At 26.5% G+C, this 117,644-nt stretch overlaps 2 protein-coding genes across 9 annotated transcripts; both read left to right on the forward strand.

The window, feature by feature from the left end:
- The first annotated feature begins 29,032 nt into the window (after positions 1–29,032).
- LOC135926305 (uncharacterized) lies at positions 29,033–58,016 on the forward strand. 3 transcript variants are annotated; one of them, XM_065462127.1, is made up of 10 exons: positions 29,033–29,143; positions 44,875–45,057; positions 51,926–52,009; positions 52,073–52,152; positions 52,189–52,269; positions 52,326–52,441; positions 53,184–53,442; positions 54,197–54,300; positions 54,450–54,743; positions 57,824–58,016. In XM_065462127.1, the coding sequence occupies exons 1-10, from the start codon at positions 29,063–29,065 to the stop codon at positions 57,952–57,954; spliced, it is 1,413 nt and encodes a 470-aa protein (XP_065318199.1). In that variant the 5' UTR covers positions 29,033–29,062; the 3' UTR covers positions 57,955–58,016. The 3 variants fall into 3 exon arrangements, with proteins under 3 accessions (XP_065318199.1, XP_065318200.1, XP_065318201.1); XM_065462128.1 differs by having other exon boundaries at positions 52,207–52,269; XM_065462129.1 differs by lacking the exon at positions 53,184–53,442 and having other exon boundaries at positions 52,326–52,427.
- Positions 58,017–66,308: 8,292 nt separating this feature from the next.
- On the forward strand, positions 66,309–105,933 carry LOC135925911 (ATPase family gene 2 protein homolog A-like). Of its 6 annotated transcripts, none has more exons than XR_010571758.1 (15): positions 66,309–66,493; positions 66,567–66,737; positions 67,007–67,073; positions 75,192–75,448; positions 76,873–77,020; positions 85,244–85,448; positions 89,090–89,212; positions 90,242–90,419; positions 91,758–91,849; positions 94,070–94,279; positions 94,762–94,901; positions 95,403–95,520; positions 98,100–98,292; positions 99,559–99,733; positions 100,732–100,842. XR_010571758.1 is itself a non-coding variant. In XM_065461484.1 (14 exons), the coding sequence occupies exons 1-14, from the start codon at positions 66,331–66,333 to the stop codon at positions 105,812–105,814; spliced, it is 2,220 nt and encodes a 739-aa protein (XP_065317556.1). In that variant the 5' UTR covers positions 66,309–66,330; the 3' UTR covers positions 105,815–105,933. The 6 variants fall into 6 exon arrangements, 3 of the variants coding, with proteins under 3 accessions (XP_065317556.1, XP_065317559.1, XP_065317558.1); XR_010571757.1 differs by having other exon boundaries at positions 99,575–99,733; XR_010571759.1 differs by lacking the exons at positions 98,100–98,292; positions 99,559–99,733; positions 100,732–100,842 and adding exons at positions 95,936–96,138; positions 103,231–103,288.
- Positions 105,934–117,644: the final 11,711 nt, after the last annotated feature.

The raw sequence follows: 117,644 nt of genomic DNA on the forward strand, positions 1-117,644 counted from the left end.
AGAAAAGTGACAAAAGTCAAAATTATTTTTAAACTCTATTAAATCAAATAATAAAAATCTTATATGTAAAACATGTTATATTAATATTTCAGTGTAGTAGAACCGTAGAAAAAGATTCATGGGGCAAATAATCTCATATAAATACTTCTTTATTTTTGGAAAACCAATTTTATTTAAAATAAGGATTTCAAAGCGTGTTTTTATAAGGGTTTCTGTAATTTTTTCAAAAAATTAGCGTCCTATTAACCACTTTTTACGATACTTTGAAAAAATTTTTTTAATATTTTTTAAGTATCTCTATTTCCACAAATAAATAATTTCAAGTAGGTATTATTCAAACATTAACTTTATTTTCAATATTTTTATTAACATTATGTTTGGTTTTAAATTGAAATATCTTTGCATATTAAACCTTATCTTGAAACTTATTATTTTATTAAAATCTTTGCTCTGAATGATATATTGTTAATCTGTAACTTCATAGGTAAAATAATAAAAATTAAAATTAAAATGTAATAAATAAGAGATCCGTGAAGGTTGAAATTATTTTATATCTCGATATTTTATTATTATTGTAAAATGTTTTTTAACCAACTTTGTAATTAATAAAATGGTGTAATAAACCATTTTATTAATCTCACATGAAATAATTTATAAATCATTCAGTGTTTGATAAGATCGAGGTCAAAAAAAAGAAATACATTTTTAGATATAACACTTTTTAAGGACGCTGAAATTCTTATAAAAGGCTAACTTATACACATTTAAAATCACTTAAAAAATTATATAGATTTTTTAAAAAAAAAGAAAACTTTTATACCTTACAAATATCTCTTAAATGAAAAGCAAAATATTACTAATACTGATAGTAAGTTAAATTTCTATATAATATTTTTCATTAAAAAAATATCAAATTATACTTATATGATTTATATATCAAAAACACATAATGAGGCCGAGTCATAAGTATACTTCATTTATAATTTCCATTTGTTTATACTAAATTCGGATTTAAAAAAATAAAAGGATATGATATTATTATTTTATAATCTTAATAAATTTTATTTTATTATTTTTTAAATTGAATTTCAATTTTTTGTAAATTTAAAACTTTATAATTGACACACAAATATAAAATATTTGACAAAGAGTTCAGAACTGAAGATTGGAAGGGGCAAATGCCCCTCAGAATGCCTAAATTTAAATGGCGTATGCGCCTAAATATTTTATATTTCAACTAGACGTTTTTTCAGCATGCCTGTAATAAATCTTATATAATATATTATTTGGTTTGTACACTTTATATGATTTATTACTTATTTTATTTTATTTTATTTTATTTTATTTTTACTTTATATTGTTTTATAAAACATATACTACATGGGTGATTCGACACTATCACCTATCCATTAACAGGATTGCCATGTCTCCCCTTATCAGCGGGAGACTCCCGCAATTTTTTAATTTACACGCAGACATCTCACTCCATCAAAACTACCGCAATTAAAAATCTCCCGCAAAAATCTACCGCAATTTTTTAATTTCTCCCGCACAATTTATTTTTAGCATTTTAACGTTTTTATTATATAAATAATAATTTTGAGAGACAGTAATTGATTATTTTTATATTTTTAAAATAAATTTTAAATATTTATTAGAAAAACATGTCTAGTTTGTAAATTTCTTTTTATCCTGTTTTATTTTTATCCAATAATAAATCAACATCATTCATTTCATTCATATTTTATCAATTTTCAGTGTGTTTGTATATAACATTATAGGGCTTGGGGCTAATTATCACGTTCAGGTTAAATTAAATATATAATTTCAATGATACTGATAATTATTTTATTTATTATAGTTCAATCACATTATTAATAATACAGATGCAACTACAGTTGCGGAAATCATATAAACCTATCATGTAGTTCAAAATACACATAGCTATCTATCATTACAATGTGGGTCGAATCTTTTCCCCATAATATTTAACGACTCCAGTATAGGTTTAAACTTTACTTATAATAGAACAAAAATGAGCAAGGCTTCACAAATGTTTTGGGCTGAATCCAAGATAATTCTAGACGATTTGAAAGATCGACATCCATATGCAATTTTAACAAATGCATCTAATAAGGGAAATATTGAAATATTTCCCTTGATCCTTCTCTATTTCAACAAGAATAAGGGCATTCAATAAAACTGTTCAAATTTTTTTCTTCGGATAGTGAAAAAGCCAAAGATATAGCTAATCACATAATGGTAAATATAGCTGACTCAGAGTTATCAATGAGTTAATTGTCAGCTTTCTACGCTGATAAAGCCTCTGTGAATTTTGGAAAAAACCAAAATGTATTTACCGAATTGAGGCAGCACAATAATGAATGCGATATAGATATACTACATAATTATTACAAGAAGGCAATGAATGTATTATCTGAGGATATCGAAATAATTGTAATGAAATGTTTTAATGAATTTAGTTCATCAACTAAAAGAGTTACTGAATTAAAAGAGTTCGTGGAGTGGTCTGACTTGGAATAGTGTGAGTTGTCGCGACATGTCCCTATCAGGTGGTTATTAATACCTGCCATTGATAGAATTTTAAAATTTTATGAACCTTTAAAAAAATACTTCTTAAAGCTGTCCTGAAATTTTTAAAAATTTTCTTGAGGAAGAAATGACAGAAGCATATTTAGGAATGCTTTCACATGTAGGAAATCTACTATATGCTATTAATATTCAATTGCAAATCTATATTAATGAAAATTCACAAAATTATGGTGCAGCTGTGTTTATCTTTACAGTTAAAAATTGATGATAAATTTTATGTCGCTATTGCTAAAAATTTTATATTAAAATGTTCAAATAATACTCTAATTAATGTATTTTTAAATGAGGCAAATATTTTTATTTGCAATCAAAATTTGATTTTAATAACTCTATTTGCAAATGTATAAATATTATCACCTTGGAACAGAAACCATTAATTGATGGTTTTTGTAATTTAATAAATAAATTAAAAATACCGATAGACATTGATGTCTTGTTTTAGGAGATTGTACTCCTCTCTATATTTTATGATTAGCCAGGATACTTAAAGTTCGATGGTCTAAAAACAGAGGAGAAATGGGTAGAATTTTTTTAATAACGATAAATCCTCATACTTGGGAAAAAAATGCGAGTATGTTTTCTCCTTACCTCGCTTTAATGCCTCGTTGGAGCGCATTTTTAGCCTTATGAGGACTGCCTGGAGAAAAGAGAGAAATCGGATTGCTCTAACAACATTACAGGCTGAGCTAATGTTAAACAAAATTTTAATGTTATTCATGCCAGCAATTTTATAAATATCTCAATAACGACGGTAAACGTTTAGTTCCATTATTTAAATCTCAAATAAAAGATAATTTATATTATAATATTTAATTTTCCATATTTTTATTATATTTTATAAAATATTATTTATATATTCGCATAAAATATATAAATTTTTTACATTGTAAAATTAAAATCGTTTGTTTTTTATAAAATTATATATTTTAATATAAAGATAGTATTTAAAAAAAATTTATCTCGTACTATAGTTATCTATGTTGAAAAATAGTTACCGACTTTGTATTTACATAATAATTATCAAAAATAATAGGCGGATCTAAGTCACTTCAAAATCCGATCGAAGGCCCGCAAAATTTTTTTTTAGCAATTTTTGTATTTCTACCGCAATTTTTATTCTCCCGCATAATACCAAATTTCTCCCGCAATTTAAAAATTTTGACCTGGCAACCCTGTCCATTAATAAAGTTATATTTAAAAAAACCTGTTCTTGAATAATAATAGATTAAAAAATTAATGTTAAATTCCCTGCATCTGTCAGTTTAATATAATTATTTTAATTTTGTTAGAAATTTTATAAATTAATTTTTAACGCCTTTTTTTATTGATCACCATTTTTTTAGAAAAGTGAATATTTATCTTTTACTTGTTAAGGTTTAACACTTTATTGCACGCAATATCAAAAAATAGAGTTTAGATATTAAACCATATATTACTAGCTTATACACAATTAATAATTAAAACAATTTTTTTTAAGAATAATTATTATTTTTTGCATCAATAATTGAAACTAAAAGATCCGCGAAAAACTCTAATATCATTTTTATTCAATCAAGAATATATATCCTTACAGCTATAAAAAGCAGTAGCGCTTCCCTTATAAAAAGATTTGAGAGAGCACATTTTAGCTAAACTGAGGATTTTAAAGAATAGTTTAACTTTAGATGCACAAATGTAATTATATATGTTTTACTGGCCGCCTGTTTGGCTTCCCTTAGCCTATTAAGTGCCTGTCAAAAAATGATAGTTGAATTTAAATAACAGATTTGATGATGGGTTAATCAGAAATTTCTTCTTAGTTTGATGAGAGGTGATTCAGAAATAATAATAATGAAACGAAACAGACCAACACTATTCAATTCAAATAATTAGAGTATCTATCTAACTAAAGTATCACTAATTAGAAAAAATATCATATAAAATTATGATAACTTTATGCTCTATAAAATATAATTATATAGTGTCCAAAATTTTATAAAATAATAATAATATTTTAAATATAATTAATGAGAATCAAAAAAATAATTTTTACTATAAATTTTCCATACCTTTATCTTATCTGATAGTTATAGTGATTTATTCTGAAAAATATAGTTACCTGCTATCAAAATAGCCATTTAGAAAAACATACTTCCAAAGTGCATAAATGTAAATGTTAATTATATTTAAATAATCTAATTTAAATATATATTACTAAGTACTATGTAGCGTGTTTTCTATTATATTCACTTCGAAATATCGCTTAAAGCATTTTGTGGTATGTGTATTTAAATAAGCATATGGAATAAAAGGGTGATTATTAAATTATTAAATTTTTTTCTCCTTCACAAAGGCCATAGTAACAATTTTCATTGTGTATTGCGAGCAAGAGAATAGTGAAGAGTTTAACGACGCTGAAATTAACGAAAATATAGACTTCTCCGACAAAGAAGGAATACCCGATTTATATGACGAGGATAAAGTTGGCGTTGAATTAATTCAAAGTGGCAAGGATAGAGCTAGAAGACATCAAAATCGTAAGGTAAGAAGGGGTTATTCTAATTACGGGCATAGGAGTAAATCAATTCCAACATATAATGGGGGTAAACGTCGGGGTGGATCGTCATCCTATCACCAAGGTTGTTGTTATATACATAAATTTTTATATAATGAAATATTTAATAATTTTCTTTAAATATAAAATTTTCTATAAACGTGGTTACAGTCAGTGAACGGTTAATCTCGGGGCTAATTTTTAATTTTATAACGATATTTACCAATATTTCCTTAAATTTGTTGTTTCTAACTTTTTATAATAAATTATTTGTTAAGTCTGCATCCAAAATTTGTTAAAATGTTTCTAATTTAAATGCAACCTAATGTTAAAGTTTGGAAATTTCACAAAATTCGAAAAAACTTATATTCTACTTAGTGGTACAAACTCTAAGTCATAGGTTTAAACCCTAAATTGACATTTTTTAAAATATGGTAGGGAAAAGAATTTTTTCTAAAAAAATTCGCATATAATCAATCATTAAAAATAATAGGCTGTTAGGGAATAACAATTATTTTATTTCATTATTCACTATAACCGAGGTTCACATTAAAGAGGTTGTACTGTATATAATATACTTTTTATCATTAGATAGGAACGATCAAAAATGACCACTTCTACATTTAATCTTTACAAAACCATTATTAATGAATATTTCAAAACAAAAGAAGGGTTTATTAAATTATAAATGAACTAAAAAACTTTTAACAAACTTTAGATTATAAAAATTAATATATATCAGTTTTAAATTTTATGCGAACTTTTAGGTTGTATGAAGTATATTATAGTTTGTAAAAATATTTTTAAAATTTTTTTTTAATTATATAATAAATGCAGGTAATTACGGCCATGTAAGATATAATAATGGACATAAAGGGCGAAATCAAGGTCCCATTTATCCTAAAGGATGAAGAAATTGGGATAAAAGGGCTATTAGAAAATTTTATTTCCAACATAATAATCGCGAAATCATTGATGTATTATATTTCAAATTTTTAATAATTAACGGATGTTTGTTAAGTTCACATTATATTTATAAACATTAGAAATGGGAAAAACTTAGATAATATAAAATAATAATGTGAATTTTTGCATAATTAGTTTGTGACGATGAAGTTTAAAACTTCTCTTATATACAACAAAAAATATTGAGTTCCAAATAAAATAAAAATTGTAGCCTTTTTTAATGATGTGCAAATGATGTTATAAATTAGTTGATTTAGTTTCGTTTTAATGACAAAATTCATTAAAGTAAATAGATTATCCCGATAGGATATTTATGCCAGGGGCGTCAATGGCCTTTACAATCTCAGGGGGCTCAACTAAATAAATTTTTATGGGGGCGAAGCGTCCCATGCCTTCTTTTTGTGCGGGCCCTCGGCCCGTTTTTGCCCGGATATCGGCCATGTTTTATATTAATATATTATACTTTTTTAAGAAATTTGCAAACTATCATCAATTATTCTGAATTTCATATTTTATCATTTATTATGCATGCAAATAATGGAAACAAAACAATATAAGACATTTCTAAAGATAATATTTTTTTAATACAAAATATTTATCCATTTTTTACAAAATTAAATATTTTCGATTATGGATATAAAAAACTTTACTTCTCAAGAATTGCAAGTAATAAAAAGGTTAATTAATTCATACCAGTGACGTAGATACGGGGGGGGGGGGTTCAGGTTTGGACCCCTCCCAGAGCAAATTTTTTTTTTAGATTATACGTTCAAAAGACTTAAAAAATACTTTATATCAAATAAATACATGAATATTTATATTTTTCTATTTTTGATGTTCGTGGAAGGATAATATATTACTATTGAAAATATTCTGGATAGTATTATTATAAAATCATTGAGATAATCTACTAAATTATAATAATATATTATTGATGCATTAACTATATTTATTAAATAATATCGAAGATATTATTATGATTTTTAAGATAAACCCGGCCGAAGGTCCGTTAAAGGGGGTCTGGGGGGTGAAGCTTCCCAGTCTTATATATGTATGGATCCCCTCTAAGGAAAATTCCTAGCTACGCCACTGATTCATACACTGCCTCAATTGATAATGGTTTTCATAAACCACACAAGGCAATATGATTCTTAGCATAAAACTAATATAACGTTGTGTTACCATTTTAGACAATGTTTTATAGAATAGACTAATAAGGAAAAATTTGTAGGCCTTGAAGAAGAGAATACAAACGATTAATCAAAATCATAAAACTATATGGTGGTCGGTCAAAGCTTTCTCTTAGATGTCATTATGCAGGATAGATAAGTAATCGAGAAAATTATTGTGGGATATTCAATTTCTAAATGATTATCATCCATTTTGATATATAAACGACTAGACAGTTGGCCATTATTGCTCATCTAAATTATGCAATCAAATGCTGTAAGAGTAATAATCTTAAATTATAATAGCCACACAAATAATAGATGCCATTTAATTTATAGTTATGGCCATGACACTCACGATGTAAACTCATATCAGAATATATTATGTTAAATAAATTGATAAAACAAAAATACTAAAAATATTTATACGTTAGATGCAATATTAGATATGAATCATATAGTAACTAGCAAATAAGAGTCAGAGTGATATGGTGAAAGCAATTAAGATATATATTATTATCGCACCACCTCTAATTGGTATATTAAGTCTTAAAATAATAGTTTGTAATAATATCAAAATATTACCGTATAAAAATTTAACTCAGAACTGTTTTCCAAAGAAGGAAAAAATAGCTTTCCTAAAAACACGTAATAAAAGAGAAGGAAAGATATCTAATAAGGATTAGATCCATTGTGGGATGAATAATAAGATGTTTAATTTTTAATAATTTATTTTTATTAAATTAAATAGATGGCGTTAAAGAATTGAATGCAAATTGTTACTTATAATTATTATTTAAAGTATTGATTAGTAAAGTTTATTAAAATATTAATTGTAATATATTCTATAACCTTCAAATATGTGTAAAAGTGACATTTTACCTAATATTTTGAATTCTAGATAATATAAGATTATCAACTATAGGTCTACTTACTTTTTATAAATAAATTTCTTATAGTGCAAACAAATTGAAAGTTTCAAACGTTGCGTTGCAAGCGCCAATAATGTCTTTCAAATTGCCTCATTGGTAAAATTACCGTTTGGCTTTAATAACCATTTTATAAAAAACGCAAACAGGTTTGCTTTTTCAATACATTTTTTATTCTTCGTTTTGTATTATATAAAATGTAATATAAATAACTTATTTATATCCTAAAAAGAAGAAATATTTAGAAATTAAAGAAATGAGAACGAAGACGATAATATAATTTTCAAAGAAAAATCCTTTTTTTTAGAACTTATTTAATTTTGAATCGACGGTTATTAATAAAAAGACAACCTCACAAGTGACACGTTATTTTTTTTATTTTTAAATTACGGCAAAACGTAAACGATCAATTTGTGGCCCACTATTATATTTGTATGGACCTTGGAAATATTTTTAGGAAGAGTCATGGTAATTAAATTAAAAAATGGATTAGTGATTTTGAACTCGGAATTACAATATTAAATTTGTTAATTTTCAATTAATAAATGATTTTATTTATTTAATTAGGGTAAAATAATTTAATTCTAGAAATTAATAACTGTTAATGCTAAATTGATATTTAGACACTATGAATGATATTCCATTTTAAACACAGAATTTGATTGTGCAAGTTGACATAGTGAAAAATAATATATATGTATTAAACTAATCTAATAATTCACTCATTTAATAAAAATTTAGATAGTCTTATTAATCTTCAAATAATAAAATCTAATCTATATATAATATTTAATATAATTATAAAAGAAATCCTTGAGAGGGCTATCAAAAAAATTTATTTTTAGTTCAAGGGGATATTAGGGACTCTAAAAAATTTTTTTTGCTTCAGGGGACTTTCAAATTTTTAAGGGGGCTCGAGCCCTTGCGCCCCCCCCTAGTGACGATTTATGAATGTATCATCGCGAATGCCAATGAATTCAATACTCTGAATAATTATTTATATTATAATCGAACCATCATTTCAGTATACACTAAACCCTTTGACCATTTCCATAGTGTATACTTACTCTTGCTTGCACTCATTAGTAAGGGAGACTGGGGATATGAGCCATAAAAGATAAACATCAATAAAATTACCCGGGTAAAGATAAACTTTCCCATGAGGCGCCTATGAGCTGCAAAATATTGATTGCTTTTAAATATAAAAATGATATATAATTGCATCTATTTTATTGATAAAAATTAGCTGTAATGGAATATCATTATAAAAATTAATAAAATTCATTGACATTTAAACAAACAAAATTGGAATTGCAACAGGATCCATGTGCCTAAAAAAATTATTTTACATAGGGCAAAGACCCATAAAATTTTAGTTGCATTTATTAGATTAATATTTGATGTAGACAATTTTTCCTTCATTAATCTTGATTATATCTTTTTACTGTTGCATAACTTAAGTTTGTTTTCTCCATAAGGGCTTTCATTAAAAATATTAATGATTTTATCATTTGTTAGTTGTTTCTTCCTTTTCTAAAATAATTTCTTACTATTCAAATTTGAATAAAAATAAATTTAAAAATAATTCTCAAAAAAGTTCATATGAACCTCTGAAAATTAGCTCCAGACCCTCAATATCTTTAAAATCAATTATATAGTAGTTTAATAATATTTTTTCCAAATAAAGAATAATTTTATATAGAATAGGGTTTAATCTTTTATGTAAGATAGTTATTGGAGAATTAAAACCTTACTTTTTATTTTTGATAAATTGCAGCAATTAAAAATGTTCCGATATTAAAAAAAATAATAGCTGCAAATGGATAATTTAGTTATACATAAGAAGAAACCCTTTAGGATTGCAAGAAACTCGGGCTCATAAGTTTTATATCTTTAAGAAACTTCGTAAAATATATGGTCAATTTATTTTTAATTTCAATTATTGTATATCTATACTATTCTATAATTATTCAATTTAACTTCTATAAACATTCAATTTAAATGACCTTTTATAAATACGTTATATTATTGTATGACAAATATAGGGCATGACTAAAATACGCGCCCCCTATCAAAGAGGCTTAATTTTAATTTATTTTAATACAGAATCGTATTTAGTTTCATAAGATGAGTTTGAAAATGTTTATTTTCATTTAAAAAAATGGCAAAATAGTAAAATTTAAAAAAAATTTAGTCAAAGTGTTTTTTCAAAATCTGAATAAGTTATAAATACGAATTTATAAACAAATTTTATCAAATGTACTTGTCTAACATAAAAAAAATAGCGATGAAATTAAACAAATCCGGCCAGAAAGTTCGTATCTAATTCTGAACTAGGATGGTATAGGTATAGCTCAGTGGCGTAGCTACGGCGGTGGTTTTCGGGTTTGGACCCCTCCCAGAGCAAAATTTTTTTGAGATTATACGTTCAAAAGACTTAAAAGTGATTTTATATGAATTATATTTTTCTGGTTTTGATGTTTGTGGAAGGATATTATATTACTATTGAAATTATTCTGGATTGTATTATTATAAAGTCATTGAGAATAATCTACTAAATTATAATAACATATTATTGATGCATTTAAAAAATATATTTAATATATTATCGAAGATATGGTTATGATTTGTAAGATAAACCCAGCCGAAGGCTGGGCAAAAGAGCCGAAGGCCCGTTAAAGGGGGTCTGGGGGCGGAGCCCCCATCTTTTATATGTATGGACCCCCTCTAAGGAAAATTCCTAGCTACGCCACTGGTATAGCTGGTATTAATCGCTCGGCCTATAAACATAATAATTCATTTTAATCCTATTTTTTTGGTATTTCTCAGCCCTAAGTGGTCCCGATTAAAATTTTTTAACTCTAAGCTAAGTTGCTTGCAGGATTTTACTATCTAACCATAGAAAATGCCATGTTTTTATTTTTTATTTGAACTATTTGGAATAACATTATTCCTCTGGACCCCTGGTCTGAACCCCAGGTCTGTGCTCGGGGTTCGTACTCATAGCTGGTTTGGTCAATATTTAGACCCAAACCCCGGGTCTGGGTTTTACACAACCAACCAATTAACAACACTAGTTTATGGTCCATTCGTATTATAAACTTACGTCCATACAAATAGCTATGAAATTTTTCTACACCGATTATTATTGCTTTAGCTTCTTTGTCTTTTGTAGATTAATTATTTTAAGCGTCTTGTAAAGTTCTTGAGGTGTACGCTATTGGAAATTCATCTCCGTTATTATATTTTTGCAGGAATACAGCTCCAAATCCTTGGTTAGATGCATCTGTTTTTAATATTAACTCGAGGTCTGGTTTATAAAACTGTATGGTATTTTGTTCTGTTACTATTCCTTTTGTTCTTTCAAATAATGTATCTTTTTTTTAATCCAATTCCATTTAACATTTTTACTAGTTTTATTATGTAATTCGGCTATTATATAAGTTTAGTATGAACCGTGTATAATAGTTTAATATACTTAAAAATAATTTTATGCCATGTCTATCTTTTAGAGTTGGATATTTTTGTATTGTTATTATTTTCTTTTTATATGGGTGTATTCCATTTTCATCTATTATGTATACTAAATAAAATATTTTTTTGCTTTTTGAGAGGACTTGATTTATATTCTCTACATGTTCTGTATCATTTTTTCCTGTGATTATACATCGTCTAAATAAACTGTTTATCTTTTCATTCAACCAGTAAATCGTCCATATATCGTTGAAATATTATTGGTGCTGCAGCGATACCATAAAGTAATCATAAAATGTGGTAGTATCCATTTGGTGCTACCATAGTTAATAATTCTTGTGATTCTTGTCAATACTCATTTGTAGATATGCGTTATTTAGATCTTATGTTGTATACTTATTTCCATTAGCGATCTTTGCGATTAATTTTTCAAACGTTGGTAGAATGTGATAGACTTTTAGTAAAAATTTATTCAATGTTACTTTGAAATCACCACATAATCTTAGTTCATCTAAAGTTTTACGTACCACTACCATTGGAGCATTCCAGGTTATTCTCGTTGATGGATCTATTTTCTTTATTAAGCTATTTTCTTCCAAACGTCTCTATTCATTTTCAATTTCTACTTTTAAAGGCTACGGTACTCTTCTTGCTAGTAGAGCTATTGGTTTTGTATTTCTTCTAATTGTAGTTTTACTGGTTCTACATTTTTATTAATCCTAATTTATTATCAAACACAGTAGAAAATTTTTTATGTAGTTTTTCAATATTCTCGTTTCCATTATCGTTATTATTATATTTATTGCTAATCATATTGACTTTTACCTTTGTTGGTAACGATAGATCAAATTCTATAATCCATAGAAATCCAAATAGCGCTGCATCATTTGTTTTTGTAACTAATAAAGGAAGCCATTTTATTTTATCATCTAATTGAACTTTTGCTTCTCCTATAATTTTTATTGCATTGTTAGTTGGAGCTCTAACCATTCTAAGTTTTGGCCTCCCAATTTTATTCCATATTGTTGCATTAATGATGGTTACTGCTGAACCAGTATCATATTCAATTTTAATTTTGTGGTTGTTTATTAATACCATAATTATTGGGTGCTGTCTATATTTGTACCTTTTTTATTGAAAAATCTGAATCTTCGTCGTTACTATTTTAATTTGTACCGTAAATATTTCCTATATTTTTACATCACACGGCAAAGTAGTTTAATCTCTTACATTTGCTGCAAGTTTTTCTGTTTACATATGTTTTATTATCATTTTGATACTGCCGATTATCATTATCAATATACTGCCGATTATTATTATTATAATAAGCTTATATCTGCTTATTAATGGACTAATGGAATTTTAGCACTTAGATTAATACTTTTATAGGATAAAATCTGCTTATTAATGTACTACTGGATTTTTTAGCACTTTTTTTTCTACTACGGTTTTTATTTTACACTCTTTATAATTTCTTTATTTTATTTTTAAGATTCTCCAAAACAAAAAAATTTAGTAATCTTTCAAAACAAAAAAAACGAAGAAAAAATGAATAATAATTTTTTCAATATTGTTTTTTCTATAAATTATTCATTATATAATAAAAATAAATAAATATTTATTATTATAATAAAACAATTGTCATTCTGATTTAATCGTTTATTATTATCATTATGTTTAGTCGTCTCTTTGTTTTTATGAACCATTTTAGCATTATTTATTTCTATGCCATTCTATAATCTTTTTAAGCTTAACGGTTGCTCTTTGTCTCAAGTATCTAGGTATCTTAAACTTAGTTCTTTTCTAGTTGCGACATCTTTAATCTAGCGATTAATTGATCACGAATTCGTAGTTCTATTTTATCTTCAAATTCACATCTAAAGGCTAGTTCCTTTATATTTTTTAAATACCACAACTTAATCATAAAATTAATCCTTGATGCCAAAACAGTTCTTTCGTCTTTGACTGTTTTGCAATTTTATATAAAACTTCCCATACCACATCATCAATTTTCCTTGAAAATAGTAATTTTTTTTATATCTGTTATTATATTTATTCCTCCATATGCTATGAATATTTTTTTCAAAGTTGCGTCTGTTTGAGGAATATTCTTTACATTCAAAGTATATTTAATATAATCCAAATAATCATGTAAAGAAGTTTCCTCTTTATGAAATTTGCTAAATGTAAATTTTTGAAATATCACCCATAATTTCTAAAAATATGTATTGTTTTTTTTAAAAAAAACAAAAGAAATTTACAATTTTATTTAATAACTTAACCGAAAACCGCGTTTTTTTTATTTCGTCACCAATTTTATATCAGGAAACTTCATTAAATATAGGGTCAATATATTTTTATTTTTAATTCTTGTATTACTATTCTATAATCATTCAATTTAACTTCTATAAATAAGTATTCAATTTAACTGACCTTTTATAAATATGTTATATTATTGTATGACAAATATATTATACAAATAACATTGAATATGATAACCTTTTAAATTTATAAAATACCCAGTCTTCCCTATGTTTATTGAAATTTTAAAAATCGTATATACATATATTAATCCCACCCAATATCTAGTGTTTACTAACACCTGACTGCACCCTGGACTTTGACGATATTTAATTTTATTTAAATTAAGCAAAGAATTTATATTTATTAATATAATATTAAACCAACTCCAACCTTCTCACAATATATATATATAATTAGCATTGCTGTAATGCCTTTTCCTATAAACATATAGCATACGTATGCTTGTGTTTTAACCAATGACACATAGGCGTAGACAGGGGGGGGGGAGAAGGGGAAATTCCCCCCTCACCTTCAGAAATTTATCACTTTGTGTAAATATCATTTTTAGCTAATAAAAAATATCCCCCTTACTCTTTAACGAAAGTAGAACCATTATTTATATTTATTTATTTCTATAACATTTAATAGGTATCAGTTTTCATTGACATTTTATTCAGTATAATTAAACATAAGGTGCAACTTAATTACAAATGGCGATATATAATTACACGTTAAGAGATTGATGTGTACATAATACATTAGGAAGTTAAACAACACCTATTATATTAATCGTAAATATATATATATAATCATATCTAATTGTCAAATATAATATGTAATATGATAAAATATTACAATAGATTACTTCTTTGCTACATTTCCCCCTATAGAGAGATATCTCTTCAATCATTCGTTTCGGGGGCTTATGTGTCCGCCCGCCTTGGGGTTTCACACTCTCTCTGATCGCTGTCAGCGATCACGCGCTACGTCGTATCTGATATCAAACGGTCCCTTAGCTGGTCAGCATGTTTCCGTATTACACGATCTGGGTCTTGATTACATAGGAATATAATCCCTTTCTATCCTGAATCACCTCTTCTCTCCAACCCTTAGCGGTTTCATTCCTTACCCACACATGCTGACCAACGTCAAATTCCCTAAAATTGGAATGTGTATCATGTTCTTGATTTTGTTTATCATTGGTTTTATCAATCTCCTTTCCCACCTCTGGTCTAGCCCAGTCTAAATTAGTTTTTATTTGACGACCGAACATAATCTTCGCTGGTGACCTACCCGACGAACTATGTTCTCTCAGCCTATACGCTGCTACCGTTTGAGTTATCGCCTCTTGCGGGTCATTAATTGATTCTCGACTGGCATAATACCTCCCTTTTAAGGTTCGAATGGTTTGTTCCGCCTGCCCATTTGTCTTCGGGTGGTACGGCGTTGAGCGAATGTGGCAAATGTTGTTTTCTTCACAAAATCGCTTAAATTCTATTGAAATGAATTGAGGTCCATTATCCGTTACAATGCTTTTAGGTACCCCAAAGGTAGCAAACCACTTCTTTAATCTCGTTATCATCTCCTTCGCCGATGTGTTTCTCATCAGGTCTACCTCAGCCCATTTTGAGTATGAATCTACTCCCACTAGCCAATAAAAAAGAGTCAACCGGTCCCGCAAAATCTAGATGCATACGTTCCCATGGCTCTTTGATACAATTCCATGAGTATAGAGGTAACTCCATTACGTTCGGTTGATTTTTCTGACATCCAACACACAGCTTTATATACCGTTCTATGTCCTCTTCGCATTTCGGCCACCAACAATACAATCGAAAAATAGATTTCATCGTGTTCATTTGGATGTCCCCGATGTAGTGTTTCCAACACTGAATTCCTAAGCTTCGTAGGGATTATCAATCTACCATTTCGTTCAACTATTCCCCTGTCTACTCCTCTCGTTGGGTGTGAAAGATTACTAGCTCCGGTTCTTCTTTCCGATTAAAGCCTCTCCACCCTTGCTCAATATGTTGTGCCCAGGGTCTACTTGACAGGATTTTCAGATGCAAACCCCCTTCAAAAATCTTTGCCTACCCCCCTAAAAAAATTTTGCCACCTTTGGCGGCTGTGTCTCACTATTATTATTTTTACCTTTTAAATTTATTGATACTCTTTTCAGAGAATTTATAAAGGATAACTTAAATTAATCTTTCTCTACTACCAACTATCCATATTTTGTGAATGTAAAGAATTTATTTTTTAGATAATAAATTCAATTAAAACCTCCATTATTTACAATGAATTAATTATTATGGCATTATGAGCTTGCTGAAATGATAGCAGAAAGTTTTATTTGGAAAACAATGTGTATGATTGTTTGCAATATATAGATTTGGTCGATGAATTGTATTATAATAATTCTATTATAAAAGTATTAATTTTTACAGCAACAAATTTTGTCCTATTTCATCTCAAAATTAAATAGATACCCCCCCCCCCAAACAAATTTTTTTTAAAATCTTACCACCATTAAAGCAGCCTACCCCTTACCCCCATTAAAGCAGCCTACCCCACCCCCACTACCCCCCCCACCTAATAAATAGGATGCAAACTGTTCCTACCCCTCCCGCTCATGTAGACGCTGGTTGTGTCACTCGCTTTAGTATTGGATCTTTAATTGAATTATTGCACAGGTTTCCCCCTGAGATCTGCATATCCTTTAAGTTTACGTTCCGAATCGCCAATGCAAGCTTGGTATCCCGATTAGGTATAATATCGTGGAGCAGTAGCCTAGATAAGGCGTCTGCTATAAAATTTTCCCGACCAGATCTATATTCCACGCTAAAGTCGTAAGCGGCCATCTTCCAGGATCAACGTGTCAGATGATTGTTTGATATCTTTGGTAGATCCCTCTTTTCTCCGAACAACCGTACCAAGGGTTTATGGTCTGTTCGAAGTATAAATTTTCGACCGTAGATAAAGTTGTGGAATTTTTCTATTCCAAATAACAATGCCCTCGCTTCTTTATCGATAGGCGCATAATGTTTCTCCGACTGTAACAACGTCCGAGACGCGAATGCTATTGGTTTTTCCCCATTTTGTGAAACCTTATGAAGTAAAACAGCCCCCAGTCCTGTATCTGACGCGTCACACTCCATAATCAACGGTAATTTAGCATTATATGGCATTAAGGTTTCTTCTGTTGATAACAATGTCTTAACTTTATCGAAAGCCTCCTGCTTTACATTAGTCCAACACCATGGTACTTTTACACTAGTCAATCGATGTAACACTGCTTCACTATGAAGATTGGGAATGAACCGTTCATGATACGTGACAAGCCCAAGAAATGAACGTAACTGATGAACATTCTTGGGGTTAGGTGCGGCTTGGATTGCTTTAACTTTCTCTTCGCTTGGATGTGCCCCATTTTGGTCGATAACGATACCTAAAAACGAAACAGATTTCCGTAGAAATTGGACTTTTTCAAATTTAGCTTTGAGGCCTGCTTCCTGCAGTCTATCGAGTACTATTTTCAAATTAGCCAGATGTTCAGCGTCATTTTTGCCGGAGATAATTACATCGTCCAAATACACTCCAGTCATGGGGCAATATTTCAAAACATTGTCCATGTAACGCTGGAAAATAGTTGGTGCGCACGAAACCCCAAACGGCATCCTTCGGTATCGAAAATATCCTTTATGTGTTGAGATGACCAAATATTCTTGGAACTCTGGCTAAACGGCCATTTGTAGATACGTGTCCTTTAAATCTATCACCGTAAAACGGTTCCCCCCTTGAATCTTAACCAATAAGTCATCCAGCGTAGGAATAACGTGATGATCATATAATAGATGGGGATTTAAACTCACCTTGAAATCTGCGCAAATACGAATCTCGCCATTGTTTTTCCTGACATTTACTGTTGGGGTTGCCCATGGCACCCTAGTTATAGAGGAATCGATGGGCTCCAAAATCTCCGCAGCCACAAGGCGATCAAGTTCTAGTTCAACCGCTCTGCGTAATGGAAATGACACTCGACGAGCTGTAAACGATTTTGGAACCGTATCTTTTAATTGGAGTCGCACAGCGAAATTACGTATCAACCCCGATTTGACGTCAAAAACTGCTTTAAACTGTTTAGCTAACAAATGCCCCATTACGTCTTCCGTTAGTGACATCCTCGATCCGTGTGAGCATCGATTATATTCGAACGGCCCATCGAGGCTTCGGCCCACGCATCGTTGGTTTGGTGGCAACTTGAAGTTATTGTTTTTCTATTCGTTTTGAGAACCTGTTGTATGCTTACCTGTCTCGGTAACTCAAACCTAAATGCCTAAATCCATGGCAACCCAAACAGAGGTAGGTCATTTGACTTTATTATAATAACTTATAAATTGCGAATTTCCTTCCCCACTTGCACACGAACCATGGCTTCACTCATAAGATCCAAAAGCTTATCTCCATAGGCTGCTAATGGGTTTGTGGAAGATGTTAGTGGTTTGACAATTTTCTCCCAAATATTCAATCCTATAATAGAGGCTTGCTCCTGTATCATAATCAAAATAAGTCCATTTATTTTGGCTGTGATCTTTGCCCTTTTATTTAATCCCCTTGTCCAGAGATTATTAATTGAATCACTGGAGTGACAATGTGGTTTCACTGAGTTTAAATTGCGATATACAGGCTTACTACGGCAACATTCTGCGAAATGTCCTATTCTTTGGCACTTAGAACATGTTTTGTCTTTAGCTGGGAATAAATATCTTTCATGCCAGCCGGCACAATTCTTACATTTATTATCGTAAAACTTGTTGTTAGGCTTCCTATAATTAATGTCTCTCTTAACACACTCTTGTGAATTAGGCATTTTATGTTTGCAATCTTGCGGTCTGACACTATTTACCAAGTCTTTCTTGATAGTAATTTCTTTTTGAGCATTTTCTGTTGCCGTGGCCATATCTAGCACGAACTGGAACGTCAGGGGCTTTTTGTTCACATCCAATGCTAAAGGATATTTAGTCCTAAGTTCAACTTCGAGACCTGGTTGATCTATACCCGCAACTAATTGATCTCTTAACCAGCTGTCAACTTCTGATAGCGTAAAACAACACGCTTTCGCAGTTATTTTGATTCTAATAGCGAACTCTCCAATTGGTTAATTCTCATTCCTAATTAACCTTATGAAATCTAATCTACTACCGAAAATGGTTTTATTCTTCTCAAAAATATGTAGCGAGACACTCCTTATCTTATCAAATTTAGTTGTTAGAATGGTTTCAGGAAATAAATATTGTTCGAGAATGTCAATGCCCTCAGCGCCAAAACTCACCATGAACAGGTCCTTATTTTCTTGATCGGTCGGTGTCCAGTTCTTTAGTCTTAACGTTGCGTCCCAAAATTGTAACCAACGTTGTATAGACCCATTTTTGATATTTTTCTAACTTATCAATAATACTAGTATTTTTGGACTGAGGCATAATTTATAAAATTAATAACTATTTTCTTACTTGTTTTAATTAGAATATTAGAATCCACGTCGTCGCCACTTTAACGAAAGTAGAACCATTATTTATATTTATTTATTTCTATAACTCATTTATAGGTATCAGTGTTCATTGACATTTTATTCAGTATAATTAAACATAAGGTGCAACTTAATTACAAATGGCGATATATAATTACACGTTAAGAGATTGATGTGTACATAATACATTAGGAAGTTAAACAACACCTATTATATTATTCGTAAATATATATAAATAATCATATCTAACTGTCAAATATAATATGTAATATGATAAAATATTACAATAGATTACTTCTTTACTGCACTCCCCCCACTCCCTGACCCTCACAAATGTATGCATATATCTTAAACATTAATTTGAAAGAAATAATGTAAAATTTGATATTTTTTTATAAAACTATTCATCATAATTTATAGATTTTTTGGAAAAATTTATTATATAAAATGAACAAAAAATGTTTTTTAATAAATGGAATACAAGCTAAAGATAAGTCTTAAGACAAAAGTGAAATGTATTATAATTATTAATAATAGATCCATAAAATTACTAAATAATATAATATATCAAATATAATTTTTTATAAAGTGAGTAATTTTAATTTATTTATCTTAATAAAAGTAAAATATAATTAAAAAACTATTGATAAAATTAAATCATAAATTAAATAAAAATATTAAAGCACAATATAAACAATGGAATATTATATGTCGTAGATTTACAGTATATCTAATTTTATCAATTATCAAATGACAATCAAGTAATTTTTACCAATATAGCGAATTATAATTTTACAGAAAACTATAAAATATTGATAAGGACATCAGAAAATATCTTTTAAAGACATTGTGGGATGAATAATATGAAGATTAAATTTTAATATCATTATTTAGTTAGAATAAATAGATGGCGTTAAATAATTGAATGCAAATTGTTGCTATATTTATTATCAAGAGCATTGATTAGTAAAATTTATTAAAATATTAACTGTAATATATTCTCTAACTGTCAAATATGTCTGCAAAAGTAAAATTTTACCTAGTATTTTGTAACTAATTCATAATAGAGGAATATCAACTATATGTCTACTTACTTTTTATAAATAAATTTATTATAATTGTATGGAATAAATGATTATCATGCTTTTATATTAATAATGTATATACAATTAATATATTTTATATAAACTAATAAAAAATATATTTCATATTTGGCTTATTTTAATTCCCCCCCCCCCACCCCATTAGGAAAATCCTGGCTACGCCTATGCAATGACATTATATGCCATTGGTTTTAACCGTAGAAATAAGAACAATAGAACGCACTTTTGACGAAATACATTTTTTTTATATAATTTGCATTGTTCTCTTTTTCCCTCTTCTCTTGAACCTGGTCGGATCGTAATTTAAAAATAAGCTAGTCAAAAAGTTTATAAAATAATATATTACTATAATATTTGAATTGTGATTGAATCAAAGATATTATTATTGTTAGAGGTTAATTAAGAGAAGAAACAAATATAGATTAACAAAATATCGAAGTGAAAAGATTGTTTAATTTAAAGATAAAATTTAAAAGGGTTTGGGCACGCTAATAGTACTACTATTAATAAAATGTCAAATAAGCTAAAATGTCTGTCAAAATGGCCCCTACAAATTTTAAGCGAGAGAAGTTATAATAGAATTAAAACATTGTAACCAAAATAATGTAATTTAACTATTGCCAATATACATAAGTTTCATAAATATCTGGCTTTCTTATTAGATCTTAAGCCTCTATTAATAATTGATTATAAAAAATCTTAAGGGCAAATTTTATGTAAAAGATATGATTAGTGTTTTATTTTGAGATGAGGTATATGATAATCTCATTTTTTAGCTTAAAGTTTCATTTATAACAAAACATCATATATTAATAATATAAATTTTACTCCACTTAACATTTTCATAACATATCATTATTAAAATTAAAACAAAATAAAAACTTACAATGACTTTAGCAAATATATTAAATCTTATAATATATTACTATTATCAAATAGAATTAAAGTGAAAAATTACATTTTCATAGTAAAATAATATATATTTACAAACTTGAAACTGAGCATACACATATAATCACACAAATGGAGAAAATATAATCTTTTATCAATAATAAATGTAAAACAAATTCACCAGTAATGTAAAATTCATAAATAATAAATGTAAAACAATTTCATAAATTTTAAATGCAAAACAATTTTATAAATATTAAATACAAAACAATTTATAAATATTAAATGCAAAACAATTATATAAATAATAAATACAAAACAATTTTATAAATGCAAAACAATTTTATAAATATTAAATGTAAAACAAAATATCAAATGTAAAACAATTTCATTATTAAATCATTCATGAAAGGTAGAGTGGGCTTGACAATCATGCTAGACAAAATTATTTATAATCTAATTACAATAGTTTGTTCAAATAAATTTATATGATCTACTTACTTCTTAGAACATTATAAAAATTTGGATCTGAGGTATAATTATTGCCAGCACAGTAATTGTTAAAAAAGTATTTTAAGGAACATTTCCTAAAAATCTTAATATAATATTTAAGCTTATATATTGAACAATAAGCATAAGATATTTGAGCATATAAATTTAGGCTAAGCAAAATTTAGCGAATGGTAACCGATAAAATACCTAATTATAACTTAAAAATCATTGTAGATTTTAGGTTATTGTTACTTGCCACTATGGTTGCATTTAAAAAAGTTATAAAAAAGTAAAATTTTCATTTTTTAAAGAACGCATGTTGTTTTTTATTTCACCATTACAATATTTTATTTATTTTTAAAAAATTATTTTTTATTTTATTTATTACAAATGTTGGAAATCAATAGTAATAATTTGGTATTAGACCCTGCTATAATCGAATTATGCCCAGCTAGAATTGAATTAGATTCTACTGGAATTGAATTATGCCCTACTGGAAATTATAAAATTGATACTACTCTTGCAGGTAAAAATTAATATATATTATTTATTACATAACTTTTGTAGTAAATGTTAGATATTCATCATTTTAAAAGAATGGCTAAATAAATACGAAATTAGCAATAATACAAATTATTCAATATATCGTTCTAAAAAATCTAAGGACCCTATATTTAAGTCTTCAATAATATATGAACGACTTTATGAGGGCAAAGTCAGACCCTCCGAATTAAAAGGTTTAATTGTTTAAAATTAAAGTATAGGGAAATAACAAAGATTATCGGTGAAAAAAAATTGCTTGTCAGAAAAATGAAAAAAATGCAACTGACTATTTTAATTTAAAAAAAAAGCTTTAAACAAAGAATTAGACACTGATATTGATCTTCCAATAATACAAGATATCACAAACCAACTAAATCTACAATTATCCAAGGAGAATCTATAACTACCCATAGAGGCTCTATTACAATGACTTAAAACCTTGTCATTTCACAAATTATTTTCAAAAAATTATAATTGTATCTATTTACATTATATTAATAAATTTAAATAATGAAATCATTTTAAAAAATAAATGTTATTAAAAAAAAAAAATTTGCTAAAAAGAGTCTAAATTTATACAGTTTATTGTAATTATAAAAAGAATTAGGATATAATCTTTTTACCTAAGTTTTTAGTTGTTTTTTTAGGTTATTTATATGGAATTCTTGAGCTGGTCTTTATTTTTAATGTGGAATGATAAAAATTAGATTTAAACATTTCTAGGTCTCATTCTAAATTAATTCTAACAAGGTCTAATGTTGTATTAGGAAAATTATCTAAATTTAAATTAACTTTGAAATTGTAACTTTTAAAATTGTATAAATTATCACTGTGGGATATTAAAGATAAAAGGTTATAAAATTTGAACATTAACTTTAAAGTATATTGTGATTATGACTTTAGGTTGTTAAAGTTTAATTTGTTTTTATAGATATATATAGTCGTGTTTTTTGTTAATTGATAGAGTAATTGTAATATTATGTAATAAAATAAATATTGAATAAAATACGTTACTCGTTTTCAAGTTGTAAATTTATCGAAACAAATGTCTTAAAATATATAAAAATTCACTTAAATAATAATTGCCTTCCGTATAATTTATTATCTAAAATATTGATTCTAAATAAAATATTTTGCAAAATTTAAGTAATTAGTAAAAAAATCTATATTCATTAGGATTTATAGCTTAAAAAAATATTTGCATATGAAGAGTCTAAATAAAGTATAAAAAAGAATTAGGATATAATCTATTCATCTAAGTTTTGAGCTGTTTTTAGGTTATTTTTATGGAATTCTTGAGCTGATCTTTATTTTTAATGTGCACTGATAAAAATTAGATTTAAAAATTAATCATAAATTCTAGGTCTAAATCTAAATTAATTCTAACAAGGTCTAATATTTTGCAAAATTTAAGTAATTAAGTAAAAAAATATATATTTATTAGGATTTATAGCTTAAAAAAATATTTGCATATGAAGAGTCTAAATAATGTATAAAGAATTAGGATATAATCTATTCATCTAAGTATTGAGTTGTTTTTTAGGTCATCATATGGAAATCTTTTGCTGTTGCTATCTTTATTTTTAGCGTTACTAAATATATATGAAAAAAATTTAACATAAATTTCTGATCTATTGATCTTAAAAAAGAAAATTTAATAAGTAAAAAAAATATTTATCCTAAAAGATATATTTATTTAAGATTGATTTCCAAGTATTAATTAATAATTTATGAAAAAAAACATTATCAAATAAAAATTAATTTTTTAAAAATAAATAAATATTGTAATGAAATAAAAAAACAACATGCGTTCTTTCATTCATTCATTCATTACCACGCCAGGAGTTGAAGCGTGCATCATGTATTTTCACTAGTATATAGATCCCATACATGATGTCTACCCGTTTTATTATAGTGGACGGTACCACTATGTAGCCTGTTAGCAAAGTGAAGAAGGAAGAAGTACAATAATGGTGATGTATTAGTTCCGTTTCCGGCAGAATAGTGTTAAGGAAAAAATAAAAATAATGTCATATAAAAAATGTACCTGCGTCCTTAAGTGGTATTTAGTGAGGCAACAAAAAAATAACCCTTATATCTTGTTAAGTATTGAAAGTTTATGTTAAGTTTGCATGAAGAGTCTCTTCCTTGTTTGTTGTTTGGTGTGCCAAAATATTGTATGTCCTGTAGATCTTATATGTTCTGTGCCAATGGTATTTGGGTTCGTCCGATTTATTGCGTTATTATTATAGCCAGTTTATCTTCTCATTGCCTGTTATACAGCTAATATTTTCGTAATTGTTATCGTTATCGTCGCCGATATCGTGTGTCCAGAAAGGAAGGTCGTGGGTTATTAAAGGAAGTTAAGTTATGTTGTTGTTGTTCAGGTTATTATCATTATCAAATACACTTATTCCATTTATTGCAAGAACGTAAAGGTGAAGAACGGTTGCGATATTAATTTAGGCCATATTTTAGCATGTATTGTAAATGTTCCTTTAGGTGTTTCTTGTTTTTGCTAAGTGCCATGAAATCTGCAAACGAGAGGTTAATCAGGTCCATATCTTTCAGACATTTCGCCAACCAATAGTATTTAGGGGTTTTCCACCTACCGTCAGGGCACCATTTCAAGGACAAGAATATCATATTTTCCTGCGAGTGTCTTAAGCTATGGCCTAGTAATTCTAGTCTCCTCATGGGTATGAGACGATTGATTGGTAGGATGTCGCATCTATTCCAGAGCGTTGTATTTGATGTGTTGTATGGGTAATACGTTTTGGTGATTCTTCTAAGGCATTTGTTTATAAAAGTCTGAATTGTGCTGATGTTACTTTTTGAGTCTTGCCAAGTCTCCTGGCCGTAGGTAAAAATGGGTACAATTAGGGACTTGAAGAGTCTTATTTTTAAATTAGTTAATATTTGGTTCCATAATTTCGACAGTTGATGATAGCGGAGTCTAGCATTATTCGTTCTCGATTTCGTATCTAAAAAGGTGAGGCCTAATGACGTTATCCTGGTTCCTAGGTATTTAAAATCTGACACTAATTCTATCGTATTACCCTCAAAGTTAAAGGGGTTTAAGTGACTCGCATCAGTATTTGAGGTGATTAGTTTGGTTTTTGTGTAGTTTACTCTTAGACCATATCCATCACAGTTGTTGACAAATAATGATAAAATATTTCTTAATTTGTATTCTGAGTTGGCTAGAATACATACATCGTCAGCATAACATAGAAAGTTTAAAGAGTTGTGCATACCATTGAGGTGTTGTTGCTCACTGTAATATGTGTTGAGTGCATATTCCTGTTTAAAGGATTTATTTAGGATATCATTCATTATTACATTAAAAATAATCGGTGAAAGGATGCATCCTTGTTTGAGGCCTCTATTTGCTATAAAAGGTTGCGACTTCATATTTAAATGCTGAGGAACTACGCTATGATTGTCGTAAATTATCTTAATTAGCGCTATCAGATGTTTATCTATTCCAATGTTTTCCAGCAAGGGCCATATCTTATTCTGAATTATGGAGTCAAAGGCTTGACTTAAATCAATCATCAGGGCAAAGATGGGGGATTTATGCATTCTGGCCTTTTCCAGAATGACCTTAAGTACCATGGTCAACTCCGTAGTATTTCTGCCCTTCCTGTATGATGTGATAGCATTAGAAAGGAATCTGTTAATGATTGGTTTAATCCTGACTGATATGATGTATGTGAACATTTTTAGTGTGACTGGAATTGGTGCAATACCTCTGTAATCTTTAAGGCAGTTTGGGGACTTATTTTTAGGGAAGTTTAGTATAATTGATGTCATCCATTTTTGTAAGTTAATTTTTAATATACAATACGGAGAAGCTAAGATTAAAATGACTGAAATATATTATCAACCTAAACAACTACCCATTTAAAGTAATAAATGAAAAATCTTGTATAACTGTAGTTTGTTCATATTAAATACCTTAGAAGAATTAAAAAGAAATTATTTAATTTGTAAGTTTATTTTTTATTATACAATACGAAGAAACTAAGATTAGAAAGACTGAAATATATTATTAACAACCTAAACAACTACCTATTTAAATTAATAAATGAGAAATCCTGTATAACTGTAGTTTGAAGGTATATAACATTTCATAAATAGTTTAAGTTTTATAATAAGAGAAACTTCCCAAAATACTGTCAAATAATATTTAGAGGTAGGACTCCTCCTTCCCAATCCTAATGTTCAAGTCGCCCAAGATTATCCAATTACTGCTCTTTGAAAAAGATCGAATTGACATAGACATATTAGTAGAAAAAGATTTAAAATTTGAAGGGAAAAATAAAAGTAAAACTTTTACAAAATGCAGATTTGAGAAGATAGAGGCCTTTTATAGTAATGTGGCAAAAATAATATTTTATTATATTGCCCTCTATTCAAAGGTATACGTTTGGACCGAGCAGAGTTTGTCTTTTAGGGGATAGAAAATCGAGGAGTAGGATAGCTGTGAAATTGGATCACATATAGAGGCACCAATGCAGAGAGTAAAGTACATGAACTATATAGAAATCATAACAGATTGAAGATCAATAAATTCAGAAGAAAAGACAGGCATTAAAGAAAAATTTGGGAGGGGCAGACAGGGGTAGAAAAAAATACGAACGGAAGTACATTAAATGCCATTACCTAGCTAAGTAAAAAAAAAAAATTTTGACCCAGATTCAGGCTGCCTCTTCTAACGTGATTACGAAACCTCTATTCTAATGTATACACTAGAGTACAAGTAAATATTTTGTAGGGGATAAAAGAAATTTGTCGAGGAGCAAATAGTGTAGCTATACATTCAAGCTTAAAAAATTGGGTCACCTTGTAAAAAGTCATCAATAAAGGGTGTAGTCCTTTGGAAACGTCACATAAGAACTAATAAAAGGTCATAGGGAAACGTCATAATAGAACTTGATACCAATTATAATGGATTCTAAGATAAACTAGAAAAAAAAATTAATAGGGCCAAAAACAGGGGAAGAAAATACGAAGGAATTATATTAAGGGAAGTAAAGTAGTAAAAAGAAATTAACCTGTTTCGATGTGTAAGTTTGGATCCGACTCAATTGGGTAAGCAACAAGATAAGGCAAAAATTATTATAAAAGTAAAATTAGCGAAATAAAATTTTTGCAGAAAATTATTAAAGTTTTTTTTAATGATTTTTTAGTTTGTTTATAATAAACACAATGAAAATAATTAGAAACATGAGAGATATACATGTTACAATACTAATTTATTTTCCAAAAAACAATTAAATCCTATTTCGTATTATTTAAAATTGTTTACAAGTTTACATATTTATTTAAAGGAAAAGCTAAACCCATATGGGAAACTAGAAGGAGACAAAAATAAAAAATAAAGGGGAAAAATAAATAAATAACTATAAATAATAAAGGGAGGGAAAAATCCAAAATGGTGACGAAAAGAATAAAAGTTATGCAAGAAGGGGTAAAACAAAAATTATTAAAAGATGGAGGGCGTAAAATGTAAAAAGTTTATTTTGAAAGGGAAAAACAAAAACCATGTGAGAAACTAGAAATAAATAAAATAAAAAATAAGTCATAAAAAGGAAGGGAAAAATTTCAAAATGGAGGTGGAAGAATAATAAGTTATCCAAGGGGTAAGAAACAAATTATTAAAAGATGGACGATAAATTATAGAAAAGTATTAAAGGATAAGGGGGATAAAAAATATTTAATAGTCAATAAGAAAATAACCTAAGTAAAAGGAGATTTATAAAACTTCAAGATTTTATGAAGGTTGACCAGGGAAGTAAATTTATGTTTAAGGGTTTATTGCCTAAGGAAAGACTATAAATTAATCAGGTGCATGGTAAACTGATCCTAAATTTGTGTTTTATATTGTTGCTATGATTATATGTTAAGATTGAAGGTTTCAAAGTGTTTAAGTATAAGGGGATGTAGACAAAACTTGTCTCAAAACAATTATAAATAATATAATTCCTAGTATAAAAGTTTAAATCTACTAACGTGTTTTATATTATTGCTATGATTATATGTTAAGGTTAAAGTTTCAAATCGTTTAAGTATAAGGGGATGTAGAGTTTAAAACTACTAACATGTTTTATGTTATTGCTATGATTATTGTTAAGGTTAAAGTTTTAAATTGTTTAAGTATAAGGGGAATGTAGACAAAACTTGTCTCAATGCTATGTAAATAATGTAATTTCTAGTATAAAGTTTAATCTACTGACACAAAAGCTAATTATTGTATTAATCTTAAGTGAATTTAATTCCTTCCCATCATAAATATAAGAAATATATACATGAGAGATAAAAATAATATACATAAATGGATAAAGCATAGGTATATATATGTAAGAGGTATATAAAAAATAAAATTTTTTACTTTTTTATAACTTTTTTAAATGCAACCATAGTCGCAAGTAACAATAGCCTAGATTTTACGGTATTTATTGCATTTGCGTTGATTACATTGATCACAGCTGTTTAGACTATTCTTTTTTTTTATGTCCAGCATTGAAGAAGAAATTTATGACACCTCAATTAATAAAACATGGTTTATTAATTTATTGGATAAGTATAAAAGGGTAATTTAATTACATATTTATTAAATTTACATATAATTTAAGTAAATCTACAACAATCAGCCTATTTATTTACTAAAACTAATTTTTTCTTACATAATTTTTAAGAATAATTTGTTTTATGAAGAAATTTAAAAAAAATATATATATTAATTTTCTATTGTTAATGAGGTTAGTCATCTCTTGAAAAAAATTAAGAGTTGGAAATATTAATCTATAAATATAATGGTTACCATTACTGGAAAAAATATGATGGTTAAGTTACTCTCATTACCTGGTGATCACTATTTAATCAAAACATGTAATGTTTACAAAAGTTCTTCATTACATTTAAGAAATTTAATCATTCATTTTGTAAGACATACTTTATACACCAGTTTATATATTTTATCAAAATCAATATAATTACATGTATTATATTTTTAATATATCATGTTATTAGTCTAATGTAGCATAATACTTATTAAATTTTCTAAAACATTTAGTTGAATTAAAAAGAATATAGAATTAAGATTTATTGCCCTTTTATTATTTTAAAATTATATAATAATTACAAATAATATTTAATAAATTATAATACCTTTAGATGAGTTCTAATTTTTTGAAGTTTGTTTAGAACCTTTATTATTATTGTAACTTTAGGTAAATAAAGTTGGAATTTTGTATTTACCTTATCTACAATTGATTGCATCTTCATTAGTTTTATTTATAAAAAAAAATTTGATCTAAAATTGAAGGCAATTTTTTTTATTAAAAAAGTATATTTTACTTTACAAATTAAATTATCATATTTATATTTACTTGTACAATTTATGTACAAGATTTCAAATTTATTTGCAAATTATAACTTAATTAACTATATGAAAACTACACTATACTAGTTCAAGGTTATAATATTAACTAACACACAAAATAGAAATATTCGATTATAAAATTAGATTGAAGATAAGAATATGCTTATAGCTGGAGAGAAATAAGTTGATTTAATGTTGTTAACTATGGTAATGACAATGAGAAAAATGTTCCACATAACATTTGCTAATTTAATTTAAGGGTGCTTATAAATTGAAAATCAAAGAAAAACTAGTAACAAATAAAATAAATGAAATCGATAGTAATGTAGATGATGACCTGCCATACTTGATAGAAATCAAGGAATATTTAAAAGAATCTTTATATCTAGAAAGTATAATAACATATTTTTCATATTTAATCAAATATTACTTGGTTGGGTTATGATTGACCCATTTGTTTGGGTGATATCTGATTATTTTTCAAAATCAACAAAAGATTGGGTTTGTATGAAACCCACAATTTTATAAATGCTAATTTTATATTTGTGTTCTTTATTTATACAACTAGAATAACATTGATATTGATATATATCCCCAGTGAATCCACTTGAATATTGGAGAGTTAATGCTGTAAAATATCCAACATTATCAAAACTTGCATGTAAATTTTTGGCGCCTCCAGCAACAAGTGTAACATCTGAGTCTGCCTTCAGTACGGCAGGGGATATTGATAGTCCTCATCGTAGAAGCCTATTGCCTGAAAATCTAGAGGCTCTTATATTTATTTTTAAAAATTTAATATATTATAATTTTATATATTAAGTATTACAATTTTATAATTCATACCAACATAAAATGGATATATTATTATATTTATTTTATCTATTATAATATAATTTTTTTAAAATTATTGTTGAAATAAAAAAATTAAATTAACTTTTGCATAAAAAATATTGATTTCTTAATTACATTTGGTTCAAAGAGGGGTGGCGAAAAATCAATATAAATATCGGTATCGGTGTTTTAAATCAATCGGATCGGTGAAAGTGGATCGGCACAGCCCTACTCTTTAGTAAAATGGCTATCATGATTTAAATTTTTTAAAATTTGCTTTAGTTTTTAAAAAAATTGGAAAAATCTTTTCATAGGATACTCTTCTCCAATATTCTGCAATTATGATATTTTTCAATGCCCCTTTATTCAAGAACTTTCATTTGGTAAAACCCGTTTTGGTAGATTGATTCACCATTGTTTAAGTTACAGATCTTACAAGGAAGGAAAAAATCTGCATCAGCTTCTTAATTATTCAACCTATAAGTATTTATAAAACTTTAAAGAAAATCTTCCATTATTACTAATAGTCTTTTTGAGTGATGTTGGTATTGTTGTTAAAAACCCCGATTTGGATCGATTTTTAAATTAAGATTTTAGCCAAAATAATATTATGCAAGCCTCATCACATGACATGGTAAATAGATGTTCAAACCTTTGTGCTATTTATGACCAAAATCTCCAGACTTACATAATATTATTTCGATTATAATTTTGATTAAGCCATTTTTTAAAATCGACCCGAATCGGATTACACCATTAGATGTTGGCCTATTTGGTGATACCTGATTTAAATCAGTTGTTTGTAACACATTTGCAATAAAAATAACTATCTAACCTATTCATTCCGGCTCATTTTCCTTATTCTGAATCTTGGCATCTTGATCATTTTCATTTTTTTACCAAATTAGTTACATTTTCCTACTTTCAATATGAGGAACATTGGCGCAATTACGTATTTCAGCAGACGTGAATAAATAGTAGGGGTGTACCGATACCACTTTTTGGAGGTCGATCCGATATTCCCGATATTAAATTGATATCGGCCGATTACCGATCCTATATCTAATTTTGTATTCTGTAAAGATACCAATTAATTTTTAATATACTTTTTATTAGTATAACATCTGTAATTTAACTATACCATAACTTATGTCATTTAAATATACTACAATGATCAGTTATAGTTTATATTCAATTATTGCAATTTTAAAAGTATATAAAATATTTTTATTGTTAAATCATTTTTATATAATAAGTAATAACATTAATCTATATACATAATAAGTAATAAACAAATATATTATGAAATTTGAAATAAATATTTAAAATAATATTTAACATTAATATATCAAAGATTTCTTTTTAGAAATACCAAAATTTCCAATTTACCAGAGGTCAGCCTACGGCGATGGTAACTGTCAATATCACCAGCTTCACTAAAAACAGATTCTGAAGAGATTATCGCATTCTTTTATAAACAGAATGCGCAAAAAAATAACAATATGGCAGAATGTTTATTAATTAATTATTATTATTAAATAAATATACATAAAAATGGATTTCGATTTTATTTATAAAAATAGATGATTTTAGATATAACTTTTTAAAAAATTTTTTAACATTTTATTTTTGTTAAAGGCCCCTTATATCGGATCGGATAGGAAAATTTTATAATATTGGCCGATAACCGATATTTTAAAATAGGTGAAATATCGGTTCGATCCGTTAAAAAATATCGGTACATCCCTAGTTAATAGTTTTTTTACACCGATAGTGGTTTGGACAACAGTTATTTCTTCCCATTACATTCTTCTTTTTTTAAAAAAATTATTGGGGGTGGGGGTCCCAAAAAAAATAGGTTTAGAATTGGGCCTGACCGTGACGTACACTTATATTATTAATATTATATATTATTTTAGTTTATGTGAATAAAATTTACTAAATGTCAACAATGTGTATAAATTATAATATTAAATGTTTTACATTCAAAATTGGAGACTAAATTTTTTATTAAAAATAGTTCTATAAATTAGATTATGTTAAATTATTCTGTGTTTACTTATACAAATTATTTTAAATTTACTTGCTAAAATTATGACTTAATTAACTAATAATTATTTTACATTATACTATTTCAAATTTATAATATCAACTAACTTACTGATTATCTCCTTGACTTATATTATTAATATTATATATTAGAGCTTAACCTTTGTTGCACAGGTGGGACTATGTAGACCCCAGTCATATTAAAAACGGTGTTACTGAAAATTCTTTCGATATTTTTCTGAATCTTTTAGTAGCGTAACATTTTAGGTAAAGTATATATGTGCAAAATTAATTTTGATTTCATTCAGTAGTTCATGAGTTATAAGGGTTTTTTGGAGTTTGGACCTGTATATACCCCACTTGATCACCCGTGTAACTTTTTTTAAATCTGTTTTGGCATTGATATATTAAGCATACTGTTATAATCGGGGTCATTTATCTTTATTTTTTTAAATCTCTATTATTTTTTTATGCGTAAATGTGTAACAACGGCTCACGTATTTGACTTTGGATTATATAATTTGTAAGACTCAAGATGAGTACTATTTTATCTATTTTGGAGAATTTATTTTATTGTATGATATAAAAGGGCCGATTTTTGCCAATATTGTATCATTACTACTTTATTTTTTCCATTTTATTTTAAAATAAAATTCTGAGTTTTTAAAGAAACAAATCAAAAGAAAGACGATCCTGGATTCTATCCTAAATTTGTCAATTTTTCCCGATTTGATCCTGACTTAAATTGAGGATCATGATCGAGATCATTTTGTTTAATATTCGACGATCCTTTTAAAAATTAATTTTTTACTTAAAAGCAATAAATAAAATAAAATTTTGAAAATTAAATTAAAATATTATTTTTTTAAAAAATATCTAACTACATCATATTTTATCAACTTCCATTCCACCATATTTTATATTTCAATTTCCTAAATTTTATCTAGAACATTTACGAGATTTAGAGCCTACAAGTTTTATATATTTAATTATATTATATATAATATAAATTAATTCTAGGTTTTAATAATGTCCATTATAGATTTAGAAGATAATAAATCTACTATTGATGTGATAGCAATAAGCGAGAATGAGAATCTTTTACCATTTAATGAATGTATGGATGAAATACCTTTTTTGGGAAAAATTCTTCACAAAATACTCGTTCAATTAAAAAAATTCTAATGATGATTCAATGAATATTTGTAATTACTTATATTATTAAAAAATATATTTATTGAATATAACACATCTTTGCCATCATGTGCTTAATGAAAGACGTGGATGTTTAAATGATAACTTAGAAATTTTTTTATTATTAAAGGTTAATTTTAATTATAAATAAATATATTCTAAGTGTTATACTTATATTATATTATTCAATTACAATAAATTTATAACATATTTAATTTATTTTTATATTAGTTAATTTTGCATCGATCAGAAATTTCCTTCAAAAATTTAAGGATCGTGACGCGATCCTTTTTTTTAAAATAGGTCGATCCTGGGTTTCGATCCCCTTTTTTGAAAAGATCATGATCGGGATTCGACCATTTTAAAAGGATCGATTAACAAGCCTGATAAAATTATTCTTTTACCTGAATAAAATTAGTTTAGTTATTAGATCTTATTCCTACTGCGGACAACCAATAGTTTGGTGCCGTGACCGAACAAGGTAAATTTTATATTTGTATTTATTTGGTTTAAAGGGCACAGTGTATTAGCTGTGGTTGAATTAAATAATTTTTAAAGTCACAGGGAAATTCTGTGGGATAAATAGTTGTTGTTATAGGCACAGGGAAATTCTGTGATGTGAATAGTTGTTTAAGGCATAGGGGGATTCTGTGGTTGAGATAAGAGTTGAAATAAGCACAGCTAGGTTGGATGTACTGTTGCCTTATTTCGGTTTTTATTTTATTGATAGTGTCATATTGTTTAACCCTACAAATGGTTAAAATTATTAATTTTTTATGGATAATATTTTGAGTTAGATTTTATTTTAGAATATTTTGTATAGATTAATTAATTTAGAGATAAAATAAAGCAAATTTTTTTTCAATTATTTTAATTAATTATTTTGTTAGTTAAATGAAGAGTTTTAAAATAACAAAGTACGCGTAGTTACAGTACCATGTACTGGAGGCAATGGTTATATTATTGATATGGTTGTGTAGTTTATACTTTGGTAGGAAAATACGGAGAGAGAGAACTATTTGAATTCATGGACAGTCGTTATTAATGGAGGGACATAATGGAGAGGATGATAGATTGGGTAGAGTAACGTTACAGGTGTAGTAGATAATGAGAGGATGGGTGAATGATGATGAAATTGGTGGAATGAAAATGATGATGAGATAGGTATGACCGTTTACCGAGGACATCGAGAAGTGTCGCGACCGTTTGGTATTGAAGGGCAGAGGTGTAGAAATATGGTTTGTTACAAATGTAGTGTCAGGGGCACATTGCGGTAAATTGCAGAGATTTCAAATGTTTTGAATGTGGAGAAAAGGGTCATATTTCAACGTATTGTCCAGGTAAAAGAGATAGATTACGATGCGGAAGATTTGGGCATGCGGAAAATGTTTGCGAAGTTGGAAAGATAGATACAAGAAGAGGCTTTCCACATTGGGGAGGAAGTTCGAATGCTATTAATGTGAGTATGGCGGAGGTAACAGCGAAAAGAGAAATGGATATCGAATGTTAAACCGCGTGTTTCAAATGCCGAAAAGAAGGGCATTGGGCGAGAGATTGTAATATGAAATGACTAGTGGTTGTCCGCAGTAGGAATAAGAACTAATAACTCAAAACTAATTATATTCAGGTAAAAGAATAATTTTATTACACATATTTTTTACTGATCCGATATTGGTTAAAACTCGATCCGATATTTATATTGATTTTTCACCCCTTCCTTTGAACCAAATGTTTAAAAAATCAATATTTTGTATGCAAAAAATCGAATTATGTATTTAATTTAATTTTTTTATTTCTACGATAATTAAAAAAAGTTTACGGATATTGGTAGTATTAAATGAATTTTTCATTATTCCTCTCCGTGAAGTTAGAATTCCGCAGATAATGCACTTTCCAAAATTATCTTTGTCTTTTGTAAAATATTCCCATAATTCAGATACCATCTTTAAAAAAATTCTTTTATTTAAAGTATAAATAATAAAATTGGCGTTATTATTTAAAAAGATTACATCCGTTCCGTCAAAAGTCAATCTCATTAAAAATGATATATATATGTTCAAAGTGCGTTTGTTCCGATACCTTCCGTCTTAAAACGGATCCGGCAAATTTTGAAGTCAAAACATTTTGACTTTTTGATCCGGCAAATTATATAGAGCGTTATAACGTTACTTATAATTTTTTAAAAATGAAAATCAATATATATATCATTTTTAATGAGATTGACTTTTGACGGAACGGATGCAAAAAACTGATCCCTCTCCACTTTGAATGCAGCCTAAATCTATTTTAAAAAATAAATAAAATTTAAGGGGTCTGTGTATTTGCATTGTTTAAAAAAAAAGAAAATATTAATGTAAAATAAATATACATAAAATAACAAAAAAAGAAAAGTAAAAAGATCGGATCGGTTTTTACAGGTATCAGCCTAATCCGATATTTTTGGAAAACGTTAAATATCGGTGTCGATCCTATCTCATATTTTATATCGACACAGCCCTAGAAAAGAAGTAGTAATGATACAATATTGGCAAAAATCGGTCTTTTTATATCATACAAAAATAATAAATAATTCTCTAAAATAAAATAGGACTCATCCTAGTCTTACAAATTATCCAAAGTCAAATACGTGCGATGTTGTTCATCCATATTATTAAGCGTAAAAAACATAATAAAGATTAAAAAATAAAGAAAAATGACCCTCCACTCATCCTTAATCCCAAGTTCCTCGTTGGTGGGGCAAGGGACTCTGCGCCCTACCTGAATAAGTCCTCCAGCTCTTGGGCCTTCTACTCCCAACTCCAAAAATTCCTCGTGGGTCACGGTTTGTCTTCCCGGAACCTCATTCCCGGTTCCTAGCCTTGGCTGCTGGCTGGGCTCCCAACACTTCCACGATGCTCTGCAACCCATTTCAAATTTCCCCAGTATTCACTCCCTTTCTCTGGGGCAAACACACCTGAGGACAGTCCCTCCGGAAATGTTCTTCCATTCCACACCGGAAACAATGCACGGCTGTTTCCATTCTTGTTCTCGGCACCAATCCCCTTGTCTCTACGCTTCGGGCTCGGGGGAACGTACATCTTGTTCTCGAGCAAGCAACCTTCAGGTGGGTTTGGCCCGGAGAAGAGGAGTGAATACTGAGGGAATTGGGGTGCAGAGCATCGTGCTGCAGGTAACCAATACATAAATAAACACCTTTTTATATCATTTTTATTAATTAAAAATTATATTATTTTCATATTTGAACCTTAGATAAACATTTTTCACCAATTTTATATATATACATTTTTTTATATCACATTGTGACATTTTAAAATAATTTCTCACTTTTTTGATTCCCTTGACAAAAGCTGTCTTATAATGATATAACAATTAATTATTAAAATAACAGTTAAAATCATTAAAGTAGAGTTTGTTTAAAATATGAAAGCTACAAATTAATTTGATTCTAAGATATAGTGTTTCTAAATTGGGGTCTAAGAGAATCCAGCAGGCGCGTAACCAATGGGAGGTAAAGGGGGAAATTCCCCCCCCATCGCAAATTTGACTATTTTCATAAATATCATTTTAAGCTAATAAAAATTTTACCCCTACCCCCCAGACCCCCCCCCCCCACCAATCAAAATTTTACAAATATTTGAATATCAATTTTCCAACATATTATTCAAAAATATTAATAAAATGGAAAAATATTTAGTCAAAGAAATTGAAATCAAACGATAATTTATAAATAAGGTTGAGCATGAAAAAAAAGTAATGTGTCGTTAGCAGCGATATTATTATTGAATTCAATTGATCAATCAGAGTTTATCATTGCTGCTAGTTGCATCAATAAATTATTTTCCTATAGCTCACTACTTTGTAGAAATTTACAAAAACCAAATTTAGATTTGGTTCAGGTTATTGATTTGGCGGAAAATATACATGAACAGGTAGATACAATAAGATTGAATGTAGACGTTGAATCGAAGGCTAAATTTTATGATATAATACTAATTAAACCTCGTCTAGCACCTAGGCCATTGAGATGAAAATAAATATTGGCTCAACTGAAGAATATTATAAAATATCCATTTTCATCCCATTCTTAGATACTTTTTTATCGCAAATAAAAGTACGGGTTTTAGATAAAAAACAAGTCTTTAGCAATCTTCAAGTTTTATTACCCAAAGATCCTTCTTCATTTTTTAATGCCACTATTGGTAAAATTAAATATTTAGAAAAATTTTATTCCTATGAGATTGATACTGAAATAAATTTAATCAGTGAATTCGAATTGTGGTATAAATATTTATACGTTTAGCTATTTTACCTGAGCATGCTATTGATGCGCTCAATCGGTGTAAAGAAACCTTGGCTCAATTTCCTAATATTTCGAAGTTGTTTTATATTCTTGCATGTTTGCCTATTACAACATGTACGAATGAAAGGACTTTTTCCAACTTGAGAGGGTTGAAAACATATTTACGAAGTACTGAATCTCGGCTAAATGGGTTAGCTCTGTTAAATATACACAGAGATTTGGTTCCAACGACAAACGAAATAATTAAAAATCTTGTATTTGATAAGAAGTTAAAAAAAACTTGTTAATTTAATTATTTTCTGGTCAATATTTTAAACTACTATTAGTATTTTCAATAAAAAAATTATATTCTACTTATATTGTATGAGAATTTAAGCTGAGGCTAGTTTTTAAAGCAAATTTTATAAAAAAAATGACATTACACTTTATTTCAACTTTACATTTAAAAAAACTTTATTAAATATAATAATATACCTATCTTGAAATAATAAAAAAGAGGCTTGTAATATCCTATCCATAAGCACGAATTAGTAAATAATAGTTAAAAATAGAAATATAATTAAATTATGAATAATTTAATAGAATAGCTAAATAAGACCCGGCCGTAGGCCGGGGAAAAGCTGGCCGAGGGCCAGGTAAAAGGGGTTTGGGGGCGAAGCCACCAAAATCCCCCCCCCCCCCCTATAAGAAAATCCTGGATACGCTACTGGAATCCAGCCAGTCTCTTTGCGAACTTTTTCTCACATGAACATTTGTGAATAACATTCATTAAATGTCAACAATGTACACAGATTATAATATTAAAAACTTGTTTTCTATCTAAAATATTATAGTCAATCATATTAAATTAATCTTCTATATTAATTTCGTCATCAACTACAATATTGTCTTCCATATTGTAGATTTTTAACAATTTAGGATGTAGTAATTGAATAAATGAATTTTATAAAATTAACACAAAATAAAATTTACGTTTAGTTACTCAAAATAATATAACGATTACAGAGTTCTTCGTTATATTTTCAAATTTATAGAATTACAGGTACACATTAATATAACATAAAGTTACCTGTAACGTAACACTCCCTGAGAAGGTGTGAGCATTTTTAAGGCTCTGAATGGAATAATATTGATTATGGCAGATGTACCTTCATATTAATGATGTTAAAATAGTTGATGCGTAAGACTAAATTAAATTCAGCTTTGTTAAAATAGAGGTCTGTAAATGGCAAAATTTTTAAACCCGAGGTTGGAATTTATTTTTTACCTTGCCTTGCCTGTCGAAATTTATACTCAGCATGACTTGGTTCCAATCTTTTACTAATTGCCTTGCCCGGTTTTTAAAATCCAGAATATTCCTTCAGAAAAATAACCAATAATGATAAGGGTTTAGGTTTCAAGATTTTTTTATTATAGCAATTTTCTCAGTTTTGATCACTGGTTTGATCAACAACTAATTTCCCAGTATTTTATCACTGATTTTGGTTTAAACGTTTCTATAAATTTATTTATTCTCTTTACCTTTTTTCTTAGGATAATTTTACACTTGGCAATAATAATCATTCGTTTTTATTATAAATTAAAATAGAATAAAAATATAATCAAACAAATGTAATAATGTTTTTACTTCTTTTTACGACGTTTTTATAACCCCCCAAAAAATAATGTTAAAAAAAATATTGACAAAATATAATATTGATAAAAAAAATAATATGGATAATAAAATAATAATAAAAATATTCTTAATGACTTGCAATAATCACAAAAAAGAATATTTACAATACCCCCCCCCCCCCCTCCCCCAATAAAAGAAAACATGAAAACAACAAAAAAAAATAACGCCAGAGAACAACACTATTATATACTATATGTTCCCCTCTTTTTTAAAAAAAATAATAACATTATCGCGAGGGAAATAACACTGTTATATATATACTAGTTGATAACCCGTCAAAAATGATGGGGAATATTCTTTTTAATGAAACAATATCTCTTAGTAGCACCCTAAATACTATCATTATTTACCAGAGCTCCTGTTAGTCAGAATTGTCAGCGATCATATTAGGAGACCAACCAGGTTCACCATGAGGGAATAGTAAAGGATAAACCATGGGGTCTAAATTTGGGCTCAATACATTAAGAATAATGAGATCGTTGTCATTAGATTTGGGATAGACTTTAATATCTCTTTTGAAAGGAGGCTCTCCATCTTCATTATTGAAAATCATAGCTACGTCATCCATAGATGGTAAATTATAACGGCGTCGATCGCTAGAACGATCTCCTTTAAAGATCATATTAATGGTTGGGAGTTTTGTATTAGAAGTAGTTGCTAATTCTAATGCAGATTGATGGACTTCACCTAATGTCTTAAAACTAAGAGCATAGGGATTAATTTGTCGTATTAACTGATCTAATTGCTTCATAATATATTTATTACATTTACTATTTGCCGGATGGTGTATACGCTTATCTATAGCCTGTGTCGTATCTAACACGTATAACTGGGCATAAGTAGGCTTAGAAGGTGGGTATAAATTAGATGTGCGGTGATATATTTGGCCGTGCACTTTGAAACAATAAGGGCCAATACCTGTAAGCTCCGAAATTTTTGCGCCCATCGATGCAAAAGCTACTGCTGAATTATAAGAACGTATGTTCTTCATAAAATTATTATGTAACTTATCTTGAGGGTTTGATATAAGATTTTTTAAATAAGGAGGATATGGTATTTGGGTAAGGTTAACCTTCCCTTTATGACAGCACTGTGTGAATTTACCGTCAGTCGGTCTCTCAGCTATGAAATTCATGGAAAAACAAAATTGACATATGATATTCATGTTCAGTTATTAGCAGTTTTAGTTGATATATTAATAGGAAAAGGTTTATTTAAATTAATACTTTGAGGTGTAGGTACTAAAGCTACTATAGGTTTGGGTTTCTTGGATTTTATATGACTTCGCACTTTACGACCACTTTCTTTAAAATAAAAATATTTTATCTAAATTATTGGAAAATAAAACTTCTTTTGCTATGTTTAATCTTTTTCTATTTCCCAAAATAGAAGTGTAAGTGGTAGGGAAGATTTGTTTAATTTTTTGATGAAAACGGCTTATGCATGCGCGAATCATAGCAGTTTTAATTGATAAATCAATTGGGAGATATAAATTTGAATTAGGATTATGAGTTGTAGTTAATGAAACTAATTTAGGATTATTATATTTGGATTTTATGTGATTCCGTAATTTGCGGATACTTTCCTTTGATTGTTTGGGAGATTGTCTATTTTCCATAGTATTCTATTTATTAACGTTACAAAGAATAAAAATTAAATATTATTTTCAAATAACTGGTAACACAAAAAAATTCCTAAATCTAGAAATGAACGTTTTCGTATCTTGGTAATGTTAATTTTTTTTCTATCAACTTTCCTATCATCTTAACGTTAATTTTTTCACTTCCCTCTCTCCTAATGTTAAAATATTTTTTTTCTATCAACTTTCCTATCATCTTAATGTTAAATAAATCGAGAGCTATTATTATCTCGTTAATGTAAAAATTTTTTATGGCAACACTGGGATTCGAACTCGCAACCTATCGTTCGGAAGAACTGAAATAAAATATATAAAAGTCATAATTCATTTAAAAATACAATCAGAATATGAAAGTCGCATAGGCCTTGGTTTTTTGATAAGGCCTGGCCATGTCTGCAAAAAAAAATTTCCCGGCCAATGTCATCTCTATTTTAATCTATCACAATTTTAAATTTTATTCTAAAATCTAAATATAAAATTAAATTTAAGACATTGTTATTAAATTACAATAGAAATAAATGGAATATAAAATTAAATTTAAGAAATTGTTATTAAATTACAATAAAAAATAAATGAAAATTATATAAAAGTTGCATGGGACTTGGTTTTTTGATCAGGCCTGGCTATGTCTGCAAATAAAAATATCAGGCCAATGTCTATATCCCATATTTAAAATTAAAAAATTTTCAAGAATCTCTATTTTAAATTTTACCCAGATATTTCTAATACCCTTAATGCTCGCGGGTTACATTGCAACAATTTTACCTCTTTTTCTCTTAAATTTTAATATTTTTATAAAATATATTAATAAAGCATATTTCATATCATATACACCTAACTAATTAGTAATTACCCACAATAGAAATAAATGGAATATAAAATTAAATTTAAGACATTGTTATTAAATCAAAATAAAAAAAATGAAAATTTTATGAAAGTTGCATGGGACTTGGTTTTTTGATCAGGCCTGGCTATGTTTGTAAAAAAAAATTTTCAGACCAATGTCTATATCCCATATTTAAAATTAAATTTTCAAGGATCTCTATTTTAAATTTTAGCCAATATGATTTCTATCACAATTTAAATTTTGATATTTCTAATACCCTTAAATACTTTTAATGTTCACGTGTTACATTGCAACAATTTTACCTCTTTTTCTCCTAAATTTTAATATTTTTATAAAATATATTAATAAAGCATATTTAGTATCATATACACCTAACTAAATAATTACCCATCAACCCCGTCATTCTGATTAAATTAAGTTAATTTTATAAAAAAAAGTTTCATATATATACAAATATATCAAAATATAATATTGAAGGGGGTGGGGGCTAAATGGAAAGAACGTTTGCCTTCCGAACGATAGGTCGCGAGTTCGAATCCCTGTTTTGCCATAAAAAAAATTAAAAAAAAAATTTTAACATTAGCGAGATAATAATAGCCCTCGATTTATTTAACATTAAGATGATAGGAAAGTTGATAGAAAAAAAAAATTTTAACATTAGGAGATAGGAAAGTGAAAAAATTAACGTTACGATGATAGGAAAGTTGATAGAAAAAAAATTAACATTACCAAGATACTAAAACGTTCATTTCTTGATTACGGCTATTATATATATAGATAATAATTATTACATATGTTTCCCCTCTTTTTAAAAAAAAATAATAACATTATCGCGAGGGAAATAACACTGTTATATATATATAATTATTACATTTGTTTCCCCTCTTTCTTTTTTATTTATTTAGAATTATATATTTATTTACACACAATAAAAATTCTCTTACTGTTCTCTGAACAGTTCTTCCAACTCCTCGACCGATAGATCTACTATCGACCATTCTTCCTGCACTTCCACATCATTATTAGAATTTGGTAGATCTACTATCGACCATTCTTCCTGCACTTCCACATCATTATTAGAATTTGGTGCTGATTTCTGCGATGGTCCCACCACCGCCACCGGTCGCTCAGTTTCCGGCGCCCCAACAGTTGCTTGTACATTTTCTGCCCCTGTTATTGCCGGTAATACGGTCTGGACTGGCCAGGCCCCTCTAATCGTATCATCATTAACTCTTTCTTCTCCCGGTGGCACTGCAGGAAGTCAAGGAGTTGGAAGAACTGTTCAGAGAACAGTAAGAGAATTCTTATAGTGCGCACAAATTGAGCGTTTGCGTTTGCAGTACGTTTTTTAACGTACTCCATCTGTGTTTAAATTGAAAGCAGTACGTTTTTTCTTTGTTTAAAATTGAATCGTGACTTTATTTTTATTAAAATATGGATATATTAAGTTTACAAGATAAGCAAATTATTGCTTTATATTTAATTAATAAAAAACCAAAATCTACTAAGACGAGAAGGAAGACTTCTAAAATATTCATGGAAAGAAATTTATTCTCATATATTTCACTAAAACAAGATCTAACTCCATCGCAATTTTTTAATTATACAAGGATGAGGAGAACAACTTTCTCTTATATTCTGAAGCTCATCCATGACGATATAAATCCTAAGGTGACGAACTTCAATAAGCAGATTGATGCAGAAGATCGACTATTTCTCACCTTAAGGTAAAATATGGTAATTTAACATAAAATTATTTATATAAAAGGTATCTTATAACTGCAGTTTCCTTCTCACAGTTGGCATTTAGTGCAAGGATATCCTATTCACAGATATCACAAGCTTGGCTGTAAGACCTATATCTGTTATGAGGGACAGCAATGCATTAATATGGATAATAAAATAATAATAAAAATATTCTTAATAACTTGCAATAATTACAAAAAAAGAATATTTACAACAGCAATAAATACGAAATATAGGAAAAGGAAAAACCAAAATTTTAGACGAACTATGAATAAATATTGTGGCAAGCTGGTCATTTGATCATTAAAATTATAAGCAAATTTAAAAAAATAAAATTAGGCTTTAGAATAAAAAAATTCACTATATAGTGGCAAGCTGGTCATTTGATCATTAAAATTATAAGCAAATTTTTGAAAAATAAAATTAGGCTTTAGAATAAAAAAATTCATTATCTTATAAGCACGCTGGTCATCTCTACTTTTTGCATCTCTGACCTAGCCTCTTAATTTTTTTGCATGGACAGACTAAATAAATTTTTCTACCGGGCATTACAGACCTCTAATTTGTTTCACCCTTATCTTATTTATGAAGTATTTAATTAAAACTAATTAAAAATTTATATATTATTTTTAAATACCAATTAAATTATACTTAAGATCATCGAGACGAAAGAACTTCCAGGCCACATTATAACCCATCACAGTCAATTCTATGTTCCCATAATATTTCGCACTAAACAGACTGAAAGTGAGAATCTTGAAGTAGATTATAATGATGATGAAAACGAAAATCCATTTTACTCCAACATTATACTAATATGGGATTTATCAATTAACAAAGTTTATAACTACTTATTCAATCAAAAATTATATTTTTTCTCAGTACATTTTTGATTGATCATATATCTTTCCTCTATGGCGGCTATTTATTTCTTATTTTATTTATTATATTATTTATAGATTTAGTATTTTAGTTAAACAGTTTTTAAAATGCAAAGAATTAAGCATATTTTAATTTATTTTCAAATAGTATTAATCAAAATATTAGCTTGAAATTCGAAATATATCAAAATTTTAATGCCCGGAGTGGCCTATTAAAATTTTACGAAAAACAGAGATTTGCAAGGCCCTGCCAATTTTTTTATGTAGTATAAATTGTCTGATGCGGCCAAATTTTTTAAAATTACTAATTGTCTATCTAATGCTCGGTCTGACCCATTATAATTTTTTAAAATTCATAGCTTGGCTATGGCTGGCTTTGCAGATCTTTTGTACCAATATTATTATTTTTTTAACTTTAGGATACTTTATTAACCATTTTTTAAAAATCATGCAAATAATAATATTGTATTTTGCAAGTATTTTAATATTAGAATTATTTCACAGACACAGAATTTTTAATCTAATAGAGAAAATATATGAAACAGTTTTAAATAATTCATGGTGATTTTGTTTTATTATTAATTTTGGAATATACTTTGATGAAGGACCTTCCATCTATAATGTTAAATAACGTGTAGGGAGTACCGAGGTTCTTCCAGATATTTTGTTAAAAATCTTATAACATAATATTTTAACTAAGGGAGTGGAATAGATTTTATAGTTATTGATTTTAGATGATATTTTTAAAAAAATTTCGCCTAAAATTGTCAAGTTGCATGTAGAGGATGTTGTCATTGTTGTACATTAACCGCAAGCTGTATATTATAAACATAATACCTTAATAGAAGAAACTCAGTGGAACATCTTTTTCGTTTGCTATGTCATCTCCAAAAAAATTATATTTTCCATTTCTTCGTAAATACTCATTTGTTAATTTTTTCTCTAAATCTGGCCACAACTTTAAATAAATAAATATGAATTTACATTTATAAATTGATTTTTAATAAAAATTAGGAAAATTGTTTGTATTCGTCTCAAATTGTAATAAACTATTTATTTTTTATTGTTTAAAAAAATACACAAAAAATTCTTTCTAAAATATTCAAAAAAATATTGAATATATATCTAAATAATATTTGTATTTAGTATTTTAATACAAGTATTCGCGTTACTGCCCAACAGGGCAGAGTTGTTAACGCTCCTTGTTAAAAATAGCTAGCTCCCGCTCCTACCTTCTCAAAAGGAGCTAGCTCCCGCTCCAAGTAATAAAGTACCACTCCATAACCGCTTCTTTGATTTTCATTTTTTAGAAGGTACACGAAAGAAAATCATATTTTTTATCAAAAGGTTTTATTTATATTAAATGATCTATCAAAATATTAACCTTTTATTAGCTTTTAAAAGTAATAAATTTTCTAAATTAGAATCTAACAAACATCCACGCCTCTCCCCTAAGACCTCTTTTGCAACACTAAATAGGTGCTCCACAGGAGCACTAGAGGGAAGCGGGGTATTGTATTTTATAAAGATATTTTTTAATTAAGGGAATTTATCAAAAATAGTAATTTTGATATCATTATTTAAAAAATATTTGTCCAATATATTATCTTCCTGATGAACAATTTCATGGAATCCAAAAAAATCTTCCAAATCATTTTGTATTTAAAAGAAAGATTTTTTACTTTTAGATGCCTTTTTAGATTGAAGCTGCTCACTTTTTAAAATTAAATTGCTTTATGAGGCATTTTGTCCTTAAATTTGTTGGATCATTTGGAACAACATTTTTTAGAAGTTTAAAATATTTTTTGTCTGATGTAAATGGAAATTTGATTTCTTCTTCTTGATCTGTAAATCCATAATATCTAAAACGATTTTTTATTATATATCTATAAAATGAATATTAATATGACTTACAAGATTTTCCAAAAAATTTTCAATATAAAAAGGAAAAACTTGATGTATAATATTTAAAATGATTAGATAAAAAACCAATATAAAACTCGGCTAAACAATTAATAATGAATAAATTTAAATAAAATTAAAATTTCATTTTTATTGAATTAATTAACAAATATTATTAATATTTAAAAAATAATTTAATTTATACATTGTGGAGCGGCGCTCTTCCACTCCAGTCCTAAAAGGAGCTAGCTCTCGCTCCCGCTCCTCAATTTTAAAAAAGGAGGGCGCTCTGTTTTTGAAAAAATGGAGCCCGCTCCTTAACAACTCTGATATAGGGTATATAGATGCACTCCAATACTTATGATATTGATTGATACTAGTTTTGATAAATACTTTTTATTTTTTGGCATCACCAAGTATTAATCTATAAAAATTAGTTGAATAACTTTCCGCTGCAATTTTCCCATTAAAAAAAATTATATTTTCTTGCAAAATATGATATTTTTTAAAACTATTTTTGTAGCATATTTATTTGATAAAATAATTGAAAAAGGTTTTCCTTCTTATACTTTCCTCTTTTTTAGACCGATGTTTAATTTTTTTTAATTTATTTGTTTTCTTCTAATATAAGAAGAAAAAAAATTCCACGGCAGGTATTTTTTTTTATAAAACAACTAATTAAAATCCAAGAAGAAAAAAAGATGAATTAAAAAATTTCAAATTAGTAATTTTTTTTTTATTTCATCATTTTTTTAGTAAATATATTATTATAAAATATGGTTAAGTTATTATATATGTTTTATTATATAAACTGAGATTTCGGTGTTGGTGAAAGGTATTCATGCATCTATTCTATTATTATTATAATTAGAGTCCTATAGAGCCAACATTAGTTTTGTTAAACAACTCGTTTTAGCCAATTTAAAATTAAAATAATATTAGGCAAGCCTCGAGATTCTTTTAATAGATGTCCAAACCTTTCTGCCACCTATGAGGAAAATCTCCGTACGCTCTTAATATTTTTTGGCTAAAATATTGGGTTAGCCATTTTCAAAAATAGCCGGAAATATCAAAAAATTTAGTTGGTTTAATTAGAGATTGCTTAAAGAGAACGAATATCTGAATAAATTCATTTTGAATTTATTATTATGAATAATTTAACTATGGATAGTAAGGAGTTTAAAAATATTTTCTTCTTCATATTTAAAAATGAAAAATTAAAATTCTAGACACGATAAGCCGCTTGTAAAGTATTGGAAAAATATATAAAAGTTCTGAATACCAAGTTAAAAAATGTTACGAGTAAATTAACTATCGCTCTTATGTGGACATCAATCAACTCATCGTCTTTTTGCCTAATTACATTCCTTTATTTTTATTAATGAAAATTTTCTGTTAGATTCAATTCCGGGACCGGACCGATTGTTGGACCGATCTTTTTCTTAAGAACCGTGGTCCGGACCAGTCTTTTTATTTTTTACGGTCCAGACCGCGGTCCGGACCGGTCTTTTATTATTGTTTAAGTTTGCTTTACTATACAATTAATATAATTTTTTTGTATATTTTATTTTATGATATTTTTCTAGAGGAGTCATTTTAGATTTTGTTAATTTTTATTTTACAATATGAAAACCATAAGTTTGTCCAAGAAACATTTTACTTATAGTCCCAATAAAAACATAGAGTATGTGTTCATTGCAGTACCAAATTTAATGTATCGTCAGCACCTAGTAACAAAATAATTGTTTATAATTTTTTAAGCAAGCAAAAAATTAACAAAATAAGTAATAATATTATTAAAATATTTTAGTTATTATCTAGTTCTATTATTTTAAAGAAACTGTCTGTATAATTTATTGTAAAAATTGCTTAACCTTATTCTTAATAAAATAATTAGGTACCTTAAGCAGACATCTGATAAAACATAAAATATATACTTCTAATGATGAAAATGAAAATATCTCAAAAAACACAATCTACTCTTAATTTTTATATGCCCTCTACAAGCACAAAATCATTTTCTTCAATATCATTGGATAAATTTTATTGTTTATATAATACTCTTATATTTAATAAAATGATAAAACAAATCAAATTAGGTTAAAAAAATATGTTTTTTAAACAAATAAAAAGACCGGTCCAGGACCGTCGATCTTTTTCTTAAGGACCGTGGTCCGGTCCGGTCCTAGGGTATCGGTCCAGTCCAGACCAAAGATCGGACCGTGACCTTCACTAGATTCAATTGAGTTATTTTTCATTACGTTCATGATATATTACAATCATTGTTAGCATTTCTTGATGGCTTTGAAATCCTGGACAAAATAATACCCATAATGCATGACAACGCTAAAATAATATTAAGCAGATATAATGAATACATTTTATGATGCAAAATATAGGACAGGCTTGTACAGCCACCTATGTTTAACATAAGTATATTGGTTGAAACTGATACTTTGAGATATTATTTATTTTTCTCATGAGATCTGGAAATTCACAAGCTTCCCTAAAATTTATAAATATATATAAATTAATATATCCAAGCATTTATAATTATTTTCTTAATCTTATGCATACTAACTTAATAGAGCTAAATTTCGATATCACTTAGAAAGAACTTATAGACATTATCTTTACGTAATGGCCACACATAGTCTTTAAATAGTGATTAAAATTTTCCATTAAAATCTTGCTTTCCTTCAAAGTTATATATATATATATATTTCATTTTAGGTTTGGGATCCAACATGGTAGCTATATAATTGCTGAATGTGCCTCAGGTAGCTTTTATATAACGCACATTTTTTATCAACATTTTACTTGTCGCACTTATCATCATTAGGACGATTTTCTGAAGCTTCCTCTAAAATTTTATCAATCTTTGCAGCTAATAAAACTGTGATTCCAATTGTTTTATCTGATGATATTTCCAACTTTATTTTATGAAATGACTTTTTAAAAAATTTCCACTTCCTTTGTCATTTATATTGAAAGGCTCTGTCACACTTTTTTTCTTCTTAGTTGTTTAATTGCATCCAAATTTTATATAAATAAAATATTTTATTGGACATTATATAATAATTATGTTATAACTTAGTTTGTTCAGTATTGTTATCATTAAATATTTAGAGCTCCATATAGTAATTACATCCAAAAGAATTCTGGTCCCACCTGCACCTGATATCTCTATGTATTTTTGTAAAAGTTTTGGTGATGAATGTAACTTCTTTAAAACATTAGTTATTTTATTTAGTTTTATCTAAGACTGAAATCCCCTCTTTAACTACCGGCTGAACATCGATGGCTGTATAAGTTTGTTTTGTATTTTGCATGATAAAATATATTCATTTTACTGTAGCGCTTATTATATATGGCGTTTTATCGTGCATCATTGAAATAATTTTGTCCTGGATCTCAAAGTCGCTGAGAGATTTTAACAAAGATTATGATATATCATCCTCACCAATATGAGGGTATGGAAACTAGATTAAATATAGAAGGAAACTTGCCATTTTTTTATCAATATAGTGGCATGTAATTACGCAAAAGGATGATGAGTTGATGGATGTCCACATGTCTGTAGTGATGGCTAATTTACTTTTATAATTATTTTAACTTTGTAATCTTTAATTTAGGACATTTAAATATTTTTTCAATATATTTACAAGCTGTTTGTCTTGTTCAGATGTTATCATGCTTGAATATATAGGGGAAAATATTTCTAATCTCCTTACTATTTGTATTTTTAAATGAAATATTATTCTTTACAATAGATCTCAAAATTGATTTGTTAAGAAATTCGTTCTCTTTAGGTATATGAATACCAACTTAGTTTTTGGGTAAATCGTCGCTCTCCATTTTCAATTTAACCTGCATGGTTTCTTTTAACATGATTTTATAAATTGGCATAAAAATAAAATATAGCCTAAGATTTGATAAATTTGTTATATTTGTTGCAGTGTGAGCTCTAAAATATCTATTACACTTTTTACATATTCGGCGACTTTTGTTAGGATTTAATTCAAATAGGCTCTTTGTATTGAAAATTTATAATTAGCATCAAAATTTAAGATAGTACGAAAAATATAGAAGTAATGAGGTTTTTAAAAAATACCGTCGGATGCACCACCTGGGGCTATAACAATTGCAAATTAATGGATTCTACTCAATTAAACGATAAGAGTTCACAATAGAAATCAAAGTTTTTACCGAAAAAGCGGGGATTTTTGCCAAAAAATTAGTTAAGCAAGTTTTTCCACATACTTTTATTTACTTCTAAAAAAATTTTTTTTTAACGGTCAAATCATTTTTTTTATTTTAAAATAGGATATATACACTAAATAATTAAAAAAATATATGTATTAAAAAGTACTGAGAAAAAAAATATTTAAAAATACCCTAGAGAAGAGTTAATGCTTAAAAAATTGGACCTGCAGATTTCCAGGGAAATCAAATGAATAAAAATTAATGATTTTTTAAATTTAGGATAATTATATGAACCACTCATCCTCGAGTTCACCACTTGAGTTCATAACCCGAGTTCTGAACTAATGAACTCGATTATTTAACACTAGTTGAATTTTCAGATGTTGTGCTGGTTATTTATGCTTAGTATCAATATTAATCATATAAAATTTATATCCTGTTTATAATTCTTTATTTTTTTTTATTAATTCGTCTAAAAAATAACGGACAGTTATTTTAGAAATTTATTATAAAAAATAGGATAAAATTTTAAAATTCATATAGCCATAAAATAAAATTTCATTGGAAAAATTTTAATATCAAATACAGTTAAAAATTTATCAAAACAAATAAGATACAAACTACAAATTTACGTAATCTAGGTATACATGCATCAGATATTTTAACAACCTGTTATTTTCAATCATTAATTCTAAAAATTATTTTATTTTTATTTTAGAACATATCTATCTTGCTGGACGAAAAAAAATTTCATATGACCCTATCAGATATCATTTCTCAAACGGATGCGGATAGGATTAAAGTATGGTCATAATTTTAATTTATATTATTTAAATAACCCTGTCTTATTATTTTTTTTATTAAGGAAATATGTTTAGGTATTATAGCAAACATGAGTTGTGTACCCGAAATAAACTTCCACCTCATATCCAATCTGGAATTTACGTTTGTTAAACCTAAAATATTAACATGAATTTAAAGTTTTATTCAAATATTTAGCAAGTTCATATTCAGCACATTCATATCATCGTACGATACAGGTATTTTGAACGAATCTATTAGGTAAGATTTATGGGGAAAAATTCTTATCATTTAAAATTGTATTTTTTTATAATAAGATGTATGAATAATTTTGTGAATAACGACAATGGATATCAAAAAACAATTAAATCATTTATTAATGAACGCGAATTTATTGGCAAATTGATATTCGTACAAAAGTATTCCTCGAATAGTTATTTTACAAAAAAATTATATAAAATTTTTTATATCTTTTTATATATAAATATTGTTTTGGGGGAAAAAGCTCCGAATAGTATACATAAAATAAATATAAAAAATATTAAGGTATGTTTTCTAAAAACCATGATTTTGTCGATTTTTGAAAAACGACTAAGCCAAGCTTTTAGCCCTAAAATATTAACCAAGTTTCCAAAATTCCCTCAGAAATGTCTAATCTTTCTGTTATCCATTTGATAAAATCTGGCGAATATCTCGATTTAACCGTTTTATAAGAATATATTGATAAAAATGTTAATAAAATACCTTTTTTAGATCTAATCTGATATTGTAGATATCAAGTTGATATCGGTCCCGTTCGATATCACTAAGCTAATATTTTTCTACAACTATCATAACTCATTGAGTTTATATTTTTTTAACATTGTTTCAATGATATCCTTAAAAAATATTTTTTTATGATTATGCATATAATTTAAAGCAGTTGGGATATAATTTAAGAAATATCAATAATATTAACATAGTATTATAAAATATTGGATCGGCCAGTTTGAATATCGGCCAATATCAATATTTAAAAAATATTAATCAAATCAACCAGATAAAAGGAGTTTTTACATCCCTATTAAAAATATGCTAGTAGTAATATATTCACTGAGCTAATAATGGTCAAGTATGAAAGAAAATTTATTTAAACTTTAATATTTTATTAGCCAATTTTTTCTTTAAAATAAAAGGTCTACTTTTGAAAAATACCGGAGAGTTTATATGCAACATTTTGGAGAAAGATATACTACAAATAAAGGCATACGGTGGTGGTTCGAAAATAGGCATTGATAAATTCAAAAACAAAATCCATGAAAGTGTAGATAAAAATGATGATAGCGATAAAGCGAATGAATTATTAGAAGTCGAAATAGATGATGTTAAGGATATTGGAGAAAATACTTATCTACTATTTTTGGAGAGTTCTCTTGAGGCAATTCATCAAATTTTGTTAGTTGATAAAAGACTTAATAACTAATATTTGATATCCAATCATCTTTCTTTACATATTACAAAATATAATTTGCTTACAAAAATCTTCAAGTAAGCGAGTTCTTATATATAAAAGGTCTGCAATGGGCGGCCGGTTTAAAATTTTTAAGCACAGGGCAGGTGGTTAAATTTAAGATATTTTTAGGGCAAAATGTGCATGACATTTTTAGGGCAAAATGTGCATGACGTGGCTTATTTATTTCATAATTTTGCATATTATATAATTAATAAAATATTAAGCTAAGATAAATAAAGAGCCAAACCAATCAATCAAATATTTTCTATTAAAAAAACTTTGTTTTAAACCAAATCTCTATTTTCCACAATAATATTTATTTTTAATTTAAGCCATAAAAATGCCTTTCAATATCAAAATTGTAGTTGTAATTTATTTTATTGAATTTTCATTCTTTATAATAAAGAAGTTAATTCCGCAAAAGCATTTTGAAAGTAAAAAAGAAATAGGAAAAACAAATTAACCACCCTTTTTATGAAGGTTAATTACTATTTTGGGTATCGACCACTAGTATCGGTTGAAATTAAAATTATTGACTGTATATCTCTTTTTAACAGTGGGCGGGCTAAAAAATTTAAATAAATAGACGGACATGTTGAATTATTTTTAAAACAATATACCAATTCTTTTATTTAAACCATTTTATATATTATCGGATTTTTTTTAAAGAATAATTAAACTTATCACATCATATAGAGTTAATCAAAAAATGGATCCCATAGAATGCAAAAATTATATTCATTCCTTTCAAATCTTGATATCTCAATGTGACACGAGAGATATTCCAGAATCACTATTAAGTAATAATTTGGAAGTTAATCCAAACAAATTTTAATCTTTTATTCAAATACTATTTTTTATATGAACGAAAAATGTATCTAAGAAAATAAAGCTTAGATTTATTAGTATATTCGTATAAATTCATAATATATTATATAATTTACCGAAGAAACTTTTGAGAACTGCGACATCAGGTATGAATATCTTGTAGAGCCATTTGCCTCTTACATTGCGAAATTTATCTCGGAGATTATGGGCGTTGATACTTGCTTCAAAATTAAAAATAGTAACGATTGTACTATGCGGCTTTCAAAATCCTGTTTAGATATGCAACCGACTCTTTTGGCATGTTTGTTCATAGTTAGGTGGCTTATTTTTCAAACATTCTTTGATGAAGAAGGTAAAAGTGATAATTGCCCCTATTTTACCGAGGATAAATGGATAAATTTTGGAATAAAATTCGGTAATATCGATTAATTATAAATGCATCTAAAAATTGTATCTCTAAAATATATTTTTTTAGTGTAGTATTTTTTGGCATCTCTCTAAGCCAGATTCATTCAAACAAAAAGCGGGAGAATTTAACCATATTTCAAATCTTTAAAATAACGAGAATATAATATTGCATATTTTTTTAAAAAATTTGGCGCAATGATCTTTGAAAAAAATATCCATATGTTTTCATGAGCCAAATTCGACATTTTTGAGGCTTTGTTCTTCTATATTTTATGCTTTCGGCTACTTTTGAATCAGGAAAGAGTATAGACAATGAGTTTATAGCACAATCTGTAGATAAACAACTAAGCGAATCGGTTTTTGCAGTATTATCAACACATAAATTAATGTTTTTGAAGTATGGTTGAATATTATTTGATGATTCCTTATTTTTTTAAATTGCCTTTTTACATCATGGACTTCTCTGACGAATATTAAATTTTATATTGCATATTATACAAATTGTATTTAAACTACATTTTTCACCTTCCCTGACCCATGAAATAACGGAATTCCAATTTTGATATTGCGATTTACATTTTTTTATGTTAAACTTGTCTTTAAACTGTGATTTATATATAATTAGACATGTGCGCCGCCGATGATTTTTGACCACACCGACACCGCCGCCAAAAAGTGTCGGCGCTCAACACGCCGCCGCCGATATAAAAATCAGGCGGCGTGGCAGCGTGATACATATTTTTTATTATTAAAAATAATATTTATTTTATATATTAATTATGAATTGTAATTAAGAAAAATAATATTAAATATTTTTTGAATTATTAAAATGCGATTTTATTTTTTAAAATTAATAAATATTGCTATAAAATTTGATTTGTAACAATCCATATACACGTTCGCTCACTTTGAGCAGGTCAGTAACCAACGTGCTAGATGATAAGATTAGGCTAGTAATTTACAGAAAAGGCACTGAAATATTATATATTTTATTCTTTTAATTTTTGTTGTTTCAAATATTTTGTATAAGACCATCAATTATTATATAAGGAGTAATACAATATTTTCTTAATGCAATCTACAACTCATCATATAAAATTTATTCTTTATCATAAAAGGAATTTTTAATTAATGATTTTTATTTTATTGTCATTATAACATATATAAACATAGCAGGATTTAAACAATTATGGATTCAGCATTGCAATACCCTGTAACAAAATACAGTATATCCTTGCAAGCAAAACCTTCTTTTGCATGGAAACATTTTGGATCCTTAATATTAAAAACTAACACAAATAATAACAGAACCAGTTGCTGCAGATAAAAGTCTTTTGTAATATATGCTTGCAAATAACACTTGATAAAGATGGTGGAAAATAATTATTCATTTTCAGAGTAAATTTTTTGATTATCTTTATAATATTTGTAAATTTTTTAATTAATTATCCAATCAAATCCTTTTCAAAAAAACAATAAAATATTTACTTGACAAACATGACTTATCATGTAAAGAAGAAATATCCAAACAAAATAAAGAATATGACCTCCCATAGCATCCTTTAAACAAAATATGCAAATTTGATCATAGATTTCCAATAACCGATCTTCAGGAAGTATTTTAAATTACATAGATTAGTTTTTTTTATATTTTCTCTTTGTTTTTTTTTTATTTAGGTGTTAGGAGCACTTTTGCATCCTCGTTTTCAATCTATAAACATAGTAAATGAATATTTAAAGGAAATATTACCGGTGCAATTTTTATCAAAGCCCCACCTCTCTGTTGCCTTACACGGACGAATTAACAGAATTGAAACGACGGAAGTTGCTTCAAAATTTGATTATCTTAAGTCATTGGCTACGAAACATTCATCTATTCATAACAATAATCTGGAACAGCAAGACTATTTAACTAGTCTAGAAAAAAAGTGGATAAGAGCATTGGATCTTCCTAAACTTTCATTATTAGCTAGAAAGTTCCAGCTACGAGCAAACTCGGCGAGCATGTATTTTCCATAGCTCGGCTCACTCTGAACTCTAAAAGATCATTATTATGTCCTATAAATCTAAATAAAATAAAATTTATACATGATAATTATAACTTAAATAAAATCATTAAATTATAGTTATAAACATAATAAAGCAAAATTTTATTTTAAAAGTGTTTCCAATGAATTTATAATTTTAATTAAAAAATTTAGGTTAGAAAAATATTTGACGCCACCGCGCCGCCCCCGAATTTTGTGGCGGCTAAATCGATTCGCTGCCGCCGATAATGCTGTTGGCACACATGTCTATATATAATTTAAATTAATGAAATAAAATATCATGAGAAAACTTTATTTAATTAATCAAAAATTATTATTAGACATAGCGTAAGTTTCTGGTTAAGCTACTTTTAATCTAATATTTTATAAAATTATTATTAAAAAATCGGGATTTTAAGCTACAATTAATATTTATAACCTGAATCTGAATTAATTTTTATTATCAACAAAATTGAATCACTATTATTAAACAAGGCAGAAATAATTATAGGAAATTTATATCTCTTAATCACATAAAATCATTTATATAATAATGAGATTTAGTGTAATTAAAACTTAAATATAAATAAGTAAAATGAATATAAATATAAACAAAAAAGAAATTTATAAATGTGATTTTTATTAGAAAAAAAGAAAACGCCCCAATTATTTAAAATATAGGTTTATAATATAATATTTTTATATTGATTAGACCTACGAATCCAATAAGTGCAATATGAATAATTCATTGTTTGTATTTGTACGAATAATAAAATATTCGACTCTTGAATTATCGATTCTATTCGAAAATTATTTTTAAAATGTTTTTAAAAAAGGAAAAGTTTGTCAAAATTTGTTTAAAAAAATGATGAATAGATAAATATAAAAAATAATAAAAGTTTCACTAACTTAATAATAATTTCTAATGTGCGAACAATTTAATCAAATAATAATAAGGCTATGCCTTTCCATATTCGTACTCGATTTGAAGAAGCGAATAATTATATAAATTATTTTCTAGATTTAATCTTGATTTTTTTGTTAAATAAAAATAATTTAGGCAAATCGGAAAGCTTAATAATCGTGCTAAATCAACTAGAAGATATATATTCAAAAATTAAAAACTCAAAAGATTCTCCATGTTCATATTATGAAGAAATTTCTCAAATTCTTGTTAAAATTTTAAGTTAAACAACTGTTAATGTACATATTAACTCGCCTTCAATATCATTAATGTAACCAATTTTATTTATTAATATAGACGTAATTTTATTTAAATATTCATTGTATTCATATTATAATAAAGCTATATTGTCAGCAATTTTTTTAATACTTCAAAATATTAAAAAATTTGTTTAAAAAATTATGAACAGCATAAATCTATTCTCCAATGGGTTTTGCTTTAATTTTGAATTATTAAAGTAATTTTTTAACAGATTATTTTCATATTTATACATGATACTTTTTTTTATGGGAAAAATTATATAAAAAAATATAGTGGAAATCATAACAAAAATTTTGGAGAAGCTCAAATTTTTTTTATATCGCGTAACACCACTAATGCATGCATGACAATATTTTTAATAATAGTAGCAAGTAAAAATGTAATTAAAACTGCATTGAGAGAAATAAATGATATAATATTTAATAAAATAATCTGAGTTGTATCAAATACAATTAGTAATTTTATTAAAGGTTACTTTTGAAAAGTAATTAGTTATAGTTACGCTACATTTTCAAAAGGGTAATCATTACAATTACCAATTACATGTCAAAAGTAACTACTTACATTGCAAGTTATTTTTTAAATTAATTATTATAACTAATAATTTTTGATATTATCTTTTTATTATGCAATATAATTTTGTGATTTACAAATTCTTATCAAAAAAACTTTAAATAAAGAAATAATTGCACTGAAAAAATTTATCATAATATAATATTTATCACCAGTGTCCAGAGTTGGACAGACGAATACCTGTATCTAAGATAATTAAACATTTTAAAGTATAATATCTATATGATAATTTTATGTTATAATATAATTATATTTTTAAATTCAGAGATGCTATTTAGGCATTTATACCCAATATAAGTTTTATGCAGGGATCCAAACAGAAACGAATATCGGTTCATATTCGGTTCGTAGAAAAATAAAAATATCGGTTCGGTTCGAACCTATAAATACCGGTTTGACTTGTATTCAAACCTACATTCGAATTATGTATAGGGAAGAGTACTTTTATTTATTTCATAATTAAAATAAAAAAACATATATAAAACCTTGCACATTATAAAATAATATTTAATTTATAAATATAACAAATAAATATCAATGACTAATTTTATAAATAATTACTTAAAATTTTTATTAAGCCGCACAATTAATATATTTTTAAAATTCGTCTCACTCAAATTACATCTATAAGGAGATAATATAAATTTAATTGTTGGGAAACATCTTTCCACACTAACTTGGGTAGCCGGAACTGCCTGTATGATATCCGATTTGATGTGTCATTTATAATACTATATATAATTAATTTATATATTGGATTTAATTTTTCTCGTCATTATAATTTATTAGCTTAAAATATTTAAAATATGTTGTAAAATGGCAATATACTAAAGTTTATAAAAATTATGACTGACCATAATCAATCAAATGGATTGATAATATTCTTTAAATCAATTCGAATATAATTAAAATTCTTGAAATATACTAGTAATAATTTACACATTATTTTATAAGCATAAAATTATGAGACTCGAACCGGTTCAGAGGCATTTTAGCGGGTTGGTACAGGTTCGGCTAGAATTATTTTTAGATGTTTAGGTTCGGTTTAAATTTGATAAAAAATACAGGTTTAAGCGGTTTAATGGTATGGTTCAGGTTCGGTTTGGATCCCTGGTTGTATGTAAAAGAGCAGAGAAAAAAACCAGCAAACTTTACCACCACAAAATAAATAATTCAACCCAGTACATCAGCAGCATTTAATATTATTAATAAAATAAAACCATTATTACTACTGTAGACGTTACTTCGAAAAAGAAACGCGTTACTCGTTGCATCAAAAAAAGAACTCGTTACTTTGTTAAAAAAACACGTGTTACTGACTATTTAGAAAATAACGCGTTACTCTTTACTTGAAAAATTAAATATTATGTATAGAAATTTTTTATATTATATAACATAAATAAAATAATACAAAAAACTATAAGATATTTTAATAATAATTTTTTTTAATTTTCACAATGGATTTTCAAAATTTTGATCAGATAAACAAGAGTGATCAACACATCTTTCTCCGTGATAAATACATGTTCAACGCGCAGTTTATGGAAGGATTGTATTATATTTAATAAATAAAAATTTTAATAGGGGGAATTTATTAAAAATTAAAAAATTTGAAAAAAATTAGTTCATCGTCAAAAGGATCTTCATTCAGATTCTTATCCAATCTTTTTTTATATCTTTATTAGAAAATAATCTATATGTGTTTTGTTTTTTAAAGGAATCAAGTCTGCCTTTTCTTTGTCATGATCTTTTCGCAAACAGGAAATAAATTAGTTTTCTAATGAACGACTTGTCATTATCTGAAAATCTCTGAATTCGGATTTATTACAAGATTCATCAAATTGGTTATTCTTTTTATGAATACTTAATTTTACAGAGCTATAAAAAGAATTTCATCTTGTTATAACAGTTTATTTCCATTTTTTCCTTAAAAATGGTTTTATAGTTTCGATACTCCATAATTATAGAAATATTTGGGTTGGAACACAATTTTAAAAGTAGACTTTATACCCTTAATTTTTTTTATTGGTGTAAAAAATGTTTCATATTTATGGCAGGTCAAATCCGAATAAATATGTACAATTGACATAATATTCTTTATCACATAAATTATAATATTAGAGAATAAGAATATAAATTAATATATCTTGATTCATTAAATATTAATTATTAATAATCTTGAATGAAATTTAACAACGAAAATTAATAAAAATGAAGGAATTTGGTGGTTGATCTGACTTAAAAACTTGGCATAAATTATTTATAAAAATATAAAAATACTTATAAATAATTTTATAATACAATAAAATATGTTTTTTCATTATTTTTTAAGAAAAGATTTAAAGTTGTTTTGGATTATCGTTACTCAAAAAAAGAAACGCATTATCGTTCTTCGTTACCTTTAGAAGAAGGTAAAGAATATAATTCCTTTTCTTCGAAAAAGGTAACGACATTACTTTACAGCACTAATTTACACAAAATAAAATTGATAAGTTGTTATATGCATTTATTGTCAAGGGTTTACACCCCTTGAGCCTAGTTAAACAGCCTGAATATATTACAATGATGGAGATTTATATATAGATAAATATTGTAAAAAAATTTCAAGGAGATCTTCGCAGAGAAGAATATTAAAAGTTTGTGAAAATTAAGTAGATACTTTAAAAAGTATCTTAAAGACTCAATCTTTGACTATTCTAATTTAATTGGTAATGATAATTTTATAATTATCTTGTATTTAAGATATCCTCATTTGGAAAAAGATACAAGTACCTAATTTCTTTCTTTTTGATATTTTGAGTAAGATAATAGTATCTATATCTAATATCCATATTTTTATAGAGAATCTTTTAGATTCTTTTTTTGGAGGGCCTGCCCAATTCTGCATAAACCATATTCTCTAATCTCTGTGCCATTATGTATTATATTTATATATAAGAGAATTAATAATTTACCTATGAATATGTCAATTGCCACATAGTCTATACTATAAACTATTAATTTTTACTTAAATAATTAATAAGATAAATCATTATCATGTGTTTTGAATTTTATACTTCATGTTAGAAAATAGTATATAATTATAATTTCAAGTTGGGAAAAGATGTTATAACTGCTTTTTACTTATCCTTTTTACTTATCCTTTTTCTTTTTTATTTCTCTATTCTTTTACCTTCCTTTTCCATTTTCTTTGACCTATATCCCTTATTCCTTTCCTATCACTTTTCTTTTTCTTTCCTTTTTTTAAAAATTCTTTCCCTTTCTCTCCTTTTTCATTATATTTTTTCTTTACCTTTTTCTTTTGCTGTTTACTCTTCCATTCTTTCCCTTTTCCGTTATAAGAATATTTTGCTTGACCTGCCCGAAAGCCTGTTTACGACAATAAAGGTTTCTTTTTCGTGTTCTTTTACTTTTACCATTTTATTTTTTTCCCCTTTTCTATTTCCTAATCATTTTTTTTTCTTCTCCTTTTCATTTATCTTTTCCTTTCTTTTTCTCTTTACTTTTACATTTTCCCTTTTCTTTACCTTATTTCTCTTTTCCTTTTCTTTACTCTATGATTACCCTCTTTTTTTCTCTTTTCTATCCATTTTTACCTTTCTTTCTTTTTTTTTTACCTTTTTCCTTTTCTCTCCATTTACCATTTTCCTTACCCCTTTTATCTCGCTTTCTCTTTTTCTTATTTCTTCTTTTTTCTTTACCTTATTATTTTCATATCGCTCTTCATTTTTCTTTTCCCTTCCCCTCCTTTCACTTTTTATTTTCCTAATTGCAACTGACTCTAACTTGCCCAGACATTTTCATGACAATTGTTAAAGATCTGGACAAACTTTGCGTTGGCACCCACTTACCTCAACCTGTCTTTCGTATAGATATCTATGTGTACTCATCTCAAATTTGTTCTCACAATCTAAAGATATGAATAATAATAAAACGAACTACAAACAATGGGGTATATTGTCTGATTAATCTTGACTTATGCATGTAACTTATGACAATACCCATACAAATATAATCTGATCTGACGAAAGGACATTAGATAGTATTATATTATTTATTTTTTTTTGTGTCTTGCCAATTGGTATTCCTGCACAATATTGTCTTTATTATATTTTGCACAAATCACTAAAGGACAATACTTGGTATGCTATATTTATTATTTATATAATATTATTTCTCTATTCTTAAGGACCTACTTTAATAGCAAATTGGTTTCACGAAATTCCTTTCAGATTCGCCATATACCTATTATTTTGAATATTGTTAGTAAATATTTAAATTATTTTTAATTCACATTGTTCCTGCTCAAAAATTACTGAAAATAAGCTCATTTAACATATGCCAATACATATGTTAAAAATATTTATTTTTTATTTTTCAGCTCCATACCTATATTATACTTTTCATTTTTTTAAACTTTGATTTGAAATCTCATGATTTGCGATCCATCATCATTTGTTACTCTGCACTGGTCATTTCTAATTCGGTGCAATGTGATTCCCAGTGAAAATATAGGTGAAAGTGGACTGGGATATTTTATTGTAGTTTAATTCAAGAATGGTAGAGTCAAACAACTAATCTAAATACAGAAAATGTTAAAAGTTATAGATCATATTGAGCGTCATATTTTATGCTATCATATTTCATTTCTTTTTACAAACATTTATATAAAAATAATCATTTAACAATTTTAAGTTAATCGCTCAAAGTGTCAACAAAATAATAAAGGAAACTATTAAGTTAATAAATAAAATTATAATGTAAAATAAAAGAAATAATAAAAAATCAGTCGACAAAGTAATAGGTTACTTTACTGTAAATGGAATATATTAATACCCAGGCTACACTCTCCCCAGCCTAAGACAGGGCTAGGCCGATACCCTAGTGATTATAATATATCATAGCATTTATTGTCGCTGATACTGACATATTGAAATTAAAGTTTTCTAAGATAATTGATAGTTTATTTTATTTTAAATTAACAATTTAATTTTATATAATATATTTTAAAATTTTACATTTACTTTATCAAACTAAAAATTCAGGTTTATATAACAATTTTCATATTAATATATAAAAATTTATAAAAAAAATCAATCTACACAATTTATCAAAAAAATCAATCTATATCAACATAAAAAAAACAATTTAAAGGTTAGTATTAATCGGTCATATCAACATTCCACCCTTTAAAAAAATGATCTCCACTCAGGTTTTTCTTGCATGTGAATCTATCGTGCAGTCTGTCATAGTTCGTCTTGGAAAATGATATTTATTTTGGTTGTGCATGATTGTTCAAGTTGTTCATAAGTCATTGTAGTCGTTGGCTTGATTCTATCACGTTAGTTTGTTAATATCGTTCTGAGTACGCTGGCTCGTCGACAAGCTCCGTCATTATCATTGTCAATTTTACAAAATTGTTATTATCACCAATTGTAAAATTATCATTATTAAATAGGATTTCGGAATGTATGAATAATTAGAGAATCGATCAAATTTGGATGTTAGAATAATATAAGGATGATAAATCAACCAGATTGTTAGATAATATTTTTAGCGTTTTTTTTATTTTTTATATATATTTTTTAATAAAAGATGATAAGATGATATGTGCGTCTGTACATCCATCTCTCTCTTCAGAAATTTAAACTTTATGCCCTTATTTTTTAATTTAAAAAGTATTTTGAAATATTAATTATTCATAAGATTGTTTTTAGCCAAAAATAATTTTTTGAGCCTTAAATTTTTAGAAAAAGATCTCTTCATCACATCCTTGAGTATTATTTTAGAATGAAGACGTTTAGTTTTTATATGACTTCTCTTAATCATACTTTAAATTGTCTTCAAATTTATAAGTTTCAATTTTCTTAAGTAAGAGTTTTTTTTATTTCATTATTTTCTTTAATGATTATTTCCTTATTTTCTTTTAAGTTTATTTCCTTATTTTCTTTAAAGTTTATTACCTTATTTTCTATAATCACAAATGTTTCAAATTTTATTATATAATTTATTTCTTTTAGTTTAAAAGAATCTCTTTCCTTTTGAATATTGGGTTTTAATTCAATATTTTTCAATTTTTTGTTACTAAAAGATTTACAATTATAATAATAATTTCTTTTATAATAATGTGTTTCTTTATCTAATTTTCTATTTTTATAATAATTCTCATTATTAGATTCACTAAAATTTTTATTAGAACAATTTTCTTTTATTTCTGTAGCCGATTTATAATTACATAAACACTTTAATGTATATAATGTTTCATCATAACTTGAATTTAACTCTCTTGGAAACACTGCTTTCATGACTAAATATAATTCATCTGGTAAATTACCTATTAAGCTTAGAGTATTCTTACTATCATGAAATTTTAAATAATCTTCTAACTTGTATATGAACTTTGTTTTATTATTATTTTCCATATAGGTTTATTCATAATTTAGAGATTTATCATTAAATTTTTTTAATCATTCTTCACTTTTCAAATAAATCATTTCTTACGTGTTTTTAGAATGATATAAATATTACATTCCAGAACTTTTTTTTATCTAGTTGTCTATGTTCCAGTAGCTTAAATCATATTGTCTGTGGATTTTAGAATATTTTGTAATCATTATAGCTCAATTTTATTTAGTTCGTCTAATTTGATATATACCTCATCTGGTAGTCTTCTTGTAAAACCTGCTTTTTCAATGTCCGAGATCTGAGTGTCCTTGAAGATGTCTTCGAATCTACTCAAAAAAAGATCGCCATTGCCTGTGTATATTGGAAATTCAATGTTTATATTAACATTATTTTTGTGAAACTGTTTAATATTTATTTATTTATTTACGATTTCCTCGAATATGTAGCGGAACTGCCACCATAAAGTTTTCTAAGATAATTGATAGTTTATTTTATTTTAAATTAATACTTTAATTTTATATAATATATTTTAAAATTTTACATTTTCTTTATCAAACTAAAAAATCAGGTTTATATAACAATTTTCATATTAATATATAAAAATTTATAAAAAAATCAATCTACACAATTTATCAAAAAAATCAATTTATATCAACATAAAAAAAAACAATTTAAAGGTTTGTATTAATCGGTCATATCAACAGAAATAATATGTCATAGCATTTATTGTCAGATAGTTAATAAACACTATGAACTGTCTGTCATTAGCTTATGCAATTCATTCATAAATTCAAAATTTACTATGAGTCGAAAAAGGGATGTAAATAAAAATATTCGATGTATAAAAAAATGTGAAAAATGTCTTATTACATGTTATTGCGATGAATACATTAATCATATCCATGTAAATGATGATCAGAGTACTCAACCACTTATTGATAATATAGAATCTTTGATGCAAAACAATTTATCTGGTTTTATATATGATAACCATATTTTTTCAAATCAATTGAAATATATTGAGCCTAGTATGTTTCATACTATTAAATAATGTATATATTAATTTTAGAAAATTTATTATCAAAATATGCAAATAATTTTATATATCTAAATCCTGCAATTGTTATTTCACATTATAAAAATATTCTAAATAATTCAGTAAAATTAGATATATACCATAAGGGTATTAAATCAAAGTGCCCTTTTATGACTTTGTATTTAATTGCATGGATAGATAATACCTTGGAGGCTTTATCTATTGGAATATCAAATAATTTTTTATGTAAATTTATATATATTTTTTTAACATTTTTTTAAATATAGTAAAGGAAATTGATAAATTGAGTGGAAGACCTAGCAAAATAATGAATCAATATATCTTTAAAATAACAATTATAGATACATCTAATATTAGATTTGCAAAAAACATTACACTTAAACCATATCAGTGTTGTCAATATCTATCTCATATGACAATTAATTTTAATAAATCATCTGCAATTTTGAATAATATATTTGAAAAATCAGGTATAAAGTATATAAATATTATTATTCTCTTATGCTATTAGCAATCATTATTTAATATGTTAATTAAATTTAGTGCTAATACCTGTATCACCATCTACTTTATTGAATTTGAAGATCTTTGGACAAAACTATCTATATAATGTTGATAATGTTACCCTAGAAAATGATAAAGAAGGATTAAATGAAACAAATTACTCTAATAAACAATATCAAAAAATAACAGATAGTTTGCTGAAAATTGATGGTAATTTAAAGAGTTTTTGAATTTTGGTCTTTACTTGGGTTATTTTTTTATTACCAAATATTTTAACAATAAATCATGTCCTAAAATGGGAAATTTTTTTAACAGATTAATAGTGATACCACCTTTTTAACATACTCAATTTTCTAAATTTTTTAATTGTTTAAGTATGGCTTGTAATTTTTTATGTTTTATAAATTTATTAAACTTATTTTGATTATATGAAAATAAAATTAATTGTACCATCATTATAACACGATCAACAAAAATAGATGTAAACATTCTAAAATCTATCAGGATTCCTCACAATGATCTATTAGATGCCATCTCTAGTACAGAGTAAATTTATAATGTATTTTTAAACCATTATTTTAGAATTTATACAACATTTTCAAATGACATTCAGACATTTGTAATTATTTTACTTTTAGGAAATTGCTCTATACTTTTTTAGGCAATGGAATTATGAACTGAATGAATTCCATTGACTTATAATCTTTATTAATTTTGTAAAAATGATTAAGATATGTAGATTAGGTATCTGCAAATGATGACCTGACACATACCTGGTCTGAGCCTGTCTAAAACAGGTTTCAGACTGGGTCAGGCTATTTAAAAAATTCCAATTCAGATGGGCCTAATATTTTTTAAAAAAAATTTAGGACCAGGTTAGGTTTAAATTTTTAAATATGACATTACATTTTATCAAATAAATTTATATATTTATAAATTCTTGCAAGAAACAAAGCGCTAAAATATTTTATTTGTATGTATAATATATTTTTTTTTTACAATAAAAATAATATTAAATTTTCTATATTTAAATAAATTTGGCCTGGGCAGGGCAGACAAATAATTCTTATTTCAGGTCTACATTTTGGGACAAATAAAAATTTTGTTTGAGATTGGGTCAGGCTGAACAAATTTTTTTAAAAATAATTTTGATTCAGGCCAGGCTTGAAAAATTAGGCCCCATGTAGAGCACTTATATAGAGTTCCCATCTTTGAATGAACAAGCTAAGATTTTTTATTAGTAGCTATAAATTTAGTTAAAATGTTTTATTTTAAAAATATTTTAAAAGATTAATAATATTTTATATAACTTATTAATAAATCATGTGTAAATATGTTAACATCTCTTAAATAATAATGTGTAAAATCGTCTTATATTTTATCTTGCACTTTAATGCAAATCGCTGTTAAAACACTTTTATAATGTAAAACATTTTTTAAAAAATCGGGTTTTGATTGAATAAAAAGTTATGGGTAGGGGAACATTATTACAAACCTTTTGGGAATAGTTTAAAATCGATAGTACCAATCTTCTATACTTCACAAAGAAATGAGTTAAATTTTAAAACAACTTGGCTTGTACCAGATAAAATTTTTTGGGTAGTAGAAGAATATTACAAAACTATTTAGAGCAGTTTAAAATTGGTAGGTGGAAAAATTTTAACCATTTGAGTTTGGACTGGATAAAAAGTTTTGGTTATTAGATGAGTATTGTATTTTTGGGAGTAGTTTAAAATTAATTATGCCAATTTTCATTACTTCTTGAGAAAAGAAAATCTAAATAACCAACAGAGGGGTTAGACTGGATGTTAAGATCTAGTTTGTATAAAAATTTCAGCCTTTTTTCCTACAAAATTGGCACAACTTATTTCAAACGACTCCCAATGGAATACTCATCTACTACCTAAAATTTTTAGTCCAGTCCAAAACCAAATTGTTGTTCTACTTCCCAAAATACGTTAAAAATTTTATTGCAAAATAAAACATAAAAACTATTTTTCATATTTTTTTTGGTTATAATATAAGTTAAAGGATGTTAATCAAATTTATACGATGATATAAATGACTATAAAATATTATTTCTCTTAGTTTATTTAAATTTTTTTTATAATTCATAGTGTTATAGGATTATAATTAAGTTACAAATAAATAAATTAATTGATTAACTGAATAACCAAATTAAAATTTAGAATTTATTATTAAATAAAAAAAAACATTTTAATTATAAATTTTTATCGCTTTTTATAATCTTTTCTCTTTTCATAATTTACATAATGATTTAATTTTATTTAAGAAATTTTTTTCTATATGTATCGTAATTTTAAAAGGGATTTATTAGAACCAGAGTTTTTTGTAGTGCGATTCTTTTTTCAGTAACAACAGTGCGGTTCTTTTTAGAGAGTATCTAAGCAGCGCGCTATTTCGCTACTTTCGATGTATAATAAACACTATGAAAATTACTAAAATTTATATATAATTACATAATTAATTATAAAATTAAAATCTTTATATTTAATATTTTATAATTAATTTAATTTTAATATTATAATCTTTATATTTAATTTAATTTAGAAAGTTATATTTTAAAATCTAATTTATCAAGTAATTTAAAATATAAAATATTGCCAATAGAGATGGATATGGCTAAATACTGCATTGCTAAACTGGATTGAAATGCAATTAATCATAATCAATCAAAATTTTATTATATAATTTTTTTTTAAAGAATAATTTTCAAAAATATTTTTTTATATACATAAATCAATTTTAAATATCAAATCTAATATATACAAAAACCGTGTCACAGTCACATTGTTACAATTTATAATATATATTTAAAAATTCAGGATTTTTTTAAAACGTCTATGGCCTAATCAGCAAGAGCGTCGCTCACAAATGTGGGGGCATGGGTTCGAACAGCAAAGATTTTTTTTCTTAATCTGGCAAAATTAATTAAATAGAAGATAAAATAATTAAGTGTGACATATTCACATACGATTCAAAGTTTGTTGCTATTTTAAAATTCAAACTATTAAATAGGTATTCTTAGATTTTTAAATTTTCCACAACGTAATAGCCAATAGTATTCTTATAGCATCATACCATAACAAACACTCATTCATCACACATCCATTAAAATAATAACTAACATTACCATCTTACACATCATAAACATTTATCTCTCTATCTATAATGATAAAAGCTGTGTCACGCTCCAATTTATAATATATATTTTAAAAATCGTAAATTTAGAAAAGCATCTGTGGTCTAATCGGCAAGAGCGTCCCTTACAAATCTGAAGAAATTGGGTTCGTATCCCAGCTAACATGTTTTTTTTCTTAATCCAACTTTGTATACTTTTTTTAAAATTATATTAGTTTCCTTATTTTTTTTAATTTTCATTATTTATATACTCAATAAAAAATTTAATTTTGCTAGATGAGGGTTTTGTGTATTGTTATCATGGAAACAGATTTCGGATTTGGACTTATTAAGAATAAGTTTTTTAAAATTAGCTTCAAGAAATTGAAAACCAATTATTTTAGGATGAACATCACAGATATACCAAATATTTATATCCAAATCAAATTTAGATATAAGATAATGGATGAGATAATGAATACCAAGGTAAAATAAACGAGGACACTTGCCCCCTGCTGGATCCTTTCATCAGAATCTATGACATGTGGGGTGAATAAAGGAGTTTTAATGTTACAGTATGTTTCTAGGAATTTTGATAAACAGGAAATTTGGGATAAAAACAAATTATGAAATGTTCACGAAATTTGCTATTGAAAACATTTATAAAGTCTACTTTGATAGTAACCATGTTAGGAGGAGGATTTTTGAATACAAATGGCATGTGAAGCTATTTTGCCTTCTCCCTTAGCACCAAATCCTAATTGATAAGTATAGTTAATAAGTTAAGACTCTGGGTTTTGACCCATGGCAATTATTTTTGCTAATAATCTTCTAAATAGCCCATTGCAATGGGGTTGTGTGAGATAATCTGGTTTGCCCCCATAATTGATTCGAATATATGATGGCAGGCCTTTTTTTAAAAGAGTATTTAGGATGGTTTTAAAAGCATTTAAATGATTCTTTGAGAAGAATGTACATTTTATACGAAGTGAGAGAGCAAAAACCATTGCGTCTGGATGTGGAAAATTTATAAGAATTGATAAATATCATAACTCACAAATCATATTTTTTTATTCCATGTTTTCCATATATATTTGCCCTTTTCTCTATAAATTTATAGAAATCTTTGAAGGATGAATACGGATAATCTATTCCTCTCATTTGACTATTCTGATTCATCCATCGTCAAATGAAGGTAAAATTTATTATTTATCCATACGGAGAAAATTCTGATTCCCCGTCTTTCTTGACGGGCTATCAGCTAGTAATATATATGATTCTATTTTATTTAATATTAAATGGAAAAAATATATTTACTAGCTTATTGAAATCAAATTTTATTTTTCAATTTTGAAATTTAATAAATATGAAAATATTATTTTAGGAAACCTGAATGATTTTTGGTTAGCGCTTGTTTTATATTTGGGTGTAAATACATGTGGAAAACCTATAAATTAAAAAAAAATGATAGATTTCTTTGATATTTAATTTATGAGTAGGCTTAGAATCGAAAAATAATAGATAACATGTAAGGCACATATTGCTGGCGTTATTTATCAAAATCTCTTCATTTTTATTTCCAATTCTTATATTTACGCGTATAACATTATCCTAAAAATTTTTTAATTGATTTGACTGATTGCCGAATGCAAAACCGACCACATACTAAATATTTGATTGACCAAATTGGCTAGTAATATCAATTGAAAAATGTTCATTTTTGTTTTATTTATCTATTAATACGTGTAAAACATTATTCCAAAAAACATTTTAAAAATATCATGATTTGACCGATAACCGACCACTCGTAACCGACACAATGATTAAATACTGCATTGCTGGAGTTATCCATGGAAAATCTTCATTTTTGTTTTTTACACGTATATTTACGCGTTAAGTATTATCCTAAAAAATATTCTGTAAATACTTTGATTTAACTGATTGCCGAGCTAAAAAATTTTGATATTTATATGCGATGTGAATAAAAATCGGAATTTGTATCCGATATGAATAAAAAAAATTAATAAACAAGTTGATTATATGATGGAGTATTTTATGATTAGGATGAAACAGTGTGTCTGATACAATCTATTATAAAATTAAAAGATTTATATATATATATATATAATAGTGTACGACGTTTATGGCCTTATTTTTAAATTTAAATTTTTTATTGTTACTGTCCTTTTTTTTAATTCTAATTTTTTGACAAGTTTTTTTTTTTAGAATTTTTAGGTTTCAAAAATATTAGTTCCCCACATAATGAGATAACCTTTTCTCTTTCCCGTTTTTACTACCTTTTATTAAATTTTTTGCCTCATTTTTATTATCTTCCTTACTAAATTTCTCCCAGATTGATAAATCTATTTGAAATGACTTATACCCCTCAGCCAAATAATATTCTCCTTTTCCTATCGAAGTTCTTTCGATATGTTTTTCTTGTATTTGTACCTTATTATGTATTATATCAATTAAGTTAATTAAATAACGTGATTGCCAATTAGTATAACTATATAAAACATGATTCATGGACTCACAATTTTGTTATTCCATAAATCAAAAATAATTTTATTTTTTAATGGGAAATACATATAATTATACAAATTCTTTTCTAAATAAGTGTCAATATATTAATAATAGTGATTAATTTCGCTTAATTTAGATAATCAAAAAAATATCAAAATTAGAAAATACCATTTATCTTGTTTCTTAATTTTGGGAACCCCCTCTTTATAAATAATTTTTAATATGTCTTGTGCAATAATTCCACGAAATTTGGAAAATTTTGTGTTATGGAGGTATGTAGAACCTTTTCATTATCTGTCCCAAAAATTATATTATTTTTACTATTCATTATTTTTAAAAAAAATCCACTCTAAATCTGAAAATAGGTTTGGTAATCTGCATTCCAATGCAGATAAACGGGGCCGAGAAAAATTGGATAATCCTTAGTAGACATAAGTTTGATAGACTTATGTTTAAAAACTGATGCCGTAACATATAAATCACTGAGATTAAATGTACTATCGAAACCAAGAATGGACGTATTCTCTGCACACATATATTTTATATTTTTTATCATTAAGGGCATATAAAGAATAATAGAAGTAATTTTATTGTTTTATGTATTACACTTTGTACAAAAAGATGTTTTTTAATATTGGAAATAATATTTATTATATTATCAGAAAAATTATTTGAACCAACAAAGCACCTGATAAAAGTTACATGTTTTTATATACTAAATATTATACCTCTTTTAAAAGAGACGAAAACTATAAAATGTAAATTAGTGTTTAAATAAATTTGATAATACCTCCAAAGTTATTTTGAAATGTGTATTTAGTCGAATACTTTTAGTATAAGTTATAAATGAAGATATTTATGAAAAAGAATATATACGTACCCATCCAACTACTTTAAAGGAAATTGGGAAAAAATATCACACCGAAAAAATCCCTAATTATATAGTAATTTAATTTTAAATGATTATTAAATATTATTTCCAATATTGAAAAACATCCTTTTGTACAAAGTGTAATAAAACTAAAATTACATCTATTATTCTTTATATGCCCCTAATGATAAAAAAAATATATAAAATATATGTGTGCAGAGAATAATCCGTTCATTCTTGGTTTCGATAGAACATTTAATCTCAGTGATTTATATGTTACGGCATCAGTTTTTAAACATAAGTCTATCAAACTTATGACTACTAAGGATTATCCAATTTTTCTCGGCCCAGTTTATCTGCATTGGAATGCAGATTACCAAATCTAAATAATCTCTTTTCAGATTTAGAGTGATTTTTTAAAAAAATATCGAATAATAAAAATAATATAATTTTTGGGACAGATAATGAAAAGGTTCAAATACCTCATAAAACAAAATTTTCCAAATTCCGTGCAATTATTATGCACAAGACATATTAAAAGAAAATATTCAAAATTATTTAAGAGATAAAGAGGGTGTTCCCGAAATAATAAGAAAAAAGATAATATCTTTAATTTTTGGTATGGTATTTTCCCATTTTGATGATATCTTTTTTAACTTTTTATAATTATGTGAAATTTGTCACAATTGATAGTTTTTGGCATTGAGAATCAGAACCTAATAAAATAGAAATAAAAAATATATATACTAAAATCTGATTATTAATTTTTATTAAATAAATAACTATAACCAAATATAAGGTGAAAAACATAATCAAAATAAAAGAAAAATTAATATAAGAAAAATAAAAGTAAAAAATTAAAAATAAAAATTTAAATTTAAGTTAACAAAAAATAATCATTTTTCGCATCATAATTTCTCCATTATATATCCCATTTCTTTAATCAACATTTACATAGTCTCAATATGCATCGAGATTTAATTCTTTTTTCTTGAGTAGATTTGAATATCTTTCGGCTTCGTAATTTTGTTTAAAAGTAATTTGCCTATCTTTCGTTTTTCTTAATCTATAAATTTGAATATAACCACAATTACAACAAAATTAATCACTATTATTAATATATTGACACTTATTTAGAAAAGAATTTGTACAATTATGTGTATTTCCCATTAAAAAATTAAATTATAAGTAATTTATGGATTAACAACAATTGTGCATGAATTATGTTTTAAAAAGTTATACTAATTGGCAATCGCGTCATTTAGTTAACTTAATTGATATAATATATAATAAGGTACAAATACGAAAAACATCTCGAAAGAGCTTTGATAGGAAAAGGAGAATATTATTTGGCTGAGGGGTATAAGTCATTATAGATTTTTCAATTTGGGAGATATTTAGTGAGGAAGATAAAAAAAATGTGGTAGAAAATTTAATAAAAGTTAGTAAAAAAAATGGGAAAAAGAAAAGGTTATGTCATCATGCAGGGAACATACTTTTTAAACGTAAAAATACTAAAAAACCTTGTCAAAATTAGAATAAATAAAAATGATACAGTTTCAATTAAAAAAAATTGAAATGGGCAATAAATAATAAAACAGCGTATTCATGATCATTCAAATATGGAAGACTCTTTTGCCTCATTCTTTCTGGCTTGTTAAGCAATCTACTTGTATATAACATCAATATGTTTTTTTTCCGTCGAATGTTATTTTTTAAACTTTATAGCAATTTTTGAGCGTTTTTAATTTTTAAACATATGATTTTACCGGAAAGTATTCCAGCATGTTTATACTCTATGAATTTAAGACAATTTTATCCTAACTTGAAATTGGAAAACTAATATAAATATATTAAGGTCAATAGTTCATCTCAAATTTTCTAAAAATCACAGAATGGGTTTACCACATTCCAGCAAGATCATATTTTTTAAATTTAAAAATCCAAAATAGGATTTAAAGTTGAAAAAATTACATACTCAGTAAATATTCACCCAAACATATAATAATAAATTTATGACTAATTTTTAAGAAATTAAACGAAAACTAGTTTATTCGATAAATTAAACTAATTTTTTTTTCAAACAACTTTATAATTTTTCTCATCAACATTTTAACCACGAAAAGTGATCTGCCAATGGGGAAAATAGGCGATTCGACCCAATTTATTCTGCATTACCCACAAGAAGATTCCAGAATATTCGAAAAATTTCGACAACTGATGAATGTGCTTATCCCCCAAATTCCTTCCTTTCATCAAGAGGAAAATATACCAATATGCCAAAACGATTATGCATGCATGGAAGCAAACGGTTACTTAAAACCGATAAGGGAAGCCATTACCCCATTGTTAAACGCCTCCACTAGATCGTCCTTTCCTCAAAGTTACGCTCTTTTTTTTACAGTTTAAAATTTTTTACAATGAAAAAGAACAAATATAATTTATATGTGCGATTGTATTATTAAATAGAGTGCTATTTATTAGAACCAGCATTGGACCTGTTTTTCAGGTCAGGTCCGAATTTCAATTTATTAATATCATTATAAAGAAGTATGACACAGTATAAATCGGACTCTATATACTTTATATTATACTGTATAACTTATTAACAAAAATATTAGAACATATCCTCTTCAATACTCGGGCATAACCTATAATATTTGATTCGAATATTAATATTATTAAAAATATATAAATATTACTTTTATTTATTTTTCTTCAATTTTGATTCAAAAAAAAATCGTGGAAAATATTAATTTTTGAACAATAAATAAACGTGTACTTATTTATATTTAAACATGTTTTATTATATATATTAACCTTAACTCACATCACTGTTTGAATCCTAACCCTGACCTTTTGGAGGAGTTTGATTTCAGAATAAAAGACTCGAGCTGGAATCAAACCACGGACGTTAAGTTTGCTGTGATTTCTCAGTTTAGTTCTCTAACACTCACCCCGATGCCATTCCGAAATTTATGATTTTTTTTTGTATATAAGGTTAATTACGTCATTAGTATTTTTATAAAAACATAAAGAATCAATGACGCGAAATTTATATTGTTTAAAAAAAATATACGGTATTTATTTTAAGATTGGCTTAGTTTTACTTCCTATAATTAATGAAAATTTTAAATATACAAATATGCGCTTTCTTAATTCAATTTACCATTTATATATATCAGAGAGGCCAAGTTTTAATTTTCAGGCCTGGCCCAGGTATATTAAAAAAAACTAAAATACAGGAAGGTCAGTGTGCCCGGGTCTGTTGCTCTCTGATATATTTTAGAGATAAGCGGAATTTTATTTTGTAGTGAAATAAAATTAAACTAATAAAACCACTCCTTTTGAATGATGTTTTATATATACTCCACATCCTCTCAATAAAATCCAAGGTAATCCAATTTGTTTAGAAATTTCTATTAAAATAAATAAATACATTGGTCCATATTAAATCCCCAAGAAATAAATATGAATAGTTGTTTTCTAGATATCGGTAATAAACCTTACTTAATATCGAAAACATTGTTAAGCAATTCGAATGAATTATTAATTTTGAAATATCCCATACAACGTATATCGCATTTTTGTTCATGGATGTTATAGAAAAATGTATTAAACGAGATTTAAGCAATCCTCAGGCTCTAATTACAGAAAACATTTCTTTAAACATATATAATTTAAAATGTTTAAGTTATTAAGGATGAAATAATTGCTAAACTCAACACTTATATGTAATATAAACCTTCTTAAGTATGGCGTATTTCTTTATAATGGTTTTGTTTATTTTTTTTGAAAAATTATAAGATTACGATTTTCCACGATGCGTTTTATTGTATGGACCAAGCGGGGTCGGAAAAACATCCTTAGTTAATTGCCTGGCGCACGATTTGAAATCTAAACTTAATTATCATTATATAGACTTCGAAAAAATGGATTCCTATTTGATTCCCGAGTAATAGTTTTTAATAATAATATAAGTAGCTATTTTATAATGATAAATTTAAATGTTCAGATTCTAACTGAACCATTTTAATTTAAAAATACTTGTTCAATTTGGGCTTTAAAAATAAAACTAACTTTCGTACACATCACGTCTTATTACCATCTTTACTTTTTGTAAAAAGTTCAAATTGAATAAGTGCATTAAACTAGATTTAAAGACAATCCTACCACTTAGTCTCATCCATTTACTCAACCTATGACCAAGAATTCGAACCGAATGTTGTATTGTTTAAAATCAAAGATATTTGTATAATTGTAAATACAAATAATAATAATTTAATTTTATAATATTTTTAAATTTCCAATTAAGTGAAGTGTTAATAAATTTTAAACAACTTAATTCATTTAGGGGTCATTCCATGACAAATCAACCACGATTCGGCCGACCCCCTTCGATTTTTTTAAAATTTGGTAAGCAAAGAAAGGTCAATGTAACTAAGAAATAGCCAAAATTTTAGCCTCGTAACATTTATATTTTCGGAGATATTAGGGTTCAAAGTGGCAAAAATGTCGTATTTTTACCATTATCTGCCTTCATTCAATTAAGCATATCTTAAAAACTATCTAATTGTAAATAACAAATTTAATATCAAAAATACTTACAAAGATTCTACTTTTAGATAAAAAAAAATTTTTTTTTTCAATTTCCGGCCATTTTATTAAATATATAAGGACTAAAAACGATTTTTTAGAAATTATACGACCTTCAATTTTTTTAAAAAATTTAGTAGGCAACACTGAACTCTTCCTTTATATTTATAAAAAAAAATTGGTCTGGGACGAGGCCATCTTCATTCTCAAAATCGATAAAAATGTTTAGAAAAGTGTATAAATATTTTCCCGAAAGGGGGCGTCTTTGCATAAATTTATATTTAAATCAGTTTTTAATGGTTTTTCTTGGACTATTTGATATAATTTAAAGGATTATTCATCTTGTAAATATAAATTATAATATTTTCTTCACTTATGGGGCTTTCATTCAAGTATAGAAATTATCTATCGATAAAAGAAACTCAATTTATTACATTATTATTTATAATTATTATATATTTGCCCATATAACATATATTTAACGAATATTAATAAAATATGATCCACCAAATATCGATCAATTTTTTAAAATAATGTGATCGTCGCAAAAAAAATAAATTTTTCAAAGTCAAGATATATTATATTTTTTTTGTGTCTCCATATTATGTACATTGTATTTATTGTTTTGTTTTTACCAAAAAAAATAATATATGAAGAATTATAATTCTTCCATTGACGTGGAAAAGCTAATAAAATATTACAAATATTAATTTATTATTATTATAAAATTATATACAAAATAAAAGTATCATCAATAACCCAAACAATATAAATATTGGATCGGATTTTCTAAAATCGGCATAGCTTTACTTGTAAATAAGAATAAATGAGTGTTTCAATCAATAAAATAAAGAAAAATTTAAAATTGATTAATCATTCAATAACACATGCTCACTATATTAATTCATTTTTTAATTAATTTCTTGGTATTTTAAAAAAACTATAATAAATTCTAATTATTCTTATAATAAATTCTAATTATTCTTATAATATCAAAGGTAAAAAAATTATTTAATTGAAGCGATAAATTTTATAAAAAACTAAATGAAAATAATTAATAATGTCTTATAAGGATATTTTTGGTTTTAAAACTAAATCAAATTTTTTCAAAAATTAACCAGTTACTTTCTACATCAAAATAGGGTTTTTGGAACAAAAAATGATTATACCATATTTTTACTAAATTTTATATAGAATTTTACATGAATAAACCTGAAATACTAGGTTAATTTAAATTATAATTATTTGTTTTAAGTTATGATAAAATATATAATATGTAGAGCGAGCAAAATCAGATTTGTGATATCGGTTATTTGGCCGATATCAATATAATATCTGCAATATCGTATCGGATTAACCCCCTAATCGTTACACCTGTAATTATTAGATATTCGGTGATATTTTTATAAATTAATTTGTATTATCATATAGAATTTCAATAAAATGAACAAAAATCTTATTCGAAAAACTAGATGCTGTAACCCTTTTAAAATACTAAAACATAATAATGTAACTACAAATCTTAGAAATGTACAATCTTGGATGCACTTCACTCAGATGATAAGATATGTGATAAATGTCGAAGAAAACTCGGAACAGCTAGTAAGTCAAATGACGCATTTAAAGACCCTGATATTCATCATATCGAAGAGAACCTGGCTTATGAATCAATTAATACATCATTGATAGAAATTGGAGAATCTCCAATAAAAAAGAAAAGGTTGAGAGAAAAAAGATATCCAATTAAAAAAATTACCAAAATAAAAAAGGCTATAGAAACTCATTTAGATATAAATGCGATTGAGCCAGCTACTATCGATAAAGATGATGGTATTCTAAGCAATATTAAAAAAAAATTTTCACTCTTATCTAAAACTGATAAATATAAAATTTTGACGATATTACCAAAGAATTGGACAGTGTCCAAAATAATGAATGAATTTAATACAACAAAATACATGGCAACACAAGCTAAATTATTGATAGCGGAAAAGGGATTTTTATCAACCCCTAACCCCAAGCCTGGAAATACTATAGACGAATGTACAGTTAAAATTGTACAAGAATTTTATTGTACGGACGAAATAAGCAGAATCATGCCAGGCAAGAAAGATTGCCTTTCAATTTTGACCGAAGACGGAAAAAAGAATACAATACAAAAGAGATTAATTTTAGATAATTTGAAAGAAATTTATATATTTTTTAAAGAAATGAGGCCTAATGTTAAAATCGGTTTTTCGAAATTTGCAAGCATTCGCCCAAAAAATTGTATACTCGTAGGAGGTAGTGGTACACATAATGTTTGTGTTTGCAGCTACCACCAAAATTTTAAATTAATGATCATTGGATCAAATTTACCCAATTTAACCAAAGATGATATGTTGCCCATTAAAACATATAAACATATTTTACCCTTAATAATTTGTAATCCGCCTCAACCATCCTGTTATTTGGGCAAATGTGATAATTGTCCAGGGTCAACAAATTTACGCCACCAAATAGAAATATTGTTTCGTTCTAAGGACATCGAATTTATAACATACAAACAATGGCTATCCGTAGATAGAACCACTCTAGAAACAATAACCAAGCCAGTAGATGAATTTATCAATGCCTTTTTTGAAAAAATGGGATCTTTATACCCCATTCTTTTATTTAAACGCAACAATCATTGTATCAAAAAAATCTAAAATTGAACTTAGACAAAGGCCAATATTTAATTTTATGTGATTTTTCAGAAAACTATAGCTTTATACTTCAGGATGAAGTACAAAGTTATCATTGGAATAGAGCTCAATCCACTGTTCACCCTTTTGTTATATATTATAAAGATAATTTAGCCAATATTTGTTGCCTAAATTATGTAATGATATCCGAATCTTTGCAACACAATACAATAGCAGTACATTATTTCCAAAAAACATTGGTAAATTTTTTAATTAATAAAATTTGTATGCCAAATAAAATTTTTTATTTTTCCGATGGATCTGCTGCACAGTATAAAAATCGTAAAAATTTTATTAATATTTGCCATCATGAGATGGATTTCGGGATACAGGCGGAATGGCATTTTTCTGCTACAGCACATGGGAAAAGTGTTTGTGATGGGATTGGTGGCACTGTTAAAAGATTAGCCGCTAGAGCTAGTTTACAAAGACCTTACTCAAAGCAAATAACCACATCATATGAATTGTACGAGTTCGCTAAAGAAAATATTAATGGCATATATTTTGAATATATGACCCAAGAAAATTATGATCACGAAGAAATATTACTCAGGGAAAGGTTTTCAAAAACGAGACCTATACCTGGAACACAGAAAATTCACACGGTGATTCCCACAGGTCTACATCAATTTAAGAGTAAAATGTATTCCAATTCAATAGAAAGTAATATAGAATATTTATCATATAATGATGAAAGTATCATTTTTGGAGAGATATCAGGGTATATAACATGTGTTTATGATTCTAATTGGTGGTTAGCCTTAGTTTTAGGGAAAAATCAAAAGGAGGAAGAAATATATATAAAGTTTTTACACCCATCCGGACCTTCTAATTCCTTTACATTTCCAAGTATAGACGACACTCTCTACTTGCCAAAATGTCATATCTTAACATTAGTTTCACCGTTAACTGCTACTGGCCGTAGTTACACATTGTCGTCACAAGAAAGTAAATGCGCTACCGAAAAATTAGAATCTTTTAAAAGTGAGTTATATATTAGATTTTAAATGTTATATTATATCAATTTATTTTTAATATTTAGGGCGCCATATATGAAATGCTAAAGATTCTGATTCATATATTCAAGAAGTATAAATTTGGTTGAATATATTTTATTAATATTAATATATGTTATATTAGCAAAAAATTTTATAAAAAATTATAAATAAAGTAATAAATTGAATTTCTTTTATCGATAGGCAATTTCTATAATTGAATGAAAGCCCCATTTATTGTTATTTTCACTTACAAGATAAATACTCCTTTAAATTATATCAAATAGTCCAAGAAAAACCATTAAAAACTGATAAATATAAATTTATGCAAAGACGCCCCCTTTCGGGAAAATATTTATACACTTTTTTAAACATTTTTATCGATTTTGAGAATGAAGATGGCCTCGTCCCAGATCAATTTTTTTTATAAATATAAAGGAAGAGTTCAGTGTTGTCTACTAAATTTTTTAAAAAAATTAAAGGTCGTATAATTTCTAAAAAATCGTTTTTAGTCCTTATATATTTAATAAAATGGCGGGAAATTGAAAAATTTTTTTTTTTATCTAAAAGTAGAATCTTTGTACGTAATTTTGATATTAAATTTGTTATTTACAATTAGATAGTTTTTAAGATATGCTTAATTGAATGAAGGCAGATAATGGTAAAAATACATCATTTTGGCCACTTTGAACCCTAATATCTCCAAAAATATAAATGTTACGAGGCTAAAATTTTGGCTATTTCTTAACTACACTAACCTTTCTTTGCTTACTAAATTTTAAAAAAATCGAAGGGGGTCGGCCGAAAATCTCATTTTTTTTGCTCATTTGACATGGAATGACCCTTACGCCATTTTTAAATTTTTTAAATTAATTCTCAAAGATTGCTTTTGGAGTGTTAATAAATTTTAAACAATTAAATTCATTTACGCCATTTATTTTTAATTTTTAACTTATTTTCAAAGTTTATTAATTAGAGGAAAATGAAAGTGAACAAGTCAAAGTAAAAATTATTATATTGGATATTGTTAATTTAAAGAATTCGCAAAATCTAACTTAAAAATTATTAAACAAAGATTTGGGGCAGTTTTTGTAAACTTATTAAAATAATTTATGTATGCTAAGAATTTATTTTTTATTCAAAATTAATTTTTATTGAAGTGCATATTATAACTGAAATTAATTGATATATCTGTTTTTTAATTATGAAATCATTGCTATTTAAAAAAATTATTCTATTTAACTTTCTTTTATTTGAAAGTTTAATAAATGTTCTTCAATACAATATTTTATTATATAGATTTTGATCAAAGATAAAATCATATTTGAGAAGTATTTTACTCTTGATACAATATAAAATAAATCAGTATGCTCATATTGTAAATTAAAAATGTCTGGTAATCATTTATCAAATTTAGAAAGACATCTGGAAAGAAATCACAACAATGAATATCTAAATTATTTGAATGAAAAAACAAAATATCTGGAAGTGTTATTTGCAAAAAAACCCAAAATTAATATAGAAACCTTTTTTCCCAAAAATTCTATAAATATAAATTTAACATCTAATGATTTGATGAGTTCTATCATAGAATGATTATCGAAGATTCGGGATTTCAAAGCATCATAAATCAACCTTTGTCTGGGCTCAATTTAGTTATTAACAAAGAAAATTTATCCCAAACTATTAATAGAACAGTCCAATCCATTAGACAAAATATGAAGAGAGGTAGAAGGGAAACTAATAAGTTTAAAAGTTGATGCAGTTCAACGACTAGACAGGTCAATTCTTGGTGTAAATATTCAATTTATATCAAAGTCCATTATATTTGAGAACTCTTGGAATTGAAGAGCTGAAAAAAAGAAGTACAGGAGAATATACTAAAAACTTTACAAAAATTTAAAATTAATATTGAACAAATATACACAATTACTTCTGACAATGGTGCAAATTTTATCAAAGCTATAAAGCTCTTGCAGCCTGAAATTGATTATGATATAAGGAGTGAATCAGCAGATGATGAAAATATGGATATGAATGTATATAAATATGATATAGATTATATACAGAATACTTCTTTATCAACTATTTTATCCTATCTTATTTATAGTGTACGTTGTCCAATACACTTCAGCTTGCACTTCAATATGCAATAAAATTATCACACATTGTGGATACTCTTACAAAAGCTAGGAGCTTAAATTTAAAATTAAGACATCCCACTTATCAAAAGTTATTGAAAAATATCAAACTTCCTAAGCCTGTGTTAGATTGCCACCGATGACATTCAACCCATGATATGTTAGAAAGGCTGATTTTACTCAAACCCAATATCGAAGATTTCTTTTCAGAGCAATCTAATTATTTATGAACTGAAGATTGAAAAGAGATAATAACGATTTGAAATTTTAAAACCCACTAAAAATCGCAACGATTTTAATCTGAACAGTTAGCACTGACAGATTTTTATGGAGAATGATGCTACATTGAATTAGAAAAAAATTCAAATAATTTTTCTCAATCACTATATTCTTGTCCTAAGAACAGAGAAGAAAGGTTTATAAAAAATGAAACTCTTAGCTACCATATACCTGAACTCATGTACAAGGTTAATTAAAAGCTTAGTAAATTAATATTTTAGATTTATATTAAAATTGTTATTTTATGGAATTGCCATTTATATAAATATAAACAGTATAAATCCTTAAATATTACAGGTATTACTTAGTGATGATGATAAGATTTGTGCGAAAAGGCATCTTGTTAATTTATGGAGTAACAACGCCGATTTTATCTTATGATATAAGATCCGATGAAGTTATTGAACAAGAAGATGATCTAGAGAAATTGATAAAACTTAAAGAAAGGCAGGAGAAAATACTTAAAAGAGGGCTAACGGTTGCAGAGAAAAGTATTGGAACTATAATTACCGGATTTAGCGATAAAAGATTAGATAAGAAGGAAAATATTTTGCCCTATTTGGGGGTCTGCTAAACTGGAGCACCCTGATTTATATTATATCCAAAATCTTATTTGCTGTTCCTGCAACCCAAGTTAATTTATCATATTTTCACATAAATATATTTAATATATGTTAGCATTGAAAGATTTTTTTCACATTTGAAATTCATTCTTTCAACCATCTTTTCCTCTTCTTGAGGGATATTCTGCTGAATATTATTAGCAATATAAGATTTTCAATCTAATATAGATCGAGGATGAGTTAGCAACTCTTGGAAGATATCATGCTAATACGTCTAAATAAAATTTTTAAAATTTATACATGAGTATGCTTTGTATTTTTAACTATATTTTGCATATAAATAAAATAAAAAAAATTTTTTATACCAAATTTATGTCTAGTTTTTTAATTATGATTTAAATATAGAATCTAGTTTTTTATCAATTCAAAAGTTCTTAAACCCGAGCTGAACTTGAACCAAACCCACCTATTTTTTTACCTTACACCTAACCCAAACCAGGCAAATATTTTATCGGGTTCACATCTCTACCTATGACACATGAATAATGACTATGTATATCGGCAAAGAGCTCTACTCCGAGTTATCTACATCACAATATTTTAAGAGGGCCCTGGACCCTAGATCAATGCTGTAAGGAGGGTATAAGTGAAATACCCCCTCCCCTCACATTTTTCCCATTACGACTTCTGCTTCTTAAATTGAATTTTTTTAAATTAGACTTGTCCTTAACAAATTTCCTTTAATTAATAGATTTATTTTAAATTTTAGACCATTTTTCCTTACAATTTCTAAGTGCCCATCTTTTGTTTTACCTTTTAAAATTACTGATAATTCATTCTCATTCAGCAATAAAAATTGAAATATATTATAAAAAAAGTGATGATGACGGATCAGTCAATTACCGATCCAAGCTTAAAACCTTTTTAAACAAAGTAATCGACTGTTCGCATACTCGAAGGCCTAGCTTAGTTTTCATAGATCATATAGACTCAATGCTCACGGCACAAGCTAATTCTCATTCGCTAGATGACAAAAAAGCTATGATGCCATTATTGATCTCGTTCTTGGACGATGTACATAAGGTAAAATAATGAAATAAAATGAGAAGTAAACGGATATGAGAAGTGAACATGTTTTCAACGAGGGCAAGAACGAGTGTAGTAAATTGGTTTGGCGTCATTACGGAAAAAGTCAAATATTAGATGGATTATCAGAGGCTTAATAGCAAAATATTGCCTTCTCCCCTCACCTCCAGGAAACAAAAATTTTGTGGGCCCTTACCCATAATTTCTTCTTCTATACTCTGTTGGGTTCCTAAATTAAAATGGAAACATTTGACAAAAAGTAAGGTATTGGCATCTAAGATTAATAAGAAAGGATATGAGGAGTAAAACTATAAGCTAATGAATTTCAAAGTATGAATAAAGTTTTTTAGGCAAGATGAACAAACATTATGATTTATAAGAAATTTTATTTTCAATTGTAAATGGTAGAAATGTCTAAAACATTATCTTGTGGTATTTATGTGTAAGCTTTTGAAAATAAATTCATATGACATTAAAGAGGATAATCAGAAAAGGCGCCTGTTTTGTTAGATGATTTTGTTTTCATTGTATTCCTTCAAAACTTTTTAAATGTTGTAATCTGACATATTTCACTATTATTGAACAATTTATTATATTTTTACTGCCTTAATATATTTTGTACTTCAGTTTATATATCTTTACAAATCAATCTAAATTAATCATATTATTAGTTGCCTTTGAGGTTAATTGATTCTATTACATCTTTTCTCTCCTTTTTGGGCTCTCGATTTGAAACGGTATAAATTGTTTTCTTATCCGTTTTGGATAACGGCTACTTGTACTTTCGTTCTCTACCACGGGTTGAACTGTATTGTCGATTTCAATCTTATCATATGATGGTATCTTTGGCTATTTCTTGTATCGGATCAATGTCTTTGGTCATTGAGTCTTGTATAGGATCAATGTCTTTGGCTATCGAGTTTTGCATAGGATCCCTTTCATTCATTCGTGGTGTAGTTTGCATCGTTTCTCCTTCTCTTCCTTCCTCTCTATTTCTTAAATCGGAATCGTCGAACCTATGTTTTAACATATTAATATGTCTTCTCCATAACCCTAATTTAATCTCAGCTAAACGTCATTAGTCCTGTTCTTTTAACGATGATACCTGGTATCCAAATATCTTTTTAAAAATCTTTTGCATATATTTTCTCATTTATATTAAAAAACCTAGGGGTATGTATGGATGAGGATGTGTTGATCACTAACAGCTTTTTTGCCTCCTCATCTAATACTATTTGAAAATACGCTTCTGATAAATCTAATACCGTATATTTCGATCCATTACCTAGTGTGGCTAATAATTCATTAATTCTGGGTATAGGATAATTACCAATCAAAATATTTACATTAACCTTCTGTTGAAAATCACCGCAAATTTGTAAAAATCCATCTCTTTTTAGTACCACGATCGGCGAAACGATATTCGAGTATTTTAGTTTTTCTATAACTCCCATGAGATTCCATTCGTTGTAATTCCGTTTCTAGTTTGGTCTTCCACGCAAATGGTATCTGTCTGCTTTTAAGACATTGAAAGTGTGTTACCGATAATCTCGCTTTAAACTCTTTCAGTGAACCTGATTTCTTAGTAAATAATGAAGAAATTTTCAATATTATCCCCCCCCCCCAAAAAAAAAAACCTAATTCATTGTATTACATTGATTTATTATTATTAACTTTAATTTGTTTATTAAATTTCTGCCTATCAAATTAATACCATTGTTTACTATTATAAATTCATGATATATAATTTTATTATTACAATTAATGGGTAATATGCATTCTAGAATATCGATCATTACATTATTATAAGATTTTAAAATAATATCCGTTTTTGTTACTGGTATTTTTAAACGGTAAATATCTTCTACTTTGGCGATTTTAAAAATGAATTCCATCTTTGATAAATTAACTTCCATCTCGCACTCCTTTATATTAAATTTCTCAATTTGAAACTGCGCCAATGACATATTTCACTATTATAGAACAATTTATAATATTTTTAACTGCATATATTTTGTACTTAAGTTTATATATCTTTTACAAATAAATCTAATTACATCAATTAATCATCATATACAATTAACTATATATTTGAATACAATTAACTATATATTTGAATACAATTAATCATATTATTAGTTGTCTTTGAGGTTAATTGATTCTATTTGCTGTAATGCACTAAATAAAAATCATTACGCTATTTGCCAAAACTAGTGAATATTTTATTTTATGATTATTCTTCCATTCATATTTATGATAGGCTGTTGTCATCGATTCAGTAAATAATAAGGATTATTAATTTATGGGAAAAACAATCATATACGACTGGACATTTTCTTGGAATATTTTTTTAAAAAAGTGCGAATAATATTTGTACAATTCAATCAGTAAACGCGTTACTTGTAACACTATACCTGTAAAAATTTAAAATAAATATTTAAAATACAAATATTTGGCGGAAATATTTTGCACATAAATACTTTTTACAAATCGATTTTTATGGTGCCACTAACAATTTTTTTAACTTTTATAATACTTTAATTATTACCATTTTCTAAAATTCTAATATATAATATATTTAAATGATATCTCATTATTTTCTTATACAATAAGTTTTTCAAATAAAATGTAATTTAATACTATGCCTATTTTGGTCTATTAATTAATTTTGCGAAACTGAAAGATCTGTCCACCGGAGCAGAAGTTGGTAAAATAGAATTATACTTTAAAAAGATTTTTTTTTATAATTTTAAAATATCTAGTATATATAATATATCTTAGCGTTTATCTTTTAAATAATTTAATACTTCTAACTACATTTTTAGAAATATTATTAACATTTATAGAATTTTGAAAATTAATCAACTTCCTCTACATAAGACGATTAAATATTTGCTTGCTACATTATCTCATTTTCCTCTTTGAATAAAGAGGGTTTCATTCAAGCGAATATTATTATTTTTCTCCATACATGCTACTCATCTATTTTTCAATATAGATGTGAGTGAGCTAAAAAAGCTCTTTTATACTTTCCATCAAAATTGTTACATGACATTTAATGTTATTAGTGTTAAAGATTATCTGCTAATGTAATCTATCTTCTCTAGTTTTATATCATTATATTCCTCAAAGAAAATCGATATCCTCGGTTTCAATTTCTTAAATACTCGTCTTAAAAATAAAATGGGTACACTGATATGATGTTAATTTCTTCGCTAACTTTTTCCACAAATTTAAATAAATAAATTTTCGATTTTAAAATCAATTTATAATTAAAAAAATATAAAATAGTATGTGTATTTGTATTCGCTAGAAATCGTAATAAATACAAAATACTTTTTATTTTTTAGTAAAAATGCTAAATACTTTCGGAAATATTCGAATAAAAACAAATACAAAAAAAAGGTATTTGTATTTAGTATTTTAAATACAAGTATTCGCGTTACTGCCCAACTCTGTTTTCTAATCATTGTAATGTTTTTTTTACCTAAATTAAATTAGTAAATATATTCTATATTCATGATATTATTAAGTTTTGTGATTGATTTAGTTGGTCTATAAATTAGTACAATCCATTTTACGGAGAAAATAATCATGTAGAAATGGCTAATTTTTTTTAAAAAAATAAATAATATTAGTACAATTGCATGGTAATAGCGGCTACTAATCAAATGGAATCTTTAGATCTCACTCTTAGAAGGCCCGGTCGATTCGAATATGAAATAGAAATTAGCGCTCCCAACAATAAAGAACGTTTTGAGGTAGACTATTTAAAAAAATATTTTGGTTAAAATATAAGAGATAATTTATCATACCGTTAATAATTAACAATTTTTAGTTAATGTAATTAAGGCACGGGGATAATAAATGAGACTATAACCAAGGCTGATGAGATTAGAATAACCAGTTATAAAGGCCAAGTGAAGAGTATATAAGCTAGATTGGTTTCACCAAAATCATCCATTTTGTTGAAATCCATAATTTTTTAACTTTTTTTCCCGACCCAAATAAATTATTGATTGGAAGATATTGTTCCATTATCGTATTTTATTTATTTACACATAACCAGTTTAGAACCAGTATGATATTTGAATAAAAAATGTTAAAAAATATTTCTTTTTTTCATGTTCATCATTGTATATTTTGGTTTAGGATATTGTTGAACATAAAAATAACAACTTTATATTAAACAGAAATAAATTATTTTTTATTTACTTTTTTTGAGTTATTTTGATTTCAATTAAATTGTTGCATGGACTGATAGTTCGAACTCATGTCAGTCGGACTTGGGCAGACATTTCAGACTTGTCGGGTTCCAGCCTTAATTAAAATTTTATTTCTAACCCTCCTAATTATTTTTATTAAAATTATAGAAATAACCATAAATTTGATATTATCATTTAAGCGCTTATAATTTTTTTTGATTTCTTTGAAATATCGCGTCTTTTCAACAGTTCAGTAAAAAAATAATCAGACTTGGACTTGTATTTCTGAATCAAAACTTTTGGGTTGGGTCGGACCTGAAAGAATAGGTTTTATGCAGAGCTCGATAATTTTAATACACACAATTAACATATTTCAATTATCGGTTTATTTCAGTTAAAATGAATGAAATATTAGATAAACGATTTTGATTTCCATAAAACACAAATCAACATTGTTCAATCAAATCAAATATTGTATTTCGACGAACAAGAATTGTCAATATAGTATGAAATTCAAAATATGAATTACCACAAAAATATTTTACTGAAATGTTTCGTTATTATTATATTAATCATAATTTATAGATTCTAAAATCTCTCTTAAAAGGGGATTCATCATGGAAGGATATAATATGCGATTCCGAAATAACGAACATAGCTAATATAACCCACGGTTTCACTGGCGCTGATCTAAAATGCTTGGTAAACCGTGCCTGTTTGGAAAAAATGAATCAATGTAATGAATATGACGGGGATAAAAAAGGTTATACTTATTAGTTTTTGTAAATATGAAAGTAATATATAAAGTAAAAATAAGATAATTCGTTACTTTCTTTTAAAAATAGTGAATTACATCATAGTTTTCAATAATTTGCTAGAATATTTATTATGTTATTACATTTTATAAAATAAGGCTGATTTGTTTTAAATTTGATATACAGTTTAATTTTATTATGATTGCATTCAATTTCATTTAATTCATAAGAATATTCTCATAAATCTGTTTAATTTCTATATTTCTATCCCATCCATGTTTCCAATTTCCTGGCTTAATAATAATATGCGAAATAAATATCAGTAGATTTTTAAAAAAAATACAGCACTCTTTAAAAGAAAATGTATTATGTCAGATCTATATTATTTATATGAAAAAGTTCATCCTATAATAATATAAGACAAAATAACGGTTATGGTTAAATAAAATATCATTTTGTTGATCTTATTGTTATTGAAGGCATTTATAGTTAATTTTAATTGTGATTTATATTTCGTTTTAGGTTTCCACACATTTTTGGAAGAAAGAAACGTGTTTCTGAAAAAAAAATCTTACTAATATACAAATTTTATCATTAATCTTTTTAATATAAATTCATTGATCTTTATAACACAAATCAATTATCACATCTAAGCCTTAATATATTTCTAAAAAAATTATCCATTATATTTGTCCGATGGTATTAATTAGTGATCTGCATATGGCCTAATTTTTTAAACCTGATTCGGCTCCAATTTTTTTTAAAAAATTTGTCCGGCCCTATCCCGAACCAACTTTTTTTTATTTGTCCCGAAAATCCCGACCCAAAATAAAAATTATTTATTTTCCCGGCTCAAGCTTTTTAAAAATTTTACAGATTCCAAAGTGGCTCTTTTTGTACCTATGAGCCCCTATATCTCGAGAACCATGTGTGCTAGAGAGCTAAAATAAACGGCTTTCTCATTTATTTACCCTTCTTATCCAGAAATTTTTAACAATTTTAAAAGGAGTCGGTCGAATCGTGATCGATTTGACGTGGAATGGCCCAAATATAGAAAAATTCCATTTTTTTATTGTAAAAAATATTTTACAAATATAAAATAAGCGGTTTCTTGCAATAATTTTGAAATATACCACTTTATTTGACCGGGCTATGATTTGCAGATCACTAGTACTAATTATAAGTGTCGAAAGACATATTTTATTACCTGGATAATAAAATTATCCATTTAAATTTAAAGTTTTATTGTATAATATTAATGCTTGTATTTGCTCTTTTTATTGCTGAAAATGATCTAAATCAACATAATTCTTTAAAAATATTATATCCGAACTATTTTTTCTTAGAAAGCATCTACATAACACACCGCGATATTATACGCACTTTAAAATACGTTAAACCTAGCGCGATGAAAGAAATCAATTTAGATATACCCGAAGTTTGTTTAGTTTTTATAATAAATTTTTATATACTTACTATTTAATTTAGGGGTATGACTTTGAAGGCAAAAGTCTTTTTGAATATGCATTTTTTTTTTCAAACACGCCTTAAAGAGTCTTTTTAGATTCTCTCAAATTAAAAACTCTTTTACCCCCTGAATGACAAGGTGGGAAAACTGCGAGTGTCTAAAACTGTTATATTTCATTTAAATTTCTATATTATCAGAGATCTACAGAGGTACCATTTGCACAGGAAATATGATAAATGAATGAATGTCTATGATACACAATTATTAAATATATGTTTTTTATTTTTATAGATAATAATGGTTATTTAAAATATTCGGACCAGCCCAGGTATGTTTTTAAAAATAATTTTAGACCCTGTTCGAGTTTAGGGTTGGGCCTGCAGGTCTCAGATATTTAGCTTGATATTTTTTTTACTAAGTTAACCTGATTAAATTTATTATTAAATATAAAATTTTGATTATTTAAATATTAAAATAAAATTTTATGATAAATTTTGTAAAGAATTTCCAAAAAAAATCAAATTGCCTTATAATATTATATTTCATATTATTACTATAAAAATTTATTTTAAAACGTACCATTATCAAAATTTTCTAATTAATATTTCAATATTAGTATAAACTCGTTTTCAAATAATAATGCATTTTTTTATATATAAAATTATAAGGGTTAATGCATTCTTGCTTCCAAAAAAAGTTTTATATCTTAAAAATTATTCAATAAATGCATTTCTTAGTTTACGACTCAAGAGTTAGTAGAAGAGGTGCTGCTGATACAATATAATATAATACTATATAAATTATTATTATCAGAAATGTAATGTTATCACTTCTTAACCATTACCCCAATTACTGCTGGGTATCAGGATACAATCGATACTGACATGTTGAAATTACTAGAATAATTTATTTAAATTCAGCGATTTATATATTTTTTAAATAATAATAAGCAATAATAATATCTGTAATAAATTTTAACCTCCACGACTAAAATTATTCTTGCAAAATAAGCACTGTGCTATTGATATTAACTTTTTATCACAAATTTTAAAATATTGGTAAATCATATTAAATAAATTCATAAGGCCGTGTCCTAGGTCGAATACTAAATAGCCAAAAAAGCGATATAAAAATTTAAAAAAAAACGCAAAAAGTAAAAGAAAAACGAGAATAAAATACGAAAAAAAACAATTTTAGATACTTAATACAAACCGAAATAGGGTGTCCAAGTTCAAAAGCTTTTTAGCCTATTCTAAAAAGCAATTAAGTATCAGAATTAAGTCAACCCAAGACATGGCCTAAAATTTTTTGAATTTTAAAAGTAAAAGTTTGAAGATTTTTTTTTAAAAAAGTTACAAAATGAATGCCAAATGATGAAATAAAATAAGAATTATGTATTTGAATTTTTTTCTTTTCGGATTGTAATTAGCTTCATAATAAAATTTTTATTTTTTAGAAATAACCATACTAATAATATATTATTGAATAATTCAAGGATGGATATTTATCAGGGACCCTGAGTGAACTGTAACGAACCGTTAAACCATTATAAACCGTTATAAATATCTGAACCGTAACCGAACCGATATAATTATTTTTTGAAGGAGTAAAAAGAACCTTTATAAAAACAATTAAACCGGTTCAGTTTTTATATTTTAGAAATGGAAATAATTTGAATATTCAGAATTATATAAACTTGCTCTTATAGTATTATCGGTTCCCGAAACACAAGTTTTTGTAGAAAGGGCTTTTTCGGGGCTAAAATTTGTGTTATCGTCACAACGAACAAAAGGGAATCCATTTATATTAGAAAATATATTACTTATACGTTCAAATAATATATTTAAAAATGAGTTATTTTGAATCTTAAATATTTTTTTTATATATAATTCATAGATGCTTATAATAAAAATAGATTAGAAGATGGTGTTTCTTCAATAAAAAAAATTCCTAACCGTAATGAGCCTTTATAAATCTTTATAATTAGCTGAACCGAACCGAACCTTTATAAATTTCTTCTTAAGAACCGTAACCAAAATGTAACCATTATATTTTTTACATATTGAACCGTAACCAAACTGAACCGTTATAAATAACGGTTTGGGTCCCTGATATTTATATATAGCAATTTGATCCTAATTATCATTTAATAAAAAAAAAGTATGGTATATAAATATGTATGTATGATAGGTACAATGGTCGGACATAGGCGGGATGGAAAGGGTTAAACAAGAATTGATAAAAGCCATTGAATGGCCACTCAAATATCCCGAAGCTATGCAAAGAATGGGCCTTAACCCCAGCACCGGTATATTGCTCCATGGGCCACCTGGCTGTTCCAAGACTATGATAGCTAAAGCCCTCGCTACTCAAAGCGGCCTCAACTTCTTTTCCGTCAAGGTTTATATGTATGTTCAGCACCATTTACCCATTTCGCAAATTTTTTGAACCTAATTTTTTTAATTAATCTTAATATATACCCCCCCCCCCACCCCATCCCCATATATATAAATAATCTTGTCACAATTATAAAAACAAGTTTTATTTCTTAATATTTTTGTTCCTTATTAAAAATCCTTTAAAAAATGATTTTGGTTTTCCCGATCTGGACATTTTTCTCATCAGATTCCACTAAAAAGTATCATTTAAACTTATTTTACTTATTAAAATTGATATTAGCAGCTTTTGAAATAATTTTTTACAGGTTTGACATGATACACTTTTAAGTTTTAAATAATACTTTACTAGTTTGTAATGATGCATATATAAATATATATTTAAATTATAATATTTTAAACGCAATAATTTAAAATTCAAAATATGAAATATCAAAATATTTTTATTGGCTATTAAAATATTCGTTATTTAATGTATAACACAAGGGGCCAGAGCTGTTTAGCAAATACGTAGGAGATTCCGAAAAAATGCTAAGAAAAATTTTTAGCAAGGCCAAGACAGTATCTCCTTCTATCATATTTTTCGATGAAATAGATGCCATAGCCGTTGAAAGATCAAATGACAAGTTAAAAAAGAAATTTTTTTTAGGCATTTAGTTTTTGAAAAAATATGTCGGAATTGTTAGAAGTGACGTGACTAGTTTCTATTTAGAATAGAAGTTACTCAAATTTGCATAAAATTATGCATTAGAGATGAGATAATGATCAAGGAAAATCCGAGAAATTATTTTTTAATATAATAAAACAAGAGTTCTTTATAGTTAACCAGATTGCTTGGTTTAGAAATAATTTCTCTCCTTAAAAATTGTTCGAATAAAATTTAGAGAACCCCATAATAATAATATGATTTTTTTATTATACCCAAAAAAATCATTTTAAATAATGTAAAATAGATATAAAGAAGAAATATGGAATTATTGAGGGATAGATAGACACTTATAGAAAATTTAGTCATTGATTTAATACTGAATCCTCTTTTATGATAGGTTATGAAATTTAAAATAATGCTAAATGGTAAAATATCGTAATTATGTAATTTTTAAATAATAAATTTTTGGAAATCTTAGAAATTCCCATGTCGGTGATAGAGTCTTAACGCAACTTTTGACCGAAATGGATGGAATTGAGAAGATGGAAAATGTTTTCGTCTTAGCCGCTACCAATAGAATCGATAAAATCGATAAAGTTATTTTTGCAGTTTTTTTTGGTGTATAATAATATAATTAGTTGGTATTGTTACAATATTTCATTCTTAAATAACAACTACATTGTAATATCGGAATTCAACTATTATATCTCTAAATAATATTACCCTCCTGGAGGATTCTTGGTAATTATTTAGCTTTTGACTTGAAAACTATATAGATTTGGGCCACGTTCCACTCATTACCCATACTATTAGCTGGGTCCCTCGAATAAATTTTAATAGGGACCCCGCTAATAGTATGGATCCTGATGTCGACGCTTCTATGAGGGATAATCGTATCTAGAATCGGGATATCATTTGGTAATGATGGGAAAATTATAATTGCCTATTCTAGAGTATCCCATATAACTTTTCTAGCCATTAGAATGTTACTAATATCCTTTATTTCACTAGAAGGATCCATCTCAATAAGTGTATCCCATGGATTTATCAGACTGCATCCCCATCCTTTAAGACCTGGCGTAATTACCTTCCACCGGGATTAACTTTTGCAATGTAGACATTGGTACAAAGAACTGCCAGCCTCTTATTTTTGATCTTGAGACAAACCAATTATGTATGGGTGCCAATCCTGCTTTCATTATCCCTAAATTTTCGTAGAATATTTAATAATTTATAATGAAATTTTTTTGGTTTTATTTAAAATTCGGAAATTGAAGTACAGGCCTAATGAGAACTAAATACCATCTAACCTAGTATATTAATTTGCTTGGTCATAAAAATTACTACCCAATTTAATGTTCAGACCTACCATGAGTACGAATCCCCAGATCCTGAGCATAAACCCAATTATTTTAAGAAAGAAAAAAAATATATGTATTTTATATAGGTATCAATCGATAGTTAATCAAAAGATCTATTTTATAGGAAGTCAAGCTCGATAGGTACATCTGGGGGAGGGGGGGGGGTTGGTCAGGAATATTTATATCTACACAAAATATTGATATGGGTATCAAATAAATGGTATTTTATTTATATCTTGATTTTAGTCATAATTATTAATCTAAGTTAGCGGGTTTAGATCCTGAGTGGTCAGGAATATTTTTAACAACACAAAATAATTATTATGTTGGTTTAGGTCCTTGAGGGCAGGAATATTTTTATAATCACATTATATATCAATATGGGTATTATACCAATATAAGATAATTAAAATATCTTTTCACTATAAAATTATTTCTTTAAGTGGGACTTTTTCGATGTACCACGAAAAATCTATCTAGGGGAGGGAAGGAGGGTCTGGAATTTAAAATAAATTTATCGTATAAAATTCAAATTTTTTCTCCATACATGTTCTAAAATCATGCTTTCTTTTCGTTAAGAAATGATAGAGAATCATGTTTATTTTTTGTTATTAAAAAATTGATAAAAATTTTTTTTAAAAAAATTATATTTTTTATATAGTTCATTCCTTCCCAACCAAGATAATTGAATTTATTTTTTCCTTTTTTGTTTACTCCACATTCGTCCTTCTTTATGCATGTATATTTTTTACTTGTTTTTTGAAAAAAAATTTTTAAATAAATATTTTAAGAATATTGTCCAGCTCAGATATTAAATAAAATGTTTTAAATAATATAAATTGAGCTAGGTCCATATCATCTTGCCTGTTTTTTTTCCAATTTTATAAGGCAAAAAATTGTTTAAAAATATAATATATCATTTTTTTCGGTTATTTATTAAAAATTTAGATGTGAGACTCGAATATGTTCCATATCATAGAAACTTTATATTCGGATGTATCCGATAATTTAATTGACCATAATTATAATTTGTATAACATTATTTATTTTTATAGATTTTAAAAGAGGGAGAATAAAATTTCATGTTGATATGATATATTGGCCATTCCTCCAGATAAGAAAAAAAAACACATAAATTTTACTAAAGTAAGTCCAATACCGTTAAGTATTGAGGTGATAAACTCATAAATTTCAAGGTGGGCAAGATTTTAGAAATTTTTAGGATATATACACTTTTTTAATGGGATATTCATTTTTCATCCAAGATTACTTATTATATTTTTAACAGAACGAAATTATTTTAATAACATTGAAAGATGGGTTCCTATATATAGTTCTATAAATAGGAACTAACGAGTAGGAATGCTTTATTGTCTTCTCGGCATAGTATATTAAGAATCGTAATTAATGTGATGATATTTAATAATTTTTAAAAAAAATTATTATATATAATTAACATACACATATGGAAGAAAAGGTAATATAATATCCGTCTCGAATTTAGCAGATTTTTAAATAAGAATAACTCATGATTTTAGCTAAATAAATATTACGCATGCCTGGAGTTAGCTGAAATCTCAATTTAGCTGTTTTTAAAATAGGCTACATTTTAGCCTTTTAATAAAATGAATAATAAATTTAAATTATTAATAAATTAAGCTCAAAGCCTATTAGCAAAAATATTTAAATTTATATATATTTTCCATTTATTAAATCCATTTCTAAATAAGCGATATTCTTACCTCTCTAAATGATGTTTGATTATTAAAAATATGATTACATATACATATACTGGTATACCTGATAAATTATAGCTATATTTCATCACGAAGAGACATTATGTCTAGGTCCCAAGAAGAAAGCGATATGCATTGTTAGTTCTTTCCGGTGCCACCGACCTTGTCTATTGGCATAAAAAGTCCTTCGCCATCATTGCTAAATAAGGAAAACGATTAGCATACCCTATCCGCCAATCTAATATATCTCGGGATCTAGTGGTTCATCCAGGTATCTCATTAATTCACTCATTATTTCCTTTTGATGCTACTTTTTTAAATATAGATAAATTTAAAATATCATAGTTTATATATATATTTATTCTATAAAAATTTAAGAACACCATTGATTATTTAACAAATATACCTTTTTTCAATCTCTGCAATATTGAAATGGTTTTAAGATTTGAGGGATATAAGTTTTATGGATCAAATGGCCTCGACATTTATTTCGCAAAGTTTTCTTTGAAGTAAGCCGTCTTCCTTTCAATTATTAATTAAGGTATTTTTTTATCCTAGGATCAAGTAAAGACACTGTGTAGTTAAAAATGGTATGTTTATATATTCGCTATAATCTTCCTATTTTTTTAACATTTTGGATGATGCTTTTATGGAATAGAGCCACCGTTTGATTTTCAAATTTGGCAATATATCATTAAAGAATAATATCCCGATTATGGGAGATTGCGCTGATATGTCTACTGTTATTTGATAAATGGTTAATAAAAATTCCTCCAACTCTATGAAGAACGAGCTATCATCAGGAGTAGGCGTAATATCTTCCCTTATTGGATCTTATTCGCTGAGTTGATGACTGGGATCAATATTCTAGATAGATAATATTAAGAAAAAAAATTATAAATACACAATAATTATTACCTTATTAATGTGGATATCATAAGGTATTTGCTGTTCCATCTCGTTTAAGCAAGAGGTATTTTTGTTACTCCACTTATGGATTTATAGGATTGCGTAAATTTTGGTGAGCTATGTGATTTTGAAACTATCTTTTCTATATTTATTAATTTTGCCTCAAAATATTTAAGGCCCACCTTTACGATTAAATTTATGATGTCGGCCATGGAACGATGCTCATATAAAATTGTTGAGTAATATGAGGCATAATAATCTTTCAGCAGTTTTACTGCCTTGACCTCACTAGTCCCGTTATCATATGTCATAGTCAATTGTCTATCTTTTAATTTAAAATCATCTAATGATTATAAAATAAGTGTATAAATTCCCTCTCCTGTGTGGGTAAGGAAAGGATATTATATTCAAAACAAGATTATAGACACCGAATTTTCATTTATGTTATGTAATGTCAAGGCAAAAAAAAGGATGTGTTATTATTGGCTGTCCAAATATCAGTCGTAATCGAAAACCGATTAGATTGCCTAATTTTTCGATTAGATTTTTTTAGCCAATTGATACACATTTCCTAGGGTTTTTTAATCGTATTCTACACCATAGCATGATATTATTATTTATATAATAGAATATCGTTTTAAAAGCTTCTTATCTATGATGCTAAACGAATTATTGGTCTTTTCATGCAATAATGGCTGCCGTTTCCCATCGAATCATAAATCGCTTCCTGTGACATATCCGAATATTTTGGGTTGCACAGATATGAGATGTTTCTTCAGATTCGCTAAACAAAAAATATTCCCGTATATTTTATAATGCCTACATTTTACTAAATTTTTATAATAAATAAAATTAGTTGAGATGAATCTAGGAAATTAATTCCCTAGAAAAAAAAATCCTCGAAAAATAAATCCCCAGAAATTAATTACCCGTAAAAAAATTCCCACAGAAAATGATTCCCCAAAAAATTCTCCGTTTTTTAGACCCTATAAAAAATTATATTTAGAAAATTAACCAAACAGGAAAAAAAAATCCCCAAATAAAATAAAATTTTTGAGAAAATCAAAAAAATAAAAACAAATTCCTGTAAAAATTTTCCAAATAAAATTGTTAAACAAATTATGAATAATAACTAGTGATTAATAAACCTAACCAAAATTTTAAATTGTTATTAATTAACCCTAAACAATATAATGTATAATGTTGTGGCCTTATCCCTAACCCAGGTTTGGTGAAAATTAAACAAAACATTACTTATAAAATAAACGAATTGGATTAGCGTCTGTGATATTAAGCAAAATATTATTATAAGCTAACGTAATTACAATGGCCATCCCAGATTTTTTATTTTGGCTCCGATTTATAAATTCATACCATTTTTTGACCCAGATCTGCACTACTTTAATTAAATCAAAATGTTTTTTGAATTCAAATTCCCTCGAAGATTTAAGGTAAAAATTAACCGAAAGTTAAATAAATCTAGTTCACCTTTACATATTTTCATCAACTTGTAGTTATTTATTGAAAATCAAATTTTTTTTAAAAAAAAATATTTATGTTTACACAAATTATTAATAATTTCCATGAAGTTTTTAGAAATATAAAAATTTTTATCAGGTGGAGATAAGAGACTTTTTAAATTCTGTGGCAAAATAGGAAATGTGCAAACCTGGTTTCCTCTATTTGATAAAAATTATTTACTGAAGTAAATGCCTATTATAATAATTTAACTGGCTGAATATAAAATCAATATAAAACTTGCTAAATTATATTTTTTTTTACTGCTCCATGGCTCATTCAGATTGTTCTATAAAAGAAGCACCATCAATAAAGCTAAAGAAGGAATATAGCATATATTTAAACACGCCTTATAACTACGCAGTATCCTTACTTGATCCTAGGATAAAAAATACCGTAATTACTAATTTAAAGGAAGACGGCTATCTTCAAAGAAAACTTTGCAAAATACATGTCGAGGCCATTTTGATTTATAAAATTTAATAATAATAATAATAACAATCCCTCAATTCTTAAAACCATTTCAATATTGCAGGGATTGAAAATAAAGGTATATTTATTAAATAATCAATGGTATATTCTTCAATTTTGATAGAATATATATGTTAGCATCAACGTTTTTTCCGGCAATATGTTATTTTTACAACTTTAAATTATTTTTTTGATCGCGTTTTTTTAAATCTAAAAATCTGATTTTACCGGAAATATATTCCATCATGTTTAGAATACCTATCTTATGAATTGTAGACAATTTGCTGTTAACTTTTGAGTCATTAAGAATTTATATAAAAAATATATTAATATAAATTATATTAAGCTTGAAAGTTAATGGAAAAATAGTCTATACATTTCTGGTAAAATCATTTAAATTTAAAAAAACGCGCTCAAAAAACAATATAAAGTTGAAAAAAATATTACATTGCCGGAATAAACACATTGACGCTAACATATATATATATACATAATCTATTATATTTGTCCATATTTAGAAAAATAATATTTAGTAATAATGATGATAGCGAATTAATAACCAACCTGGACAAGCCACTCAAGTCCGAGTTAACGAATATATTAAATTGTTGGAAAGGGAATGCTGATTATTTTCCTCATTTAGCAATGTTGGCGAAGAGTTGCATTGGAAAAAACTTTATATCAGGCTGGTAATACTATGACCAAACTATGGAACAGGATTGCTCCCTCAACGCTAAGGTGCATATCGCTTTCTTCCTATGACATAGATATAATATTTCTGCTTAATGATATATGGCAATAATTTGTCAGGTATACCAGTATTTATAATCAAATTTTTAATTCAAACATCATTTAGAGAGACAAGAATAGAAATGTAAGGATATCGCTTATTTAGAAATGGATTTAATAAATGGAAAATATCTATAAATTTAAATATTTTTGCTAATAGGCTTCTTTGAGCTTAATTTATTAATAATTTAAATTTATTATTCATTTTATTAAAAGGCTTTTTTAAAAATAGCTAAATTGAGATTTCAGCTAACTCCAGAAACACGTAATATTTATTTGGCTAAAATCATGACGTTTGTATATGTATATTTTAAATGGATATTATATTACCTTTTCTTTCATATGTGTATAATTATATATAATAGTTTGTTTAATAAATAAAAATTTTAATATATATCATCACATTTGTTACGATTCTTAATATACTATGTTGAGAAGACAATTAAGCTTTCCTACTCGTTAGTTCCTATTGTTCCTATTTATAGAACTATATATAGTAACCCCTCAATGTTATTAAAATAATTTAGTTCTGTTAAAAATATAATAAGTAATCTTGGAAGAAAAATGAATATCCCATTTATGTGTATATCCTAAAAATTCTAAAATCTTTACCTTGGAATTTATGAGTTTATCACCTCAATACTTAAATTAGTGATCTGCATCGGACCTAATTTTTCAAGCCTGGCCCGGCCCGAAATTTTTTTAAAAATGTTTTGCCGGCCCGAACCCGAAATTTTTTTAAAAAAAATTTATCGGTCCGGCCCGAATTTATTTAAATATAGAAATTAATTTTTATAATTACTCAAAATAAAAGAAATTTGTTATATGTCGTTTAGTTTCAATAAATAGAATCAAATATTTTTATTTTACATAAAAAATTCAATATAAAATTGAGAAATTTATATATATTTAAAAAAAATTTCCAGGTCCGACCCGAGCCGGCCCGAATTTTTTTAAAATATATTCAACCCGGCCCGAACCCGATTATTTTAAATAGAATTAAGCCCGTTTGGGCCGGGCACTGGCCGAGTCTAACTTTGCAGATCTCTAATTGGATTTACTTTGGCAAAATTTATGTGTTTTTTTCTTTTATTATCTGGGGGAATGGCCAATATATTATATTAAAATGAAATTTTATTCTCCCTCTTTTAGAATCTATAAAAAATATTTGTTCTGAACACGAACCACTAGCACAAATCCAGTTATTTTAAGTTGTGCTCTATTGGCCTTAGGAAAGAATAAATGTTCATTATAGGTATCAATCGATAGCTATTTATTATATCTTGATTGCAATTTATTGTATATTTTTAATATTATTCCAAGACTTTTTTAGACAATATTTTCAAGGTAGTAGTCGATACTGCCAATACTTTTTATTATCTTATATTTGTTGTGATATGTAAAGTATTCTGCGAAAGCTCTTATACACCGAAGAAATACTAGAACAATTAATTATGATTTATATTCACATGAATCAATTTTACCTATCAGTTTTATATGAAATATTTGTTTATATATTCAGGCTCTATTAAGACCCGGTCGTTTAGGTAAAATTATATACGTACCCTTACCCGACCTGTCATCTAGGAAGGAAATTTTGAGAATCAAATTCGATAAAATGCCAATAGATACAAATGAAGTTTGCTTGGATGATATCGCCCTTAAAACGGATGGCTATTCGGGCGCTGAGGTTTATATTATTAATTGAAATTTTTATTTGTTGGGGGTAAGGGAAGGGGAGTAGGAAGGAATGTTGATTTAAAAAATGAGACTTTTAAGTTATCAATTTTTAAGAGGTATGTATAACGCTGCATTTATAGCAAGCGTAATTTGCTCATTCGATGCGAAATTAATCACTGGCGAAATCGCAAGTGATAAATTCGTAAACAGCTGGCACGATATAATCATTTCATTCCGTATTCAAACATTATATTATACCTATTTTTAGCTGCTTTGGTACCTACATAATAATTTCACATTGCTTGAGAAATCGTGCTTACTTTAATTAAGGTGTAAGAGTATTAAAATATTAACAATTTATAAGGAATTTTTTTCCATCTGACTTGAATATCATTTTTTTCTAAAGTTTGAATAATTTTTTCAATTTTTTATTATTATCTTTACATTTTAATATATAGTTGTTAGGAAAACCGTTATAAACTAATGTTACCCAATGAATATACATATTAGCCTGCTATGGCCTTAGGTCTTATTGAAATTTCATGAAACAACTAAAGAATCCCGGCAGGGAATACAACAAGGGAGCCAATTGGGCCCAGCCATCTTCTATGAGGCTATTCATCATGGACTGCATCAACAATAAATGCAATGTCATTTTAAGCATATGGGACTTGGAGCGGTTGTAAGATTTTACGATGAATTAGTTAAAATTCCCTCTATCATTTCGGATCTCACTTCAATTACTGGTCTTACCCTCAATCATAAAAAATGCAAATTTTATATACCAAACAATTTTTATCCCATTTCAGAAAACTTTTCTCTAGTCGAGAAATCAATATTTTATCATCTAGGCTCACCTGTTGGATGCAAAGCAGCAATATCCAAATTTAGTGAGAACTTCCTGATTAAATTTGACCGACTTCAGAAAATCCTATTATACCATCTCATCATTTCTCCTAAAGCTTTTACATTCCATAAATATTGCACTTTCGTTCTGCTCCTCTTTTATGTTACTAGAGTTGAAACTTATTAAAATCTGATTTCAATCAATACTCAACCTCAAATTCTCGCCCAATTACTGGATGCAATGCTCTTCCAAGCAAATTTGAGGGTATAGGCTTTCGATCTCCTGCATCACTGAGTATTACAGCTTTTCTCTCACCATACACCAAAACTCAAACAATTATTAACATTTTTACCACCACTACAGATCCTCATCTGGGATTGATACTAGACCTATGGAAGTTAAACGCTCCCTTGCCTATACTCCAGACAAAAAGATTTGGACTTACCCTTAATCCAGCATTCCTTTGAATTCCTTTACTCGAACGATGCTTTGAAAGGCCCTTCGATCTTTGACCCACATATCTCCTTCCCAATAAATCAAAGTAGTGATTCTCCTTCAATTCAACATTTCAACTTAAGCTCATGGCTATCCCTAGCTCCAACCTTGGTTTGCTTCTTTCTAACGAGGGACTTCGGATAAGAATAGACCTTCGTTTAGGCTGTGATACACCCTTATCTTGCAAATTCTATCGCTCCCTGTCGACATTCTAGGCCATCACCCTCTTCACTACTGCTTCTTAAATGACCACCATCCACGTCACCAAGCAGTAAATTGGATTATTGCTGAGCTCTCCGTTCAGCCAATATTTAAATCAATTTTGGAACCTGTAAGACTTAATCACGAAGACAATATCAGGCCTGAGGGAATGACACTTATTCCATGGACCAAGGGAATTTCGCTAGCCTGGGATTATACATTCATTGATCGGTTTGCACCATCCTTTAGTTATAGCGGATATTAGAAAAATAAATAAATATTTTAACATTCCTTATATCACACTTTATATCCCATTGTTTTTAACACAATCGGTGCTTTTGGACCCAAAGCTCGGGATTTTTTAATGCGCTTAATTTCGGGTGTCCTCAGGAAGGTTTTTACCTACTTGAACGAATTTCAATGGAAATTTGTAGGTCACATAGTATTTTAATCCATGGTGCCATAATCTTTTTTATTATAAAATTTTTTTTAAAATATATTCTTTTTATTTTTATTAAAAATATATTTTATTTTTATATAGCTTATAACTCTTATTATAAATTATAATCATTTCTAAATAAAAATAAAATCTTCATTCAATAATAAAAAAATTTATAATATATTAGTTATCCTTTTTCTAGAAAATTATTTAAATTATAACGATGAATATAATATAATTTATATATTTTTATTTCCGAAAAAGGTCGTCGCATTATGTCAGGAGGCCGCGTTACACGCAATGGAAGAGAATCCCAATGTCCAGCACATTAACATGTATCATTTTACAAAGGCCTTCAATGATATGAAACCTCTAAACAAACCCGATTTTTCACAAAATTTTGAAGCGGAAATAAGATCACCTTTTCAAAATCTATCAATCTAATAATTGCCATAATTTTCGGATGTTTATAAGATTAGTCTATTTTTCGACTAGAGACGAGAAACAGGCGTCATGTGTATTATTGTTTTTTAAGAGTATGTAATCTATAAAAATAAATTTATAAGGACAATTTGTTACTTCTATTGGTAAAATAATATATAGTATTTTTACCCTGTAAAGTAATAATTCTAAACATTTCATTTCAAAGTTATGAATTTTACATTATAATCAAACCTGTAAAATATTATTTTAAACTTTAGCAGGTTAAAGATATATACTTCAAGATTATAAGTAGAATGATACATTTCAAGTTTAAATGATATTTTACAAGGTAAAATGCTAAGTTATAAATTAATATTTATAACCAAAAAAAATTAACCAACTTTACCTTTAATATTATAAGTTTTGACAATCTTAGTCCTTTGACGCGCAGCTACTATTGAAAGATTAGAGTGTTCTTAAGAAAGCCTCATCCAATATTTAAATATTATTTTAAAAGGTTGTATATTGTGTGGAGTAATAGTATATTGTTAATTTTTTTATTTTTAGTAATACCTTATTGGTATAATTTTATTTTTAGTAATACCTTATTGGTATAATTTTATTCAAAGTTATAATCAAATTATTACATAAAATTCTTCATTCCATTTGTTTAAATTTATAATATTGAACATAACATTAACTTAATGATAATATAAATATTCGAAGTCTGCATTAGGTGGATTTTCCTCCCGCTTATCTAAGTGGGCGGGCTAAAAAAATATGAGAACGGGCAGGTGGCGGGGGGTTAAAAAAATAAAAAATTGTTGTTAAGAACTTTTTTGGATAATAAAAATTAAAATGAAATGCCTTTTTTGATATCATAGAAACATTTTTCTTAAAATCTTAAAATAAACTTTTTAGTATATTACAGATTAAAATTTCCTTTTATGGTAATCAAACTTTTTTCTTAAAATAAATTAACTTATTTAGATATTGAGAATTAAAATTTCATTTTTTGGAAATAATGAATATTTCTGCATGTATTGTTTTATTTTAGTAAGATTGTTTCCTTATTGTTATATATAAATATACTTTCGTTTAATGCCTAATGGCGTAATTTAAAACCTTTTAGTTTTGCTTATATTTTATCGCGATAAAATTTACATTTTTTATTATTGTATCACTTAATTTAAATCACATTTGCTTTTGCTTAAATTAAAATGACAATCACTTATTTTATTTTTTAAAACATTTTTAAAATTATTGACGGAAAAGAGATATAAAAAGACATGATTTTAAGAAGTTTTCAATAAGTGATATGTATTTTTGATTTACTTGAATTAACTTTTTTAAAATTATTGACGGAAAAGAGATATAAAAAGAAAATGATATATGATTTTAAGAAGTTTTGAATAAGTGATATATATTTTTGATTTACCTGAATTAATAAAGGATCTGTTAATACATCATTCACCATCATATAAAATAAACATACCAATTTACAACATGGAGTATTTACCAATCTACAACATGTTGGCAGTTCCAGAGGCTTCCAGAACTAGGCCGGGGTGGGTAGGAGACAAATGTCTCCAAAATATATTGGCATTTTGGGAGGTAGGTATAGATTTATGTGAGGGTTAGATATTTTTTGAGGGGGTATGCATTAATTTTTGGGGGGTAGATATTGATTGGGGGGGGGGGAGTATCTTTTGACTTGAATTATATTCTTTTTAAATTCATACGATTGATCCGTCTATTAACAAATAATAAAAATCTATAAATATTTTCTTTTTAAATTTTAAGCCTTCTTATTAATTTTTTTACAATTTCACACATGAAATATTATTCTTATTTGTAAATTTTCTAAAAGTATAGAGGCTAACATGATTAATTTTAATAATAAATTTCAGTAAGAATATAATAAATCATTTAAAATTTTAGCAAAATACCTTAAATTTATTATTAAAAAAAAATAAGATTTTTGATAGGTAAACAAATTTTAACTATTCTTTACTTAATAATTAACAAACATCCAAAGTTATTGAAGATTCCCAGATTATATTTTCTTCTCATTCAATGATCAATCACAATGGAGTGGCCCAAACAGTTTTTCAATTTCTTATTGTTTATTAGCAAGAATTAAAGATTTAATTGTTTTTTCTAGCCTAAATAGGCCTGATAGGATGTAAATAAAATTTTGTTATGAGATTATAAATGTATTAATATCACTATATCATCTATGTTTGGCGAATATCGCGGCCGGAGGCGGCGGGTTTTTTCAGAGGGTAGGTATATCGTAAATGGAAATTTCATAAGAAATGTTGATGAGTTTAAAGCAAACATGATGGAAATAATATCAAAATGATTTTACCAGGGATGCGAACCCGACAAAATTTTTGCCCGGGTTCGGTTCGGGGTATAAAAAAAAAAGGTGGGTTCGGTTCGGTTCAGGGAAATATTTTTGAACCCGGGTTTGGTTCGGTTCGGGTTCAATAATTTTTGAGTTGATAAAAAAAATTCTATATTTAAATCATAATAAAAAACTAGACATAAATTTGATATAAAAAATAAATTTTTTATTTTATTTATAGGCAAATATAGTTAAAAATACAAAGCATATAGTCATGTATCAATTTAAAAAATTTTTTTTAGACGTATTAGCATAATATCTTCCTAGAGTTGTTCACTCATCCTCGATCTATGTGGTGAAAGAATGAATTTCAAATGTGAAAAAGATCTTTCAACGCTATATGTTAAATGTATTTATATGTGAAAATATGATAAATTAACTTGGGTTGCAGGAACAGCAAATAAGATTTTAGATAAAATATATAATTCAGGGTGTTCCAGCTTAGCAGACTCCCAAAAATGCAAAATATTTTCCTTCTTATCTAATCTTTTATAATCGCTAAATCCAGTAATTATTGTTCCAATACTTTTCTCAGCAATCGTTGGCCCTCTTTTAAGTATTTTCTCCTGCCTTTCTTTAAGTTGTATCAATTTCTCTAAATCATCTTATTCAATAACTTCATCGGAACTAATATCATCAGATAAAATCGGGGTTGTTAAGCTTTTAATTCGTCTCCATAAATTGATAAGATGCCTTTTCGCACAAATCTTATCATCATCACTAAGTAATACCTGTAATATTTAAGGATTTATATGTTTATATTTAAATATTCCATAAAATAACAATTTTAATATAAATCTAAAATAATTAATTTACTAAGCTTTTAATTAACCTTGTATCTTGGGTTCAGGTATATGGCAGCTAAGAGAATTTCGTTCTTTTCTCTGTTCTTAAGACAAGAATATAGTAATTGAGCAAAATGGTTTGGATTTTTTTCCAGTTCGATGCAGCGTCTTAACCATGCTGCATAAAAATCTGTCAGTGTTAACTGTTCAGATTGGAATTGTTTGCTTGCGATTTTTAGCGGTTTTAAAATTTCAACAATCGTTATTATCTCTTTCCAATCTTCAGTCAATAAATAATCAGATTGCTCTGAAAAAAAATCTTCGAATTGGGTTTTAGTAAAATCAGCCTTTCTAACATATCATGGGTTGAATGCCATCTGTGGCAATCTAACACAGGCTTAGGGAGTTTCATATTTTTTAATAACTTTTGGTAAGTAGGATGTCTTAATTTTAAATTTAGGCTCCTAGCTTTTGCAATGGTTACCACAATAGGTGATAATTTTATAGCATCTTGAAGTGCTAGCTGAAGTGTGTGAGCTGCACACCGTACACTATAAATCGGATAGGATATAATAGTTGATAAAAAAGTATTTTGTATATCATCAATATCAAATTTATATACATTTACATCCATATTTTCCTCATCTGCTGATTCACTCCTTATATCATAATCAGTTTCAGGTTGCAGGAGCTTTATAGCTCTTAAAAAATTACAACCATTATCAGAAGTAATTGTGTATATTTGTTCAATATTAATTTTAAATTTTAGTAAAGTTTTTAATATATTCTCTTTTATATATTCTCCTGTACATCTCTCTTTCAGCTCTACAATTCCAAGAGTCCTCAAATTTATAATGGACTTTGATATAATTGAATATTTACACCAAGAATTGACCTATCTAGTCGTTGAACTGCATCAACTTTTAAACTTATTAATTTTCCTTCTACCTCTCTCGATATTTTGTCTCTAATTGATTGGGCTGTTTTATTAATAGTTCTGGATAAATTTTCTTTGTTTATAACTAAATTGAGCCCAGATAGGAGTGGATTTATAATTCTTTGAAATCCCGAATCTTCAATAATTGATAAAGGCCGGCCATTTACAGTAACAAGTTCTAGTATAGAACTCATCAAATCATTAGATGATATATTTATACTTATATGCTTTTTTGGAAAAAAGGTTTCTATATTAATTTTAGGTTTTTTTGCCAATAACAATTCCTGATATTTGGTTTTTTCATTTAAATAATTTAAATATTCATTGTTGTGATTTCTTTCCAGGTGTCTTTCTAAATTTGACAAGTGATTACCAGACATTTTTACTTTGCAATATGAACATATTGATTTTTTATTGTATTAAGGGTTAAATGCTTATCAAATATGACTTTATCTTTAATCTTAAATCTATAAAAAGAGAACAATTTTTTTAAATAGCAATGATTTCAGAATTAAAAAAGAGATATTTATAAATTTAATTTCATTTATTATATGCACTTCATTAATATCTTGTAAAAATTAATCTGAACCAAAAATAAATGATTAGCATATATAAATTTTAAAATCATTTTAATAAGTTCACAAAAACTGCCCTACATTTAACAATTTTTAAGTTGGAAGTTTAGAATTTTTTAAATTAACAATATAATAATTTTTACTTTGATTTGTTAACCATTTTCTTCTAATTAATAATCTTTAAGAATAATAAGATAAAAATTTAAAAATAAATGGCGTAAATTAATTCAATTGTTTAAAATTTTTTAACACTCCAATAGGAATCGAGAATAAATTTAAAAATGGCATAAATGAATTAAGTTGTTTAAAATTTATTAATACTTCATTTAATTGGAAATTTGAAAATATAATATTTGTATTTACATATATTAATATATGATTTTAAATAATACACTGAACCCGGTTGAACCCGGGTTCAAATAAAATTCTTGGGTTCAGTTCGGGGTTTTGATAGGGTTCAGGTTCGGTTCGGGTTCAGAGTTTTTTTCTAAAAACCCGGGTTCACTTCTCCGGGTTCGGGTTCGGTTCAAATCCCTAGATTTTACCTTATTTTTTCCTTCTTTATATAGAAATTATTTGTATCGTTTTATGATTTTTTATTATTCATATTTACAGAGAGGAAAAAAAAAATTTTATTTTTTAAAAAAATTTCCATAAGGCGAGTTTTTTTGCCAAACATGGAGCACCATGAAGAGAATCATGATAAACGTGCGAGTAAGTAAAAATATATTTTATTATTATTATATGCTTTTTCTCTTTTTACACATACTATATATATATTATCTAAAAATATAAATTAGAATATATATGATCAAACAAAAAAACAAAAAGTAAGGTTACGAAAAATAAAAAGTAATATAAGTAAGGTTACAAAAATTAGATTAAAAATATTAAAAACAAAAAGTACTATGTTATCAATTTTGAATATGTAACAAAAACAAAAAGTAATAAGTTATCAATTTTGAATATGTAACAAGCAGGAAGATTATCATTATAATGATTAATAATAATAAGGGCATTGTTGTAGTTTTTTGTTATATTTATATAAATGATCAGAGTTGGGGAGTACCGCGAATACTTGTATGTAAGATACAAGATCCTTTTGTATCTTGTACTCAGTATCTTTTTGACATTTTTAATAAGACACTGGTATCTGTATCTAAGATCCTTTATTCTGAAAAGAATTTTGTATCATTTTCTTGACACAGATTCTTTTTAATATTCATGTTGAAATTTTTACATATAACAGTATATATCTTATTTTCTTCGAGAATCTTGTATTAATTTCCTTATTTTTTTTTCACCATATTTTAAATATAATGACAATCAAAATTAGCTGGAAAATTTAAAACTCATATTAAGGTAGATCGATAAAAAAAATAACAACACCAAAACTAAATAAAGATTATATTTTATATATAAATGTTACTCGATGAATATCATTCCAATTTTATGTAACATTTTTTTAATTTGTAGAATGATAAGCACTCATGGTAGTAAAATTTATATTATGAAAATAAGTTCCCGCGAATCAAATCCAATCTTAAAATTTTATATGGAAATTTTAAGACAACGTACAGGCTAGGTGTAAAACCTGTATAAACAAAAAAATAATAAATGGTTAACACAAATTTTGTTAAACATATTAAAGTATATTATTTATGGGTGGTTAAATTGGGCATAGGTTATCTTAAATATTCAAGTTTATAATATTGTCACTTTTATTAAAAGTTGCCTAAATTGGCATGGGCAATAGATTTTAAGAAAATTTTTTCCTATGTTTTGAATATAATGAGGCTTTTTTGACACCATACATCCATATTTTAATGGATTGAGTCAGATGATAAAAGCAAATACTTCAAGATATATTAATGAAAGAAGCCCTAAATGTAGAACCAGAGTATATACAAGTTCAAACTATGACTCCGATAGATTTAACATCTAATAAAGAAAATGATGATTATTTTTCTCTTAGTGAAACAAGAGTTCAATAATACAAAGAACATTGAACTGGAGGTTTTAAATTATATTAAAGAAAGTCGAAATACATTATAATGCTTAAATTATCCTTCCATTAAATAAATTTTTTATAAATATAATTCAGCTCCAATTGAAAGATAATTTAGCACAATGTTAAGAAGGCCAAAAAGGTAATATAATGATAAATTATTTGAAAAATTTGATTATCATAAAATAAAGAATCTATTTTAAATACTCTTTTGCAAATTAATATTCCAACTCCCATTAAAAATACTGTCTCCCTTCCCTATCTATGCTAAGAATGGGCTATTTATTACTAATATTAAAATGCCAGATTATTGTAATTAACTCATCATTAAATATTTTATTAATTATTGTAAATATTCATTCATATTATATGCGTATGTTATGTTCTTCACAAATAAATAAAAACTGTAATTTATAATCTATAATGATCACATGTTTGAGGAAGCTTTGTCTTGAGATATAATGTATTTGTGTAATGAAAAATAAACTATGTATAACAAGATCAATCGTTTTATGATGCAGATTATATGTATAATATTAATAATTTTCGATTTTAAGATTCAGGTCTTGGATAAGAAGTTTCATTTTTTAACAGGCATAAATCTTATAAATAAAAAATTTATAAAATTAACACGTATATAAAGTGATATTCAATAATTATATATTATTTTATAAAATTTAAGTAACTAAATAATACTATGATAATAATATAAATATACATATAATATCACATGATTAAGTCTTAAAAGATTTATTCAAAATTAAAACTTTAATTTAGACAGAAAAGAGCATCTACTCAGCTTTTTTTTTCAATATCCGAAACCCCGTAATTGAACATCCTATTCAAAGTATAGACTTTGGCCATTTTGTTGCCTATTATAATGTTAGCGCTAAAAGGGAACTTGAATCTCAATCGATAAAAAAAATAGCAAGAATTAATGACTTTATATAATTGTGATACTAATATTATATTTTTTTTACTATTATTATAACTTACCTTGATATAAATTGTCGATATAACGAAATTATAATATTATTAAAAGAAAATTGATATGAAAACTAAAATTAATATAAACAAAATTTCGACGTCATCAAAATTCAAATCTTACTTTAAATGTAAAATTGATAAAAATATGATTAAAACCAATATTCATATAAAATTAAAATTACGAAAAGGTACATCGACGACACTTAGGTCTATAAAGATATTAAAATAATACACATTTTAAAGAACAAAGGAGCAAGATTAAATTCCTGGAGATTTTAGGTAGGGAGAACATCACGGAACAAGGTGATAAATAATTCAATTAAATAAATATTTAAAAGATTATCATTGGAAAGTAGAGAAAAATTAAGTATGAATGCATAATCAATATTGATTTATCATTTTTTCAGCGTTATGGATATTATTTTATATTCTTAATTTTATCCCGACACAATTCAATTATTCCAATTCATTCTAAAATCATTCGCATACTGGAAATCTTCGTGCATATGCGATAACAAATAATGACAAAGTACAACGAGGACAAAAAGGATACGTTCAATGGTAGGATAACAATCGTAACCTTACCAAACCTCCCACTCAAATAAAACAAAGGAAGGAATGTTATATAATTATATTTTGGTTTTATGCAACACGGAGTGATTTAAAACATTTTAGTTTTGCTTATATTTTATTACAAATTACATTTTTTTTATATCACTTAATTTAAATCACGTTCGTTTTTGCGTAACAATGACTAATCACTTATTTTATTATTAAAACATTTTTTAAATTGTTGACGGTAAAGAGATATAAAAAGACAATGATATATAATTTAAAGCAGTGTTAAATAAAGCGATATATATTTTTGATATACTTGAATTAATAAAGGATGTGTTAAATACATCATTCACCATTATATACAATAAACAAACCAATTTAAAACACTTATATTTGCCCTTTTCATTATTATTTTCTTGTATAATATAGAAATTTTATTTTCTATAATTTTACCAAAAAATATTATTTTAATCTATATTTTTAAATTATATTATGAATAAAGATTATATATCTATCTTAAGTTAAAAATGTTTCAGGTAATAATAGACTCAAAATTTTAAATTAGGAAACAATTTAAAATCATCTTCGATGAAAATGACAAAAGGCTAGATTAGATCCGTTGCAATGATTGCTAATCCATCAATAGATATATAACAAGAGTGGCACACCCTCCTTCCTTCGGCAAATTTCATCTGCAAATTGTGAAAATTTCATAGTTAATAGAAAATAACACACGAAAAAACAATTATCAATTAAACAAAACATTAAATCGGGTCTAATTGCCAATTTTGTAGAATATTGTGCTAGAAAATTAGGTATTTTAATTTTTAATAAATTAGTCTTCCATCATTTTTAAGCCATTCAAGGACCTGGATTTGTAAATCTTTTACTGAGATTTGTTGACTTGAGAGCCACATATGGAATATTGGATATCGAAAAAATTATTCCATATCCCAGAATAGTTAGCAGGTACGTAGCCAGTTACTGAAGATCTTAAGTAAAAATTGGAGAAATGTTAAAAAATTTTATTTGCTCATATACTATTGATATAGGTGTGAGGATTTTACTAAAACCGATTACATAGCTATCAATCCATGTTATGTAATAAAATTTTTAAAAATTGGTGTTCCCTGTTCCAAGCTCATTTTTGTAATGGACCAAGTTAGCAAATATTGAAAAAGCGCCGGAAGGGAAATTTTTTTATAAAATTATCTATTAGGTAGATATTATTATAATTTTTGAGAGATTCTGTATCATTCATATTAAGAAAACTATATTTTCAGTTAATTTTTTTAATTATTAGATTTAATAAACCAAACTGAGCACATATGTTGAAGTTGAACACAATATTTCGCAATGCATTCCAGCCAACTTTTATTTTGAAAAATACTTCCGATATTAATAATATTTTGGCAACTGCAAAATCGATGACCACTTAGATTATTTGGTGATATATAAAGATGCAACTATACTCTTGAGAGCGGCTGTAAGTCTACATTACAGAACATTTTTATATTTATGATATTATTTTTTGAAGTAAATGGGTTAGTAAGCATGTTAAATTAAAATCAATAAAAATGTACCGACAATTTTTGTAATCGTTATTTTTTTAAACTTTTTTTGACATATATGGGTAAAAATTTATATAAAAAAAAATTATATTAAAATTTCAATGAAGTTGTAATGTACACAGAAAAGTGACAATTGTCATAATCGTTATTTTTTAACTTATTTGATTTATTGCGATGCATAAAGGTGAAAATTTATATTATAAAGATGTAAAAATAAAATTTCAAATGTACTATAGAAAAGTGATATTTGTCATAATCGTTATTTTTGAACCTTTTTAAAGCAAATGGGTAAAAATAGTTAACATGTTAAATTAAAATTTCAGTGAAGATGTGCCACAGGAAAGTGACAATTGTCATAATCGTTATTTTTAAGGCAAATGGGTAAAAATAGATATTGTTAAATTAAAATTTCAGGGAAGATGTACTACAGGAAAGTGATAATTGTCATAATCGTGATTATTTAACTTTTTAAGGGAAATAGGTAAAAATATATATTGTAAATATAATTACAGTGAAGATCCATAAGAAAGTGACAATTATCATAATCGTTATATTTGAACTTTTTTCAGGCAAGTATGTAAAAATATATATTGTAAACATGTTTAATAAAATTTCAGTTGTATATGTACTACAGGAAAGTGACAATTGTCATAATCGTCATTTTTGAATATTTTTAAGGCAAATGGGTAAAAATAGATAGTTAACATGCTAAATTAAAATTTAAGTGAAAATATACCACAGGAAAGTGACAATTGTCATAATCGTTATTTTTGAACTTATGACAATTGTCACTTTTATGGTACATCTTCACTGAAATTTTAATTTAACATGTTAACAATATCTATTTTTACCCATTTGCTTTAAAAAAATTCAAAAATAATGATTATGACAACTGTCACTTTTCTATAGTACATTTTCATTGAAATTTTATTTTTACATCTTAATAATATAAATTTTAACCTATTTGCGACACAATAAATCAAATAAGTTAAAAAATAAGGATTATGACAATTGTGACTTTGCCGTGTACATTACATCTTCATTGAAATTTTAATATAAAATTTTTTTTAAATATAAATTTTCCTATATATGTCAAAAAAGGTTTTAAAAAAAATAACGATTATGAAAATTGTCGGTACATCTTTATTGAATTTTTATTTTAATTTAACATACTTACTAACCCATTTACTTCAAAAAATAATAATTTACTATAACATTATAAAATATGCTTTGAAGATTGTTGATCTAAAATATTTTTAAATAAAAAAGATCGTTGATCAAAATTTTAAGATCTTGCTCAAATATCTTCAAAAGATCTTTTGTACAACTCTGGAATCCAATTAAAGGGCACGAAATTAAACCATAACAGACAAATGTGAGGTTGTTACAGAGAAAAGCACCGTACCTAATGACACAATTTATTTATAAACTTTAGAAAAATTTTCGAATCAAATAATGATTTTATTATTTGTAATACGGATAATAAATTATTCAATTAGTGAGAATATGAATGACGAATAGTATTATTTTTTTGTAGGTCTAGCCACATATATATAATAGCGATATAAAAATAGAAAAATAGTAAGAGATATTAACATTGTCTGTAATCAAAAAATAATATTAATCAAAATTATATTTTTACTCACGATATTATAATAATCCAAATTTAACTTAATTTTCATTAAGAAAATTTCAGAATGTTATTAGTAAAAATATAAATAAATGCTTATACATATATTTCATTAACTATTAATTACTTATGAAAAATACATCCTTATTTTTGCTGAACAAGAAAAACTTATACATGAATTTTAAAATGTCATTTTATATTATAAAATATGTATTCATATTCTGTTGTAAATGAAACCTCTATTTTTGTTATATAAAAAAGTACAAATTGAATTTTTTAAAAGTGATCCATCTTGCGGAAATTTATTGTTTATATAATTAATTTTCAACATTCATTAAAATATGAATTTTTTAACATAGTTAATTATTTTTATATTATATCTTTTGGAAA

Source organism: Gordionus sp. m RMFG-2023, chromosome 3, assembly GCF_954871325.1.
Source record: "Gordionus sp. m RMFG-2023 chromosome 3, tfGorSpeb1-WG-v2, whole genome shotgun sequence".
NCBI classification, from domain to species: Eukaryota; Metazoa; Nematomorpha; class Gordioida; order Chordodea; family Parachordodidae; genus Gordionus; species Gordionus sp. m RMFG-2023.

Excerpts from the sequence above, each read along its gene's own strand:
- LOC135926305 (XM_065462127.1), top strand. The coding sequence starts at position 29,063 with ATGTCCAGCATTGAAGAAGAAATTTATGACACCTCAATTAATAAAACA. Across the intron at positions 29,144-44,874 it reads TATTGGATAAGTATAAAAGG|ATCATCGAGACGAAAGAACT; the intron begins GTAATTTAATTA and ends ATTATACTTAAG. Across the intron at positions 54,301-54,449 it reads TATTCCAGAATCACTATTAA|AAACTTTTGAGAACTGCGAC; the intron begins GTAATAATTTGG and ends AATTTACCGAAG.
- LOC135925911 (XM_065461484.1), top strand. The coding sequence starts at position 66,331 with ATGAATCAATATATCTTTAAAATAACAATTATAGATACATCTAATATT. Across the intron at positions 91,850-94,069 it reads TCAATTTAGATATACCCGAA|GTACAATGGTCGGACATAGG; the intron begins GTTTGTTTAGTT and ends TATGTATGATAG. Across the intron at positions 103,399-105,634 it reads ATGGCTATTCGGGCGCTGAG|GTCGTCGCATTATGTCAGGA; the intron begins GTTTATATTATT and ends TTTCCGAAAAAG.